The sequence below is a fragment of the Onychostoma macrolepis genome, chromosome 04, assembly GCF_012432095.1.
Source record: "Onychostoma macrolepis isolate SWU-2019 chromosome 04, ASM1243209v1, whole genome shotgun sequence".
NCBI classification, from domain to species: Eukaryota; Metazoa; Chordata; class Actinopteri; order Cypriniformes; family Cyprinidae; genus Onychostoma; species Onychostoma macrolepis.
This window is the reverse complement of record NC_081158.1, coordinates 7,260,299-7,404,477: the sequence shown is the minus strand read 5'-3', so window position 1 is coordinate 7,404,477 and position 144,179 is coordinate 7,260,299. Positions and strand designations below refer to the sequence as shown.

Here is a 144,179-nt window from a genome sequence, read left to right as displayed (position 1 = left end):
AAAGCTTAAGTAATTAATCAAATGTTTAATTAATTAGTTATATTGAATGAAGTCAATGTAGTAACTGTTTTTTTTTTCTTTAGCAAAACAATCAGAATGCAGGAAGAATAGCATTTCTGCTTTCTTCAAAAATACATGGCTGGCTGTGAAATGTCAATATCAAGGGAACCGAGTGAGTCCTCTACAGCCCACGTCTGACACAGACTCAGCTGATCCTCATCCGGGCTCGTCCGGCTCCAAACCAGCGGCTCTCCAGGATCAAGCAGATCCTCAGCCATCCCCAACCCCAGGTCCATCCAGCGTCAGTCCGACAAACTGTGACGCAAATCCAGCTGATCCTGAGTCAGCTGAAGGTGAGTCTAGTGTCATTTTATTCTGTCCTGTTTTTACAAGTGTATTTATTGATTCCAATAAATACACAAACCAAAACCAAAAGTGAAGAAGAAGAAGAGTGCCATCTGTTCATTCTTCAGAAGAACGTGGCAGACTGTGAAATGTGCTACCAAAAAGCACAACAAGGTGGCTCCACTTCCTCCACAGGATGACACAGACTCAGCTGGGGCCTAATTTATAACCGTTGCGTATGCACAAAACCTGCCCTGAAAGAGGCGTACGCCACTTTCTACGCAAAAGGTGGGATTTATAAAAACAAACTTGACGGGAAATTTTGCGCACCTGCACACAAACTCTGACCCATGCGTACGAACTCTTTTTCCAGGAGTGAGAAAATTAATGAAGTACACAACGATTTTAAACTCTGTTTTCATGTCGATATACACATTTGCATTAAATATTCCCCTCTCATAATGTAAATAAGCACTGAAATTACATAGTCATTATGCAGAAGTTAAACAAAAATTAGGCTATATGAATTTAGACATAGTGGATGCACTTGATCACTTTTCCTGAGGCATGCTATGTTTTAATGACAGCGAGGAGTGCTATAGGTGCATAATAATTCATCTTTAAACTGCAGATCTCATGTTATGAGAAAATATTTTTAGCGAGATCAATGATGCGCACTTACTTCGATATTATGGCGGACGCTGCTGGATACTCGGTGGTCGAACGGTCCATTGTCCGGTTTGAATAGGTCCAATGATAATAACTTACTGTACAACCGCAGCTGCACAGAGGTGTTAATGTCGTGTGAAGACATCTCCACAACATTATGAAAAATACCACTGTATTTGAAGGATACAACTGGAAGCAAACGGTAAGATTTGCACGTTTCATTTTTAAAATTTACGTCAGTGACGCGCCGAGTCAGACAATTGTATTTACACTGCAATAAATATAGGCCTGTTTCCACTAAAAATAGCCAGTGTAAAAGAATGAGATCAACTTTATTCTTTATAACTTTAAAACTTTATTCTAAAATATTTATTTGATCATTTTAAACAGTTTAGTTTTTTATGAATATTTTGATATATTTATTCTAAAACATAACAAGGATATTGGATGATATTATTTTATAAATAAAAATTAAATGTTTGGCACAAATGGTATTTATAGTCCGTATCTCATATGTCCTTAATATCTTGTACCTTTGACGGTGTTAAACATGGTGTCACATGGATGGAAATATGCATGGAAATGATATGCAGATGAGGTTATTCATAGTAAAACTAGGTGTTGTAAGCTCCATATATGGTGATTTCTGGGAGGAGTCGGGGTGGAGATGCACTTACACACAATCTTCCCCTAACTGGGATTTATAAAGGGATTTTTGCGCAGGTTCCGGCGAACTTTTGTGCCTACGTACACTTTTAGGATGAAATCTACGGAGAGTTTTATAAATGAGGCCCCTGATCCTCAGCCCGGTCCGTCTGGTCCTGTGCCAGCGGCTCTGCAGGATCCCACTGATCTTCAGCTGGATCCATCCATAAGAACCGTCTCTTTCCCGGGACCGTCCACCCGTGAGTATTTGACCGTTTCTTGTTCCTCCGCTGATACCCCCCTTTTCTTTTAACCTCAGACTTTAATCAGATTCATGTGATTTTGACCATCAGCTAATGGTCTGTTGGCCTCTTTTCTCCAGCCTAGGGTTTCTGAGCCGAAGTGGCTCTAAACCTGCTGCTCAATCGAGCTCCGCTGAGCCCCTGCATAGTGCACATGCTGGACTGGTTTGAAGAGGAAGATCGCTTCATCCTCGTGCTGGAGTATTCACAGCCCTCTAAAGACTTGTTCAAATTCGTCTTTAAAGAAATGCCGAGTGAATCCCAGGCACGAGACCTGATGTACCAGGCGGTGCTCGGAGCCAAGCACTGTCTGGTCAGAGGCGTCCTCCACCGGGACATCAAGCTGGACAACTACGTGATCAACACCGCCACCAAGCAGGTCAACAGGGATTAAAGTTCTCCTTCGCTACGACGGATTTCCGTTAATTGCAGCGAGTCTACAACGTATTTCCGTCATTTGTTCTTAAATTAAGGAAAGACTAGGTGTATTCAGCCTGCTGAGGAGGGTGTGATCAAAGCCTGAAGTGGAGCGAAAGCACGTTCCTCTCTCCGCTCGAAGCGCTCTGTGTTCACTCCGCTGTGGATCCACTCCGGGATTTGTGCTCCCGCTCACGGAAAAACTGCTCCGTGTTCACTCCGTTAGTTATTAGGGATAAATGAGGGGAAAAGAAACATGTAGCGCGTTGTTGTTGTTCTGCCGGCACACCAAAAATCATCCCCGCCACGGCTGCAGCGTCTCACTGACAACATAGTAACGCCGCTCGCATCATTCACAGTCGGGTTATTATCAGAGAACAGAGCAGAACTTGAATTTCGGCACGGGACTGCGGCTATTAGCGGTAATAATCATTCGGTCCCACTTTATATTAGGTGGCCTTAACTACTATGTACGTACATTTAAATTAATCATTTGATACAATGCACTTATTGTGTTCATACATGTTTTTACATTGTACTTATATTTTAAAAAATATCTATATGTAATTATATCTGTAATTAATTTCAGTAATTACATTTGTAATTACACTGTTGACCCATCCCTCACACCTTAACCCACCCTTAAACAGACCCATACCACCAAACCTGTCCCTAACCTTACCCGTATCCCACCTCAATAGCAGCAAAAGTGTTTTGCAATACAGTATGAACACAATAAGTACATTGTACTTATTTTTTGATGTAAGTACATAGTAGTTAAGGCCACCTAATATAAAGTGTGACCAATCATTCTACTCATTCCCGCAGGTTCCGACGGAATGCATCACATTTGCACCTGCTTTTGAGTCTCGAGAACTCACTCGCGCGCTCTCATTTTCTGTGCACAGATTGTGATAAGGAGAGTGACAGCTTTTAATAATAATTAAGGGAGTTTGCAAATGTGATATTGATTTAATACAACAGATCAATAAACAAGTACTGCATTTTTGCTCTATATCATCAACGAAAATAGTTCTAAATAAAGTAACAGCTGAGCCGCTGCGCATCTCTAAAAGCAAACACAGGGGTTACTGTATCATTTCAGTTATTTAATAGTTCTGTATTCAAAATTGTATATTTAAAACATTAATCTTCACATGAATTTATGAATTTAATTGCACTCATGCCACCTCTGAGCCTCATTAAACGTCTGAAATACCTACAAGCCACTTTTGTGTTCTTCTGTGCCACCTCTGTAGTACAAATACATTTTTTATTAATAATAATTTCATATAATTGGTAACTTATTTGTCTTATTCTACTTCTTATTAATTTTTTTTAATAGAAATTTTAAAAAGCTTATAAACATATTTGTTTTATTTGACAGATGAAAATGATGCCATTGCAAAAAAGAAAATGCCCTTTAAATCACTTTGAGTCAAATGTCACCTCGAATTAGGAAGGCTAATTTTTTATCAGAATTTTTGATTATTTATCAGAAGCTGCTCCTAATTAAATTAGGAGGACAAAGCTCCTAAAAAGAAAAGTAAGCATAGAGCCATGTGTAACATATTAGATCCGTGCATGAGGTCTTAAAGAGACAGCAGCCTAAATAAACCTGCTGCTGTCTTTCATTATACAGTGAAGACTATACAGTGTTATTTTACAGTTGAATAGATTATAGTTAGACCTAACTGAAAAAATGTAAGTACTGATAATATAATTTGTATCTTATTATTTTTATTTGTGCTATTGATTGTCATTAATTTATTTGTTCTTATATTATTATTTACTAAATTATTCAAAGACATACTTCTTCTTTTTTAGTTAAAATAAATTCTGAGTGCAGGTGATTGTTGGGTGGGGAGGGGGCATGGTTCATGGGAAATAGTCCTGCCACCACAACTGGAAAAAATCCTAGAGGAAACACTGCATACATTTAATAAAATTAGAAAAATGCATTTACAAAAGTAAAAAGAAAATTCCCCTGTAAATCGCTTTGTCAAATGTCACCTTGTATTAAGAAGGCTAATTTTTGATCAGAATTTTTTATTATTGATTAGAAGGTGCTCCTAAATTTTTTAAATTAGGAGGACAAGCGTCTCTAATTACAAGAAGAAAAACACGGCTCTTAAACTGGGTGTGTGACAGGTATGGCTGTGGATCGGGGTTTGGCCCGAGGAAAAATTTTCTGTCAAAAGATTTTTTTTTTGCTTTAACCCCTGGGTCAAACTGATCGACTTCGGCCTGCGGTGAAGTCACTCATATGACTTCACATTTTACATTATGTGTCATGTTCTGAATTAACCTATTCACAGGCTTCAGAAGTCTTCCAAACCTAGTTCTAACTTGAAACGAGAATTGGTTAGTAGATGAATCCACAGATTCAGAGGTCATTTCACTGCCCTGATCATTTTATCCAGGGTTCTGTTCAATCGTTCAACATGACCATTGCCCATCAGGTGATAGGATGCAGCAAACACGTCTGCAGTGTGAAAGTATTTAAAACTGTCATAGAAAGACGCAAAAATGATTACAAGCACGAAGCACCGACAGCGAGAGACTGCTTAGCGCTGCATCTCATGTCTCCGATGAGAAGAGGAAGGGGTGGTTGATGCTGGTTACTGTATGATGATTGAAATTGCGAAATGGCCTTAAACGATTATTAAATAAACTGCAGAATGTTATGTTTTCAAATGCACTCACGAATTGCATGTATTCAAACAGCGCTTCACAAGCTCGCGGCGCCAGGATTCAAAGTCCACAGCGCGAGGAAAATCTGCGCTGAAACACTTACTCATCAGTTGCTCAGTAACATTTTAATGAATTTTTTAAAGGCATGTGACAATGCGATACGTGCGACAGACATCTTCCCAAATTTGTAATGAGAATCATTTATAAATCTGTTGTCAACAAAAAGAAGCACTGAGATCTTCTTGCGGGTTTCTGCCAAAATAAAAGCTGAAAAAAAGCAACAACTCCATCAACATTCATAAATGTTAGTATTGTAATTTTACTGTTATTCTGTAGAATAAAATAAAAAAAGTAAGACAATAATAATGAAAATAATAATTACACTACAACAGCTCTATTAATACATTGATTATATTCACACATAGTGGTCAAATTGGGATCTGTAATATATTCTAATGTTTTAAAAGACATCTCATCTACTCAGCAAGGCTGCATTTATTAGTACAGTAAAAAATACATGCCTGATTCAAGAAGGGGGTCTCAAAAATGGCCAAAAAATATTATTTTTACTAACTTATTAGTTTTAAGTTAAATTGTGCTTTGTTGGTATAATGTCTGCTAGAATGTTAAAAAATGTTCAGTGTTAAGTAAATATTTTTAAATTGTTGTTTTGTAATTGTTGTTGTATTTGAAAAGCAGGAAAAAACAGTAAAAAGCACATTTTGGCTATTTAATTTATGCAATTGTAAAAAAGAAATGGCAAAATAGATAGGGGGAAAAAATGCGCAAAACCGTGTTCGGCCTTTGGCCCAGTGTTTCATTTTGTTTGGTCAAGAATTTTTATTTCGGTGCATCCCTACCACCTACCCAATCATTTTAATATGTATATATAATAAGCAGTTTGAGGAGATGACAGGAACAGTCTTTGTGATCTTGCAGCATAAGTTACTTTAGTTTTTGTGTACTTTTTTTGATTCATACAGGGCTCCAGACTGCGACCAAACGATCACATTTTGCAACCTTTTTTCCAGCTGGTGCGACCACATTTTGTTAGAGGTTGCGGTCTATATAACTGTCAATATCAGTTGGTGACAACAGTCTGATAATAGACAATAGTCATTGTTTACCATTTTGAATATGAAGAATATTAATCACTTTCTTCGTTCCAGATGGCTTATGTTGTTAAAAACATATTCTGACTTTGGTGTGTCAGAGCCCTTAAACTGATCTTGCTTCATTGAAGACTCTCTGCTCAATGATTTGTGCTGTTTCTCCTCATGGCAGCTGACTGGGAGCATCTGCTGGATGAATACTTTGAGGAAACGCTGTAGCTCCTGACAGGACTGTCTGGACTTCCACTAAGTGATCTCGGTCATCGTCTGCTTTGGCTCTTAAGTCACACTACTGTCTGACTCCTGAGCGACTGCTGACATCTGTTCCTGCTGAAACCAGTCATGCTGCAGGATCTGCTCCATAGTCGCTCTCTCTGCTGGATCATGAGCCAGACACCGTGTGATCAGATCCTGAAACTCTGTGAGGATTCACAAGAGCACCGGTTAGTCACGCATGTTGACAAACAAACATTATCATTCATCAGAAAAGGTTCTTAAGTGTGTAGCATGTGTTATGTGAAGGATTATGCTGATACTAGGGCCCTATGATTATGACAGAATTGCGGAATTTACCATATAACGCGGAATGTCACAGAATTTGGCAAATTTTGGACGGATACATCAAAAATAGGTCAGTACACTTAAATCAAAATGCGATATGGGCTAGTCTCTGTGAATATTAAGCTGCAAAAATACCATTTAAATATGAATCCAGCATGTGCTGTGTGTCTCTGTGTGAATGAATGATGTAGACGCACGGTTTGTTTACTACACACATTGAAGGGCACATTACACTCGCGGAATTTTCAGACTCTGACGCCTCAATATATGAGTACATGAAAACATGAACATGATCTCTAGAACTGCTCTGAGTCACTTCATGAGCATTTTACTATTTCGTTTGCGTAAAATGATCGTCATATCATATACAAACAGAAATCTAAAGGTCTTCACAGCAACCTGTCAAAATAAAAGTTCAGTTGAACTCGAAGAAACAGTGCCAGAAATATTACTTAATGTAATGATAGTACTACTACCACCACTAATTCAGCTATTATTTAAACATTGTTTTTAAAGTAATATTTACCAGTAAAATAAAACATTTAATAGGGACTTAAAAATGCAGGCTATGTTTTAATAAACTTTTAATTACTTGCTGTTTAATATAGTAAATTTCATGATTTCAATTAATTTGACTTAATTTTTGATTAATAGAAAGTCTAGAAAAATTAAAACGGAAAAAACTGAATTTGGGAAAAAATAAAACAGATTTCATAGGGCTCTATGATACTCATTTTGTTATTGTTAGTGAACTGTTCTCTCACCAGTGGACACTCTGGAATCAAAACTCAGGCCGCCATGTTCATCTGTTAAGGGCTGACATCCACACACTGTCCTATACATCATAATGCACAGAGACCAGACAGTTGTCCACAAAGTACTCAGGTGGGCAGGCGTATCCTGTTCATGAAAAACCAAGAGATATTCAGCTTACCAGTCACCAGTAACTTGTCCAAATGTCACAGATCTGTTCTTGTCTAGTATTAAATCATATCTCATTAATTGCAATGATAACATAAAAGGCCAACTCACCTATAAATACACCCTTATAGCCGCTGCGTTTGACGATTTCACCGCAGCCGAAGTTGATCAGTTTGACCCAGGGGTTAAAGCAAAAAAAAAATCTTTTGACTGAAAATTTTTGTATGTATTTTTTAGTTTATGTATAAGTAAAAACATTTTTTTATATATAGTATATTTATAGTCAAATCTATCAGTAGGATAGTTGTGTATAGGTTTATATTGTTTTACTTCATTGCTGTATGCCTGAATTTATGTAGCAGCGTGATCCTGTGAGGCACGACATTTCGTTCCACTGTATGCCCCCGCATGTAGCGGAATGACAATAAAGCTCAACTTGACTTGAATTTTCAGTTTCTGTGTTTTCACTGTTATACACTCGGGGGCGCTATTACGCATATCCAATCTTTTGGCCCATTTAGATTAGATTAGATTAGATTCAACTTTATTGTCATTACACAAGTACAGGTACAGGGCAACGAAATGCAGTTTAGGTCTAACCAGAAGTGCAATAGTAGCAAGTGCAGTATATACAATGGTTGAATAAGTGCAGGACAAGGATATGTACTGAGTATATGTATAAATATATATAGAAAGATGGTTATTAATATAAACAGAATTTACAGGTGAATATGTATAGTGAATAAATATACAGAATTTACAGGTGAATGTGTATAGTGAATAAATGTACAGAATTTACAGGTGAATATGTATAGTGAATAAATATACAGAAATTACAAGTGAATATGTATAGTGAATAAATATACAGAATTTACAGGTGAATATGTATAGTGAATAAATATACAGATGGCTATTACTATAGGCAGAATTTACAGGTGATATGTACTATCAATATAATATATATACAGATGACTATTACTATAAACAAGGTGTAAAAGTGCAGTGGAAGTGATTAACTGTACAAAATATTAATGTAAGCATTGATAATGTAACAACAGTCGGCAGTGCAAATGAGCATAGTCCAATTTAGGTATGGTAGTGCAAGATACAAAAGTAAACAGTTGTTACTGTAATAAAATTTACATTCAGTAGTGCAAATAAGGCAGATGTGAGGTAGGAGAGAAGAGTTAATAATATATGAGGAAGTGGATCAACGGGGTTAGAGTTCAGTAAAGAGACAGCTCTGGGGAAGAAACTGTTCTTTAGTCTGCTGGTCCTGGTCCGGAGGCACCTGAAACGCCTGCCGGAGGGCAGGAGAGAAACAGTCTGTGGGCTGGGTGAGAGGAGTCCTTAAGGATGCTGCGAGCTCGATGCAGACAGCGTTTCCTCTGGATGTGTTCGATGGCAGGTAGTGGAGTCCCTGTGATGCGCTGGGCAGTTTTCACCACCCGTTGTAGTGCCTTGCGCTCCGCAACAGAGCAGCTCCCATACCATACTGTGACACAGTTGGTCAGGATGCTTTCTATTGCGCAGCGATAGAAGTTCACCAGGATAGCTGAGGAGAGCTGATTCTTCCTCAGTGTCCTCAGAAAGAAGAGGCGCTGGTGAGCCTTCTTGACCAGGCTGGAGGTGTTGGTTTTCCACAACATGTCCGCCGAGATGTGGATCCCCAGGAACTTGAAACTGGAGACACGCTCAACAGCCATTCCATTGATGTGGATGGTGTCGTGTGTGCCTCTTGACTCCTTCCTGAAGTCCACGATGAGCTCCTTCGTTTTGGTGGTGTTGAGGAGCAGGTTATTTTCAGTGCACCATGTGGCCAGGTGCTGGATCTCCTCCCTATAGGCAGTCTCATCGTTGTTACTGATGAGGCCAATCACCGTGGTGTCGCCTGCAAACTTGACGATGGAATTAGATCCATACACAGGCTTGCAGTCGGAGGTGAAGAGGGAGTAGAGAAACGGGCTTAGCACACAGCCCTGTGGTACACCAGTGTTAAGTGTGATGGATGTGGAGCAGGTGAATCCTGATCGAACATTCTGGGGTCTGTTGGTCAGGAAGTCCAAAATCCAGTTACACATTGAGGTATTGATGCCCAGGTCTCCAAGTTTGGCTATTAACTTGGTTGGGATGACAGTGTTGAATGCTGAGCTGAAGTCAACAAACAGCATACGTGCATAAGTGTTCTTATTGTCCAGGTGAGTGAGCACAGAGTGCAGTGCCATGGAAACTGCGTCCTCTGTGCTCCTATTGCTACGGTAGGCAAACTGGTGTGAGTCCAATGTGGATGGTAGAGAGTCTTTTAGGTGTTCCAGGACCAGCCGCTCAAAGCACTTCATGACGATGGGTGTGAGTGCTACAGGGCGGTAGTCATTAGGGCACCTCGGACTAGAGTGTTTTGGCACTGGCACAATGGAAGTGCATTTAAAGCATGTTGGTACGGCTGCTTGGGCAAGAGACAGGTTGAAAATGTCTGTAAAACCCCAGCGAGCTGCTCCGCACATGCCCTGAGAACACGACCAGGATGTTGTCTGGTCCAGCAGCCTTGTGCGCTGATCCGGTTCAGTTCCTTGCAGACATCTGTGGAGGAGAGTATGATTGGTGGGTGGTCAGCTGAGGGATTGAGCTTGGTGGCAGTTTCTCTGTTGTCTCTTTCAAAGCGAGCATAAAAGTAATTTAGCTCGTTCAGGAAGTTGACATCAGTGGCTGCGGGGGTGGAGTGGGTGGGTTTGTAGTCACTGATGGCCTGAATGCCCTGCCACATGCGTCGAGGGTCAGAGTTGGAAAAGTGTCCCTCTATCTTTAGCTTGTAGCAGTGCTTGGCCTTTTGATGCCCCTCTTCAGGTTTGCTCTGGATGTGCTGTAGGCTTGTGCATCTCCTGATCTGAAGGCAGTGTTGCGTGACTTCAACAGGAGTCGCACTTCCTTGTTCATCCAAGGCTTCTGATTTGGATATGTGGTGATCTGTTTCTGGGTTGTAACACTGTCAATGGTGATATTGATATGATCCAATACAGAGGAGGTGTAAGAGTCAATGTCTGTGTGAGCGCCACTGGTGGCTTGAGAAGCAAACATACTCCAGTCTGTGTGTAGAAACCTTTCCTGGAGTGTGGAATCTGCCCCGCAGGCCACACTTTGATGGTCTTCACTGATGGCTTCACACGGTTGATGAGGGGTGCATATTTGGGGTGAGGAACAAAGAAAGGTGATCTGACTGTCCCAGGTGGGGAGGGGTGTCGCAACGTAGCTCCAGCCATGTTTGTGTAAACATGGTCTAAGGTTTTGTTTCCTCTGGTGTGACAGGAAACATGCTGGTGAAACTTGGGTAGCACTGACTTTAAGTTTGAGTGATTAAAGTCACCTGCAACAATAAAAGCCGCCCGGTGATCAGTCTGTTGTTTACTGATGGCTGCGTGAAGTTCTTTCATAGCAAGCTTGGCATCAGCATCCGGGGAATATAGGCTGCAGTTATAATGGTGGAAGTGAACTCCGCGGTAGATAAACGGTCTACATTTAACCATGAGAAACTCAAGGTTAGCTGAACAATGACTCCCAACAATAGCAGAGTTTGTGCACCAAGCTTTGTTAATGTAAATGCACAATCCACCACCTCTGGTCTTACCGGAGCCATCTAATGTTCTATCCGCCCGAGTGTGTGGCGTCCGCTAGCTCAATAGCGGTGTCCGGTATTCCGCTGTTTAACCAGGTTTCCGTGAAGATTAGGACGTTACAGTTCAAAAGTTTCTTGCTGTGTGTGATGCTGAGTCGAATCTCCTCCATTTTGTTCACTAGCGACCGTACATTGGCAAGGAAAATGCTGGGTAAAGAGAGCCGGTGTGGTGTTAGCCTTAGCTTAGCTCTTAGTCCTCCGCGCTTCCCCGCCTTTGTTTACGATCTCGACGCCGCCTGCGAGCACTTCCGCCCGGCCGGGTAGGGTGCATAGCCTCGGGTGTCCTAGCGATCTCAGGAAGGAGTCAAGATTGTCCATAAAAGTGTCGGAAATTGCAAACCGATATCCAAAAGCTCACAACGGGTGTACGATGTAAGGCACAACTGTTCTGCACGAACAGGCCGAGATGAGTAAGAAAAATACCGCAAAATTGCAAAATCTGGAGAGACCCAGAGCCTCGCGATGTACTCGCGCCGCCATCTTGGGATTTTTTTTTTTTCTTATAACACATGCAATTCTGAGATTTACAAATCACTGTCTTATTTAAGTCAATATAATGGTGTTTGGGGCACCTTAATTGCAAGTGTCTTGGTAGGCCTGACCACTTTCCCTGTGGAGCCTTCCACCGCCAGCATTTTTTAGGATTTTCACAAAAATTTCATGGCCCCCAGAAAATTATGAGCATGCAATACATGAAAATAAAGATCAGAGCCTATACTTTTAAACAAAAAAAGTTGTATTCTAGCTTCAAACATTCTTTTTTTTAAATCAACACTTGAGTATAGGTAGGGTTCATAAAAAAGCAACATTTTGAGCAAAAAGCTGAAAAAAACTGCATTTTTATGAAATACTACATTTGGATCATATTCAGATCGATGATCAAAGCAAAGATGCAGCAAAGGCTTCCATCAGCATCCCAAAGCTTGCTCAGGCCTTTACCACTTCCTGCATCTGCATTTCACTCGGTAACATTAGGCAGTATTCATTTATATGCTGTTTATTGTTGATGATTGCATTATTTTCCATATGCATATGCATACATATGAGATCGCTCGTTTCTGCATCTTGTGTTTTTTTTTTTTTTTTTTTTACTTTTCTTTTATTTCGTATTATCAAGTGCAGTCATACAGTATGTCACGACTTAACATTTTGATGGTACAGTATTGATAGTGCAGTAAAGTGTCGTGGGCAAGTCTACAAATAGAATAGCAGTCCATAGATATCTTCCATCCCAACAAGAATATATGTGAGGGGAAAGATCCTTATCTCTGCAGAACCACACATACATTTGGTAGATAGTACGGAATTTTTTACAGTACATATGACCATTGGTAGATAAATGATAAATAAATGAAATAAAAGTAAGAAAAATATAGTCTGCATAATAGTCATATCAAATGAAAATGTTGGGCAATGGAAGACCATTTATTTAGGAAAACATCTGCTTTCAGTTGTAATAATGCCGTTGTATGCTCCATGTTATAAACATCTTGGATTCTTTCCCTCCATTGTGCAACCGTTGGAGGGTGTGGCTTCAGCCAGGAGGCTGTGATTACCTTATTCGCTATTAAAAGAAGTATTCTCAGCAAACATGTTTGGTTATTCTCTTCAAGGTCAGCTGGCAGTGTCCCTAGCATAAAGTATGATGGTTCAAGAGGTAGATCTATACAAAGACATTTTTTATTTCTTTTGTACATTTTGCCAATATTCTGATATCCTTGGACAGTCCCAAAATATATGGGTGTGATCTCCCACCAAGCCACAACCCTCCAACAGCCGTCTGAATTATTGCTCCATTTTGATGTTATGAATGGAGTTCTAAAATATCTCATTTTAATTTTCCATCCAAATTCCTTCCAATTAGGGCTACTGGTTACCCTATGTCCTTGACTGCATGAAGTCTCCCACTGCTTGTCTGTAATTATTGTGTTCATTTCTAATTCCCATTTTTCTTTAATATCTAAATTATTTCCTTTAAATTCTTCTTGCAATATTTTGTAAATATGTGAAATGAATTTTGACTTTACTTTTCCTTCTGTTATTGATATGAAGAAGCGCTCTATTTTTGTTGGTAGAGAGCAGAGCCTTTCCCGTTCTTGATGATTTTGGAGATAATGTCTAATTTGTAAATACCTAAAGAAATCTTGGTTCGGTAAATCATATTTCTCTTTGAGTTGTTCAAATGATTTCAAGGCTGCTCCGTCAAACAGCTGGTCCAAAACCACTAGACCCCTTTCTGTCCATTTCAGGAAACCCTTGTCCAGCCTAGCTGGGGAGAACTCACAATTGTTTGCTATCCTTATAGCTCTGGAAATAGTCATGGGAAGTTGTAGTTTCTTCCTCACAATTGACCATATTTTTAAGGTGTTTTTACTCCATACATTAGTAATCTTCTTTTTCCCCCATATGTCTTGGTTTAGGAATGGAATTGAATCTAATGGGAAATTTGGGCATTCACTCTGCTCCATTCCAACCCATATAGTGTCAGTATCTTGGGACATCCACGCAACCATTGATCTCAGTTGGGCTGCCCAATAATATGTTTTAAGGCTAGTCAAGTCCAGGCCTCCATTTTCCTTTGGGCAAAGTAGTCTTTTAAATTTAAGTCTGGGTCGCTTTCCTTGCCAAATAAATTTGGATAGCCATTTATCTAATATAGTAAAGGTGGAGGCAGGAACATATATAGGTAGTGATTGGAAGAAAAAGAGCAACCTTGGTAAAATGTTCATTCTTATAGTTTCTATTCTTCCCATCAGGGAGAGTGGAAGAATTTCTCATCTAGTAAGGTCCGCTTTTATGTTGCCCAGCAATTTCCCGTAATTGGCTTTAAATAGTTTTGATAGGTCTGTCGTTATGATAATTCCCAAATATCTAAATCCTTGCGACCAGTGGAAATCAAGCCTTTCTGTTAATTGGATTGGCCAATGTCCAACCAGCATCATTGCCTCAGACTTCGATTGGTTAATTTGATAACCAGAGAGTTCTCCATATTTTTTTAAGGTGTCCAGCAGTGCAGGGACAGAAAGAACTGGATCCCTTATATAGGTCAGGATATCGTCTGCATAAAGAGATATCTTGTGCTCCTTATTTCCCATGTCTTTTATGCCTTTTATTTCCTCATTCTGTCTTATAGATGCTGCCAGGGGTTCAATATTTATAGCAAAGAGCAGAGGACTAAGACAGTCCCCTTGCCTAACTCCCCTTTGTAGGTCAAAGAACTCAGAGCAGCAACCGTTTACTCTGACGCGAGATTTTGGATTTCTGTAAATAACTCTGACCCAATCAACAAATTTTGGGTGAAATCCCATTACTGATAGCGTTTTGTATAAAAAATCCCAATTTACAGTGTCGAATGCTTTCTGTGCATCAAAGCTTATTAACATTGATGTTTGTTTGTCTCTTTTAGCGCATGTAATTATGTTTAGGGTTCTTCTTATATTGTTGGCACCCTGTCTATTAGGAATAAATCCGGTTTGATCTGGCTTAATCAAAGTAGTGATATGTTTTTGAACTCTATGTGCTAAAATACTTGTCAGTATTTTCTGATCATTGCATATCAGGCTGATGGGTCTATATCCTTCACAGAGTGTTGGGTCCTTCCCTTCTTTATGAATCACAGATATAATGGCCTGTGACCATGTCTCCGGAGGATTATTCTTAGAGAGAGAGTATCTAAATACCTTGGTTAGTACGGGCGCAAGGTCATTTATGAAGCATTTGTAAAATTCTCCAGGAAGCCCATCGACTCCTGGAGATTTATTACTCTTCAATCTTTTTATAGCCTCTCTTATTTCTGTTTCTGTAATTGGTGTTATCATCTGTTTAGATGATTCTTCTGATAATGTGGGGAGATTTAAACCAGTAAGGAAAGTATCAGTATCCCTTCCTGATGTTTGTAATCTGGGTTCCTTGTAGCATCTTGTGTTTTTGATCGAATGATTCTAAACTCATTCAGGATATGCGTAATAGCGCCCCCGAGTGTATAACAGTGAAAACACAGAAACTGAAAATTCAAGTTCAAGTTGAGCTTTATTGTCATTCCGCTACATGCGGGGGCATACAGTGGAACGAAATGTCGTGCCTCACAGGATCACGGTGCTACATAAATACAGGCATACAGCAATGAAGTAAAACAATATAAACCTATACACAACTATCCTACTGATAGATTTGACTATAAATATACTATATATAAAAAAATGTTTTACCTACACATAAACTAAAAAATACAAACTATACAAACTATACGAGTGCTTCAGATAAATACTGTACATGTGCGAAGAGAAACATTGTGAGTCAGCAGCTGGCTGGGGAACAGTGCAGGATGATTTGTAGTGCATGAGCATGTAAACATACGTATATTACTGAGTCTTTTGTGGGATATGTATACACACACAGCAGTGTGTGTGAAAAGTGACTAGTGCGCATAGAGGAGGAGAGTGTGCTACTACAGGTGGTTTGTACAGGCCCACTCACCTGTGTGTAGCACACTTCGATTGCACAAAAAAAGTTCCATAAGTTTCAGCTGGTCCATGTTACAGGAGGTAGGGGGTTTGTATGGGGGTTCAGAGAGGGGCGGGTGATTTGAGTTCAGGGCTCTCACAGCCTGGGGGAAAAAGCTGTTGAGCAGTCTGGCAGAGCGGGCTCTGATGCTCCGGTACCGTCTTCCTGATGGTAGGAGCTGGAAGAGACTGTGGGAGGGATGTGTTGAGTCCTTCACGATACTATTGGCTTTGCTGGAGCATCGTGTGAGGAAAATGTCCAGGATGGAGGGGAGAGGGGCACCGATGATCCTTGCAGCTGTGTTCACTGTCCGCTGGAGGGTCTTGCGGTCTGCTGCTGTACAGTTCCAGGAAAATTCTGTGTTTGGCAGGGAAAGAGTTAATTGACAGTTTGAGTTTTCTTTGAGGATTTTTCATAATAGATGCTTACCTTTATGAACACGTTTGGTGAAGTTCAGGGGGGGAGTATGTAGCTGGGTTAATGATTATAAAATGTTTAATGTGAGTGAACTTCATAAAAACTAATTTCTTTTGTGTTTTACATTTATTGTGTTCTGAATTATAAGGTACAATGTAGAGGGCTGCATTGGGTTTGGGCTCCTGCGGGACCCAACGCAAATCTCACGGGAGTGGGCGGTTTTACCTTTGCTGCAGGCGGGAGTGGGCGGTCAGAAAATTTCGCGGGAGACCCGCGGGAAACGGTGGGATTTGGCGTGCAATAGAAATGGAGTCAACACATGAAGTTGAGAAGAAAATTAAAAGCAAAGCAAGGCAAGTCAGACATCTGGAAACAGTTCTCAATTGTCACGGAAAAAAATGGTAAAGAATTAAACTAGTTTTGTTTTAACGGTTAATATTTTATAACGGTAATAAAAAATACCCAATGTTTTTGTCACGTGTGGTGCTTTGGTTTAGCATTACTTAATATTATTTAAACGCAATCGTGTTTAAAGCCTGTTATTCTGGATGTTAACTTATTTAGTCTGAGTATTTGTGTACATTTTTCACAACCTCTGAGAGAAAGTCCGCGGGCGTGGGCAGGAGTGGACACAAACATTGTGGGAGCAGGCGGTCCTGGTCAGAAATTCAGCGGGAGCGGGCGGGTGCGGGTTTAAGAGAACAGTCCCGCGCAGGGCTCTAGTACAATGTACATAACTTATTCTATAAGGAACCATATATTCAGAATTTTGTATTATGAGGAGCACATTCTAGTGACGCACATGATACCTCGTGCGGCGCGCTAACGGCCAATCTTTAGAATCACATTTGCCACCACACCTTGTATTTCTCACACTGAGAAGTAAGGGATAACTTGTCTCGCTATATATACAATTAATAGACGTGGCGCAGGCCGAGAACTCTGCTGAGTTCATAGCTGTCTCAGATGCCACCTACCAGCCAATCAGAAATTAGAATGCTGTTGTTTCCACGTAAGTTACTAAGCAACATGGATGCGCATGCACACGGAACGTAAGTTGAAAGAGCAAGATCCGATGAATGTTGTAGGTAACCCCTTCATTTTTTTAGCATTTTGATTTTACGATTTCTGGACGATATTACTCACAAATCACTGTGATCAAACATAGGGAGAGCTGATGTTGGGAAGCCAAATTTGTGCTAAATTATTATTGGTGCAGTCAAAAACTGCTTCGCAACCAGAAACTTTAACTTAGCTTTGGCTCCCAGAAACTACGGAAAGTGCTAGAGATGTTATAACAATTTAGTAAATCTGATAAAAGACAGACAAATTTATCCAAATAAAATAAATTGTTTTGAAAAAAGTTTCAAAAATACAAAGAAATTTGGCCCCAAACATGCCAACTGAGCATGTATGTAGCCTGTGTGTGACGGAGTGAGTGAGAGTACACATTTCAGCTTATAAATGTTTTTTCTGTTGTGTTCGCTGCACATTTTGATGTCTTGATGACAGGTAGAGGACTCCCATATAAAGCACTGAGGCTTCCCCACTCAAATTCAGATGCAGTGTGTTTTCCATGGTGGGTTTGAACAAAACCAAAACTAGAAACAGATTGGCTCTGGACGGAACGCTATTATCATGACAGTGCTTTATGTGGGAGCTCTCTACCCCTGTCATCAGGCATCAAAACTTACAACACACACTTACAACAGAAAGAAAAAAAAAATAAGCTGGAATGTGTACTCTCACTCTTTCTCTCTCACACACACAGCTTGACATACATGCGCAGGGCAAGTTCTGCAATCTTACTGTATGTGTACTGTATGTACAATGAGTACTGCTGTTCAGTTGACTCGTTTGGGGCAAAATTGTATTTTTGAAATGCATAAATCTATTTTATTTGGATGAAATTGTCTGTCTTTTATCAAATTCACCATAATTAAAATAACAATAAATATTTAACAAATTTGTTTTTTTTAATTTATTATTTATTATTATTGACAAAATATAATTTTTTACTTTATTTTAAATAACAATTAAACAAATCAATAAAAACTCTTACTATTGCAGTAATCATATTGCACTGTAAAATAAAATGTCAGTATTTAATAATAATTATTATCATTATAAATGAAAATTACTATTATTTTATATTATAACATTTTTATATTTTAATTCTAACAAATGAGCAAAGAAATATATTACGATTGTAATAATCCAATTGTACTGTAAAATAAAACGGTAGTATTTAATAATAACCAAAATAGTAATTCCATTTTCTTTAATATGATAACAATCACAATTAATCAATAATAATAATAATAATAATAATAATATGAGATTTGTTTTATTATTTAAATATTAACTAATCCATTAAAAATGGTGCAATTGCTGTAAAATTAAAAGTATTTTTAAAATTGTATTATTATTAAAAATATTACGTTTTTGGGTTTTTGGAGATTTTTTATATTACAATAGTATTAGTATTGCAATTATGACATGTTTATGTTATTATCATCTTATAATAAAATAAAATTAACATTTGGTTGTTATTATTATTAATAATAATAAATAGTAACTTTTTTGAATAAATATTGCAATAATATCACTGCAATAATAAGATTTTTTTTATTTATTTAATTCAACGTTGCACATCCGGGAACTGCAGGAATAGCAGTAGAGCACCAATGCATGATCTCCAGCTGCTGTCAGCCGCTCACCAGCAGGTGGTGCAAGCGGCTGTTGATGAAGGCCAGTGGATCAAGACATTCATTTACAAAAACTGAACCGTTGTTCTCGAGTGACTGGAATTATTTAAAAAAATATACTCACAACCGGCGCAACGTCATAGAATGTCTCTGAACAGATTCACGCCCACTTTTGGGGGAAAACAAACCGCCATACAGCACCGGATCGAGGAAGTGGACTAACCTTACAACATGCCAAAGAGTTCTTGTGTGGTTGGGTGCACCAATAATGTTTGTAAAAACCCAAATTTAGCCCTGGCTACCTGCCATCCTCATCCATATCTTGCTGTTATGGAAATATCATGAATTACAGATGATGCTATCGAAAGCTAAGCCAGGCTAGTTGTATGGCTGGACAGAAAAGTGCACTCAGTACTCTAAATATAAGGACATAATATATACATTTAAAGATGTTTACTTTCAAATACGAAGTAAAATCATTCACTGGCTTACCTGGTGATTCGATGAGGTATGAGTAAATGTCCGGTAAGACACTTCTGGCCACTGGGTGGAGTTGTTACACCAATTTGACGCTGGGATAATGAGTTTTTAAATTGACCAAATTAAGTTTGTGGATGTATCTTTCTCGCTCTATGGCTGGCAGGGTGGTCATATAATTAATTAACATGTTTAATCTTAGTGATTTCTTAAGTTATTCACGCCTGCCGGCTGTGTACGGACGTTGCTTTGTGCCGCTATTTTGTATTGAAGTCTATGGGAAGTCTAGTTTATTTTCCCCTAAAAAGGGGCAGTGACGAAATTGACAGTTAAGTTCCCGGATGTGCCGGTAGTATGTATAGCCGCAAATTGTCTGTGCGCTGATTTCCAGCTTCAAAGAGAAAAAAAAAAACAGATTATGCAGGAGGGAGATGCAGGGATTGTGGAGGTAAATAATAATTTTGCAGTAACTGTTATGCTTATATTGTGGCTGGTCAAGCAAATGGTTGTGCTTGTTTCTGTATGATATAATTGTATCTATTAAAATACTGATATTTTGGTCTATAACTCCTCCCCGAACTTCCCTCTGCCCTGTATCTTGCTCTCTCATTGGCTGCAGGTCATCGCCGATGTAGTTCTCAGTCAGAAATCATTGCACACAGCAGGATTGTGAATCGCCGACAGCTCCAGATATTTAGCATGCCAAATATTTCACGGGCGTCGGCAACGTGTCAGCGATTCCCTCAGATCGCATCTTTGATTATTCACACTGCGCGATTGTCACTCGCGGGAACGAGCAGTGATTTGCCTCCGATGTCGGGCATTTGTCGGCGATTTATCAAAATCTGTCGGCGAGTGAAAAATCGTGCAGTGTGAACTCGGCATTAAAGAGACCTTGTCCATTTGTGTGACATCTTTGTCCTGTGGTGTGACAATACAAGCGTCACACCGGTGGACATTATCGGTCACACCAAACGAGGTTTCAGCCTTCTGTGTCAGTTAATGACCTTGCTATTCCTAGCTGACCTGTCATTAGTGGTTAGCAAGAAACATTTGCATAGTTTTCCATGATTATGTAGTTTAACACGCAGTTTTTATTTATAAAGGGGCATCTGTTTGGAGGTCACACCAGAGGACATGGTTTTCTGTGACAAAATTTTCATACGCTTTTAGAAATACATGGATGAAAAACATTATTGCCATTTTGGTGTTTATTTACTAAAAAAAAAATTGATTTATATAAGTTGTAATTTATTGAACCATGCTTGAAAAATAAAGTATAATCTTATTTTCTTTTGCATTAGGATTATTTTTCTTGTTTTAGATAAAATGCACTTGTTTCACCCTAGAAAACAAGACTAAATATCTTTTAATATTTTTTGAAAATGCATCATGATTTAAGAATTAGATATTAGATATTTAATTAGATATTTATACCTGAAATAAGATCAAAAATACTCTGTAAGAAAAGAGATATTTAAACATAGTTTACGCTTTAAAAAGGGGGAGGAGACCAAAAGAAACTGGATTTAATGAGGAAAACCTGCTCCAGACCGGGGTGGGTTTCCCAAAAGCAACTATGGTCACATGTTCCATCGTTACCAATAGAGTTCAATGGAACTTACGACCATAGTTAGCTTACGATGCTTTTGGGAAACACACCCCTGGTTAGGTTCACAGATTAAGTTACCATGGTAACTGACTCCGAGTATAAATTACCTCTTTTTCAGAAATAGGCTTGACTTACCCTTTTTTCTCAGGTTAGACAAACCTCCCATTCAGAAACAGAGAACCCAGAGTTTCCCTCATTTCAGGGTTAACATACTCAGTTTTTACTTAACCTCCTTTCAGCAACGAGCCTCTGATCTTTCAGACATAATTAGGTTTTTCATTTGGATATATTTAGAAGTGATCAAATAGTAATTTTTGTCTAAGTTTAGATTTGTATTACTATTAGTATTATTTAATGTGTTGTTGAATCTTCTGGCTCAAGTAAACATAGCATAGCCTTTGATCTCATTCTGAATTTTATTGTCACAGATTAGCTATCAAAGCCCTTTAATTTATAATAAAGATGGTGATTATTAATGTTCAGATATGTTAACTTAAACTGCGTTATTTTGTTGTTGTTGACAGCAAAGAAAACATTTAAAAAGTCACTGAAACCTAAATAACACTTAATTAGTTTACACTAAATGTTTACTGCATGCTATTGTTTGACTGAGGTCTCTTTACTGTGACATGTTTGTCAGTTCAGTTCAGTTACAGTTTTTTTGCAATAGCGTGGTTTGAATGTTAGTACGTTTGTTAATTAATGTATTTACATCACCGTTTGCACCATGCTCTTTCATCACTTGATCTTTTTATTTTGGTGCGTCAATCTATTAAGTTTCTTAGTTTATGTGATCATGATCTGCACTCATGAGAACAGTCTTCTTTTTGCGTTTTATTTTACATTCATTACTGATGGAAAAAGACTTTCCCTTCTGTCTTTAATAAAACACAAAAAGAAGACTGTTCTCGAGAGTGCGGATCATGATCTCCTAAATTAATTAATTTATTTAACCCTTTTGTTTAAGCTTAATTTAACTTGCTCAAAACATGAATGAAAATGCACAATTTAACATTGTTTTTCAAATTGACCACCTACAGTTACAATACAAACACCACTGGAGGTGCTGAATTATCCTCCTCATGGAAGACACAGTAATAATTAAAACCATTATTTTAACTCAACTGTTGACGTGACTGTAGAGTGTATATTTCATTATTTATGAATTCACATCTTCTTTCAGTGTTTCTATATTTAAATTAATTTCCTGCTCTTGTAACTCATGTGTGAATGCATTTATGCACCTTTCTGTGCTGCTGTTGTAGTATAAAAATGGCATAAGTGAATGTGAACATAAGTCATGTATAGTTATTGGAGGTCTTCATATGATGTTAATCAGTGAAAAAAGAGACAGAAAGGTTTATATAGCAAGCATGTTTTGTTACACCAGTAAATGAATACTGTTATAATGTTGACAGTGAGTTGGCATCATGTGAAGAGAAAGCAACATCATCTGTGTACATGTTCTCTGTGCATATGATTTCCATAAATGAGTTGAATGTGTTGTTGCTGTTGTCTTTTATTTCCGTGCGTCATTACATTGTGTGCATACAGAAACATACATACGCTCAGGTCTCTACCACATTCAAATTAACACACTTCCAGAGAATTACAGCAACAAAGACCAGCACAGAGAAAGAAAAAAAAGGGATGAGGGATGAGAGCAGATATAATAATCACACAGTTTGAAGCTGAAGACAGAAACATCAGACTCAGGACAGAAACACACAACCTCTGAAGTAAGAACAACTCGTGTTCAATCTTTAACTAGAATTAGACTTTGGCATGATAACATTGTCTTTATCATTGTGTCCAGTGCATTTATGTTCCTGTTAAGATGGATTTTTAATTATCGCTGAAATTTTTTTTTGCACCAAATGAATCTGTGAATATTTCAAATCTGAGTTTATTTGTGTTTTTCTTCCTCAGAAATGAACCAAACTCTATTTTTCATTCTTCTTCTCATTGGTGAGTGTGTCTGTGGTTTAATTTCTGGTTTCTAGTTTCATTAAGTTTGATCCTGTTATGAAAATCATTAAATCAAACCCTCTCTTTCACAGCTGTCTGCTCCGTATCTGAATGTGTTCAGCGTCAGTATCACTTTATAAACGAGATGAAGACCTGGACTGAAGCTCAGAGATACTGCAGAGAGAATTACACAGATCTGGCCACCACTGACGACATGAACAACATGAACGAGCTGAACAAGAGTGTGAATGATGGAAGTGTTCAGTATGTCTGGATTGGGCTGAAGAAGACTGGTCGTGATGAATGGCACTGGTCTTCAGGTGAACCTGCGCTCTATCTGAACTGGGAACCTGGACAACCAGATGGCAGAGATGAGTGTGCTGTGATGTTAAATGGAGAATGGTATGATTTGCCATGTAGTGATACCCGGCATTTCATCTGCACCAACAGTGAGTTTATTTATAGTTGCAACATATACTCATTTTAATGGAATATTAAACAGAATGACTGTTTAATTTGATCCTTTTTTTTTTTTTTGTCCCTGTATCTGATAATTTGTCATAATAAAAACTTGCTATTAAAGAGCCTACAAATCTTAGAGATCTAAATTGATGTTAAATTATTGATAATAAACATACAGCAGTGACTAGACGTGATTCAGATCGATATTTTCAGCCTTCAGTATCTCAACACAAACCTGTAAGGGCTTCATTTTTCATATGTAGATTAACTTAAGTCTGGTCCATTACAACATAAACCCTTGTTTCAGAGAAATGTAATGTAGTGATTCAATAGTGAAGATAATTTATAATAAAATTCATGGCGCAGGTTGTCATCAAGTCTCTGTGGTTCGAAATGTTTCTCTGTGTGCGACTGACGGTCTGTATTTGTGTGTTTAATTTAATGGTTTGAATGCAGATGTTCTAGACGATCAGAATAAAGTTTTTAGACAGATCACGGTATAATTGTAAATATCTGTGAATATTCAATACATCATAATTACCAGCTGTAGAAGCAGCTCAAGACTGTAATCTTTTCACAAGTGAGTTTAAAATATACCAGTGCGAGTTTTTTAGACGACCGTTATTTCAGACTGTATCTCCTTATTGTTTCCATGGCGACGCGTCATGCTTGTCATGTGACACACCGCAGCCACAAAGCTGTGAATAAGTGATGCATCTCTTTTATTTAATTTTTCTTGTTTTATTAAAAATATTCACAAATGTGTTAATCATATTATGAAATATCTGATATTCCAGTCCTCAAATACATGTAAGCAGTAGTATTTGGTGGTTTAAACACCTTTATAATGACCATGTTAGTTGATGGGTGCCGCCATGTTAGTTCACTCTGAATCTGAGCTGAGGGATTTACAACATGCAAATTCACCCTCTCCTCCTGAAATAAATAATATTTATAGTTATTCCCACTTTCATAGACATCGGTGTGTATTTTACAAACTATAAATGTATATTTTGCTAATGCTTATGTGTATTTAAATGTCTGAAACTTAAAATAAGCATTATATGGTGGAAACACTGAATAGTTGTGATAATATGACAGACAACCAAATACTCGGGGTTAAAAAGGGTTAAATGACGTGTTTCTGATGTTTTCACCGTAGCTCCTGTTCACATCCAAACCATAAAGCAGCGCAAGAATAATGAAAAAACTGACTCTTGAATCTTTTTCTCTTTTGTTTTTCTTAAAGCGAACACAGGACTCGTCTTTGTCAATCAGATGATGAATTGGAGAGATGCTCAGAGTTACTGCAGACAGAATCACATTGATCTGGTCAGTGTGAGGAACCAGAATGAGAGTCAACAGGTTCAGAAGATCATTAGTGATAATCATTTATCTGGATCATATGTCTGGATCGGTCTGTTCAGAGACTCATGGCAGTGGTCAGATCAGAGTAACTCCTCATTCAGATACTGGAGGTCTGGTCAACCTGATAATTATGGAGGTGTTGAAGGATGTACAATGATTCTATTGAATGCTGTGGGACAATGGAATGACATCTCTTGCACCAACCAATATCCTTTTGTGTGTCATGAAGGTGAGTAGATCCTCACAAAACACAATCTGATATGACAAATTCATCCTCAGTTTGTTCTGCATGTTGTTTTTGATCAGTCTCTCTCTAGCTTCAGCTTGTGGTTTGTTTGGTTTCCAGATAAACTGATTGTGATCAGAGAGAATCTGACGTGGGCTGAAGCTCTGAGTTACTGCAGACAGAATCATGTGGATCTGGTCTCGGTTCATTCAGAAGAGATTCAGCGTCGTGTGATGAACGTGGTTAAACGGGCGTCTACTGCGGCGGTGTGGTTGGGTTTACACAACTACTGCATCATGAACATGTGGATCTGGCTGAGTGGAGAGATCGTGTGCTATCAGAACTGGGCTCCAGGGAACGGAACGACTCCGGAAAACTGCAAACTCGAGAAGAGAAAAGGAGCAGTTCAGTCTGGAGGAGATCAGCGCTGGATCAGCCTTCCTGAATCTCACAAACTCAACTTCATCTGCAGCAGATATTAAGAGCTGATGTGTTTACTTACATTCACGCTTTTCATAGGCTACTTCATTATTTTTTTTTATTTATTTATTTTTTTTACATTTTTTTATTTTTATATAGCAGCATAAAGAACAGTACATTATTTCAAACAAATGTAGTTACAATTTTCTCTGCCATTCAATTTTTTTTTTTTTAACATAATATAAACAAATTAACAAACAAAATAAAATAAAATAATATTATTAATAACAGTAATCATTTTAATGGTTCGGGGGAAGTCAAATATGTATGTAATAATCAAATTCCATATTAAATAATGTTAAATGTTTGTTCTTGGTCTGTGGTAGAGACTGTGGGAGAAAGTCCGTTAGTTTCTGATGTGGAAAGGATGTGTAAGGGAGATCACAATAACATTTCCCACTCAGAAGGGAAGGGTCATTTGTTTTACACCTCCACAAAGTCTGGCCGTAATGGCCTTACATATTCGATCCACTTGGACCAAACTTTTCTGAATACATTCTTCTGAAGACGAAGGCAAAAAGTGGTCCTTTCCATAACATAAATATAATTTACAATATCCATCCATTCTTGTATTGTGGGGGGTTCAGGAAGCAACCAGCGCCTTGTAAGTGCTTTTTTACCAGCAATTGTTAAAATGCCAAATAGGTATCTTTCAGGCCATCTTGTCTGGAGATTTGTATTTCCTAAATATAATGTGGAAAAGTGCAAAGGCAGTGTAGTGTTAAAAATGCCTTCCACTGCTTTATGAAGCTCCACCCAAAAGGGTTTTATCACTGGGCATTCCCAGAATATATGCCAGTGATTGGCTTCCTGAAACCCACACTGTCTCCAACATTTGGTGTCCCCTCCTTCAATATGTGCTTTCTGTTTTGGTGTAATAAAATATCTGATAAGACATTTCCACCCAAATTCCCGCCATATGTGAGAATTAGTACATTTCCACGGAAATTTACATATATCAAGCCATTCCTCACTTGATATTAAAAAATTACCTTCTTTTTCCCATTTTTCTTCAATATATTCTGTGGTGTGAGTTTTTTTTATCCTAAGACCTTTATAGAATTTAGAGATGACACCCTTATTTAAATCACCTTGGTAAGCACCTGTAAATATCTTCAATATTGGGTCATCAAAGTCTGTTTTATTTTTGATGTTGTTTTCAAAATGATTGCGTAGCTGGAGATATCTATAAAAATCAGATTTCTCAAGGCAGTATTCTTTCTTCAAACTTTCAAAGTCTTTCAACTCTCCCTTTTCCGTAAGAGAATAGAATGTTGTTATTCCTTTGAATCTATAATCCATTCTATTTGGCTTAAATTCAGGGTCATAGGCACACCATTGAATTATTTGTAATTTACAATCTAATTTATATTCTTCCTTTATTGTATTCCAGATTTTTAGTTGGGCTTTAATCCATGGGTTTTGGACTTTTTCCATAAATCTTCCTAAACTCTTATGTACCAATAATGCTTGAATTGGGGGGTCATTCATTATGGAGAGTTCGATATCTTTCCACCTAGCTTGGTATGTTGGGTTACATATGTTAATTAAAGATTTAGTCTGGGTTGCATAGAAATAATCCCTAAGGTTGGGTAATGCCATACCTCCTTCCTCCATTGGAAGCTGTAATGTTTTGAATTTGATCCTGGGTTTTTTCCCTTGCCAAATAAATCTAGAAATGATCTTATTTAATTCAGACCAATTTTTTAGGGGAATTTCTACCGGTAGTGCTTGAAATAGATAGAGATATCGTGGAAGAATGTTCATCTTTATTGAGTCAATTCTATGACTAAGGCCGAGGAAAGAGACGGTATTCCACCTATGTATGTCATCTTTAATTTTTATTAAAAGTGGGTTAAAATTTGCCTCTGCTAGTGTCGAAGTTTCTTTCGTTAAGTGTATTCCTAAATATTTCAGCGAATCCTGATTCCAATTAAGGTCAAATTTATCTTTAATATATTTTGGTGGTATATAATTAAAAGTCAAAATTTGCGTTTTTTTGTATGTTTAATTTGTATCCTGCATATCTACCAAATTTTTCTAGAAGATTCATTAATTCAAAAAATGTATTAGTGGGATTACTTAAATAAATCAAGATATCGTCCGCATATAATGCCAATTTGTGATCTTCTCCATTTATACAGATGCCTTTGATGTTTTCAGTCTGCTTTATCCACTGTGCGAGAGGTTCTATATAGAGTGCAAAAAGCAGTGGTGAAATTGGACACCCTTGTCTTGATCCACGTTCTAATATAATGGTATCTGAGAGGTACCCATTTATTTTTATCCGGGCAGATGGTTTATTGTATAGTGTACGAATGCCCCTAACAAAAATTTCGTGCATGCCAAATCTTTCAAGGGTTTTATATAAAAAAGGCCAGCTTACGGAATCAAAAGCCTTTTCCGCATCTAAACTAATTAAAAGAGCCTCAAGTTTGTTTTGCTGAATTCGGTTTAATATATGTAGAGATCGTTTAATATTATCATGTGTTTGTCTTTGAGAAATAAACCCAGTTTGATCGTTATGTATTAGTTGGGGGAGAATCTTTTCCAGTCTTTTGGCAAGGATGCTAGTATATAATTTGTAATCAACATTCAAGATCGAAATTGGTCTGTATGAACTACATTCTAATTTATCTTTTCCCTCTTTTGGGATAACTGAGATCACCGCCTCACTCCATGATGGAGGCATTTTGGCCTCCATTAACGATGTATTGCAAGCCCGAAGAAGACTCGGTATTAATTCAGATAAAAAAGTCTTATACCACTCTGACGAAAAGCCGTCAGGACCAGGAGACTTATTCGTCTTGAGCCTGGAGATGGCGTTATTTAGTTCTGTCTCAGTTATTTCTGCTGATAATATTTGATTTTGTTCCTCTGTTGTAACTGGTAAATTGAGGGAGTCAAGGAATTGTCCAATCTGTTGCTCATCTTCTAGGGGTGGTTGTGTATATAGTAATTTGTAGTATTTTTTAAATGTTTTTTGTATTTCGTTTTGTTTATATTGTATGTTTTTAGAATTCAAATCCTTTATTTTATATATTGTATTATCCATTTGTTGTTTTTGTAGCTTCCTTGCCAAAAGTTTAGTTGATTTAGAGCCTGATTCATAGTATTTCTGTTTCGTAAATACTAACTTTCTTTCAATTTCTTGTGAATATATTATATTTATTTCATTTTTAATTTTCTTTATTTTAATCATCAGGTCTGATTTTTGTTCCTTTTTGTGTTGCGCTTCAAGATCTATTAGCTCATTATTGAGATTTGTTAATCTCAATTGCTTTAATTTCTTTTCGTAAGCACAGAATGATATGATTCTGCCCCTAATGACTGCTTTTAAGGCATCCCATACCGTAGCGGAGTTAACTTCCCCATTATCATTTTCCTCAAGAAATATTTTTATATCCTCCTTCATTTGAGTTTGAAATTGTTGGTTATTTAGAATGCTTGTATTTAACCTCCAAAGTGTTCTTCCCGGGTTATCTCTAATATGTATAGTACAAGAGAGGGGTGCATGATCAGACAAATCAATAGATCCAATATCACAGCTTTGTATTCTATGGCGATCTTTCTTTAAAACAAAAAAATAGTCTATCCTTGAGTATGCGTCATGTGGGCATGAATAAAAAGTATAGTCACGGCCTGATGGATAAAAATCTCTCCAAAGATCTAGTATACCCAGCTCTGTCATTAGAACATTAATTTTTCTATGTAATGACGTAACATTTGAGTTTCTTGATGAATCTGATTTTGGGTTAAGACGAATGTTCCAGTCTCCGCCACTTATGACAATTCCTTTGGCTCCTATCATAAAATCAAATATTTTCCTATAAAAAGCTAAATCACTTCCAGGGGGAGCATAAATATAACATATTGTTACGATAGTATCGTCTATTTTCCCTGAAACTATTATGTATCTTCCTTCCTTATCTGAGATCTCTGAGAGGTACTCAAATGGAATTTTTTGTGATATTAAAATTGCTACACCTCTTCTATGGCCTGACTTATAAGATGAATAGTACACCTTAGTGAATCCCATTCTCTTTAGTTTTTCATGTTCTTCTGGAGTGAGATGTGTCTCTTGTAGGAGCACAATCTCTGCGTTTTCCCTTTTCATTTTTTATAGTATTTGACTTCTCTTAGCTGGGTTCAAAATCCCATTCACATTAAATGTAGTAACTTTAAGGATGTGCTTATTCATATTCTTCTTTGTTGTTTAACAATCTTAACCTCTCCAGCAGTGTCTCTATTATCGTTCAATTTATACATTAACAGTACCTCTCCCAAATTGTAAACATTAAACAAGAACCAGAACAGAACAATTATAAACAACAACATGCCACCGTAACAAGTAAGAACAGTTGTTTCCGGTATTGAGGCTCGTTTCAAAAGAGCCCTGAGGGGCTTCATGCAGATGAAGCCTCCATAAGGGAAAGTCCCACGTAGTGTCTCAGGTGGGGCCCTATTATATATGGCTGTACGTTAGTCCAAATAAACTTGTAAATGATTTAACCAAAACAAAACAAATCTCGGATAACTCACCAATTAACAAGTCCCGACTTCTTCAATTATTTATAAAGTAAAACCGTAGGATTTAAGTTACACAACTGAGTAAACGCCCATGGCTATCAGAATATGAAGTATAACTGTGAGAGTCATTTGAAACTTATCTGTATTTATGAGTCACACGTAAACCTTTCATAGGTGATCATTTCCTGAATCTCTGGAGTTTTTCTTTGTATTGTGGGTGAGGAGTTTTCTTGGATTGTGTGCAAACATCCACTGTTCCAGATTCCTGATCTCCGCCCCGGTTTCGTCTTCTCCCCGCCAGTTGCCAAGTAGATAGTTGCGTGATCTCCTCCTGGTCCGTAGTAGTAGGTGGCCTCACCACGGTAACGGGGAATCCTTGCGAAACCATGTCTCTCGTTGCCTCCGCAGCATCCTGGTACATTCGAGTGCCGTCATCATAAAGTATGCGCATCCTTGCCGGGTACGGTGTCTGGAACTTTATTTGTTTTTCTTTTAACACTTTCTTGACCTCGGCGTACTCCCCTCGTCTCTTAAGCACTTCAGGAGGGAAATCATGATCAACGAAAAAGCGAGTGTCATTGCAGAACACTTCTTGCAGAAGCACCTCCTCCTTTGTCCGGTAACTGCCGAATTTGACTACTATAGACCGTGGCTTTGCGTGCAGATTGTTGGGTTCAATCCCGAGTTCTCTGTCCTGGGGAAAATCTAATGCACTTTTCAACAAGTTATCTAGAAAGTCAACCATGTCCGTACCTTCTTTATCTTCGGGTATTCCGTAAATCCTTAAATTGTCTCTACGAGCTCGGCCCTCCTGATCTATGAGTCTGGCTTCCAGATTAGCTTGGCGCTGAGTTAGCCGCTTGATTAGCGTTGACGCAGCTTGAAGCGCGGTCTCAGTTTCCTCAATTCTTTCCTCTACCTCCTCCAGTCTATCGTTTGTTCTTTTCAGTTCTTGTTTAATGTCCTTGTTATCCCTTCTGAATTCTCGGAGTTCGTTGAGGATGCATCGAATTTTCATTTTTGGGTGAACTATCCCTTTAATACAACCATAATACACCTGTGTACGTAATGGTGGTGGTATCAAAACAAAAGTCCTCAAAGAAAAAATAAATTAACATTTGTAAACCCCCTTACAAGAGCACTGTTTTCAGATTGGGCGGTCAGGTGACAAATTTCACTCTCATCATTAACTGAATTACTGAATTACTTTTGTGCACCAAATTACTTGAATTTAGGATTTTTGAGACAAACTGTAGATTGAAGATTGGGTGATGATTAGCAAAGTCAGTTGGAGCTAAACTCTGCAGGACACCGGCCCTCCAGGACCGAGTGTGGTGACCCCTGGTTTCATACAACAATATTAATATCATAATTCATTCATTATCAATTCCACCCTTTTTTTTATGCAGGTACATTACTGGTACTGCCACCATTGAATGTGATGAAAAAAATAAAATGATGATATGATATGCCTGATATGGAAAACTGGACTTGTCACAGGCTCAGGCTGATTGTGAAAACAGCTATTACTTCTATTTCTTCCTAAATTTAACTTCCAACTTATTAACTACAAAATTATCATCAACAGTGCATCTGTTACAGTCAGGGCCGGACACTGAGGTAAGTAGTAATCAGAAATGGGGTTTATTGAACAGGTAGAGCCAAGCAGAGAAGTGAGTAGGTGATCTTGAGAATGCCTCCGGGCGAATGAGGATGATAGTAACTGCGTTCTGTTTCACAGAGCTGTCGGGATGACGAGACGAGGGGTTCCACAACGGCGCACACACTCAGACAACAGAAGTTCTGGAAGGAGAAGACAACACAAGGATGCAGAGACAAAAGGTGAGGCACAAACAGTAAGTATTCTTATGCAAAGGATATCTTGATGAGCCGGTCTTCCAAGGAAGGCATCCACGTTGTATAAACAAGATCAGACATAGGTGTGTGTGATGTGAGGGTATAAATACTGGTGTTGATTGCTGATGTGATTGTTTGCAGGTGAGCGTGATTAGTATTCTGGTGATGTGGAACGCTGTGATTGGTGGGGTGTAGGGCCTGACTGATCCGTGACAGCAACCTCAGCTGCCAGTTCCACCATCAGTTAAATCATTCAAAATGATCAAACAAGCAAAACACCATGAATCAGGAAGTCAATAAAAATAACATCAAGACATCGAAAGCTTCCCACTGCTGATGTGTTTAGTAGATCAGTTCCTCTCAGAGACATCCAGAAAAAAAAAAAAGGTAGCATTTTTTGTTTTAATTATATTTTATGGACACATTCTATTCATTAGCATTAGTTATTTGAGTTTGGTAGCTTGAACTAGGTATCAAGAACAACAAGAGTACTGCCTTTAGGTTTGTTAATCTTTGTTAGATGTGTGACTTCTTAAAAAAATAAAATTGTTCACCCAAAAATCTAATTCTGCTATCATTTACTCACCGTCATGTCAAACAGATGACATGACTTGCATTGGGATATGGGTCACTGTTAGTTAATGTTATGGGTGTTAGATTCAGCCAGATATTAATACAGCCAGGTCTTGACAAACCTTTTTTGCTCACCAGCCACTGTGGCTACTAGTTTTCCAAAATTACTAACCACTTAGCATTTTCACTGCCCACAATTCTGCTGTTGGGAAATTACATTTTATATTTTTTCCCTAACCTTATTAAATGTAATGTGTAATCTTTCATTTCATAGACACTGAAAGAGTCCTTCTATGAACCAAAAATTAATAAAATAACATCAGCGTATGTAAATACATGTTTAAACATTGGTGTTCAGCAAACATGCAATTTTAGAGAAAAACTGATTTAAAGTTTTCTGAAGAAGGTTCTAAAGCAAAATCTCCCAGCAACATTACATCTTTTCCCCCACTTCTTTTCTTTATAATCATTACTAGATTAATAATCACAATACAGCTATTTTTAATTTTATTTTATCTTTGTTGTTATAAATAAGAACCGAAGCAAAAAAACATGTAAGGAACAAGTGTACTGTATTACCTACTTTTTAATTTTATCTCTAAACATAAGCATTCAAGTAAGAAATAGTAAAATGTAAAAATCACTTAAGTGTGTTCTTCAAAAATAAATTGATTATTAAAACTACAAAAGCAGTTAAATCAAGCAGCGAGTTATTGCCTCTTTTCTTTTGTTTGATTAACATTAATGAGACAGGCGGCCTATATTAAGACATAGTGTAATGCACGGATCTAATATAATGTTACACATCCAATGTTTTTTCCCCTAAAATTCACTTAAGATATAACAGTTTATGTTTCCGTTAATACTTAACTATATTTAGTCTACTGTAAATCTGTGTATTTGGGATTGCGAGAAGCGAGCGGAGAAAAGGCATTCCTCTCAGAAAATGTACAAATAAAGATATTTATATGCTTTTATATGTTTAATTACTATTTGGAGCACTCGGATCACTAGACGAGGGCTAAAGCTGGGAACACACTACACGACTAGCTGAAACATTCTAAAGGCCGTTTCACACTGAACGCGATGCAAAAAAGTGAGGCGAATCGCAGCCAACCGGTGCTTTCATACCGAGCGCGAAACGATTGATGCCAGAAACGCCTTCATTTGTTGTACGAATGACAATTTTCTTGAATTACTTTTTTTGTATTAAGTGTGTGTGTTTGTGTTAGTAATCCTATACGTTATGGAGACCAAATGACTCCACAAGGATGGTAATACCAGTAAATTTTGACCTTGTGGACATTTTTAGGTCCCCAATGAGGAAACAGGCTTATACATACAAGTTAAGTTAAGTTAAGTCATCATACAGAATGATGTTTTCTATGATGCGAGATTAGGTACTTTTGTATGTATATATGTAAGTGATTGTTCTCCAGACTCTAATAAGTGAGTTAAAGTGTTGCAGCAGTTGTTCAAAAATATCACTCAAAAGTTCAACTAATTGCATTTAATGTAATTTTGTAACTGTAATATATTTGCAATCAATTATAAATAACATGCATTTAGGTGGTCGAAAACATTACATTTAATTCATGCTTAAGTGTATTGTTAATTGACATTAAAGTATATTTTAGTTAACATTAATTGCTTGACAGTACATTAGTAGTACACTTTAACCATATTTTAAAGACAATAGAAACAATTATGAAAGTACATATAAAGATGTACTAAAAAGTCCCACTTAAGTGGTTTTAAAAAAATCACTCAAAAGTTCAACTTATTGCATTTAATATCACTTTAAAATGTGATACATTTGAAGTTAATTACAAATACAATGTATTCAAGCGTCAAAAATAACATTTAATTTCCTCTTATGTGTGTTCTTTTAAAGTATATTATTTCTGCAATAAGTACACTTTAGAAAAGTATACTTAAGTGCACTTATTTTTCACAAGGGTTGTATATCATTTAACTGGTTATTTGTGTTTGTTATATTTTTAACTGTTTTATTCTTTTAACACTGTTGTATTATTATGTGCTTTATAAATAAATTTGAACTTAAAAATCCTAATTCACCTTCAGTTCACCATCAACAGTTATTAGTCAAATAAGTAAAGACAGAAAAGGACACCGAAGAACAGTAAGCTCTTTAATATACAAAAACAATACAGTCATCTATACGACACACTTCTACAAAAACAGTATCGCAGCTACCTGCTTATCAAACTCTTTAGATTGCCATGCCATTTTCTAGTGCTGCTTAATATTTTATACTTTTATAAAGTTCACTGACACTGACTTCAATTAAATATAGCACAGTGTTTTTCAGCTCATTTAGCAGCAGGTTAAACTGAGCTGCAGGTGTTCAGTGCATGAGATGCAGGCTTTTGAGCTGAAATACAGCACACTACAGTACAGCAGCTGTTCTGTGGATTCACTACAGAGCGTTCGTCCTGGTTGTCATTCAAACTCTGATGTCTACGACAGCAGCAAACAGACTTCATCATATTACGAACATCAGACCTTATGAACATGTACAGAAAACAGTCAGCAAGTGGATTCACATACATGGGCAACTGTGTATAATGGTGAGGTTTTATACCAACATATGGCATAAATACCATAATCACATAAGGCAGAATGAGAAATGTGTAAGTCAACAGCACCAGGAACAAACTGCCCAAAATTAATTTGCGCTGAAGAGCAGTCAGTGATATTGAGCGAGAAAGACCTCGACAAGTGCCAGCAAAACAGAGAATGATTATGGGGTAAGGAATTAAACACGCTATACACATGGATAGATGATTAAAATTAAAACAATGGGGGCATATTATTACAAAGATCAGAAGCACAAACCAGACGATCACAGAAATAAAACAGGAGAGTTTGAGTGACTGGTGAGATCTGTACCAGATAGGATGAGAAACCAGAAGATATCGTTCAAAAGCCACACATGCCATAAAATACAGACCCACCATCAAAGAATAGTAATATTCAACAGTCAGATTACGTGTCGAAGAGGTAGTTGATGCTGCTATTAACAAACAAATGACCTGTATGAGATCTGAAAGTATCAAATTACTAACAAAAACTGAAACAGCATGCCGGGATTTGATGATGAAACACAAGCCAATCAGAGTTAAGATCATGACTGGAATCTCAACGACTGAAAGGACACGGATAAACACAAGTTCTGCATAATCGCTTTTCCATGTTCCATGTTGAAGTAAATCATGATCTGATGCAGTTGAGTCATTGATGCTGATGTTATGTTGTGCCATTGTTTCACAAATTCCTGAGGAAGCACTAAATAACAAACCAGTCATTAGTTTCAATATGTAAGACATGCTTCAATTTCTCATTGTAAAACTGTATTATTTGTAAAATCAGATGGCCTGACATGTTTCTTCTGTCTAAATGTTGCCATTCAAATGAGGCATGTGTGATGTTACAGAGATAGTTGACCCAAAAATGAGCATTGTGTCATCATTACTCACCTCATGTTGTTTCAAACCTGAAAAATTGTTCATCTTCTGAACACAGATGAAGATATTTTAATGAATTCTGAGAGATTTCCGTCCCTCCGCTGACAGTCAACGCAACGACCAGTTTGATGCTTCAAAAACTTATTCAACATAAACTAATTCATATGAATGGAGAGGTTTAGTCCAAATTTTCTGAAGAGATGTGATCACTTTATATGATGAACAGATTTAATTTAGGCTTTTATTCACATATTTACACTGATCAGCGAACATAAACAGAAGCTCATTGGTTCTCATTGGATCTCAAACGTGCTGCGAAACACAAGAATGACCCTCATTGATTCTGAGACGACAAGCAAGTGTGCTTGAGCTTCTGTTTGCCATCACTGCTGTGTGCGCTGATTCATAAAAGCCTTAATTAAATCTGTTCAGCATATAAATCGATTGAGTCTCTTCAGAAGATGCAGACTAAACCGCAATTCATCTGGGTTTCTTCATGAACTCTGAGAGATTTCTGTCCCTCCGCTGACAGTCAACACAGATTTCATTAAATATATCTTCAGTTGTGATCTGAATGTGAAGGAAGTCTTGCAGGTTTGGAGCAACATGAGGGTTAACGAGCATTTTTAGTTGAACTATCCCTGTAAACTGCTTAAAATACATTATTAATTAAAAACCACATATATTAAAGAACTTTTAAAAAATAAACACTGAAATCCCTCTGCCCACAAAATCTTTTATTTAAACAATATCATAAGTATGTTCACAGCACAACAGCTAGTGTGACATTGCTTTAATAAAATAGTTCAATAAACAAGCGATAAATACTGAACAACTTACATTTATGACAGAACTTGTCCAGTTGCTTTGTGTTTCTTTTTCCACAGAGAAGTCAAAGGAGAACTTTCACAGCGTCACAATTTCCACGGCCATCAACGTAAAAACACACTCCGAACGCTGTTGATCTGATGGAGAACAGTTGAGATATAATCAAAAGTGAGTGAACTTTTAGTTTAACTGTAAGATTTCTAATTGAAATGATGGAAATCCTGGATGGAAACGGCAAGATACGCATAAATTCTAAAAATGCACAGAAAAAAAATGTATGCGCATATTTGAGTAGGATAAACTTTTTATCCAGTAAGAAAAAATGTGCATAAACTACGATGGAAACACGTTTACCGAATAAATTCCTCCATACGCATCAAAAAAAGTCATGTGACTTTGTGCTATGAGACGGGATAACTTGACTAACCAGCAGACCGATCTCGTTCACAGCATCTATAAGTTGTTATGGTCATTCTGAAAAGCCTGAGGAAAGTCTCCCAGTCAGCAAATTTTCTTTGGCACGGATCTGGCCCAAATCTACAGCTAAAGTGTGGCCCAGATTAGTACGTGTTCGCCAGCCCAAAATTGGCCCACATGTACTTTAGCCAGAACTGAACCAAAGCAGTGCCATAACTCCGCCTATCGTGAACCAAGTAATACATTTTAATGTGGCCCATATGTGGGCCTTGTATTTCATTTCAGTAAGGCTGAGTTCTGTTAAGACCTCACTGCCCTAATGTGGCCCACATGAGGCTGATGGTAGGATTTACTGTATGTAAAAGTCATATTAACTAGAGAATAAATCACACGCTCAACTACAAAAATGTAAATAAAATAATTTACTTTTGTCAATGCAGGTTAAATGTGCTTAACAGGTACTCAGTATCAAGTTAAAAAAAGTTCTTAAATATACAACAAACATATTTAACTTAAAAAATTTGAGTTGGAATAATTTTTTTTAAGAATATACAACAGACATGCATTTAACATTCAAACTAAAAATTATTAAATTAATAACTTGGAATCAGTTTTTAAGAATAGAAAACATACATTTAACATTCAAACAAAACAAAAATGGACAAAGTTGAGTTGGAATCAGTTGCTAAGTATATACAGCAAACATTCATTTAACAATCAAACAAAACAAAACAAAAAAAATTAAATGGACAAATTTGACTTGGAATAATTTTTAAATATACAACACATTTAACATTCAAAAAATTATTAAATGGACAAATTTGAGTTTGTCAGTTTTTAAGAACAAATAACATTAAACTTGAAAAGTGTGTTGCTTGAAAGTGTGTTGCTGTCAGTAATCCTGCGAACACTCGAACAGTCTAATTAGGGTCAGCAATGCACTGTTGTTTATTCATTCTCTCCTTCCTCCCACCATCTCGGTCTCCGGCCAGGTGCAGCCACTTTATAAAGTTCATTTCAATGTCTTTATCTGAAGCCCTCCCAGTGAGGGGATTCTGCCTGACAGCACCTGCAGTGAAGAGAAATTGAAATAATGTTATCAGCAGTGCAACCTAAAAGGTAGAGCTGCAGGATTACACTAAAAAATCGAAATGCTCAACAGTGTGGGATAACCAAATACATGTAATCTGGATTATATAATCATGTTGTTACATTTTCAAATACATTTTCAGTTACTTTTTACTTTACATTTTATTCACACAATGGTAACAAATTATTCATGATTCTCCATAATTCTTTTTTATCTTTAAAATCTTCTTTCCTACTGCTAGTATGAAGTCTTCCAGTTTTGTGGACATTCACACAAATACCAGTTACTAGGCTATGCTTGTCTCCTGGCCATACAGCATTTGACTTGAATTACAAAAATTATTTCACTTTTCAAAGTATTTTCTCAACACTGCATCAAGTACTGATATTCCCATTTCTTGTCAGCCTATCATGTTTGTTCTAATGTATTTTCTCGACTACCCCTGAGATTTTAAGGTGATACGTTTATAATTAAATAAAACATTTGGTGTTTGGTTTTCTGAGGTTAATGGCCACATGACATACAGGTAAACAAAATAGTTCATCTTTTTTAGTAGGTGTTTTATGTTAATGGTTACTTTAAAATGATTACATTTATACTTTTTTTATTTTACAATTTTATCAATTTACATTTTTAGCTTTTAATTACTTACTAGGTTTTCACTAACTCACAAAACCTTTGCAGCTCCTTCATGGACCCCAGTTTGGAAAACCTTGATGTGATGTTTAATGCACTTCACGTTAATAATAACACTGAATGTAATATATTTTCTTATATCAATATGATCCAATATTATCCTATTAAAAATGTGATAAATGAGTTAGGTCAAAATAAATAAATAAGAAGCTTATTGTGTAATGTAATGGATTACTTCACTACAATTTTGCCATGTACTTTTAAATCAATAATGGACTACAATTTGTAGGTACTCTACCTAGCACTGATGGTCAGTTATTTTCCTTTGGTACTGTAATTGCAATTACTAACATTGGTTAAATTTGAATCTAATTGGCCACTGCATTCATGTGCTTAAGGATGGAAAAAAAACATAAGCAGTAACCTTTAATGCAAGTAAATATGATGCTGTAATCAATAACAGTTAGGTCATCGTGGAAGCTGTAATGGTAATCATGATTGCTCTTCCAATTGTGTAGCCCTGCTAAAATCTATAAAATCATCTTGTTCAGATTGTATCAGATCTTTATTATTCAACCAGATACTGCTCTATATTTAACTTGTGTTTAAAAATATTTACCTTCAATTACATCAGGTAGCCCCTTTACACTACACTTGAGTGTACTAGTGAATGAAAGATGGGTTCAAGTGTACTACAAGTGCTAACTAAATACATTTTTTAAATACAAAGATAGTATGTTAAAAGCGCATTTTAGTTCATATTCATGGTGTCTCAAAATAGCACAGTTGAGTACACTTAGATGATCTTAATTGATCTTAAGTAGTATTAAAAGATCATTTTTAGTATATTAAGTCCAAAATTAGTGCGCGAAAATAGAGCACTTTAAGTACATTATGGAAGTGTACTTGTTTTTCACCTGGGCGATGCGTTGACTAGAATTCGAAGGATTGTATTTTGCTGGTCAAGAAGCATTTCTTGTTTTGTCAAAATCTCTCTCAGTAAAACTGCAAGAAATGAACATAAATGTTAATTGCCTGACCCATCAACCAGTCAGTGTTTTACATTAGAACATAAATTCTCCAGAAAAGTACAATACAACATTTTCTAAATGTTACAGGTCCAATGTGATTCAAGCCCAAACCAAAAACAATTAAAAGCATGTGTGAGCTGCATCTATACTGTATTTACAGTTACAAAAATCCGGTGGAGTGTGTACGGCATGTGCGTACTATTCTGATCACGCTACTGCAAATAAATACATTTAGAAAAACTAAACTTAAACTTAGTAATTGCTATCGGGATGTGACGAGATTTTCAACCAGCATTACAAATTTTTTTTTATTTTGAACCAAATAACCTACCCTGCCTTTAAACAACAATATTAAACATGCTAACTTTTAAGTTGCACAGTTGTATAACATATTGTGAAGTTGTTGGTTCCTCCTCAAAACAGATTCTGAGTCTGCTGGTTCTTTGGAGTGACTTTGGGACATGCACAACATTGGAGAGTTATCTGAACTTGGCTGTATTGTTGACTGAAAGAGAGAAAACTGCTGAATCACTGGTGGCTGACTAGCTGGCTGGTAGAGTGATGGTTGGCGAGTCTGTGGTGGCTGACAGGCTGGCTGAGTGAAGTTTCATCGCTTACTGGTTGGTTGGATCCCAGCCAACACATCCATGTGGGGCCCATAGGGGTTGCAACTGGGCCGATATCTGGGGCCCATCTGGGCTACCCAACTGGGACCCAGCTAATTTTGTCCTCAGTTTCCATGGTGGCCCAACATGGGTTAGCCCAGATGGGCTGATGATGGGCCCTTGATGGGCTCCACATAGGGCCCATAAGGGTTAACCAGGTAGCTCCCATTTGGTGCCTATATGAGTCTGCCTACATGGGTTAGTGATGGGACCCAGCTAGGTCTTATGTAGGTCTCTTATGGGCCACAACAAGTATACACATGGGCTAACATTTGTCTGTTTGGGTTACCTTATTTTACAGTACACCCCTAAATACAAACATTACATTAAATCCACTAAAATGCTAAAGGTATTCAATAAACAGAAACCAGTAGTTCATGATTTTAAGCAAAGTTTATTTGGAATAATTTAAACATTACTATTATAACTTGTGTATTTACAACTTTATAAAACATAAGCATCTTAAAAAAAAAGTTAAAGTGAAGCTCCTGCCAAACATTATTTGGAATAACTTGTATCGTTTGTATACATATCTGAAAACTCTAAAATACATTATTTCACAAACAAACAAACCAACCATGCAGGTCCTCATACCTCTGTCCTCACTCTCCCAACGGCCCTTTGAAAAGACAACAATTAATGAACCACTGTGCCACTTTTTCAGCTAAAACAGACGATTCTTGTCTTTTTAAAGATTGTATTTCCATTTAATAATCACGAATATCTTGAGACTTACCTATCTTGCTCTCTACTACGTGACTTCGCAGAACGGTTTCCTCCCATCACCGATTAGCCACTTCGACACTGACTTTTCTGCCTCTTTTCTGGTAATTTGGTTAAGAGAATTTTTTTCAAGCTTCCTGTAAAGCACATCAAAAGCATTAAAGATAGATTAAATTCCATATTTAAGCCCTTGTAATAAATAAGCAGTCATCTCCATTTTTACATTTTTTCAGGATGTACAATAATGGTATCGGATATAGGTCCTCATTCTTCTCGTGGCTTCATCCACAGTACTGCCTCCAATTTCTACCACCACAGCAACCTAATGGAAAACAAGATTATTATTATTGGGGAGACAACACAAAAAATTAACCCCGAATAATTGCAATTACATTTCCCCCCAGATCTACTGTGTGTATCAAGTCCATACAAGTCTATTACTCACAATTCCTATGGAACACTTCCATAATTCCTATGCAGTTACCTCTGTAACAGATGTTTTGTACTTGTACTACAATTGTGTTGCCTGTGCTACAAAAACATTCTCTATAGCAAAACAGCTACAGTACTGTGAAAATGTGTTAGGCCACCATTACATTTGTTGTTTTGGAAATGGTATAATGATTATCTCAGAGTTTTTTTATTAGAATACAACAAGAAAATACAGCTAATTTATAGGCAGTATTAAAAAAAATTAAAGAAACAAAATGGCTGCTAACGTTAAATGGTCATGTTAGAACATACCACTTGTTTCTGGAAGGTGGGGTCTGCCAGTTTCTGCTCCACTGCATCAACATCCAAGACCGTCCGATTACTTTCTGTAAGAAAAATGCTTATTACTTAAAAAAAATTAAAATTCTAATTTAGGCAAAAACATTTGTATAGTCATAACAATTTGTATGATTTGTAATAACACCCGAATGCAAACTGTTGCAGATTTATATAAGGCAGAAACTCCTGTTTGCATGATAAATATTAAATATTGTTGTACTATTATTGTATTTTATGTATTGTTAAAAGTACAACAGCCTTGTTTACAGTTCAGATGGAGATCTGTCCCAGGCTAACGTACCTTATTTACACTAACGTTAGCTTCTCTGCTATAAGCCATTTCACATCATCGTCGTAATCTTCCTGTATCGTGAGCACACAGCCCGCTGCCAAACTTTGCAGTTTGAGCTTTTTTAGTGTTTTTTTTTTGTTTGTTTGTTTGTTTTAGAGGGCGTAGGGAACATCAATACAGCATTATCGTTTAACGTTAGACATTGGCGCCAGAAATAAGAGGAAAATATGGCGCGATCTGAGTATGAAGTCTAAATTCTAACGTGACAAAAGCCAAACTATGTTTCGGTTAACATCATGGTTTGTAAACAATGTAATTACATGCTCTACAATTTCAGTTTTAAAATTGTAATTCTTACCTTGGTTACACTGACGGCAAACGTCTTCTCTCGAAAATTACAGCAGAGCAGTAATGGCGTCGGCGCGATGCAGCGCGTGCTGCGTGGGGGATGGGAATTGCTGAATGAAATCTCGCGGGATCCACACTGCATGCAGATCGAGGCAGGGCTGCATCTCGCGGTAGTTTGATGTCGTGGGGAATGGGATCTCGATGGAACTCGGGAGATCTCGAGTTGTCAGCACAATTAAAGTGACAGCATTTTATTTATTTTTTTGGCTAAATGTCAGTGGAAAATTGGGTAGAATGAGTATTGGAATCATAGACTGTAATAAAAAAAAAAGGAGGGGATTTTTTTTTGTTTTTGATTAAAGTAATCCAAGCGTCAAAACAACAACAAAAATAATTTTAAAGACACATATGTGCATATATATACATGTAATCACCCCATGGGATTAATTATTTTTGCACTTGTATATTTGATAAAACAAATAGGGTCCCATGTGCAGCCCATTTTGAGCCCATGCACACATTTCCCATTAATTACCCAACTGGGAACCACATGGGGAGCCCACCTGGGTTCACCCAAGTGGGCCCCAGATAAGATGCCCACCTGTTCACCCATCTGGGTCCTAGCTGGGCCACCCAAGTGGGCCCCAGATAAGATGCCCACCTGGGTTCACCCATGTGGGTCCTAGCTGGGCCACCTAAGTGGGCCCCAGATAAGATGCCCACCTGGGTTCACCCATGTGGGTCCTAGATGGGCCACCCAAGTGGGCCCCAGATAAGATGCCCACCTGGGTTCACCCATGTGGGTCCTAGCTGGGCCACCCAAGTGGGCCCCAGATAAGATACCCACCTGGGTTCACCCATGTGGGTCCTAGCTGGGCCACCCAAGTGGGCCCCAGATAAGATGCCCATTTTGAGCCCATGCCCACTCTGTACCCCTGTAGCCCATGTGAAACCCATGTGGGCCCCACATTAACGTTTTTGCTGGGATGGTAGCTGACTAGCTGGCTGGTAGTGTGATGGCTGATGAGTCAGTGGTGGCTGACTAGCTGGAATGTAGAATGAAGGTTTGCTGCCGGCTGGTGGCTGGCAAAGGGAACTAAGTGACTGAAATGTTGGAGGCTGCACCAGAGCTCTCAAATTTTGCTCATAATCATCATCATCACTATCATTTATGACTTCAAAGTTAAAGCTTTTCATTTCATAGAAAAACAAAAATGGGTGCAAGTTACTACTGGCATGTACTGAAAGAGATATTTGATCATTTGAAAAATAACATACAAGAAATAAGTGTTTTAAATAGGGATGTTGATTATGTCACAGATTAATCAGTAGGCTTTGTTCAATAATTCAGCTTTTACAATTAGTTAAAATATTGAGTTATACATATCCTAACTAGAGGTCGACTGATTGAGGTTGGCTGATTTTTGGAATTTAATGAATCGGCACCGGCATCGATTGTGCTGCAAATTAGGCCGATTAATAGGCAGTCCCATCTGTAAGCAGCTAAGAATTGTTGTGGGACACATAATGCTGCCTTCTGTGTGCAATTCAGATGAAACTTATGGCTAAAACGTGCACTTGAACTTTTCTCATTAAATGTGCCTGTGGGTCTGACATAGCCTTCACTACGTCATTGCTTGCAGCCAGTGCACTCTTAAGCAGTTATGAGCAGCAGACGGTGAGAGGTGATGAAAACTTGTCACCTCTTGGCGAAACATGCTCTCAGATCTTCCCATTTTTTATATATATATTATCTGAATATGACCTCCTTACATCGTAATACACACACACACAGATTATATATATATATATGCGCGGTAATACCGCATACCGCGCTATTGAGCCACTCAAAATTACCGCAAGGGAAATTCCTTAACCGCAACAGCCCTACCTATAGTGTGAGCCTGGCTTAAGTGATAAGATTTATAATAAAATTTATAGTAAGACATTAAAGGGGTCATGAATTGAGAAATCAAAATCAGCCTGTGAGATCGCCGATAAATGATATTATCGTGCTAATTTAATTATTTACTCACTTAGATCCATTGCCAGTAAGTGAACCAACTCCTGCATAATGCCAAAATCAGCCTAATGTTTTTAATATGACTTAATTTGAATTTAACATGATAATAATTTAATGGAAACATTGTAAGTTACTAATTATGATTTCCTCAGTTTTTCAAAAAGCAGCTACAGAAAAAGCGCAAAGAAAATTTACATTACTGAAGAACATCATAACTGACTTCAATGTAGCGTGAGTATTATGTACTTTAAAAAAACACTCCCGTTATAATCAGTGAAGCTGTATGATGAATACACTGACTGCACAAATCTGCAGCGCGTTACGGCTCCAACACAGCCACCGGAGTTGATCACGGCCACACTGGTCAATGCTTGTTTATACCAGCCATAGCATGTTTCTGAAGCGTCCCAGAAGTGGCTTTCCACACTGCATCACTAAAGATAGGCGCCTAGTGTAATTTTGACAGACAATAAATAATAATAGGAATCGTCTTGCTATCGTAAAGGGCATCAGCAACAGGCAATATCTCTGACACAATACTATGGTCTATCACCACAGCCATAAACTGGCCAGCCTATATATAGCTTAGTTTTTATGATATAATCAGCCATCATTGATTCCAAAAGAAAACCGAACTGGCGGGAGGAAGACATTACTGCTTGCTGAATTAGTCGAACAGTGGAAACATGTTATAAAAGGCAAGTTCAGCTCAACATTAACCAGCGTTGACAAAAAAAAAAAAGCCCCTTCTGGCAACTCCTAACCACTTGAGAGACCTCTCAAGCTGTTTTAAATAACTGGGAGAGTAAGGCTGATGATACATTGGACAACTGTTTTTGAGCAACGTTGCTTGGGCACTTTCCCATTGAGAGTATTTAACAAATATCTATCTGGAAGTCTTTAGATCAGTCTTTAGATCTTTAAATCGGTCATGGGCCCTGTGTCTCACCTGGTTGCCTGTTGGCGGCAACATTACCCAAAGATGCCTGGCAACATTGCTCACAAAGTTTCCCTGTGTATCATTAGCCTAAGAGTGATTCTAAGCTTTAAGAAATTTGATAACTTGCTTTTATACTTAAATTTGAAAGTAGGAGTAAATTTCTAAAAATGGCACTTTGAGAAGCTTGATAAATACGGGCCCTGGTCTTGGAGTCTCTACTAATGGCAAGGCAAAGCAAGTTTATTTATATAGCACATTTCATACACAGTGGTAATTCAAAGTGCTTTACATAAAAGGAAGTGAAATAGTCATTAAAAATAATAATAAGGAATTAAAAATAATAATAATCACAACAATAAAAACAAAGTGATTTAAAAAGAATTTAAAACATTTAAGAATAGAAAATGATTATACATAGTGCATTCAGTTCGGACGTAGCACAGTGCTCATTCAACAAATGCACAGCTAAACAGATGAGTTTTGAGTCTGGATTTAAATGTGGCTAATGTTTTAGCACATCTGATCTCTTCTGGAAGCTGGTTCCAACTGCGGGTGGCATAATAGCTGAAAGCAGACTCTTGTGTAAACCCTTGGTATTTCTAACTTACTTGATCCTAATGATCTGAGTGGTCTGTTAGGTTTATATTCAATGTATTTAGGTTCTAGGCCATTTAGAGATTTATAAACGAGTAAAAGTACTTTAAAATCAATCCTAAATGTAACTGGAAGCTAGTGTAAGGACCTGAGGACTGGTGTGATATGCTCAGATTTTCTGGTTCTAGTCAGAATCCTGGCAGCAGCGTTCTGGATGAGCTGCAGCTGTCTAATGGTCTTCTTTGGAAGGAGACCATTACAATAATCCACCCTGCTGGTGATAAAGGCATGAACAAGTTTCTCCAAGTCTTGACTGGAAACAAAACATCTAATTCTTGCAATGTTTTTGAGATGATAGTATGCTGATTTAGTTACTGCTTTGACGTGACTACTAAAACTAAGGTCTGTCTCCAGAATCACCCCAAGATTTTTTACTTGGTTTTTAGTTGATTGACCCCTAGAGTCGAGGTATGCATTCACCTTGAGAACTTCATCTTTGTTTCCAAATGCAATGACTTCAGTTTTCTCCTTGTTTAACTGAAGAAAGTTCTGGCACATCCAACAGTTTATTTCATCAATGCATTGGCAAAGGGAGTCAGTGGAGCTATAGTCATTTGGAGATAAGGCTAGGTAAATCTGGGTATCATCAGCATAGCTGTGATAGGCAATTTGCTTCTTTCTCATTATTTGACTTAGTGGGAGCATATACAGGCTAAACAAGAGTGGTGCAAGAATTGAGCCTTGTGGGACTCCACTTAGACTTATGCTCTCCTATACTCACATAATAACCTCTCCCTTCTAAGTATGACCTGAACTATTTGAGTACCATCCCAGGAAGCCCAACCCAGTTTTCCAGTCTCTCTAGAAGTATGTTATGATCAACAGTGTCAAACGCAGCACTAAGATCTAGTAGTACCAGCACTGATATTTTGCCAGAATCAGAATTGAAGCGAATATTATTTATTATCTTAATGAGTGCTGTCTCTGTGCTATGATGTGCTCGGAAACCAGATTGAAAATTGTCCAGGTATCCATTTGAGTTTAAGTAGTTGTTCAGCTGATTAAAAACTACCTTTTCAATAATCTAACCTATGAAAGGAAGATTTGATATTGGTCTATAGTTGTTCAACATTGTGTTATCAAGATTGCGCTTTTTCAGAAGGGGCTTAACAACTGCAGTTTTCAGGGAGTTTGGAAAAGTCCCAGAAATAAGTGAGGCGTTCACCACTTCTAAGAGATCTGCCTCTAAACAGATAAGCACACTTTTGAAAAAAGATGTGGGAAGTGTGTCAAGATAGCATGTTGACGATGTAAGGTGCTGTACTATTTCGTTCAAAATTTTGCTATAAATTTCTTCAAAAACAGACATAGTCACTTCTTTTTGAAATTGCGGTTGAATCTGTGTGACCTCTGCATAACTAGATATGCCAATCTCCTTTCTGATATTATTGATCTTCTCAGAAAAGAAGGAAGCAAACTCATTGCATTTACTGTCGGAGAGCATTTCACTGGGAATCTGACTTGGGGGGTTTGTCAGTCTCTCGACAGTAGCAAAAAGAGTGCAAGAATTCTTTAAGTTACTGTTTATAAGGTTTGAGAAGAAGGTCTGTCTAGCTGTGGCTAGTTCCACATTGAAAGCATGAAGGCTGTTTTTATAGATGCTATAGTGAATTTCAAGTTTCGTCTTCTGCCACATCCGCTCAGCTTTTCTGCATTGTCTTTTCATACTCTGAACTGCTGTTGATTTTCTCCATGGTGATTTTTGTCTGCCATTCTTCTTGCAGACCCTTGCCGGAGCAACATCATCAATAACATTTTTAACTTTTCAGTTAAATGAATCCAGGAGAAGATCAACAGAGTCTGCAGAAATGCTTGGTGTTAAAGATATAGCCTTCATAAATAGCGCACTAGTGTTCTCATTAATGCATCTCTTTCTGACAGAGACAGATCTAGATTCAGTGTTAACAGAGATCAGTATATCAAAGAAAATACAGAAGTGATCAGATAGTGCTACATCCTTAATAACAATGGATGAAATGTTTAGACCTCTACTGATGAGTAAATCTAGAGTGTGTCCACGATTGTGTGTGGGTCCATGCACATGCTGAATCAGATCAAAAGTGTTTAAAACAGTTATAATTTCTTTTGCAGTTTTGATTTCTGCATTATCTATGTGAATATTAAAATCCCCTGCAATAGTAAAACAGTCAAACTCTGAGGAAATCATTGATAACAGTTCTGTGAACTCTTCAACAAAGGCTGGAGAGTATTTTGGAGGCCTGTAAATAATGATAAACAGAATGCGTGGAGCACCTTTCAGCACAATACCTAGATATTCAAAGGACAAGTACTGACCAAATGACACTTGCTTGCATTGATAAACATCTTTAAATAGAGCAGCTACACCTCCACCTCTCCTAACAGTCCTGCAGACACTTGTAAAACTAAAGTTAGGAGGCGCTGTTTCATTGAGGACTGTTGCACTGCAGCTGTCTTCAAGCCATGTTTCATTTAGAAACATAAAATCCAGGTTGTTTGTGGTTATTAAATAATTGATCAGAAATGATTTATTTTTTAGTGAGCGAATGTTTAAAAATGCAAACTTTATGGAATTACATTTTGTCTCTACAGCAATCTTAGATTGACGCATTACAGGCCGCAGATTAGATGGGTCAGCCGTACGGCTTGAGAGGGCCTTAGACTTTCTATCACGTGATAAAACAGAAATATAGAAGGCTACAGGCACACTGGGTTCCCGCTTGTTCTGTGAACATTTGTGAGTGTTGCTGCTAATATAGCGGGGACCCGACACATATCACTGAGAGAGTTTGGTCCCAGCATACACCAGTTCCTCCATTTTCTGTGAGAAGCTTAGAAGTGGAGATTCTGGAGAGAGGGATAGTGTGTCTGGTGAGATGAGCTCTGGCTCTGGTGTTTCCGGTGGCTGTGAAATGTTGTCCTGGCTTCCCTGGCTGTTTTCCAGAAAGTCGTCCTTGGGTGCTGAGTCTTGGATCTGTTGTAGTACGTCACAGTCTGTCTGTGATGAGCTGTGTGGGCAGGGCTCAGCCAAGATAGCATCTGTGAGGAGAGCTTGTTTTGGCTTCGTGGTGTTATCAGTGTCCTTGTGGGATGTGTCAACCATAAGATGACTCTGAGGCTGACATGAAGTCCTGTGGTCACTCATATTCTGTCCAGGTGTGTGTGTGCCTTTGAGGCCGAGTGGATTGGCACACACCACTGAAGGATGACGGAGGGAGAAATAGATATTGTCCTTTAGCACTCTTGCACCAAGATTGGTTGAGTGGAGGCCATCCAGTTTAAACAGCTGTCTATGGCCCCAGAAAAGATTGAAGTTGTCGATGAAGTTGACTCCTTTTGTACTGCAGGTTCTTTGTAGCGATGTATTCAGCCCAAGCAGCCGTGAAAACATGTTAGTTCCTCTTGCTGGGAGTGGTCCACTGATGAACGACTGAACTTCAAGTCCTTGAAGTGTTTCAAAGAGTTCACTGAAATCCTTCTTAAGCAGTTCTGACTGCTCTTTCCGAATATCGTTCTTCCCCACATGGATGATGATTCGATTTGCAGTCTTGTGCTTCATCAGAATGTTCCAAAGTTCCTTGTTCACATCAGAGACGGTTGCTTGAGGAAAGCAGCATGTAGTTGTAGTCCTGCTACTGATGTTTCTGATAATAGAGTCTCCCGCTATCAGAGTCCTGGTCTCGGCTGCGCTCTGAGCTGAATGCCGCTGTCTGCTCGACCTCGAGCGCCTGTTAGTAGCGATGTTAGTTGCTGGCTGATTCAATCCATGTTCAATCACATTTGGGGATTCCTCACCCACATTCATTAATGCTTCAAATCTGTTCTCAAGATGTATAGGGGGTTGTAAAATGCCAGTGTTTACAAGTCTTGTCATAGCCGTATCTGGGGTAGAGGATGCTACCGCAGCAATACGAGATACTCGTGACAATCTGATGTCTCAAGTGCCTTTGGGTCTCGCTCCCTGTTCGTGCCATCGATTAGTCTGTCGATCAGTTTCAGCTTGTTCCTCTACACTTTGTATAAACTGTTGAGATTCACTAGATTCACAGGACTCACCGGCTGTATGCTGCGGGGGTCCGTGATGACGATCTGCTGTGTGTTCCACCTGTTTTGGAGGTCCAGCAAGTAACTTTGTTTCAAGAACCGCAATCCTTTGTAGAAGTCTGTGGCAGTTCATTCAGCAAGTAGATTCCACAAGAGGCATTTTCTCTTGTCTGTTTGAATATAGGCAGCTGTGTTTTCCCATCTCCGGAATGTAAACTGCTGGCAGCGGGAGGCAAAGAGTCTAAAAACTTAAGAGAAAAGTACATAAATAGGGAGCGAAGCGCAGAGCAATAAGCAGGAGCGTCCGAACAGGAAAATCAGCAAATCTGAGCTGATGATCTGAATCAGGTAGTGGTGCAACGGATCACAAAACTCACGGTTTGTATCATACTACGGATTTTGAGTCACGGATCGGATCATTTTTCGGATCAGCAAAAAAAGTTTGCTTTTCATTAATTACTAAAGCTTACTTTAAGTACTTCTAAACCCCAGCAGAAACTACTAGCTTAACTACTAAAGTCAGTAATACAACAAGAACAATTGCACAAATTACAAGCATAGATGAACAGCCTACAACATAAAATTATAAATAAAGACAGTAACAGTAGTATTCAGGTGCAGAAATGTAAAAATTAATTGTGAAACAACACAATAATGCTTACTGCATAAGTTAAATACAGATTAATCTTTGTTAAAGCTGTGGTGTTGTTTGATAAGCAGACAGAAATAGGTATTATAGGCTGCTGTCTCTTTAAGACTAAAGGCACGGAATAATACTAACATCCAGTTTCTTTCTCAGCTGTATACGCTAACTTATGGCATAACCGACTGTGTTTACCAGAACTGCTAAAACGGGTATTTTAACATAACTTTGTGTGTATATATCCATCCATCCATTGAGGCGTTGTCTGAAACGCGCATGGTATCTGAATCACACCTCTCTCTCTCTGTGTGCACGCGCTTCAGTGTGTGCGGCAACGGCTGATCGCAGAAAACAGTCTGCATATGAAGAGTTCCTTTGCAAAAACAGATAACTCCGTTTTTAACAATTCTCAGAAATCATGTTTCTTCATTGTGCATTCCAGTTAATCTCAATCAAACTGCAGTTGGGTTATTTTGACAGTTAAAAAAATAACTAAAAAAGCAGCTAATTAACACAACAAAACACAATAAAAACATGATAACATAATAAAAAACATGATTTTTGAAAATTTAAAAAGTTATCTGTTATCTGTTTTTGCAAATAAACTCTTCATATCATGTTGCTTATTGTATCCTTATAATAATGGATACAGCATATGTGGGCATCCTGGCAATAACATATGAAATGGAAAAAAAACAACCTTTGAAGTCACCAGTAAAGACAAAAACATTGTGGATGAATTTAGACATTACATTGTAATGTAGGTCAAAAACCCTTGCTACATGTACTGCGTTATACTTCACTTAGACTGTCGTTAAACTAAGTCGCGTTGGATAAAAGTGTCTGCAAAATGATTAAATGTAAATAAAAATATGACTTTATTCGAGACCTGTACAGCGCATGCGCGTAAAACATATAGTCCAGTACGTCATCGTGCTACAGGCTGCAGCGAGGACCTCTTGGATCATCTACGATCCGTTGCACCCCTAGAATCAGGTGTGTTTGATTAAAGAGACATGGAAAACATGCAGTGTTGGGGGTCTCCAGGAATGTGGTTGGAAACCCTGATTTAACAGACACGAGCTAATATGAACTAACAGTTGTATTTTCTAACAAAAAGCAATCACTTCTGTAACAAATATAGCTATTGCTCATTGTTAATATTAATGCAGTAATTAAGGTTAACTATGAGATCTTACGGTAAAATGTTATCAATTGTTTCTTATAATTATTTTCTTTAATCTGTTTGCATTTGTTTACTTTATAATTTTTTTTGTGCATTACTTTATTGTATTTTAATGTTCTTTTTATTATAAGAAAAAAGTTATTAAAACTGTTATACTGTATTATGACAGCACTTTTTGCAACTTATTTCAATATTGTGAAAATACTGTGCACTGTGAGCATAGTCACATGCTTGCTTGCCAACATTGTAAATGGACATCGGAGAGCATAATACAAAAAAAAAAAAAAAAAAAACAGTTCATGTCCCCTTTAAATATTATGCAACATAAATTTGCCATTGAGAAACAAAGTCGCGACACTCCCATGGGCTTCAATAGGAACTGAGGAATGCGGAAGTAAAGTGTGTCATGGAGCAGCCAATAGTTCCAAACAACCGATAGTCCTAGCATTGAAGCCCATCGGTACTTCTCAAGGAAACTCGCAAGAAAGTTGAGCAAATTACAGCAGTTTTTGGCATTTTAATACATTAGTTCACCTCTTAAAAATCTGTCCAGTAGATGTAATTTTTGAAACACATTATAGTTCATGTTTATTTTTAGATAATAGGCAGTTATGCTATGTTTGCAGTTAGATAACGTGAGAAACCATATTTTTCAAGTTTTAGTCTTATATATATTTAGTCTATATCTCCTTTGCACAATTTCAGTTCAGTCTCAGTTTGTGTATGTATAGTCAACTATTTATAATTTATTTATAGTATAGTCAGATGTTTAACTGTTGTGTAAGTCTGTAACTGTTTTACTTATACTTCTATTGCTGTATGTATGTTTATATCTGTGACAGAGTGAAAAATAATATATGTATAATTATATTTCAATAAGTAGATAAAAAGTTAATAAATCTGTAAAATATGGGAAGTGTTCTGTAGTCAGGATATGTTGAATGTGTTTAAAAATGTTTATAAAATGCAGATAAGTTATCTAAATAATAATTTTAGTTAATCGGTGATCAATTAGTTTGGCACAATAAGGTGTGCAATCTATTAGTCAGGCCTTGTTGAACACTAGGGGGAGAGCTCGCGGTATTTCTCCATTACATATAAAGTTTGCGGTGGAGAAACAGTGTGGAGTGAATGTGCTTAATCATCTTCCCTTTTTCAGGTATTCATTTTATTTCTTTATTAATATAGTACGAGTTGATGGAAAATGATGTTTTAAGAGTGCAGATGTCATTATGATATCGATTGTGTTCTGATTAACATGTTTAAAAGTGCAATTAGTTCAGAGATGTGTCAGTTCTGAGCTCCATTTTGAGCATTAAAGGAACACTCCACTTTTTTTGGAAATAGGCTCATTCTCCAACTCCCCAGAGTTAATAAGTTGAGTTTTACCGTTTTGAATCCATTCAGCCGATCTCGGGTCTGGCGATAGCACTTTAGCATAACAGCATAGATCATTGAATCCGATTAGACCAGTAGCATCGCGTTCAAAATGACCAAAGAGTTTCGATATTTGTCCTATTTAAAACTTGACTCTTCTGTGGTTATATCGTGTACTAAGACCGTGCGGAAAATGAAAAGTTGTGATTTTCTAGGCCGATTTGGCTAGAACTATACTCTCATTCCGGCGTAATAATCAAGGAACTTTGCTGCCGTACCATGGCGCGGCAGGCGCAGTGATGCGGGCGCCTGAAAGTAGTCCCCAGCTAGGTAAACTGGTTATAATATGGCTGGGGACTGCTTTCAGGCGCTGCGTATCACTGCACCATGGTACGGCAGCAAAGTTCCTTGATTATTACACCGGAATGAGAGTATAGTTCAGCCAAATCGCCTAGAAAATCGCAACTTTTCATTTTCCGCCGGTCTTAGTACACGATATAACTACAGAAGAGTCAAGTTTAAATAGGACAAACATCGAAACTCTTTGGTCATTTTTGAACGCGATGCTACTGGTCTAATCGGATTCAATGATCTATGCTGTTATGCTAAAAGTGCTATCGCCAGACCCGAGATCGGCTGAATGGATTCAAAACGGTAAAACTCAACTTATTAACTCTGGGGAGTTGGAGAATGAGCCTATTTCAAAAAGTGGAGTGTTCTTTAATGGCACGAGGCCCACATAATGGCGGGAGGCCACATGTTCAGTGATTAGCATTACATATTTAGTATACACGCTAGTGATCAATGTTCAACTGTTTATTTGATGCTATTTGTTGATTTACTGGAGAAATGTAATTGTGGAAATCGAATTAACAAAGCGAGTTTGAGACATTTATGCACTTCCAGATGAAAGAATTTCTAAAGAATTTCTTTACATGTGGTATAGAATTGTGTGTGCTAGTTTATAAATATGTATCTGGTTAAAAAGACTAAGAAGTGATTTCCATATATTTATAAAATGACTCGCTGTCTAAATATTAATTGGAATGATTGATTGTAAAGAAAAAAATAGCTAAAGAGGATACATCGTTAACAGCCATGTCACAATTATTGAATGTCTATACAGTGAAGAAAAGGCCAATGTTGCTGTTTTGAAAAGTTGTTTATTAACTGTTTAAAAGAGATTACATAAAGTTTGCGGTGGAGAAACATCGTCGAGTGAATGTGCTTAATCATCTTCCCTTTTTCAGGGGTATAACATATCCATGTTTAACTAGTAAGTAGCACCGTGGTCCTGCGAAACATGACATCAAGTTCCACTATATGTCCACACGTGTAGCAGAATGACAATAAAGCTTGACTTGACTTGACTTCTGCAATCTTTCTCTCCCTGTAGGAAGTTTAATACGTTTCGGTGAAGACTAAATAAAAATAAGCAAGCTATTATGACCAGTAAAACTCTTTACAGCAACTAGAGCTAAATATATTTAGTGGTTATTTAAAACACTTACTTTAAAAACATTTTCTCTATTTTAACTCTAAATACTACGCTAATTGTAATATAAATAATAAGCATATTAGAAAAAATATTAATTCTGTCTCTTCATCACTCCCCAGAATAAAATGCGATTGTAAAACGTAGTCAGCATAGTTATCAATACACAAACAATGCACATGATGTGTTAATAATCACTAGAATAACTGCTGTCTGTCCTACTTTAACACATTCAAACATATTGACAGCATAGTTGTTTGGAACTATTGAGAGCTTCATGAACCACGTGACCACGCGATGGCGAGATCAAAGCATGTCGCAACTCCTAATCCTACTCTTTTTCAGTAACACATTTCTTTAAGATTATGATCATAGACTATGTATTTTAAATGCACCTTTTATAAGGACTGTTTAGTAGACTAGTATTAGTAAACCTGTTACAAACTTTCCGTTTAAACATTAATGAAATGAGCCACTGCGCACATCCCTAGTTTGGAATGACATGGTTAAGTACAAGACTTTTGGATGAATTACTTTAACCAAAAGACTACAAAGATGTCTACTCACTTTACTTTGAATGGGAGAAAGTGCAGCGCACAAAATATGGTCAAATAAGTCCTGCCTTCTAAATAAAACAGCCAATTGTTAACTGGTAAAGTTGTCACATCACCACAGAGACACGAGTTGTACTTGTACTAAAATAGCTTGCATTTCTTTTTAGTTAGCACAGGTTTTGTATTTACAACAGCAAAATTGTCTGAGGGAGTGACATAATGACAGCTACAGTTAAAACAACAATTTTGATATTAGACAACACATATTGCACACAAAGTAAAAACGGTTTGCACAGTTTGCACTTACTTTTTTCTTGAAAATGTCCTCCAAACTACTGGAAGCGAATACTTTTATTGGATGGACACTTGAATGAACTGGCACTGTGGAAATAAATAAAAACATAATTTGGAAACATACTTACCAACATCAGAGTGTCTACCAGTTTATCGCCACATACTCCACATTAAATCATCTGCAGTCTGTGCAGTGTGGTAAAACAACAAAAACCGTCTCGGAGAGGCAACCTAACATACTTCTCAATATTGCCATCAAACTCTGAGATGTGCAAGTCCTCAGAGAGTTCCCTCACAACAAAAATTCCCAAGTCACATGAATTCATTGGATGGTCAAAAAAAGAGCTTCTATGTCTATACTACTTGTATACCAAAAATGTCTTTCCTCCACTCAAAATAATGTTCACAACAATGGCAACACAGTTCTGTATGTTCACACAATTGTCTCCAATCTGTTGTTTTGATGACTAAACCATCAGGAACGAGCTCATTAAACTGCTGAACTGATTTTGAAAAAAATCAGGGCTATCGTTGTGTTCACGTCTGAGGCTATTCATGCTCTACTGTACTATTTTTTCCTGGGCATTTATTTCTGATAATCTGCGAATGACTTGGGCCAAAGGATTGCAAGGTCTTCTCACAAGTTTTTTTTTAAAGATCCCAGATAATTTTCAAATGGAAAAGCAGAAAACTCATCTAAATTCCCATGTAGCTTCACATCCTCAGAGAGGTGCACTAATCCATGGGCATTGTAACACACAAATTCCTGCCCATTTAACACACTGAAATGTTCAACAAAAGACACTAGACGTGTGAGCAAAGTCGTTCAACAGAAAGCAGAATTTCCGACTGAGAACTGCAACTGATAAAAGCATAAAACGACTGTACACTGGTGAGGCCAGTATGTTACAAAGGACTACTGGACCAGTGTATAACAAGAACTGCCTGAGTTCTGTAGCTTTCCACCTCAGTCTGTGGGCTAGTGGTCTTGGTTTACGAGCAAAGTCATCTGAGATTACTTGACACAGCGGCCCTGAACTCAGCCTAAGATCTAAAAGTCTCCGCATCACCCCAAGACAAAACAGGTGCATGTAGTCATGCGGAAAACCACCAACCATGACAGTGTTTGTTTCTGTTAGAGGAGATGTTGCAACATGATGGTCTTCATCTAGCATGTCTGAAAGAGAGGTCTCACATTAGCCACACAGCTCTCATATTACATCATTTATTATAATATATTATGTAGAATTATTATAATTTGTAGTTAATACATGAATAAAACAGTTTTGTATATGCACTTTTTACATTTCACCAAAGTCTTTTAAACCATTCTACTGTTTCATTGTATGATATTTCTATCAGTCAATGTTATATGACTTTCTACTTCATGCCATGAATCTCTTTACTCAGTTAGTATTCTGTATTATCTGTTTTAAATTTGAAGTACTGTACCATATTTGTTTTGTTATAAGTGACAATCATGCCAGTAAAGCTTTGAATCTATTTTACTAGTATGTTAATACTTCACTCTAAGGGAATTTAACATGAATTAGGCTGTAATACTTAATTTCGTTTAGGTGGTGAGCAATTGAGAGAGAATTTTCAGTATACCTTTAAAAGTACAGACAGCATTGTTGACTATATACTATTAAATTGTCTATTGGTTAATGATATAATGGTTATAATCTCTGAAACTGAACTACAGTCAAACCAAAAATTGTTCAGACACCAGATATAATTTTTTTTTTTTTTTTTTTTTTACTAGTGGGTGCAGGACGCTATAGTTAATTTATGTAAGTGAGGATAGCAAAATAAAGTAAACTGTGACATATTATACCCAAAAATTCTTCAGACAGTGGACTACCAATAAAATTGATAAAAACTAGGACCAAAAATTATTCAGACACTTTGACCTGACCAAGTTTTGTTTAAGTGCTTATTCTTTACCACAGTGTTTATTCTTTGTACCACAGACTGAACAAAATGAAGCATTGCTTGGTAATTAGTTGACCTAAATTGGTATTATCTAATTGTGTACTTAAATTTAACAGTTGACAGCTATTCAAACGAATTCATTTGTGAGACAGTCTAACAGAAGGATGGCATTATCAAGATGAATGGTAACTCTTGTGTAACTCTTGAGTTCTTGTCATATTTTATTACCATTTTCTAAACTATAGAGAATAAACTGTGATAATGTGAGATGTTGAAGGTGTCTGAATAAATTTTGGTTTGACTGTTTATTAGTATAGTAGTTATAAAGATTGATGTGGGTTGGAATTGGTCATGTGCTAAAAATACAATCAGAATGTCTAATATCGCAGCACATATTTACATGTAATCGCCGCTCTCACGCTCCGACTGTCATAAGAGCCATAGATATGTATGATATGTGTGATAAGCGCTGTGTCTCTTCTTCTTTTGAATTGCATCCAGGAGCGCTGAATTACAGTCTTGCACTACAGGCAGCACCACACTGGTCAAACCGTATTATTACAGGCTCTTACATTAAAGTCTTTGAAAACTGCTGACCTAACGTTAATGGTTAAAAACAAACAGGAAATATTTTGAAATCGGGACAACTAAGAAACTACAAATATGCCATTTTTAGAATTATAAGATGATTTTTCTAATGGCTTCGACCGTTATCTTTTACATTAGGTCAGGACAGCCTGTCTTTTACCATAATGTTACCACAGAGCAGTGAAAAACACTGAAACGTGACAAAATGCTTTTTAAACGTTTTCACAAATCAATATCTATCTAAAATAAGTATTTTTGCATTAACCCGAATTGCGTGATTATTGGAAATTGTCAGAGGGCTACGCAAACGAAGTAAAATTCAACGAAGTAAAATTATCTAACTCGACGCTTTTCTCGATTAAACAAATAACTAAACATTTAATAACTCCCACTACTGACACATAATGATGAATACTTAAATAAAATCACTTAAAAATGCCAAAATATCACTTACCTGATGCACTGAAAAGGGAAGAAGCCGTCTTTCGGTCAAATTGGCGCGGCCTGCCGGACCTCCGCCAAACTTGATGTGTTTTCCAAGTGTAATCCAAATATTAGCCAGATGTCGATGTTTACCAATGTCAGCCGTAGCTAAACCTTACTTGGTTCTTATGTGTTTGTTGTTATCTGGACCATATACCTCAAAAGGAGCAGTGAACCAAGCAAGTATTTCCCGCAAATTCTAAACTTATGGTAAAACATATATGGGCCATATCTGTTCAGCCATGCCATATCTAAGCCATATGTGCCAGCTATCGGCCACATTTGGCCCAAAGATTCTTGATATCTGGGCTGTCATCAAAGTATTTCTGTATAATTGTCTTACACGACTGTGTTCTCAAACAGCTGGCATCCACCTCCGAACGCAGTGACAGCATTTATTGTGTCTCGTCTGCTCTCTCTGAGGCGCAAATAATTTATATCATATAGGCTATGAAAATTATTATATTCAGTGGCTTCTCCTATATTCTTAGTGATATTTAGTGCCACAGTTTACCAGGAAGTTCACTTTGACTCGTTGGATGGAAACGGTGCTTTAATCACATATGTTTTTATGCGATATTCCAGTTTTGTGTTAAATTCGAATTTTTGGATGGAAACATAGCTAATGTCATAAAAATGATTTGTAATGACTGTTAAACTGTAATTAAGGCTGAAAAAAGGTCGTGAAAAGGGTAGTTGTAAGTGGAAAACACTAAATTAATCAAATGTTCTGGCACAACAAAATGCTTTCTAGCAGTGGCGTTCCGTCCATATAAGCTGCGAATGCACCGCATACCCAGGCCGTCTGAGAGAATGAGTTCACGGGCTAATTAATATAAATAGGATTATAAATTGATACCTTATCATTTGAGATGTGACTTAAAGCTTAATAAAGCGTTGGGAATAAGTACGTAAAATTAATTTATGAAAAACAGCGGTCATTTTCTGTAAATCTAGTCAGTGACGGAAGCTTCAGGGTAAGCGGGTTCTCCGCAGCTTTGGCGCCTCCGCTCTGTGGCTATGACTCGTCAGGATTGTAGCGCGTTCTCAGTGTTTTGTTGGTATGCGGCTGATTTCATGCGCAAGGAAAGCTGTCCGCGAAGCGCTCGCCCAAGCGGAAAAATGCGCTATTGCTGCCAGATCTCGACTGCCGAAAATTACATTGTATTTGATGCAAAACTATTCCGACAAAATCATTTGAAAAAAAACAAAACAAACATCATAACTGTATATTTTCATGCTTTCTCAAGCAAAGCAAATTTTGAAAGTCCACTAAAAACATATCTGGTCATAGACAATGTTGATGGCGTTATTGTCAACATGCCTAAGTAGTAAAAGAAAAAAAGTTTATAAAAATGTATATAAAATTTGAAATAACAATACCTTTGTTTTTCGTATTCTTGTGTTGCTTACAGTTAAAGTCATTCTGTGATTTTATTGTTGTTTTTGCAACGTTACTTGGCAATATTTTAAAGATATAATTTTTTTTTTAATCATATTTTATTTTTGGGGGGAGATTTTGCATGGTCTGTTATTGTCATCCGGGTGGTAGTTTTAACTCCTATTCACTTGGAGTAAAAATAATAATAATAATAAAAATAATCATTCAGTTGATGCAAACCTTATAGACTGGGGGAATCCCCCATCTCCCCACGCTCCAGGGCTCGCAAAATCGCTAGCCCGACGTCCCGGGGCTATTGTGTTTTCCAGTCGGGCTACCAAAATGTATCCTTGCCTGCCCGACGGGCTACCTTAAATACAAATCTCCCGCGGGTCCTTAACTCTTAAAGTGAGTTGTATCAAACTTAAGGCCATAAAAAGTTTTAAATACGTTAAATGGTATAAGAAATGTCTTAATTATAATTTCAAGAGGTCTTACAGTTGGGGACGGAAAGACAAGAGTCGCGATAAGGCGGGATTAAACTTCAAAAGGCAATGATGTCATTGAATAAATATGAGCGCTGCATGTTTCAAGTCAAAACGCGGCGCGGATGTCTTTATGTGAATGTATCTGAAGGGAACCGACTGTCCTCAGAAACGTGTCTTTGGCATTTTAATTTCATTTTACCTATAATTCCTGATAAAGCAGCGTTTATGAGCGCGGAGCTGCTTTGTGTACAGCGTTTCCGGGGAAACTGCAGTATTTCAGCGCTCCTAAAGCGCCACCTCGTGGCAGAGAGTGAATCTGCATTTCCAATAAGCCTTTCTTGCTGTTTATGCTCAGATCAATGCAAATATCAACTCATGTTTTTACGCAGCAAACACATAGAGTTGTAAATTAGAAAGAAGTTAATGTGCCTTCTAAAAAACAATTATGACAGTAATAAGTTTTATATTAACATAATAAATTATATGTTTGACTTATCCCTTTTCATAAAAAAGGTCTATAGCCTGAAATGCTGTTGTGCACGATTTTTGTGAAAACCTGTATCTGAACTGTAAACCATGTAATTTTATGGCTCAGTACTGTATGTTACCATAGACATTGTCCAACCCCACTCATTCTGTTCATTTTACTTGTGCAGCTCTTAAAATGGGTCATAAATTTCCTTAAATTATTTTTAAAAATTCTGTAGACCCACTAAATAGTGAAAAAATTATTTCCTTCATATTTGTGTATTGAAAATATTTTGATTGACATTTTAAACTCCCATCTGATTTTCTATATTTAAAAAAAAAAAAAAAAGATCTTTAATTTAATTTGGGCTAGTTAAATTATTTTTGGGCTACCAAAATCTGAAGAGTACCTGCCCGAAGGGCTACCAGGGATTTTGAAATTTTGCGAGCCCTGCGCTCTGAATATTATGTATCATGTCCTTTTATCTTACACTTTTAACCCTATGATTATTCAGGTAGGGTAAGGATAGTCGAATCTAGCTTAATTCCATAAAGCACTCACCCGGCCGCAGGTTGAAGTCCTTCAGTCCTTCAGGTTCAGTCCTGTCTGTGTCTCGCACTCTTCTGTTTCTTCATGGCTTTCGTCTGCTTCACCACCTGTTGAAACATGCTCTCTTCATGGTTGTGGTCATTCTTTGTGGTTGATTTTGTGGAATTCGCTCATAAGCCTGTCTTTCACAACTGTTGCTTAATCTAACAAAGCAAGTTTTGCAACTGCAGGCATCTTTATCTCAAAGCATATGGCATTAACTTAAAACAAGCAAATAACATAACTTTGAAACAGGTCAATAGCAGTATCATTTTTCATATCCAAAACATAGTTTATTTTCCACAGTGTGGAAGTTACTTCCTCGGTCAAATAAGAAACCTGCAAACACATGCTCTGTCTTTCCTGATTCTCTTGCTGCTTTGTGAACTCAGCTGATTTCTTTAGAAATCTGTCTTCATTCCACTCAGTGCTGATAGTAAAAATTAAATTGAACGGACTTTTAATTAATTAACAACAGTACTGCCTTTAGATTTGTTCATCTTTGTTAGATATGTACGGAGCCCCTAAAGGGACATTGGCAAAAAAGAAAATTAAATGAAGACTTTAGCGTGCGCAAGAGAAACTTTTTTGAGCTCAGGCATTACAGTTTCCGGTTGCATCACTTCTGCCATCTTACAAAGAAGAAAACAAGAGCATGCATGTGCATGAATTAGCCTAATTGAGATCTATTTTGGCCTTCAATACTAAAACATTGTTTCTGTTCTTGCATTCGGACACAGATAAATCATTACTGAACAGCATAAGAACAGCTTTTTCTCTCAGGCTATATTCCACCTGAACAATACATAGCCTAACATCTCAGGACTGTCCATCTGTACATAACTTCTGTAAAATAGCACATTCATAATTCTTTCAATTTTGTACATAACCTCCTAAAACATTTGCACATTCATAATTCTATTTTATCTATATTTTTATTACCATATAGTATTTTTTTTTTTTAAATGCATTGTCTATTCTGTTTATTATTAGCCTTATATTTCACTCTATTACCTTAAATTATATGCATGACTACACTCTCTCTGTACTTTCTCCACTGGATGCTCCTGTCACCAAGACGAATTTCTTGTGTTTTTGTGCGTGTAAACACACTTGACAATAAAGCTCTTTCTGATTCTGACATTTAAAACGCATTTTAAGGTCTAGAAGGATTGGTAGCTACAGTATAAAAGCTCAAATTTTAGATTTTGATATGGCAATAGCCTATTGTCCCACATAAAACTTTAAAAGCCAGTCAAATATGTATATAATCGAAAGCGATTATTTATTTTTGATAATTATTACTTTACTTCAGTTTGGTTTTCAATAACTGCTGTTAGTTTCGTTTCATTTTTGTTTTTTATTTCTTTGACATTTTTTTCTTTCTTTCTTTCTTTGCCTAAATGCCTTTATTTTCTTTAAATACAGTTCCTAATACAAATTTTACCGTTTATACAATTTTTCATTTAAACTGATCTAACAAGCATTTTAGAAGTAAAATTAAACATTTAATCGACGCGAAAAGACCGATGCAGATTTCAGATATATATAAACGAGTATTTGTGACCTGTGCTTGCAAAATGAGTCGGAATGCGCACGGACTAATTTTGAGCTATACAGGCAAAAGGAAAAAAAAAGTGAAATGCAGTTTTGGTTGAATTTGAGGTTTTCACAAAAATGAGTTCTTTAAGCCCTCTTATAGCTATCCCAATGCTCCAAATAGTAATTAAACATCTAAAATGATCTTTATTTGTACGTTTTCTGAGAGGAGTACATTTTCTATGCTCGCTTCTGGACGACTGCTGCTTCTCACCACATGTTGTAGGTCTATTGTCGCAAAGAGCAGCATTCCAGCTTTGTGAGTATTCATATGGAATTCTTGATTACATGAGTCCAAACCAGTGAAATATGATTTTCAAACTTATGCTGATGAAAACAATACGATCGCACTGACTGACATTTGCAAAGCGTGTGCATAAGACACGCCTTTCCTCGAGCGCGTGATCTCCCTTATAAAGTACAATTATTGCGAAATATGTATTGACAAGATTCACACAATCATAATCTGTTATGTCTTACATGAACGTTTAGTTAATGGTTGGGGGAATATCTGATGTGTAACACTATATTTGATCTATGCATTACAGTAGGTCTTAATATAGATCTGTCTCAATGTTAATCATACACTATAAAAAAAAAACAACAACTAATTTTACAGAAAATAACCCTAAATTTTTTACAGTAGTTTTCTGTTATTTCAAATTACATTCAAAACTTAGTATAATTACAAACAATATTTGTAAATTAACAACTTGACTGCTATTTTAAGTGTTATTCCATTAATGACAAATTACAGTAATTCTCATTTTTATACAAAAACATTATTGGATTATTTATTCAGTATTTTTTCAGTTTTCTTAAATTATGTACAAATTTACGTAAAATTACAAAAATAATCTGCAATTAAAAAATTTACGTAGTTCAGTATATTAAAGGTTTATGTCCATTCTGTCAATTTAATGTTCTTTTTGTAATTTTAAAGTAAATCTTATTGGTTTTATATTTAGGTGTATTTTTACATTCAAACTCTGTAATTTTATATGGAATATAAAATCAGCCTTAAAATCCACAAATCATGTAACCGTGCAATAAAAAATGTATTGCATTAAAAATGTTTTATTTTTATAAAGAAAAAAAAAATCAGTGAGTGTATTAAGTACAGTCTAATGTTATAAGAGAAATGTAACAGACAGACACGTGTAATCACAAGAATTTATTGCAGAAATGTCAAAAAGCCCCCACCTGAATAGAAAAACAGGTACACACACACACACACACACACACACACACACATGACTACCATGATTTTGCCAAGTATGACCTGTTCCTAAATCAGCATATTTTATTGATCCTGTCTGAAAACATAGTCCCTCTGGCCCTAAACCTAACTAAACCCTAAAATCAGAGGGAAATGACAGGTGGTGAACACTGAATAGCACAGATTCAATGTGAAATCACCATTTGATCAATTAATTAAATGTAACAGCCTACAATTAAAAATAAACAAATAAAAAGACATATTTGTAATCTTTAATTAAGTTAACTATAATTTTTTTTTTTTTTCATTGACTTAGTCGGTGTCGTGTCATAGCTGTGTGGGCAGAGTCAGCATGGGGGAAAACGAATGTTTCCTCCTCATTGGAAAAGCATGGTGTTGACCCAGAATGGTGTACATAAAATCATTTCTGCTGCTCGACAGAGCTGTATTGGGTTGGACTGTCCGTACGGTATCTGTGACTGGACAGACGACCCAACGGAATGGCCAGAGGTGTCGTTTCCCGACACTTTTTGTTACCTGATTGAGTCTCCACAGGCAAGAGACAGCTAACTACAAGCCTATACGTGACGGCTTGTGAAAGTAAACATTGTCGTTTTGTTTTGCTTAATCTTAATAAAGTGATAAAGACTAGAGTAAAAGCCTGTCATACTTTATTTATATATTAAAAATAATTTTAACATTGACAAAACATAGGTAACATTAAAGGTCTACTGAAGTGCCTTGAAATGCACAGCATTGTGTGGTGCGTGCTAAACGTATAGCCTAATAATTTTCACAAATACACGCCGTAAAATAAAAAGATAACATGAAAATATCCCTTTACGAAAATTAACCGTGGTTACAACCAAAAAAACATGGTTATTATAGGTAAACCATGGTTAAAAACAAATCAAACATGTTTTGCTACACTAACCATAGTTTAATCATGGTATTTGTAGTAAAACTGTGGTTATAAGCTACAACTGGTAATAAAAATGCCCAAAAAACCCACGGTTAGCCTAGTCTACATTTACTATAGTAATAACATTGTTAATTTTCATAAGGGATTGTACATAATAATATGAAATAAATGTTTTAATGACATTTACATCACAAAATATCAGGGAGTGACATTTATTTGATGTGAAGGAGGGTTTCTGTAAGCCCCATCAGAACTGGACTAATGACAGGTCATTGAAGGGTAAGTAGTTTATCTGCATATAAATATGAATATTAAGCTTGATATGTTTCATACGTTGTATATCCATAATAACTGCTGTCCGAGTTCTCATGTTGTGTGCTACCCGCTCAGATGTGCTACCTCCGTCAGTTTATTCGGCAGTATATAAATCTTCAGATCGGGTTTTTATTTTTTACTTATTAGAGGTACAGAAGGCCACACAGCAACTTTTCAGCATTGCACCAAGCAAAAATCAATCGAAATCATAACAAAAAGTAAAGATCAAGCGTCTAACAAGGTCTCCGTACATTAATTTGAACGGTTTGTTTTCCCCCACGGCATAAACGGATATGACGTTTTTGTGGGCGTTCCCAGCAATGCCGACCAAATCTGATTTCATGCTATTATGTACTTAAATTGTGCATGAATATTCCCAAAGACTATGACAGTGCGATCTCTGTGTGAGATATGTGATTGTTGTCATATTTTCTATAAAAATCTAAAATACATGTTTGAATTAAAATAAAAATGGATGATAAATACGCCTTTCGTATGGAATTAAATAGCAGGCACTTTGAGTGTCTTGTTCATCATATCATACCGTCTTGACTGCGCTTATTTCACTCCTCCCCTCACTGCAGCCGCCTACTCTCACCTACGTTTCAGGTGAGGCGAGGCGCATCTCAAACAAGCCTAATAGTTGCAACGTTATTTGCTGTCGCTCAGTGTTGCTTTGAGCTGATTGGTTAAGATGACTGTCACTCCGTAATCTGGCCAATGACTAGCGAGCGCGCCGTTTTCCCGGTCAAATTTGAATATACACTTTCACACCAGTGTCTGTTACACCAAGCCAACCGTCGGGCAGTTTTTGTTCGTCAGCCGACTAAGTTTTCTCAGTGTGTTCTGCGCCGTCGGCTGAAGTTGGTCCTCATCAGCTTTTTTTCGGCCGATTCGACATGTTGAATCGGCGTCAGAGCTCGTCGGTTAGTCGGGCGTCGGCTTGGTGTGTCAGGGCAACTTTGGACCCAGACGCTGCCGATGTGAGCCGACCCCGCAGTCTGCTTTCATCGCCACTAGTTTGTTGGCGTCGGCCTGGTGTGTCTGCAGTCTGTTTCGGTCGCTCCTCTAGTAATGGCTTTTATATGTATTATCTGAGTGTTAAATTCATATTTTGAGTGAGTTTGTGTTGTGGGGTGACGATTGAGAACGAATAAACGTGAATATGGACACTTCTACCAGCAGCTAACAGACAAGCAAACTGCAAACGGTAAGTACCTTTTATTAATGTACGTTATAGCCTAATGTTTTATAGTCACATCAAGATACAGTGCATTGAAGTGAGATGCTAATCGCGATTACATATCATATCTCAATGTCCTACCAGTTACTGTGTTTTGTTAGTATGAGCTAATACTGTTAGCTAGGGCTGGGCGATATATGACCATGTCACACAGAAAACCGGTCAAATACAGACAGTCGTCTCAAGATTCACTTGACTTAAACACAGTCGCTAATGTCTGGAGTCAAGATAAACATTCGGGTGGAAACCCGGTGACCTGTCCGTATACTGGATCTGTGCTTTTGGTTCTTAAAGTGGCAGCAGTATAATTTAGCCTAATGTTACCTGCAGTCGGTCATAATTTTAATCAAACAACAAAATAATAAAGAGAAAATGTATTTAACTGGTCTTTGTTCTATTACATTAGTCCTATTGTTTGTAATTTGCTACTTTCATCTTATACATGTGATATACAAGATATATTGTTATTGTAAAGTAAAATTTCCTATATTGTGAAATACAGTTTCCTGTATCGTAAAATAAGTTTTACGATCAAACCCACAAGAAAAAAGTGACAGCACTTTGAAATGAGTAACCTGAGAACACTGTCATGTAAACTCATCTGACAGAGAGGACCTGTAAACGATCCTTGGACTCCTTGGAGAAGAATACTGTATGCAAAACAGGATTTTGGATCAGCTGTGAAGATTTTGTATGGAGCTGGTGAGTACATTTTTGCAAGCCCATGTCTCTGTCAGTAAGCAGACAGTGTTTTATTAAACAAATTAATAATGTGTGTGTGTGTGTGTCTGTGTGTGCTTCCCCCTCATGATCCAGAAGTTTTGGAAATGAAAATCTTCTATACCACATGATCTTCAGAGGAAGTGAGTATTCATGTCTAACACTAATACATATTATATAAACCTATTTTTAAATGAATTTTCACAGTATTTTTCTTCCATGTTTTTAATTTGTTTTAATACCAGACAAAACAGGTGTCTTCTGACATAATCTTTTTTTATTTTTTCCCCCAGCTAATCCAGCTGATTACTGGCAATTTGGAGGAGGACTGCTCTTTGTGTCTGTCATGTCTGGCCATGGACCTTTTGTTGTATGTTTTGCTTTTACTTATTACACTAATATAGCTAGAATTCAGAATTAAAATACATATGTTTGTCTACATATATTACCAGAGCTACAGTGGTGCCCAAAATTATTAGAACACTAGTATTTATTTTATACCAGTTAAAAAATGGTTTTAAGTCAGTTATTTCTATCTTTTGCTGTAGTGTGTCAGTAGGAAATATCAGTTTACATTTTCAAACATTCATTTTGCCATTAATTGTAATAACCCAGTGAGATTTTTGTTTGCACAAGGAGTGTAAAAATGTAAACTGATATTTCCTACTGACACACTACAGCAAAAGATAGAAATAACTGACTTAAAATCATTTTTTAGCTGCTGAAAATACTAGTGTTCTAATCATTTTGGACACCACTGTATATGGAGCCCACAGGAGTCAGTAGAATATTGTGGATTAATATAAAACTTATGTTATGTACTCATGACCTCATCATGAGAGTAACCCTAACTGATAAGATAGAAATGCAAATTTTAGGTTTTCAATTCCTCCTGGGGGCTCTGAAGAAATGTTTATGAAGAATTCATTGATAATGTTATTTTACATCTGAATAATAAAATTGCTTGGCAATCTTGTACATATTTTAGTTTTTTTTTTAGTTTTTTTTTTTTTTCAGTTTAAAAGAACTATTTCACTTCCAGAATAAAGATTTGCTGATAATTTATTCACCCCCATGTCATCCAAGATGTTCATGTCTGTCTTTTTTCTGTCGAAAAGAAATTAAGGTTTTTGAGGAAAACATTCCAGTTGACTCCCACTGAAGTCCACTATGTGGAGAAAAATTCTTTAATTTCTCAAAAACTTCAATTTCTTTTTGACTGAGTAAAGAAAGACATGCACATCTTGGATTACATGGGGGTGAGTAAATTATCAGGAAATAGTTATTCTGGAAGTGAACTTGTCCTTTAAGTTGAATATATTTAATTCAACATTTTTATGAAACTGTTCTATGTTCTTCACCAGTACAGTATTTTAAATGTAATTGTGCTCTATTTCTTTAAAAAAAAAAGTAAAATTAAAATTTTTTATGGCATCTGTACAGACTTTGTATTTTGTCTTCTAAATAAAATTTTCCATCTTGAGCATGCTTTGACACTTTATTGAAGGCTTTTGATTGTAATAATTGGTAAAATAACAGTGTTTCTCTGTAGAACATTTAGTGCTTTCATTGTAATAAGTAAAAATAAGTTTTACAGTAGAAATCTGTAAAATAAGGGTTTTACACTGTAAAAAAAGCCCATAGCTCAAAACTATCCAGTGAGCATCACTACTCATTTTGCCAGCGGGTCACAAATGTTGATTAGCTGATTGGTAGACTTTATGGTACAGTATGCAGAAAAGGACTTTCAGAAGTAAACCTTCCCTCTGAAATGTTTACTAAAGAAAATGTTATGGCTAGCTCCAGCCTCCTCTAAAGTGTCCATGTTACGACCTCAGTGTGGTCAGTCAAGGGGAAAAGGGGAGTAACATTAATTTGGGAGAAACACTCCTCTGCAAACACATAACACACCAGGTGAAGAGACGAACTGAACTGCAGGAAAGTGTTTTAATTACACAATGTGAAGAATGGAAATATTTAAAACTGGAACATAGAAATAAAGGTGAATACCATATACAAAGAATGAGTACAAAAGAAAATACTAAAGACAAATGGGAAACACAAGATGGGTACCTGCAAGAGAATTGGAGAAGGGACGCATCCAAACCAAAGAAATAAACAAAACTAAAAACCAAGCTACCTAACAACCCAATCACTAACCTAACTGCCAAAAGAAAACCATGAAAAGAACACGGGGACCAGGTGAGCAGGGTGGACCAATGGGACGCGACTATGAAAGTGAAAGTAAAATCTCGGGAAAGAATAAAAAAAAAGAAAAAGTCATTAACAACACAAGAATGTAACAGTCCAGAATAAAGAAATATTGACACGATCAAAATAAATCCATGTCAGTCCACTGGAAACTTCTGCTGTTCTCATTTAGGATCTGCTGTTCTCTTGCATTCCGGTGAGTTAGATACTCACAGATCTTGAGTTATTCCTCCAGGAACAATGCCATGTGATCATCTGTGTGTCTGGGAGTAAAGAGCACACAAAATGTGGTCCCTTCAGTCTTTATCCATCACTAAGGTACGAATATTTCTTCTCATCTCCAGTTGGTTCTTCCTGTGGAGGACAGCGAGGGAGTTTACTGACCCCCAGCTCTGCATCTGTGTGCTGCACTCCTCCAGTGTGTAACTATAATGTGCTGTATGGACGTCCCGTGCTGCTTCAGAGCCTCCCACAGATTGACAATATACTTGGGTACCGCACACTCGCCTGCATCAGATACGTCTCGCCTTCTGCCTGTCCTGACCAGTGCTGCATTTCCCGATAACGATGGATTTTAGCACTTAAAGAGTCTTTTCTATAAGCGATTTTTTTTAACGCAGGTTTCACAAAAAGGCACTTAAAATGATCGCACACAGTTGTGCCTTAAAGAGACAGTTCACCCCAAAAAATTTAATTCCGTCATTATTTTCTCACTCTCAGGTTGTACCAAGACCTGTGTAAGTTTCTTTCTTCCGTTCAACTCGAAGGAAGATATTTTGAAGAATGTTGATAACCAAACAGTTGACGACAGACATTGACTTCCATAGTATCAAAAAAATACTATGGAAGTCAATGGCTACTGTCAACAGTTTCATTTTTGGGAGACTATCCCTTTAAAGATCCCTTTGATATTTAAAATCATCCCAAACAAACACACCCCTCTCTTCATTGTTCCACCTCCAAAACACCCTACAATCGTAACCGCCCTGCTCTGAGTCAGTCTTGAACTCTGATGGACATATGTGAGGTGAACACTCTAACAGTGACGCTAAACACCACATTCTCTGTCAGGCATCAGCGCACCTCTTGAGATCAGGGGTTTACCTGCACAAATCTCACTAGCTGGCCTTCATTACACACGGAATGCAAGAGTGGTTGTCTGTTTATCATAGCAGACGCAACAAAATAATGCTTCACGAAAAATACAGCACAGATGATGAACGAATGACAAGGAAGCACAAAAAATGAACGTACAGTACACAATAGTAAATACAAACAAAAGTTCATTATTAGTTGCCAACAGCACAGCAGCTCCTGACAGTTACAGTTTTTTTTTGGCAATCATTTTTGCTCTAATAACAGAACCTTCATGTCATTTTTCAAAACATTTAACACTTTTTCCAAATGAGCCAAAGATTTTTTGTTCATTGCACTAAAATCACAGGTTCAAAATTACGCAACTTAACATCAAAGTATTACTATAACTCTCACATTAAATCTGAGTTGAGTGTCTATTCATTTCATTACAATGATCTTACTATTAATTGATACAACTGCTTAAAATGATAAGTAACTGTTGCATTACTCTTGATGCATAGCTTTTATGGAAACTGATGAACAATATTCTGTTTATATCATGAAAGTTTCAGGATAGATCATTTGACACCAATTACCACAGAATATGACCCAGATGGACTACATTATCTATGGATCATTATCTATGGATTCATTATCTATTATCTATTTTTTCTTTTTTTTAATCTGAAATTTTCCTTTGGAAAACCTATGTTGTGATTTTATTTCATCAGTAAATTTCACATTACAGTAATTCAATGATGGGTATCTTGTGTGTGGGTGATCTAAAGTAATGTTCCTATGATATTTCATCATAAATTAGTTTTTTCAACCAATGCTTCTGTGAATGAAAGGCTTCATTAAAGATATGAACACAATATGCAAGGTTTTGAACATTGGATAGCCTGTGTTGCAAATAATGAGTGTTTTGAGTTTTGTGTCTAGAGTTTTGAAAAATGACAAGAAGGTTCTGTTATTAGTGCAAAAATGATTGTAAAAAACTGTAATGACAAAAAAAACAGTGCTACTCATGTATAAAGTGTAATTTCCTGAGATATTTGTCAGATCTCTCTTGCTCGTTCTCTCTTCTCCACCGTCAGATGCCCCCTAATGCTGATTGGCTACGCGTTTGTTGCTGTGCCAGTCCGAGTAACTTGCTTCCAAACAACGTTTTTTAAAAATTGCTTATTGCACCTTTAAGTGCTACATAAGAGTCTAATATTTGACATGTTTAGCCTAAATATCTTCACCTGATGTGCATTTGCTATGAGGCTGAAAATCTATATAAGAACATACCTGCAGGTGGAGACACCAGCAATACATAAGAAAAGAGGTAATTAATGTTATTTTAGAGGAGGTGGAGCAAAACAAACATTTTCAGCAGGTTTAAGGGCAGTCATACCAACAAACAAAAAATCTGGAAGAGATTGCCATAGAACTAACTGCGACCAGGGACATTAATAGATCAGGGAAGGAGGCCAGGAAGAAGTGGCAGGACTTTGGGAAAGGGAATAAAATTCATACAATAAAAAGCAATCAAGTAGATAGAATAGAAATAAATAGAGAGCTAGTGTTAGAGAAGACAAAAATTCCTCAGCAACGCTGCTAGAAACTGGCGTGTGGCTATGCTTCTTGTTTTCAGCAGGTCATAACAGCAATAGGGTGCTCTACTAAGCACCAAAGATGTTTGTCATGAAGGGGTTGAATAATTTAGAGACTGCAGAAGTCATTAAAAGTTGCATTTTCAGTTGAATTTGAGGAAAATCACTTAAAGCATTCACTGTGTTGAGCTATTTCAATTACTTTTGTATGATTTATTCATTGCAAACAGCTGGAAGTCTGTACACAATACGTTTGATTTGCAGTGGGGGTTGAATAATATTGATTGCAATTGCATGTCGGCGTGCTGCACACGAGGCTATTGGTGCCGTCTTCATCTACTATTAAAAGACATGAAGGACCTGGAGCAACAAGGTGTGTTTGTTGAAGCTCTGAAACACATCTTAAAGGAAAAGTGTATTGACAGTCTGGGGGCTCACAGTCTTGCTGGCCTTCAAGAAATCTTTCAAGATTTTGCCAAGTCAGCAAAGACGACATACAGATGCAAATTCAGCTTCAAACCGCTTCATAGCAGACTTGGTGTTAAAGGGGTCATCGAATGCCCATTTTCCACAAGTTGATATGATTCTTTAGGGTCTTAATGAAAAGTCTATAACATACTTTGGTTAAAATTTCTCAGTGGTAGTGTAAAAAACCCCTTCTTTACCCTGTAAAAAATAAGCTTTGTTTTCAGCAATCTGTTTTTAGTCCATGTTGCTTTAAATGCTAATGAGCTCTGCTGACCTCGCCCCTCTCTTCTGTGGGGTGACGATCAGTACTGTTTACTTTAGCCGCGAAACTGGCTAACTAGCACGTTATTAGGAAAGGTGATTTACAAAGATTCATTAAAAAAACTTTATACTCTCTTCTTCTGTAGATGAAGCTGGATCACAAATGATTTGTGCAAACATACACGCATTTATGTAGATCGGGGATCGGCGCATTCACTTCAAAGCAAAAGTAACGTTAATCCTCTGTGTCTTCAGCGGCTCAGATGTCGGGAGTAAATGACGACTGCTTTATTAATTATTACATCCAATAACAGAATGCCTCAATCGCTTAATCGGAGACATTCTTGTCTTTCCCTGCACCGGAGGCGGACGGCTCTCAGTTCACTCAGGGCGGGTCTAAGGTAAGACGGCATTGTCAATCAACTATCGTGGGAGGGGCCTGTACAGAACTACGTCATTCTGACAGGAATCTCAGAACAGCCTGATTTGAGAGAGGACATTTTAAAATAGGGATTTAAACGAAAACCACTGGGTGGATTTTTATCATTATAGGATGGATGTGTACACACATATTTATGTTCAAACAACTTGAAAAATTAATTTAGCATCCGATGACCCCTTAAAAAAAAAGTGTCCTCAGTATGCTCTGAGAAAATGGACATGAAGATCAAACAGCTGACTTCACTGGTCCAGTCTCTCGTGAGAAAAAGGCGCTTTTTACACTGAATGTTAATTAACTTTTTGACAAAACCTAGGTTTGTGAACAATGATGGTCTCAGATACGCAGTCTCAGCCTTGTTATTGTTTTTATTCACTTATTTATTTATTGAATTTTATTTTAAAAAGCTTATCCAGGGACTGGGGGTACAAATGAGCCTTTTGGCATGAAGCCTGTATGATGAGCCTCTGCTGCTTTGAAGCTGATAAAATAAATAATATATTGGCTTTCATCAGCCTATATCATTAACTAAATCAAACAGTTTAATGAGGAAAGTATCTTAAATTTGGTTGATTTGACATGGAATGACCCAGTAAAAACACTTGTAATATTGAGAAATATTACAATAAAAAAAGTTTTCTATGGGAATATATTGTAAAATGTAATTTATTCCTGTGATGCGAAGCTGAATTTGCATCACTCCAGTCTTCACCTTCAATCTCAGTAATAAACCACATTTCACAATTAAAAAAAAAACAGTTAATAAAGTCATATTATTACTGCTTGGCTAAATTTTGGATCAAATAAATGCAGCCGTGGTGAACACAGGAGAAAAATATATTTTTCTATTACTTTAACTTTTGACCGATAGTGTAACAACAGCTTACTAAACTTTATGCTAAAATACTCCTTCAAAATGTAGGCTACCTGTTTAAGGTGAACAGATCAGCGGTGGCAGCCAAACTTGAAAAAGACTGAAAATCTGCTGCAATGATGGCATGGTTAAATAATGTCTTTTGGTGTATCACCCATGTAAGGTCCATCGACTGTTTACAGAACTCAGCCATACAAGAATACCATATAAGGTCCATATATCAGCCACATCTGTTTTTATTATTTGGCTCACTCTGGGTTGGATTTGGTTCAGTTCTGACTAAAAAGATTTGGACTTCTGGGCCGGCAAATCACGTAACAGTTACTAATCTGGGCCACACTTCAGCTGTTGATATGGGCCAGATCCGCACCAAAGGAAATTTGCTGACTGGGATTTATGTATTTGTACCGTACAAATACATGCACTCAGTTGAATGGCAGAGCCGTCATTAAAGATTTAGTTAAGTACAAATGCGTCAAACGTAATCAAACATGTGCTAATACAAAAATAGTGCTTTCAAAAATAGTTAAGACAATATAGAACAGCTTAAGAACTTAAAGGAGGCTTAAACAATCAGTTAAACCCTTTAGAAACCCCTTTGCCCAAAAAAAAAACATACTGGCTAGCTAGCTAACAGGTGTCTGTCAACACAACTTAACGAAACCGATCATAGACACCAAACAATTAGTATTAAAAACAAAGATTCTTACTTGTACATAGTGATTAGATTATTTCGGATGACAAGCACTTCAACGTAATTGCGACTTCAAAAGTTGGACGTGAAATTAACCATAGACATAATAAATACAAAAGAAAACATACCTGACTATAATCCCTGCACAATAATAAAAACAGATCTCGGGGTATTATCTTTCACACGTAAGACTGAACAGTTGTTTCTGGATGTTTTTCGGGCATTTTTAACATTATTTTGGCAGCTTAATTAGCCACCAGTGTCAGACGATTAATAGCTAGTGATATCGTTATAGATAGCTGTGAAAGCTGAGACTTTATAAGAAATCAAAGTTTAAATGAATTCTTATTAAGTTTTAACTTATATTGTAGTTTATATCATAAAGTAAATTGTGCTATGAGCACAATATGTAGGTTACATTGAGCACTTTGACAAGACAGTGTCAGACTGTTAGGGATGGAGCTAAAGCATCTCTCTTTAATTTCACTACTCATTTACAAAGTGTAAGTTTATCATCACTAGATTATAAGGATTTGATAGCTTATCATAAAACTGTGGACTGATTATATATTTTCCTTTTCAGTAAATTGCAAACAGGACAACACAAGCCTCAAAGAAATCTGAAGAAAGCCCATTCTGTGCATTTCAAGAGACTATACCTTCACAGCCTAATGTTGTATTTGTACTAGTTAAAGCCCGAATAGCCCTGAAAGAATGGCCAGAATGACCCTGATCATATTCAAACTTCCCTCGCTCTCGCTCTCTGTCTCTCAATCTCTCTCTCAATCTCTGCCAGGGTCAGAAATGAACTTTTCCATTGTGGGACAATATTTGCCCCCGGAATAGACTTCCAGGAGCATTGTTTACCTTTGTAAGGGCAATTTTTATAACAATATTATGTAATATAATTACCTTATTAAATGTTTCTGTTGTTTTTGTCAAATATCATAAATAAATAGATAATAGATAATAAATAAATCTATTATATCACTTATGTTATTGTACTGTTGTATTCGCTATTTTATAATATTATTCACTTTACTACGACTTGTACTACATATAATTTTTAATATTACGTATCACTTACTATATTTTATCAGTGTATAATATTTTATGATCCATAAAGGATTATCAGTTAGATTTGTTAATGTTTGTTGTGGAGTTTATGTCTGAATAGAATGCTATGAAAATAGGAAGCAGACTACCAGCCTGTCACTTTTTGATTTGTATTCGCTGATTTTATTCCATTTTCTCTATTATGGTAAATTATTAGTACTTAAATATGTATTAAGTACTAATAAAGTTCAATGAAGTTCGGAAACAAAGTTCATTTTTCATTTTCTATACTCAATTTTCACACATAGCTTTCAAACACAAGAAATATATGGCCATACATGGCACAAAGTAATGTCCAGAGGGGAAATTTCCACGAAATTTCCACGTTATTTGCTTTTCATGACCATACAACCTTAATAAAACCATAATGAGCATGTTAAATTGGGAAGAGGAAAACAAAACCTGGTGGTAATGTATTTAAATGGCATATTTATTTGGCCAAAAAAGCAAACTACAACTTAGCAAAGAATAGGTTTTATTAAAAATGCATAACAGAATCGAAAAACTCACAGGAAATGAATTACACTGTCTACAGGATAGTTATTATTTAATGCATTGATTCCTGATTAGCAGCCATTCTCCTGTGCATTCCTTAAAAAGGTGTTATTACAAATGAAACAATTAAATCGTGGAGCGCATACAAAAGTTTTATGAATTACAAATTAAATGTGTACTTTAGATTTTTGCGTATTGAGTATATTCAATAAAGTTAGTTTTGTTGTGTCATTCATGTTTAATGTCAAATGTTTAATTAGTCAGTTACACTGAATGAAAGTCAATGTAGTAACTGTTTTTTTTTTCTTCTTTAGAAAAACAATCAGAATGCAGGAAGAATAGCATTTCTGCTTTCTTCAAAAATACACGGCTGGCTGTGAAATGTCAACATCAAGGGAACCGAGTGAGTCCTCTACAGCCCACGTCTGTCACAGACTCAGCTGATCCTCATCCGGGCCCGTCCGGCTCCAAACCAGCGGCTCTCCAGGATCAAGCACATCCTCAGCCATCCTCAACCCCAGGTCCATCCAGCATCAGTCCGACAAACTGTGACGCAAATCCAGCTGATCCTGAGTCAGCTGAAGGTGGGTCTAGTGTGATTTTACTCTGTCCTGTTTTTACAAGCATATATATTGATTCTTTTACAGCATGTTTGTTAGTTTGGAGCCATAAAATTGTTAATTGTTTAGCCTCAGTGTTTGACTTCTCATATCTGGTGGCAATTAACTCTTTTATTTCTGTTTTTGTGTTTTTAGAAAAACAAACCAAAAGTGAAGAAGAAGAACGGCTTCTGTTCATTCTTCAGAAGAACGTGGTGGACTGTGAAATGTGCAACCAAACAGCACAACAATTTGGCTCCACTTCCTCCACAGGATGACACAGACTCAGCTGATCCTCAGCCCGGTCCGTCTGGTCCTGATCCAGCGGCTCTGCAGGATCCCACTGATCTTCAGCTGGATCCATCCATAAGAACCGTCTCTTTCCCGGGACTGTCCACCCGTGAGTATTTGACTATTGTTCCTCCGCTGACCCCCCCCCTCTTTTAACCTGAGACTTTAATCAGATTCAGACACCAGGTGACGCAAGTCTGTGAATCTTGTATATTAACATATTCCTTTGGTGCGTTTTTTGCAGTCCCATTTTCTGAGCTGTATGTAGCAGAAGAGGAAGTTGGACGAGGATTCTTCGGCAGAGTTTGCGAAGGGATCCGGAAATCTGATGGCCAGCACGTAAAATCACAATCACTGTAATTCAACTGAACCATATGGATCAGTGCTTTCATTTGATCATTAGCTCATTTCCATTTACCCATCCTTAACATCTAGTGTGCTTAAAAACTTTTTTTTTTATTTTATTTATTTTTTTTTTACAGGTCGCCATCAAATTCACGACCAAGCGTGAAACAGACCGGTACATCACATTTGTAAGTTGGCAAAGCACATGATGCATATATTTAAACACTAATAATATATCTTCAGTACAAGTGAAATGTGATTTTTACAGTCAGCTAATAGTTTGTTGGCCTCCATTTTCCAGCCTGGGGTTTCTGAGCCGCTGTTTGCAGAAGTGGCTCTAAACCTGCTGCTCAATCGAGCTCCGCTGAGCCCCTGCATAGAACACATGCTGGACTGATTTGAAGAGGAAGATCGCTTCATCCTCGTGCTGGAGTATTCACAGCCCTCTAAAGACTTGTTCAAATCCGTCTTCAGAGAAGCGCCGAGTGAATCCCAGGCACGAGACCTGATGTACCAAGCGGTGCTCGGAGCCAAGCACTGTCTGGACAGAGGCATCTTCCACCGGGACATCAAGCTGGACAACTACGTGATCAACACCACCACCAAGCAGGTCAAACTGATCGACTTCGGCTGCGGTGAATTCGTCAAACGTGGCGGTCATAAGGGTGTATTTATAGGTGAGTTGGCCTTTTATGTTATCATTGCAATTAATGAGATGTGATTTAATACCGGCCAAGAACAGATCTGTGACATTTGGACAAGTTACTGGTGACTGGTAAGCTGAATATCTCTTGGTTTTTCATGAACAGGATACGCCTGCCCACCTGAGTACTTTGTGGACTTTGAATACGAGGCCGAGCCAACAACTGTCTGGTCTCTGTGCATTATGATGTATAGGACAGTGTGTGGACGTCAGCCCTTAACAGATGAACATGGCGGCCTGAGTTTTCATTCCAGAGTGTCCACTGGTGAGAGAACAGTTCACTAACAATAAAAAAATGAGTATCATAGAGCCCTATGAAATCCGTTTTATTTTTTCCCAAATTAATTTTTTTCCGTTTTGATTTTTCTAGACTCTGTTTTAAAGATTAAATAATTTTTTAGTAATCAAAAAGTATGTCTAATTAATTGAAATCATGAAACTTACTATATTAAACAGCAAGTAATTAAAAGTTTATTAAAACATAGCTTACATTTTTAGCTGAATTAGTGGTGGTAGTAGTACTATCATTACATTAAGTAATATTTCTGTTTCTTCGAGTTAAACTTAACTTTTATTTTGACGGGTTGATGAAGACCTTTAGATTTCTGTTTGTATATGATATGACGATCATTTTACGCAAACAAAATAGTAAAATGCTTATGAAGTGACTCTCAGAGCAGTTCTAGAGATCATGTTCATGTTTTCATGTACTCATATATTGAGGCGTCAGAGTCTGAAAACACCGCGAGTGTAATGTGCCCTTCAATGTGTGTAGTAAACGAAACCGTGCGTCTGCATCCTTTATTCACACAGAGACACAGAACATGCTGGATTCATATTTAAATGGTATTTTTGCAGCTTAATATTCACAGAGACTAGCCCATATCGCGTTTTAATTTAAGTGTACTGACCTATTTTTTATGTATCCGTCCAAAATTTTCAAAATTCGGTGACATTCCACGTTATATTGTAAATTCCGCAATTCTGTCATAATCATAGGGCCCTAGTATCAGCATAATCCTTCACATAACACATGCTACACACTTCAGAACCTTTTCTGATGAATGATAATGTTTGTTTGTCAAGCACTCTTGTGAATCCTCACAGAGTTTCAGGATCTGATCACATGGTGTCTGGCTCATGATCCAGCAGAGAGAGCGACTATGGAGCAGATCCTGCAGCATGACTGGTTTCGGCAGGAACAGATGTCAGCAGTCGCTCAGGAGTCAGACAGTAGTGTGACTTAACCCTCTGGGGTCGACAAACGCATATACGCGTTTTGAGGCAGATTTTCCTGATAAGGCCGAAATGAGCTTGAATTACTCTGCCATTTTTGATCGTACAGATAAAAGCAATACACCATTCGAATCTGTAAGGGGTCTACTTTTATTTGTATACACTCATAATAACAACTAAACTTTGTGCTTTTGAAGAATAAAGAAAACAAACAGGGAGCGCTCTCTGTCTTCTCCGTCTCCGCAAACTGTTTTTAGAAACGTGTCACTAAAATGAACTGTAACTCAGCAAATACTCAACACAGAGACATGAGAGTTATATCTATAGAAAGCTTGAAGTGTCTACTTTGAAATGAAGCAAGTCTTATCGAAAACAAACATTCTGTGATGAAGTAATCCGTATGAAACCAACACGATGTTCAATCTTTCCCGTCTGACACATTATCTCTAATGTGACCCCGCCCTCGCGCGGCTCGCGCTGTTCATATGTAAATAGCCACATGGTAAGTGCGCGCGTGCAAACGCCCAACAAACAAAGAGTGAGGAGATTCATCGCGGCTACTGTTACTGCTAGCGCTGAGAAAAGGCAGGATTTCCCTCGAAAGAAGAACACGATTTCATCCAGCAGAGGAGATCAATCTGATGAGTAAGTAATGTTTCTTTTTTGCATTAGTTACCGTGTTATTGTGACATAAACGAACAGATTTACTAACAGTTAGCTGGGGTTTTCCCAAACGACAACATGATGAATGCTACGCGTCTAAGAATATTTAGACCATGTTTATTATTAATACTCTGTTCACAAATAGATTTTAATAGCGTGCTAAACAATAATAATTAGTTTCTCAGATATAAAATATCATTTTTTATAGTATAAAGTACATCCTTTTATTGTACAAAGCATGCGTGAGTCTGTGGCTACAGAATCATATCATAGACTACTATAAAATCATACATACTAGACTGTATGACTACAAAATCATAGTTGGGTTTTTCCCAAACTATAATTCCTGATTACAGTGTTTGAAATAGTGTAAAACATTTTTAATATGATAGGCAATTCGTTGTATTTAAATTTCTTACAGCGCTATGATGTTTTCATGCTCCATATAAAACAATAAAAGTAATATGAGTGTACACTGTGACATGATGAATGCTACGAGTCTAAGTATGTTTAGTACATGTTTATTATTAATAGCCTACTCTGTTCAGAAATAGATTTTAATAACTTGCTAAACAATAATAATTAGTTTCTCGGATATAAGCTTTCTTTCTCTTTTTTTATGATAGTACAAAGCATGTGTGAGTCTATGGCTAAAAAACATCTGTATATATATATATATATATATATATATATATGTTCCTGATATTAACATGCTCACAAATGTTTTTTTGTTTGTATTTTATTGAATCAGATACCAGCACCAGATGAATCCTGATGTCTCTTCAAACTGTTTTCCTCTGAGAGCGCTGCACCAACATCAGATGTTCAACTACACTGATATTATATGTTAAAACAAGCTCATTTTCTACTGATTGTGTTTTTTTCTTCTTGAATCCATGGAAAGAAGTAGAAACACTTAAATAACACACGTAAATATCAGGTATGATTTACTTGTTTCACTCGTTGAACAGAATCTGTTGCAGGAATGACTCAAAGTCTGTTCACATCTCTGTGGTTAGATCAGTGTGCACAATAATGTGTCTTTGACCTTCATTATGTATGTTTTGATTATACTGTGTTGTAAATAAAATACAAATAATTTTAAAAACCCTTTTTTTTCAATCTCCTCACATTCTCTCTTACCTGCCTCAAAGTCACAGTCACACTGATGGGCCATTAGGGGTCATTAGGGGAGGGCCCTTTGTCTCTCAGGTGAGACTCACTTAATATTCATGGCCATTGCCACTCCCTCGCATATAGACCCTCGATCACAAAACATGTCTTGAAAATTTTAAATCAATATATTGTTTTCTGTGAATGAGTAAGCAGAATGATTTTCACATAATTTTGAAGTAAATATTCTAGGCTACAAGACTGATTACTCAAAAGTCTTATTCAGAACTATTTAGTGTGGGTTTTAAGGCCTTATTTCAGCTACATTTTTTTCCCCAAAACTTACTAACCACGCATAAAAAATGCAAACATGTACATCCATCTTGGTCACATATTATTGTAGCACAGTTTGTGCTGAATACAAAAAAAATTACATGTTGGTCAATAGTATGTTTTAAGTAGCTGAAATAAGCACAAATATCAGGGCATGTCAAAACATCTCAAGGGCCCCAAAATGACCTCGGACCCCAGAGGGTTAAGAGCCAAAGCAGACGATGACCGAGATCACTTAGTGAAAGTCCAGACAGTCCTGTCAGAGCTACAGCGTTTCCTCACGGTATTGATCCAGCAGATGCTCCCAGTCAGCTGCCATGAGGAGAAACAGCAAGTCATTGAGCAGAGTCTTCAATGAAGCAAGATCAGTTTAAGGGCTCTGACACACCAAAGTCAGGCCGTCGCTGAGCATTGCTCAGCTTAGTTTTTGCAGTGTTGTCGGCACTAGTCGAACCTCGTTGTGGCGAGGGGGGCGTGGGAAGGCGAAACGCTGCAACGGGAGAGCACGCGCCGTGACGAGCGGTAAATGTGGTCGCACCAGCAGGAAAAAAGGTTGCAAAATGCGATCGTTTAGTCGCAGTCTGGAGCCCTGTATGAATAGGAGCTGCAAATTTAGTACGATCAAATAAAGTACAAGAAAACTAAAGTAACTTATGCTGCAAGATCACAAAGACTGTTCCTGTCATCTCCTCAAACTGCTTATTATATATACATATATTCAAATTATTGGGTAGGTGGTAGGGATGCACCGAAATGAAAATTCTTGACCGAACAAAATGAGACACTGGGCCAAAGGCCGAACACGGTTTTGCGCATTTTTTCCCCCTATCTATTTTGCCATTTCTTTTTTACAATTGCATAAATTAAATAGCCAAAATGTGCTTTTTACTGTTTATTCCTGCTTTTCAAATAAAAAATCAATTACAAAACAACAATTTAAAAATATTTACTTAACACTGAACATTTTTTAACATTCTAGCAGACATTATACCAACAAAGCACAATTTAACTTAAAATTAATAAGTTAAAAATAATATTTTTTGGCCATTTTTGAGACCCCCTTCATCATACAGTAACCAGCATCAACCACCCCTTCCTCTTCTCATCGGACACATGAGATGCAGCGCTAAGCAGACTCTCGCTGTCGGTGCTTCGTGCTTGTAATAATTTTTGCGTCTTTCTCTGACAGTTTTAAATACTTTCACACTGCAGATGTATTTGCTGCATCATATCACCTGATGGGCAATGGTCATGTTGAACGACTGACCAGAGCCCTGGGTAAAATGATCAAATGATCAGTGAAATGACCTCTGAATCTGTGGATTCATCTACTAACCAATTCTCGTTTCAAGTTAGAACTAGGTTTGGAAGACTTCTGAAGCCTGTGAATAGGTTAATTCAGAACATGACACATAATGTAAAATGTGAAGTCATATGAGTGAGAATCCAATCTTTTGGCCCATTTTCTTATAACACATGCAATTCTGAGATTTACAAATCACCGTCTTATTTAAGTCAATATAATGGTGTTTGGGGCACCTTAATTGCAAGTGTCTTGGTAGGCCTGATCAACCTGTTGGACCACTTTCCCTGTGGAGTGGGAAGCATATGCTGCCGTGACTAGTGTATTAACTCTTTCCCCACCAGCATTTTAGAAAAAAGTTGTCAGCCGCCGCCAGCATTTTTTATGATTTTCACTAAAATTTCATGGCCCCCAGAAAATTATGAGCATGCGATACATGATAATAAAGATCAGAGCCTATACTTTTAAACAAAAAAAGTTGTATTCTAGCTTCAAGCATTCTTTTTTTAAAATCAACACTTGAGTATAGGTAGGGTTCATAAAAAAAAGCAACATTTTGAGCAAAAAGCTGAAAAAACTGCATTTTTATGAAATACTACATTTGGATCATATTCAGATCGATGATCAAAACAAAGATGCAGCAAAGGCTTCCATCAGCATCCCAAAGCTTGCTCAGGCCTTTACCACTTCCTGCATCTGCATTTCACTCGGTAACATTAGGCAGTATTCATTTATATGCTGTTTATTGTTGATGATTGCATTATTTTCCATATGCATATGCATACATATGAGATCGCTCATTTCTGTCGCTCATTTCTTGTGTTTTTGATCGAATGATTCTAAACTCATTCAGGAGATGCGTAATAGCGCCCCGAGTGTATAACAGTGAAAACACGGAAACTGAAAATTCTGTGTTTGGCAGGGAAAGAGTTAATTGACAGTTTGAGTTTTCTTTGAGGATTTTTCATAATAGATGCATACCCTTATGAACACGTTTTGTGAAGTTCAGGGGGGGAGTATGTAGCTGGGTTAATGATTATAAAATGTTTAATGTGAGTGAACTTCATCAAAACTCATTTCTTTTGTGTTTTACATTTATTGTGTTCTGAGTTATAAAGTACAACGTAGAGGGCTGCATTGGGTTTGGGCTCCTGCGGGGGTGGGCGGTCAGAAAATTTCGCGGGAGACCCGCGGGAAACGGTGGGATTTGGCGTGCAATAGAAATGGAGTCAACACATGAAGTTGAGAAGAAAATTAAAAGCAAAGCAAGGCAAGTCAGACATCTGCAAACAATTCTCAATTGTCATGGAAAAAAATGGTAAAGAATTAAACTCCGTAAGCCGCTAGTTTTGTTTTAATGGTTAATATTTTATAACAGTAATAAAAAATACCCAAACAAATACACAATTTGGTAAATATGATAAAAGACAGACAAATTCATCCAAATAAAATCAATTGTTTTGAAAAAAGTTTCAAAAATACAAAGAAATTTGGCCCCAAACATGCCAACTGAGCATGTATGTAGCCTGTGTGTGTGACGGAGTGAGTGAGAGTACACATTTCAGCTTATAAATGTTTTTTTCTGTTGTGTTTGCTGCATATTTTGATGTCTTGATGACAGGTAGAGGACTCCCATATAAAGCACTAAGGCTTCCCCACTCAAATTCAGTGTTTTCTATGGTGGGTTTGAACAAAACCAAAGCTAGAAACAGTTTGGTTCTGGACGGAACGCTATTATCATGACAGTGCTTTATGTGGGAGCCCTCTACCCGTCATCAGGCATCAAAATGTGCAACACACACTTACAACAGAAAAAAAAATAACCTGGGATGTGTACTCTCACTCTTTCTCTCACACACACACAGCTTGACATACATGCGCAGGGCAAGTTCTGCAATCTTACTGTATGTGTACAGTATGTACAATGAGTAATGCTGTTCTGTTGACTCGTTTGGGGCAAAATTGTATTTTTGAAATGCATAAATCTATTTTATTTGGATGAATTTGTCTGTCTTTTATCAAATTCACCAGTTGTTATCATTTCTATTTGTTCAGGTCAATTATGAACAATAGGTAAAATTGAACTGCTAGCAAAAGCTTGAGAGAATTGGGTGCTGCAAATATTTGAGTGACTCCTCCAATTATTATTAGCAAAATATTAATTTTACTTTGTTTTAATTATATCAAACAAATCATTAAAAATGGTTACTGTTGCAACAATCATGTTGTACTGTAAATTGTAGGTTGGTATATAATAATAGTTATAAATACTGACTATTTTACAGTGCAACAGGATTACAGTAACTAATAATTTAAATAATAAAATATATAATTCATATGTAGGTTATTAAACTCTGTTTACTAAACAATGACATTTTATTTTACAGTGCAATATGATTACTGCAATAGCATTTAATAATAAAATAAAATAAATATTTTGGCTATTGTAATTTAAATCATAACAAATATAAGAAATAAAGAAAATGTGATTTCAATAATCATAGTAACAAAAATATCAATAATATATTCATTATAATTGTATTATTACAATTACAACAATTTAAAATCCATCAAAACTAATAATATTGCAAAATAATTATTGCAATATTTATTTAATAAAAAGTTAGTAATTTATTTTATTATTGTAAGATGATAATAACAATGTTATAATTGGAATAATACTATTGTAATATAAAATAAAAACAAAAATCAATATTCATTATTATTATTATAGACATTTTATCATAAATTATTATAGATTAAAATTACCAATTAATTATTATTGATTAATTATAATCATAATATTAGAGAAAAATGCAGTTACTATTTTGGTTATTATTATTGCAAATGACAATATTTGTTGCTTATTTATTATAATTAAAATAACAATAAATATTTAACAAATTTGTTTTTAATTTATTATTATTATTGATGAAATATAATTTTTACTTTATTTTAAATAACAATTAAATCAATAAAACTTACTATTGCAGTAATCATATTTCATTGCACTGTAAAATAAAATGTCAGTATTTAATAATAATAATAATTATCATTATAAATGAAAATTATTATTATTTTATATTATAAATCTTTTATATTTTAATTCTAACAAATGAGCAAAGAAATATATTACGATCGCATAATAAACCAATTGTACTGTAAAATAAAAAGTATAATAGTAATAGTAATTCAATTTTTTCTTTAATATGATAACAATCACAATTAATCAATATTAATAATAATAATAATATGAGATTTGTTTTATTATTTAAATATGAACAAATCCATTAAAAATGGTGCAATTGCTGTAAAATTAAAAGTATTTTTTAAATTGTATTATTATTATTAAAAATATTAAGTTTTATTTAGTTTTAGGGTTTTTGGAGATTATTTTAAATATTACAATAGTATTAGTATTGCAATTATGGTATGTTTATGTTATTATCATCTTATAATAAAATAAAATTAACATTTGGTTGTTATTATTATTATTATTAATAATAATAAATAGTAACTTTTGAATAAATATTGCAATAATATCACTGCAATAATAAGAGTTTGTTTTATTTATTTGTTTAATTGTTGTAAATTTAAATAATAAAATAAAAATAAAATTATATTATCAATATTTTTATGATTATTGCAATTATAACATATTTTTTGTTTCTTATCATATTTGTTATAATTTAAGTTATAATAATAGCCAAAATAATAATTTTATTTCATTGTTAAATACTGACTTTTTATTTTCAGTGCAATGTGATTATTGCAATAATAAGAGCTTTTTATTGATTTGTTTAACTGGTATACAATTAATGAAAATATATTAAATTAATATTTTATTATTATTATTATTATTATGATAACATGCATACATATTTTTATTTAAGAATACAATAGTATTATTGTAATCATATATTTCTTTAATGATTTGTTATAATTCAAATAAATCATATTGTTGCTATTATTATCAATTCAGCAAAGATTGTACATATTTTAACTTTTTTATTTTATTTTTTTACATATTTTAGTAAATAAAAAATATGATTTTTGTCCATAAATACTGTATGCTGTAATTAAAACATGTTAATTTGTAAAACTCAGAAAAAAATATTTTAAATCATATTTTGACAGCTTCTTTCACTGCTTGAAAGAGATCCCATAATCATTTAATACAGCTTTACTGTAGTTAAATGCTGTGATTAATGTCATGTTATAATGTCAGAAACTCTCATGAAGCTCATGTCAGTCTTGTGAGGAATCGATTATATTCATGATACGAACATCAATTCAAATTAAAATCTGATCTCAAGTTGATTTGTCATTGTGTTTTATTATTTCTGTACAAAAACAGAGAGAATTACATGTTTGTGAAAGATACATTTCAATTGAAAGGTAATTTTGATGAATACAAATGATTGATGTGACACTATAATAAAAACACAAATGTAGGTTGAGAAAATCACAGATACACATCATCACTCAGCAAGACACACACACTGATCTTACTGCCTTTATGAGTATTTATTTGTTCTGTTTTATCTGATATTTCAGTGACAGAAGTTGAGCTTCAGTATTAATGTCATGAAGAGACTCATAATATCTCACTGTTACTGATTCTTCATGCAGCTCAAAACATTATGGGTAGAATCTCTTATCAGTCTATTCTGATTCATCAACACAGTTGTACATATGAATTATAACCAACAGTAAACCCAGGATAGAGCGGCTGAGTGAATGTGGTCTGGACTGTGTGGATATGTGTCATTGAGTCAGAGACGCTGTAGAAGGACAGAGTTCCTGCTCTGTGATCCACAAACACTCCTGTTCGACCATTGCCTTTGTAGGGCTCTACAAGGAAATCAGTCTGTATCTTATTGTGTATGAATGAATAATACGCCGGAGAGCAGATCAAACTCCAGGACTGATCATTACATCCAAACTTACACTCAAAACGCAGTCCCTTCCTGCTGATGCTCTTATATGACACTGATATATACACTTCATTACCTCCAACCCACTCAATCTCCCAGTAACAGCGTCCACACACACTCTCTCTACACAACACCTGCTCCCACTGATCAAATCTGTCTGGATGATCAGGATACGACTGTTTCTCTCTCATACCTCTCACAATTCTGTTCTCCCCAAACAGACTGAGTTCAGTGTTTGCTGTGTTTGGATCCAGTGTGAGAAAACAGGCATCTGAACACAAGAACAGAGACATTAATAACACAACAACAATCACTACAGCTGCGTGTGTATGTGTGTGTGTGTGTGTGTGTGTGTGTGTGGCGCACGTTTTTGTGACAAATGAGGACATAGATGTGTATAATGACAACAGTATGACAGGTATTACAAGGAGAAGGTGACTTTTCAGGACATTACCCCATGTCCCCACTTTTCAAAACGCTTATAAATCACACAGAGTGGAGTGTATTGAAAATCTGAAATAGCAGAAAGTCTCCTGTAAGGGGTAGGTTTAGGTGTAGGACAATAGCACATACAGTTTGTACAGTATAAGAACCATTACGCCTATGGGATGTCCCCACTTTTCACAAAAACAAACGTGTGTGTGTGTGTGTGTGTGTGTGTGTATGTGTATGTATTTACATACATTTTTTTAGTCCTGCTGTAATCATGGATTCTCCTCCATGATCCACACTAGAAAACACACACAGAGACATAGTCAGACACAAAACGAGTTTTAGTTTAGTCATAAAAGACTGACTTTTGAAGAAAAAAAAAAGTGAAAATAGCTATAGAATTTATTTACACTACAGTATGTTAAAATAGAAGGATTTTCTGCACATGCTTTAAAACACACCAGCAATGCTAACAACATGTTAGCAAAAAAACTATTTTTTCATCTGTTTTCAGTTGTTTGACTGATCTAAAGCACACAGATTCTGTATTAATAAAATCTATTTTTGCACTTAAAGGGATAGTTCACCCAAAAATGACAATTTGATGTTTATCTGCAAGGTTATTTTTAAGACTAAAACTAAGACGAAAACGACTGATGAAAAAACAATTTCGTAAACTGAAATAAAATAAAAATGTAAAAATAATTGAAAAACTAACTGAAATAAAATAATAATTGTCAAAAATAAATAATCGTTGAGCTGTGTGGCGGGAAATACCTGTAAATGGCGCATTGTGGGGTTATCTGACGGAGAGACGCAAAACAGTTTAAAGCAGAGTCCTGCACAGGTCCTGGTACACGTGCACCAGCAGTACTTAACAAAACACTCGACCCGTTATCCGACAGCAGCACTAATTTAATTCTGTACCAGACCAGAACCATTTGACATAAAGACAGCGAGTCGTGACCCGAACCGCACCCCCATTAATCTACAACATCAGGTAGGCAAACTTATTTATTTTCTCATGTAACACAAATTAAGTTGGTGCTTTTGAAGAAAAACAGACACGCAGTGCAACATGATAATTAACCGGAAAAATAAAAATATGACAACACACATCTTTTCTGTAAACAATAGCCTAACTTTTGCCTAGCATCTTGTGATCACTCTGGCTTTCGAACAAATGTGCATAGGTTAAATCACATCATACACACGCCTATAATTCTTCATAGATTAAAATAACATATTCAATTATGAGCCTTTACTGTTAAATGCAATTGCCGTTATTATTGAATTTTATTAGTCCCACTTATGAATCATGTGCGGCTGTTCACAGAAAAGTGAACGAGACAGTTACAATATCATGATTATGGTTAAATAAGATAATATATATATATCTAATATAACTAAATTAGGCTACATTTATTTTCATATTAAATATCTCAACACACATCATTAGATATTAAGCGCAACTTGTGTAGATTAGTAAAAACGCTTGACTGCTTCCTTTGGTGTATATTTATATACTTTTACCATCGAATCAATCTCAGCATGAATTAATTTTGTGTCGCTAGATGTTTGTTAATTCTGCTAAACTTTAATTAAAACTGAAACTAAACTATATAAAAACTAAATAAAAATGTTTTCACAAATATTATATACTATTAATTGATTTATTATTAAATGATTGATAATCATATACTATTAATATTATATATATCATATTACGGTAAGGAAAAACCCTAGCGCATGTCCTGAATGAGTTACAGGACTTCCGGGTCTTCCGGGTCCGAATACAAGACGATCGGCATTAATGGAAGGATCAGAGAAAATGTAGATCATATATATGTAGATCATGTTTTGACCATTTTGAATCTGATCAGGACGAAGTAGTCAGTGAGGGAGAAGCCTTTACAGACACAGAATCAGCATCTCTAGTCGTGTCGTGGATAGACCGATAACCCGTCGATCTGAATATGTGTGTGTGTGTGTGTGTGTGTGTGTGCGTGATCTATGTATATATCAGTGGCGTTCCGTCCATATAAGCTGCGAATGCGCCGCATACCCAGGCCGTCTGAGAGAATAAGTTCACGGGCTAATGAATATAAACATGATTATAAGTTGATCCCTTGTCATTTGAGATGTGACTTAAAGCTTAATAAAGTGTTGGGAATAAGTATGTAAAATTATTTATTTGAAAAAAATTGTAATTTTCTGTAAATCTACGTCAGTGAGACAGTGACGGAAGCTTCCGGGTAAGCTGATTCTCCGCAGCGTTGGCGCCTCCGCTCTGTGGCTGTGACTCGTCAGGATTGTAGCACGTTCTCAGTGTTTAGCTGATATGCGGCTGTTTTCATGAGCGGGGTAAGCTGTCCGCGAAGCGCTCGCCCAGGTGGAAAAAATGCGCTTTTGCTGCCAGATCTCGATTGCCGAAAATTACATTGTGTTTGATGCAAAACTAACCCGACGAAATCATATGAAAAAATAAATAAATAAATAAAAATCATATATTTTCATGCTTTCTCAAGCAAAGCAAATTTTGAAAGTCCACTAAAAACATATCTGGTCATAGACAATGTTGGTGGCGTTATTGTCAACATGCCTAAGTAGTAAATACATAAAAAAAAGTTTATAAAAACTTTTATAAAAATTTTATAAAAGTTTATAAAAATACAAAATTTGAAATAATAACAAACATAATTTCCGTATACTTGTGTCGCTTACAGTTAAAGTCCTTCTGTGATTTTATTGTTGTTTGCAACGTTACTTGGCAATATTTTAAATATATTATTATTATTATTATTATTATTTATTTTATTTTATTTATTTATTTATTTTTGTATTTTGCATGGTTTATTATTGTCATCCAGGTGGGAGTTTTAACTCCTATTCACTGGGAATAAAAAAATAAATGGGAAAAAAAAAAAAAGATTTATTCAGTTGATGCAGAGACATAGACCGGGGGAATCCCCATCTCCCCACGCTCTGAATATTACGTATCATAACGTAACTACGTGTAAACGTTATTTGGCGGTTTTTACTTGGAAAATCAGCTGTTTTCTAGCATTCCAATAACTATGGATAAACCTGAAACAATAGAAGAAGGATTGGAGATGAATTTCATTTACAAATAGCCTAAGGTAGGAATGTGCATACTTTTAAATCGACACCTGCCACGGTGTTTTCCTCTTTGAGTGTGTCCTAAAAGCGATGGGGGGGTCCTTAATCTTAGCACTCAGCATACCCGGTTAAAAAAAGTCACCGCTCGCCACTGGTATATATATATATATACTGTATATATAGGCTATATGTGTGTGTGCAGTATATGTATGTATATGTATGTATGTAGCCTATGTGTGTGTGTGTGTGTGTGTGTGTAAACATAGGCTATCCATGTGTGTGTGTGTTTTTGTTCTGTTTATTGAATGCAATTTCAATTATTCATATAATTATTTACAGGTGAAAGAATATGACATTTGAATGCATTTTGCTTGAAGATGCACTACTTTGATAAAAATTCATTTTTCTCAGTTTTTTGTCCAAAATGTGGTATTTCTGAGGAAACCTGTGTGCATTCAAGTGGTGATAAAACATGAACACATGAAGTTTTTTTTGTTGTTGTTTGTTTAAAAGCAGCGGCTCGGTTCTTTATTTTGATATATAATATGTTCATACCAGAAAATATTCTGAGGGCGTCAAATTTAGGTGAAAATCATCAAAAATGCTGGCGGTGGCTGGCAACTTTTTAAAAAAATTCTGGCGGGGAAAGAGTTAAATGAGCACTGTGCTACGTCCGAACTGAGTACAATAATTTTCTATTCTTAACTGTTTTAAATTCTTTTTAAATCAATTTTTATATCATTTTGTTTTTATTGTTATGATTATTATTATTTAAAACAACTCTGGTAATGGCTAAATAAAATGTAAGCTACAGTCCTAATTTCTAAGCTCAAATGAGTTCATGTGTGTTTCTTATACCAGTTGAAATGTAGACTTTTTCTTTATTATTTTTATTTTAGTGATTTAACTTTTAATTTAGTGATTTTAATGCTTTGAAGAGCCATTTTAAATTGTACTGTTCTGCTATCTGTTCTGCTAACTATAAAACGTACAGCTGTTATAAAACCAGAAAGAAAGGCTGCATGGCTATAATAGTATGTGAGAGAGTCAGTGGTAATATCATCGTGTTCCTATTGGTCAGTGTTTAGAGGAGCTCAACTTAGCCTGACAGTTAACCTGCTGTGGGCCAGGTTAGTTTCCCAGCATAAGTTGCCACAGTGACTGAGCTTGATCTGTGTTGAAATTGATTTATGGAACCAAATCATTTGACAATGAGTCAGACTTACTGAAATAACTAAACCTGGCTTATTTGGTAAACTTATTTTATGAAACAGGCCTCAAGGCATTAGAAGTCAGAAGACACTTAAGTTAACTTATGATTTGCTGTCTGTCTGAACCAAATAAATAAAAGCGATCATTTTTCATAATTTTTCCATTGCATCGAGTCACATTGTGTTAAATCAAAACGAATTGAAATTGGATCGCACTGCATCGTAATAGGGGTGAATCATATTGCATTACATCGGTAGCTGCTTCATACACTGAACAAAATTATAAACGCAACACTTTTGTTTTTGCCCCCATTTTTCATGAGCTGAACTCAAAGATCTAAGATTTTTTCTATGTATACAAAAGGATTAAATAAGAGAGCTACGGCGCCCTCCAAAGGAATGTCGATTGGGTGTGTGAGCTGATGTATGTCAGTCCTCTGTCGTGTGTGTCATGTGTTCCCGCCTCTTGTTTCCTTATTTGGTTTGCTTCCTGACCTTGTTTAGTGTGGTTGTCTGTTATTCTGTTCATGTTATCAGTAATTATCATGTGTATTTAGTTCCTGCCTGTTTAATTAGTTTTCGTCTGGTCTACTCGTTACTCCCCGGTGTTCCTGTCTGTGTCTACCTTGCCTTGTCATGCCCTGATGTCTACATTAAAAACTGTTAATTTGAGTTTATCCTCGTCTGCGTGTTCCTCATTCCTCCCTGCTGTGTGCACGTTTTTTGGAAAGTTTTTATTTTGGTTTCCCTGTCTATTTGTCCCGTAGCATGGAAGTTGCCGCTCGTCATCCCACCGTAGCCCACAGCAAGTCGCCGTGGGAGTTCGGCGGGATCGCCGTGAGTCCATTGGCCGCGAGCCCCTCCAGTCTGCCGCCGTCCACAGCCCTCTTCAGCCTGCCGTTCACGGGAAAAGCGATGCTGCCGTCCGCGGCTCCCTCAAGCCCGCCATTCACGGGGAAATCATCGCCGCCGTCTGCCGGCTGTGGCTGACTCTAGCCCGCCGGCCGCCGCTCACTCTAGCCCACCTGGAGTGCATGTGGCAAGCCAGCCGCTGATTCAAGCCTGCTGGCTGCCGCTGATTCCATTCCAGTTTTAATCCATGTCATGTCTATCGAGGGCCGCGGAGGCCATTCCCAGCCGCCTGCCCCTCCTGTCGTGGAAGTGGAGGCGGTTGCTGAGGGACCCTGTGAGGGCCCCTGACTCCCTGTCATGCCCAGAAGAAGCCTCAGCTTCCGAGCTAGCCCAGGAGGGCTTCCTGTTCCTGTTGGTGTGTTTAGCCCTGGAGGGCTGTCCTGTCCCTGTCTGTTAAATGTCCTGTCTTGTTTGTCTAGCCCTGGAGGGCTCCTGATACCCCCTAGATTCCCTAAGGAATGAGGAAGAGTCCATTTTAAGGACTCACGGAAACAGCTTAATATCAAGAATATGATAGCCTATTTATTTTAACAGTTCCACCCCCCCTCCCCGGTGGAACTGTTAAAATAAATAGGCTATCATATTCTTGATATTAAGCTGTTTCCGTGAGTCCTTAAAATGGACTCTTCCTCATCCCAGTAAGATGATGCGGCTGCTCGGACGCAACAATATTCAAATAAATTCCGGTGGCCTGGCAACTTCTCCCGGTGCTCTCAATCTGGGCCATTTGCATGTGCAATATAGGCTATACTCTCAAAATATTATAACTTTAATTTCTACTATTTAAATTCTCAAAACATTTCGACTTTATTCTCAAACTATTTCGACATTATTCTCGAAATATTATGACTTTAATCTCAAAATTTTCGATTTTAAGTTGGCATTTAAAATCCGAACATCATTGGTAATGTTATTGTTTTAGTGATTATGCAAACAAAAAGTCAATTTTATTTGTTGATTTTTAAATATAAAACTTGATGATTTATGTGTTGGTACTTTTTGAACATCTCCAGCACATTATAACAATACCGTAATACTGATAACTGATCATTTTGGTCACTATAATCGTGATAAGAAATTTTCATACTGTTAAAACTCATGGATTCGGATGGCGATTTATTCAAAGTGGAGCAGCAAGTTCTGGTTCTGTAATTCTACGAACCTGGGAATGCGCTGCTCACGTGGCCAGTTGCATGATTGTTTGCTGCAAATAAAATGATTTTTATTTAAAAACTTATTCTTATTGTGTAAAATGTTTTCAAAAATAGGCCTACTTATTATTATGTAAAATGTATTTTTAATACTCCAAGCATATTTTATAATATATAATCCTATTTATTATTTGATTATTTAAATCTCCTGTTTAAAAATAGTAAAATAGACGCGATATATAACTTAATGCGATATATATGTAAGGAATAATTCAATGGACCGAAGTCAATTATTCCGCTTATACTACGGTTGCCACACCACAAGACAGGGACCAGATGATATATTTTATATATCATCTGGGGGGGCGCGGGGGGACGGAGTCCGGGGAGTCAAATAGAAAGAGAAAATCGTGCTACACGCACTTTCATGAGATCGGGTTAGACTACAACAATTAATTTTACAAATGGGAATACAACGAATTCATGACAATGTTTTACATTCAAGCTACCCTTCAAATTTATAGTTAAAAGTTCTTTGAAATCATCTGGAATGCAATAAAGTAATTTTAAAAGCTGTTTTTAAAGCATTTGCTGCATGGATTAAAAAATAGGCTAATAAATAATTCACATATCAGACAAAATTGGTTGCAGAAAATCCTTTAAATTTTAAGGAATTCAGAGCAGAGCAACATAAAAATCTGAAAAAATATAATCGGGCCTGTTTTAGGCTTTTCCTTATTTTTATATTTTAGATGGTGATGAAAAATGACTCGCCATCTCCTCATTGGATGTGCCTTTAGAGAAAAAATGCATCTTTACGGATTACATAATGAAAGAGTTTTTGTTTTCGATTTGAATTATTTCATTTTAAAGTAGTAATTTAAAGCTTTCTATAGATATATTTATCATATTTGTGACTCAATTTGTTGAGTTTCGGTTCATCATTGTGAAATGCTCCTATTCAAGACAAGATGGCAAGCGCATCCTCTGTTTTCCTATTTATTTCATAAAAGCACAACGTTTTGTTGATATTGTGAATGCACACTAATAAAAGTAGACCCTTTACAGTTCCGAATGATGTGTTACTCTTACCTTTATGAGCAAAAATTACAGAGTATTTTAAGTTGTTTACACTATCAAGAAAAAATGCAAGTGACCGCTCTGGCGCCTTCATGTCCTGCAAAGTGCGCTTCAGCTTCCACTCTTCACACAAATGATTAGATATGCACCTAGCGCATTTATGTAGTTCAAACATTTAAACTAACATTGTGATATGCTTGAACTGCTTATATCTATAGATTTTATTTTAGGAAAGTCGTGATGATTTAAGAAAGCTAAATTTATCAAACATAGGCTATGATCAGCTCACTGTCTGCTGCTGGCCGCTTGTTCGTTACTTAAAATAACAACAACTTACATTTAAAGGAACAAAAAGTGCTCCAAACGTTTTTATAAATTAACCCTCTGGGGTCGACAAACGCAGATACGCGTTTTGAGGCAGATTTTCCTGATAAGGCCGAAATGAGCTTGAATTACTCTGCCATTTTTGATCGTACAGATATAAGCAATACACCATTTGAATCTGTAAGGGGTCTACTTTTATTTATATACACTCATAATAAAAACTAAACTTTGTGCTTTTGAAGAATAAAGAAAACAAACAGGGTGCGCTCTCTGTCTTCTCCGTCTCCGTGAACTGCTTTTTGAAACACGTCACTAAAATGAACTGTAACTCAGCAAATAATTCACACAGAGACATGAGAAATATATCTATAGAAAGCTTGACATGTCTACTGTTAGATGAAGTAAGTCTTACCGAAAACAAATCATCTCGGATACTTTTCAGTTTTGGAAGAGCACGGTGTGAGGAATAAGCCTTTTATTTACCTCAGAAACGCGCTGAGAGGGAAAAGCTTTGTTTACTTCACAAACAGAGCGCGAGCGCAGCTGGAGCCGCGGAGGAGGAGATACTTTATACCGAGTAAGTAATGTTTCTTATTGGCATTCCATAATGTGACAAAGTTGAACGCATTTATAACTCCAGAATAAAATGTGTGAAATCGAGTGCAACATTTTGAAATATGATAGGCAACCTTTCATTGCATTTAAATGTTGCACGACGTGAGGATAGTTATATGTTCTATAAACAATGATATAAAAGTAATGTCTAAGAAAGTTTAGACCAATCTTTACTGTGAAGTAGCCTACTCTGTTTGCAAATACCTGCTCAAACATGTTTATAATAAGCTTAACAATAATAATTTAGTTTCTCAGTTATAAAATGTTGTTTTTGTATTGTATGATAATACATGCAAAGCATGTGTGCATCTATGTTATAAAATCACGTGGGCAACATTGGTGATTGCTAATGTAATAATATAGTTGCTCCTGATAAGCCTATCAACATGCTCACTAATTTATTTATAAATTTTAGTGGAGTGGGGGGGTGCTTTATTTATTTTGAATAGTAATATGTAGGCCTATATATTATAATAAATATAATGTACTGTTTTTGCTGTACTTTGGATCAAATAAATGAGCTGAAGACACTTCTTAAAAAAAAAAAAAAACATTACAAATCTTACTGTTTAAAAAATTTGACTGGTAGTGTATGTATTGTCACCATGTTTGCTTTGTCTTTGTCCATTCATTGTGTTGCTCACGTCTGTTTTGTGTTTTCTCATGCAGTTTCTGCTGACTCCTGTTTTCCTGGGTTCCAGTTTCCTGCCACTGTTTTGGATATTTTGGATATTGCACCCACGGTGTCTTGACTCTTCTGTTGTTTATTTGTTTGTTTGTTCCTAATAAACTGTTTAACTGCACTCACACGTGAATCTCAAGTTATTTTATGTGATAGTTATATGTATACACATTTCTTTTTTCCTCACATTCTTTCTTGTAACTCTTCTCTCTCAGTCACACACCTGACTCAATGGCTCATTATGGAGCTCATTATGCGGGCCTTTGTCTTCTCAGGTGTGAGTCACGCCCTCTCGCATAGACCCTTTCTACTCAAAAAGTGACTTAGAAAATTTAAATCAATATATTGTTTTCTCTGAATGAGTGAGTTAGATTATTTTCAGATCATTTTGAAGCAAATATTCTAGGCTACAAGATCCAGTTCTCAAAAGTCTTGTGAACAAATGTTCTGTATGTGTTTTATGGCCTTATTTCAGTTACTTTAAAATTTTAGTTTTTTTCAAACCACGCATAAACGTTGTTTTCTCAAAAACACAATCATGTACGTACATGCTGCTCACATATTATTGTAGCCCAGTTTGTGCTGAATACAGTGATTTTAGACTTTAGCCATTAAAATGTTTATAAGCAACTGAAAAAAGCACAAATGTCAGGGGCCCCAAAACACCCTCAGACCCCAGAGGGTTAACTTTATAAAAACAAAACGAAATATAATCACTTTACCATTACATACATATGGAACAAAAAGTCATCGGAGCCGTAAGGGGTAACGGTAACAGGCTAATACAATGATAGACTGCTTTTAAATGAACATTTACCATATTGACCGGAATATAAGACGATGATTTTTACTTGGAAATACATCTGAAAAAACGCGGTCGTCTTATATTGCGGTCGTTGCTAATTCCAAAACGTCATTTTAAAACCTAGTAACGGAGGCTTGAGCCGTTGATAACAGACAAATGCAGTTAATACAGTTAATAAGTAAGTTATGAGAGAGAGAGAAAGAGAGAATTACCTCTGTGCGTCTCTCAATAGTGTTCGACAGCAATGTCTCTAGTTATAGTGAAACTTAGTTCCTTTTGTTCACGAACAGAGGCGTTGTTGTTACCTCGCTTGTGAGAAGTCATGTAGTTTTTAAGTTGTTTACTGATAAAATCGTCAGAGTAGCACTAACAACATTAGCGCAATGTATGTTAGTGTGTGTGCAACTAACTGTTAGGTAAGGTCTGTGAGGGAGAGAGAGCGGGAGAGATAGAGTATGTGCTTTCCGTACATAATAAAGTATAATTTTGTGCCAAAAACATGGATATGATCTGTCGTTTTTATCCTTTTGTTTACTATATTTATTTGTTTGGCCAGTGTCCTTGTGGGTTTTGGTTATTTTGCTGTTGTAAGACCTTTGAAATAACAGAAATCATTTGGCGAAGTGATACGGTCATGTAATGCGGTCAAGAGCTGCCTGGAACTACGTTCGCTGTGCGTTTCCCTGAAAATAATTGCACACCTTAGAACGTTCATCAGCCAATCAGATTCAAACAATCAACTATAGTAGTATAACTGTTTATAATACACATTTAAAAATTTTATTGCATACCTGCTTCTGCCTAAATAAAGACCCATTTCAAATGTTTACATGCTTTTCTTCTCTTTCTGTTCCCAGTCGCTGTGGTGGAGCAGTTATGAAGTATTGTTCTTTTAAATACTTTCCAGCATTTCAGAAATAAATATGTATGCAAATTACACCGAAGTACAAAGTTACCTTACGGTGTTCGGCAGTGCTCAAAAAGGGTTTAAACACTGAATTTTGAATTGATTTTTTTCTGGAAAACTCAGAAATGTGGATTCAGACGGGAATTAAATTACCACACGACCTTGGTGTTTGTCAAAAAACAGTAGGTAATTCGGCCGGGGGTGGTGAGAGAAAAACATCAACATCCTGGATTCAGACAGCATGAAAATCACCAACTACCCCCTGTAAATGGTGAAAATCACTTACGTCCCCCTGAGAAACAATTACCGTCCGAATAGGGCTTATATCCCTTCATCAAGTCTGTTTTCACTGGGCGTTTTAAAGCGAAGCATACACATTGTTTATATGATCAGCTCGTGATCCGGTGTTTTCTGCACCTCAGAACGGTGAACTTGTTTATTGCATGTGCTGTGAGTTTAGCACGCATTTGGGAATGCAACAGCCACCAGTTTGATTACAGCGTTTCACTAGATTTGTAGTGAGACGCATTTTTGTAAGCATGTTTACACTGAAGCTGGAGTAATATAAGCTCTACTGCTGTTTCCCTCAAAATAAAATTTTAAAAGTGCAGTATTAATTGCTGACAGCTAGTGGTTTAAATGGGTAATGTTACTGCAGTCCAAATTCAAAATATCTCTTTCAAGTGTAGAAATTAGGAAAGAAGTATTGTAATTTCCCTACTGTAGTGTAAAGCAAAAGTAATATACCTATGAAATATTTATTGTGATATATTTTACAGTGCAATTGTTTTACAATATACTGTATGTCTAGTACTCTCATTGTTGTTATTATTATATTCTAATTTGTTTGGCTTCTTAAAATACCAGTATGAATGTAATTTAGACTGAGACAGTATATCACAAATATAAAGAGACTTTTCTTATAAAGTTTTCTTATTTAAGAACATGGGTAGGTGCTTTTAATTTTGAACTTTGAATTTTTTTTTTTAAATATCGCAATAAATATCGTATTATGGACTTCATATCGCAATATTATTGTATTGTGAGATTTTGATAGTTACATCCCTACAAAAACTCCTCCTGCTCAACATACTTGAGTTTTTCCAATGAGTAGTTTGGATCCTCCAGTTTTTCAGAGAGCAGCTTGACTCCTGAATCTCCTGGGTGATTGTAGCTCAGATCCAGCTCTCTCAGGTGTGAGGGGTTTGAACTCAGAGCTGAAGACACATAACAACAGCCTTCCTCTGTCACCATACAGCCAGACAACCTACAAAAATACACAGCAACAGTCCACATCACATCAGTTTGTTTGTTGTTGCTTTTTGTATTGGACTGATTATTCAATAAAAAAAAAAAACAATCGTTCACAAAAAAGATAATTTTGTGCTCATTTTAAATTATCAGGAAGAAACAATTCCCCCAAATCATTGGACATTATACATCTTGCATTTAAATGCAAAAGAAAATAAGGCAAGGCAAGGCAAGACAAATTTTATTTATAGAGCACAAGTTAGCCCCAAAATGACCTCAGACAAACGCATATATGCGTTTTGAGGCAGATTTTCCTGATAAGGCCGAAATGAGCTTGAATTACTCTGCCATTTTTGATCGTTCAGATAAAAGCAATACACCATTTGAATCTGTAAGGGGTCTACTTTTATTTGTATACACTCATAATAAAAACTAAACTTTGTGCTTTTGAAGAATAAAGAAAACAAACAAGGTGCGCTCTCTGTCTTCTCCGTTTCCGCGAACTGCTTTTTGAAACACGTCACTAAAATGAACTGTAACTCAGCAAATACTTCACACAGAGACATGAGAAATATATCTATAGAAAGCTTGACATGTCTACTGTTAAATGAAGTAAGTCTTACCGAAAACAAATATTCTGTGATAAAGTAATCCGTATGAAACCAAGGACATGTCCAGTTTTCCGTCTGGTCTCATTATCTCTAATTAGGTCACGCCCACGCGCCGCTCGAGCTATTGTTATTACAAACCTCCACACGAGCCACGCAGCATGTAAACGCCCACACCACCATAAACAAAGCAGCAACGCATTCATCTCGGATACTTTTCAATTTTGGAAGAACACGCTGAGAGGAATAAGCCTTGTATTTACCTCAGAAGACACGCTGAGAGGAAAAAGCTTTTGTTTACCTCACAAACAGAGCGCGTGCGTAGCTGGAGCCGCGGAGGAGGAGATACTTTATACCGAGTAAGTAATGTTTCTTATTGGCATTCGATAATGTGTTGTTGTGACAAAGTTGAAGGCATTTACTAGGTGAACGTTTCCCAAACTATAACTCCAGAATAAAATGTGTGAAATCGAGTGCAACATTTTGAAATATGATAGGCAACCTTTCATTGCATTTAAATGTTGCACGAAGTGAGGATAGTTATATGTTCTATGCTTTATTTATTTTGAATAGTAAAAATATGTAGGCCTATATATTATATAAATATAATGTACTGTTTTTGCTGTACTTTGGATTAAATAAATGCAGCCTTGGTGAGCTGAAGACACTTCTTACTGTTACTGTTCTACACAAATCTTACTGTTTAAATAATTTGACTGGTAGTGTATGTATTGTCACCATGTTTGCTTTGTCTTTGTCTGTTCATTGTGTTGCTCACGTCTGTTTTGTGTTTTCTCATGCAGTTTCTGCTGTCTCCTGTTTTCCTGGGTTCCAGTTTCCTGCCACTGTTTTGGATATTTTGGATATTGCACCCACGATGTCTTGACTCTTCTGTTGTTTATTTGTTTGTTTGTTCCTAATAAACTGTTTAACTGCACTCACAAGTAAATCTCAAATTATTTTATGTGATAGTTATACGTATACACATTTATTTTTTCCTCACATTCTTTCTTGTAACTCTTCTCTCTCAGTCACACACCTGACTGAATGGCTCATTATGGAGCTCATTATGCGGGCCTTTGTCTTCTCAGGTGTGAGTCACACCCTCTCGCATAGACCCTTTTTACTCAAAAAGTGACTTAGAATCTTTAAATCAATATATTGTTTTCTGTGAGCAAGTAAACAAGATGATTTACATATCGTTCTGAAGCAAATCTTCTAGGCTACAAGATCCAGTTCTCAAAAGTCTTGTGAACAAATGTTCTGTATGTGTTTTATGGCCTTATTTCAGTGACTTCAAAATTTTAGTTTTTCACGAACCACGCATAAACGTTTCTTTCTCAAAAACAAAATCATGTACATAAATGCTGCTAACATATTATTGTAGCCCAGTTTGTGCTGTTTACAGTGATATAAGACTTTAGCCATTTATATGTTTATAAGCAACTGAAAAAAGCACAAATGTAAGGGCATGTCAAAACTTATCCAGGCCCCCAAAACACCCTTAGACCCCAGAGGGTTAACATTACTGTAGTTCAGGCCCAGACTGGATATCAGGAGCACCAGGAGGGGACAAGGTTTTACTGTTTGAAATAAGATTATTTTTTCTTACCCCATTGGCAGATGGACGACTAGTTGATGAAATGTAAGCTATAAATTTTGGATCAATTTTAATCAAGCTGAACCGGATCGTTCAGATCTGATTCCCATTTGATTCCCTCTGAATTTGAACTAAGTCCTTACAAACCACACACAATGGAATGCGCACATGTGACTGGGGCTAGTGCCATCTAGTGGTTGCTGATTTTCTTAGGCTCAGCTGGGTCATTCTATAATTAAGGGTACATTTCAAGTCCATTGGTTGTATTTATCATTTTTTACTGAATATTCACTTCAAGCAATGATCACTTTTATATTTGGGCACATTCCTCTTTATTTCATGCATAAAAGTCAACCAGTTCCAAAAGTTAATTAGGAGAAAATGCATATGCTGTACTGGAAATAACAGTTTTTGTGCTGTCCGATTTGCTAAAAGTCAAGTTTTGCCTTTCAAATTAACACTACAATACATGTTTTTGTATATTATTTTCATCATTATTTGTTAAAAATAATCATTAAAACAAGGCAAATGTATTTTAAAAACTAATTCACTTGTTTATATCTATTAAATTATTAACTTTGTGTGTGTCCGAGAAATCTTTGTCAACTGTGTTACCCATTGACAAAACCCCTATAAATCAGCAATGGTTTGTTCCAAAGTCACATGTCCAACATCATGTGATGTCACGACCTTCAGTGGCGGGAATTTTAAATACAGTGTGGTAAGTTTCTACTCCTCCTCTTCAATTTTTAATCATTATTATTGTCTACACAGAGTAGATGAATTGCTCATCAACTGTGTTATCAACATGGTCGTGTGTACTTACTTTAGATATTATATTTACAAAAATGTAGATAAAATGTATAAAAACACTAGTTGATCAAGGTAATGTGGGGACATGTTCAAGGTCTACAGTTAGCACAAGGCTCTAAAATGGAAGAAATGTCAACTGTGTTACTTGTCAACTGTGTTACCCATCAAGTGTAACACAGTTGACAGGGATTAACACGGTTGACAATGTTGGCTGGGTTTCTTGTCATAGTTTATGCCTATATTGAGTATTGTTGATAAAAACATACATTAACTATTGTTATAACACAGGAATGACATGGTAAAATATGAACAAGTGTAATTACATAGTAATAGTTATTTTATAAAAACATGTGATTCACATTAAGGGATTAATTTAACTAATCTTAACACTATAATATTATCTATATATTGCACTGAATAAATCATTACACTCGATTAAAGGAGCATTCCATAGCTTTTCAGCAAAATCTATATTATCTCCAGAAATATACATATATCAACAAACAAGGATTTCATGAAGTATGGTTCATTTTTATATGATTTCATGGTTTGGAATGGTGGGTTTCTGCTGACATTTATTTAATGTGATCCCTATCAAGCAAGGTTGAAAAACTATAAAGTGCTCTTAATCTTGTTTTAGGGAAATTATGTTATCTGCTGCAGAGAAGCAGCACCAGTACAGGGCTCGGTGTGATGCTGATCCTGAGAGAAGGGCTGCGTATTTACAAAAACATAGAGTGACGTGGCATGAGGACAAAAAGCTAGGAAAGGTGAAGACAGTGAAAGATTTAAGTGAGAGGGAGAAGAGAAGGAAATGAGCACATTGGAGAAAAGCCCAACACCAGTCCAGAGAGAGAAAGCAAGTGATAGAGAACCAGGTTACTCCACCCCTGAGTTCTGAAGTTGATCCACAGCCTCAGATGTCAAGGTAGAGGTTTTGTGAACAACATGCAGGAAATAGTTTTAACAATAGATTTGATTATGAAATTATGGTGAAAAGACTAGAGTAATTGCTGGTCATCCTTATTCTGTCCAGTGAGCATAAATGAAAACACATGATCAATGAAGTAATGCTTTGTGTATGATTTCAGACAGAGAATTGCTGGAAGGAAGAAAGTGCAGAGAAGGGAGTCAAAATTGTACAGGGAGATTCAGGCTTTGAGGGAATCACCAAGCGCCTTTTAGGAAGGTTTCCTGTGGCTAGAGCACAGAACGTTAGTTTTCCACGATGCCCTAGTGGACAACATCTGCAAAAAGTACGCCTCTACCAAACACAAGAAATCTAGACAGGTAATTGCAGCTGTAGTGTCAGGAAGAATTTTGAAAAAATATAAGTTGAAAAAAAAATTTCAGGAGAATCTAGCAATTTCGAGAAAACAGCAGAACCACTGTGAGATATCCATAATCTCCAACAAGATGAAGTACAGATCCCTATGTTTTAAACAGCATGACAAAGTTATGTCCTTCTGGACAAGGGATGACAACAGTCGCCTAACAGCTGGAAAAGCGCAAACAATAACAAGAGGAAAGATAAAGAAACAGAAAAGGTTCCTAAATGACACCATGAAAAACCTGCATAGGAAATTCCTCCTTGAGAGCCCCAACAACAGCATTTGCTACAGTTTGTTCTGCCGTATGCGGCCCTTCTGGGTGGTCCAGCCATCCATTGCAGACAGAGAGACCTGCCTCTGCAAGGTACATGAGAATCTCTGTTTTCTTGTAGAAAAGCTACATTCTCTCAGACTCATTGGAAGCACTGATTTGGAGAACATGGCAGAGTCAATATGCTGTGACTCAAACTTGAAGGACTGCATGTACAGTCGTGGCCAAAAGTTTTGAGAATGACACAAATATTAGTTTTCACAAAGTTTGCTGCTAAACTGCTTTTAGATATTTGTTTCAGTTGTTTCTGTGATGTACTGAAATATAATTACAAGCACTTCATACGTTTCAAAGGCTTTTATTGACAATTACATGACATTTATACAAAGAGTCAGTATTTGCAGTGTTGGTCGTTCTTTTTCAGGACCTCTGCAATTCGACTGGGCATGCTCTCAATCAACTTCTGGGCCAAATCCTGACTGATAGCAACCCATTCTTTCATAATCACTTCTTGGAGTTTGTCAGAATTAGTGGGTTTTTGTTTGTCCACCCGCCTCTTGAGGATTGACCACAAGTTCTCAATGGGATTAAGATCTGGGGAGTTTCCAGGCCATGGACCCAAAATTTCAACGTTCTGGTCCCCGAGCCACTTAGTTATCACTTTTGCCTTATGGCAAGGTGCTCCTTCATGTTGTAAAAGGCATTGTTCATCATTTAAACTGTTCTTGGATGGTTGGGAAAAGTTGCTCTTGGAGAGCACAGCACGATGGCCACGACTGTACAATGAATGTCCCAACTGCAAAGTTAGAGACTTTCCAGTTGCAACTGAGGGGGATTTGCAAGCAAGTGTTTTTTTCACACAGTGGACAACAGAGAATGTTCTCAGAGAGAAAAAGAACAAGGATGGTGAAAAGGAGAAAGTGTCTGTCAAAACAACAGTGAAAAAGACGACGGAGACGACTTTGGAGAACCTGCTTGAGCTCTTCCAGTGCCAACTTAAAAACTTCAGAAGACATCTATTTAACATAAAACGGCAATTCACCTACCACCAGGAACTAAGGAGAAGTATGAAAGATCATGAATGCTTAATTGATGTAGATTTCTCAGAAAACTATGCTTGTAAGTACTCCTCTGAAATACAAGCTGTACACTTCGCTTCGAACCAGCAGCAGGCAACACTTCACACTGGAGTTCTACATGTTGGTGGAGTGGAAGAACATGTGTGCTTTGGCACAATCAGCTCATCAAAAGAGAAAGGCCCAGCAGCCATATGGACCCATCTTTCCCCAATCCTCGATCTGGTCAAGGCTTCCTATCCCAATGTGACTGTGGTGCATTTCTTCAGCGATGGGCCATGCACACAATACAGACAAAAAGGCAATTTCTATATGTTTTGCACTAAGCTGCAGAAATATGGGTTCAAAGCAGGCACCTGGAACTTTTTTGAGGCAAGCCACGGCAAGGGTGCTCCAGATGGAGTTGGAGGCCTCCTCAAAAGGACTGCTGACCGACTTGTCAGCCATGGGAAAGGCATCCCAAATGCTGAGATCTTCTTCAATGCACTGGTGGATGCACAGACCTCAGTAAAACTGTTCTACATAAATGAGGATAATGTAGATGAAGCCACAAAGAATATGCCACATAGTCTCCCGGTGGTACCATCAACCATGCGCATTCACCAAGTGGTAACAATTACCCCAAGAAAAATCAGTTACCGAGATGTGAGCTGCCTTTGCTCAACGAGACAGACCCTGGAGTGTCAATGTGATGACCCCAAAACGTTTACCTTTGAGGTTCAGGCAACAGCACCCACACAGAAGAATAACAGTGAAGACCTGCCTGAAATTTCTTGGCAAAACTCAGACATCATTGGCAAGTGGTGTTCTCTCAAATATGATGACGATATTTATCCTGGCATTATTCAAGAGGTGACTGAAACGCATGTCGAAGTCAAATGTATGCACCGGATTGGAGTCAACCGCTTTTTCTGGCCAACACGGGATGATGTCCTATGGTATTTGCATGATGACATCATCAGGATGATTCCTCCTCCAACTTTTGTGACCTCACGTAGAGATCATGTGGAGATCGACAGAGACATATGGTCCAAAATCTCAGAAATGTGAACTGTCAGAAATCAAAAGGAACACGAAAGGACAAAAGAAACTGGAAGATGAAATAGACTACAAGTAGGATGAGTTGGAAAGGACTGTTTTGTGAATGAGACTAATGTAGTATTAACAGCATTTTTTAAAGTTTTTGTTTGTTTTCTCCATTGTTTCAAGAGAGTTAATTAATTACTTGTTGCTGACACTTGTCAAAATAAAAAGGTTTTATTTTAAAGAAAGGTTTCTCTTTTTCTCCTAATGCATCCTGTCAACCGTGTTACTTCTGTCAACTGTGTTACTTTATCTGTCAATTGTGTTACGTGTGATTTTTGTGTCATAAATCTTTAATTGTAGGCAAAGTTTTTATAAAAATTATAAAAAGGACATCTCTAGAGTGAACAGTATTACATAAAGACGTTGAATAACTCTAGATTCAGTGTAATGGAGAATTATGTTGAAAAATATCCATCCTTGATGATAGTATACCAAAGAATATCCGTTATTCAGTTTAAAATTCATATTTTTAAATCAGTTAGACATACAACCTCAAAACCCTGGTGAATAGACTCAATAACTTTCAAACAAATGTTTTATCATATGTGTAGTACTTCATTTATTTCTTCTATGACACCACTTTTGTCTGTAACACAGTTGACAAAACAATGAATCAAATATTTATTTTCATTTAAATATTTAAAAAGTAATTTGAGCTTAAGCTTGGCAACTAATGAATTTAGAACAATATGGGGGTATATTATGGAAACGACTAGATTATTTTGCAGAAAAGCACACTGATTTCTTCACTTTTTTGTTGACCTGAAATGTACCCCTAATTATAGAATGACCCAGCTATGTGTGGATCGCGAGCTGTGAGTGTGTGGATTGTGCAAGGCTAAAATTCAAATGAATCAAATAGAATCGACTCAGAAGAGACGTGAATTAATGCACGCGTGTTGCCTGATCCACAAATACACATTTTAATCGCTACATGCACAAATTATGATACTTTAATACAAACTATAACATTTGTATTCACACAGAACAGAACATTTTTATTTGCAAACATGTCTGTATTTGTACAAATCGCTGCACAATCATTTAATCCCGAATTCCACAGACAGCCATGCAGTACATGAATAATTGTGCGTGCATCTATTAATCATTTTGAGTCTAAAATCATCCCATATCAAACAGCCACATTACACACTAAAGGTCATTGCACACTGAGTCCAAAATTTTCATACGTTAAAAAATAAATACGACCTCACGTTGTGTCAATCACATTATCCGTTTTAAAAAATTCGGATCAGGTTCGATTTTCTGCGTTTTCGCATCCGTAGTATGCATTTTCATAGGAAAGGATGACGAATACGGAAAAACGCACGTGAAAATTTCAGACTCAGTGTGCAAGGACCTTCAATCAAGCGTAGCATCAGTTCTGGCAGGTCACGTTAGTCAAGCTTGCATCAGCTGACTCTTTCTACCTATAGAAATAAGACGCCTATCTCAGCTTTCCTTCAGTATTATCAGCAGCTTTCACGTTGCTCAATAGCTAATGACCCTCCTCCACTCCCGACTCCTCCTCTCATCCAGTCAGAATCTGGCCTTCTGATTCTCTTTTGAATCAGGCTAATTTCTAAAATGTATACATTAAATTATTGAACATTAATCATATCTGCAATACATTTGTGTTGCTTCTATTCTTTTTCCCTGGGGGGGGCGTTATTGCTGCTCTCCCTGCTCTTATCCATGCTAGGCTGAGTTCTTGCCCCGAACAGAACCATACCACCAATCCAAACTGTATGCTTAGTGTCAGTCAATTTTGACAATAGTGGTCCTGACAGAATTAAAGTTAAAAAGGTGAACTTGCTGCCCTTAAAGATGCATAATAGAATAGATACAATAAAAATAAACATGCTTCTCCATCTCTTATACCTCTTCCAATCCCTACCAGTTGTAGTTCCTCTAAAACAATTTAGAGAATGGCATAAGTGGATTTCAAGGTTTATTTGGAGGGGAAGGAGGCCAAGAATTAAATTTAAAACACTGAAACTGTCTAAAGAGAAAGGGGGTAGAGCACTGCCTTGCTTGTTAGACTATTACAAGGCAGCTCAGTTAAGATCATTAGTGTGCTGTGGTAACCCAGATTATATAGCAAAGTGGAAAGATCTGGAAATTTCACAGCTAGCTATACCATTGCAATCACTTTTGGGTAGCAAAACTTTGAATAAACAGTATTTTAATAGTTTAAATCAATGGACTAAAGTTCCATTTAGAATCTGGTTTAAATAATGTAAATCACCTTTACTTGAAAGACAGTCAAGACTACTGAGATGGGTCACTTTTGACCCTGACTTTAAACCAGCAAAGTCTGATGGGAAGTTTCAATCTTGGTATAGGCTTGGCATCACTACTTTTAGTTCAATTTCCTCAAAGGGAGAATTAGATAGTTATCAGGAGATCTCTGATATGTATGGTCTGGAAAAATGTGATTTCTTTAGGTACAGTATCTGCAAACCAGGAGTTATTTCAACAGTGAAATAAGATATTTGGAGAAGCATGACCCCAATTTAGTAGATTTATTTATTGATGTCTATAAAAATAAGGATAATAAGAAACTTGTCTCAAAACTTTATTTACCTATTCAGTCCAATAAAGAACACTCAACTAGGGAGGTTAGGTTAAAATGGGAGAGAGAAGCCAGTCTTGCTATTTCAGAAGAAAAGTGGTTGAATATCTGTTCTGTTCAGGCTACTTCTACTAGTTCTGGTATGTGGAGAGAATTCTGCTGGAAGAACCTTATTAGATACTTTATAACACTATATAATGGTCAGACGGGTAGTGGTTTGTGCTGGAGGAAATGTGGGGAACAACTAGCAGATCACTTTCATGTATTTTGGAGCTGCCCAACCATTCAGCCATATTGGCAGGAGGTAACACAAGTAATACACAATATTTTTGATGATGCAATTGATTATTCTTTTTCTACAATTTATTTGGGTAACTTGCCAGCTCATTTGATGGTGAGAGACAAGTACTTATTAAAGATACTATTAGCAACCAGCAAGAAAGCTGTAACACGAAAGTGGCTCTAGTCTGAACCTCCAACAAAGTCTGAATGGTTGGACATTGTAAGCAGTGTACAAAATATGGAAAGAATCACTTTTGCATTAAAATTACGGATGGACACATATCTTCAATACTGGGAAAAATGGATTGTGTCTATGTCTTTATGTTCTGTAATTTGACCTCTGTATGTATCTGTTAATAAGATCTATGTAAAGATGCAAAGGTGACCAGTCAACTGTTTGCCAAGTTCTGTTGATATTCTTATTCTTTAATAAAAAAAAAAAAAAAAAAAAAAAGGTGAAATCGTAATCCATGACCCCTTTAAAATTACTGTTAAATTCATGCTAATATTGGGCCATCTCACCATTGGCTGTTGTGCCAGTGCATTTGCATACACTTACATAGTTTATATAGTGGAGTGGTGCTACGTAATCCACAGCAGAGTATTACATCTCCCACTGTTGGTGAGTTGCACAGTGTTTGCTCAATTATAAAAAGTAAGTTAGGTTAGGTTTGGTAGACACAAACTTGATGTACAAGTTACACAAAAATAAATGTGATGCATTTGTTGTCCTTCTGAGCTTGTCAGTCGGGTCAAATGTGTAATATTCATAGTGACAGAACAGACTATGAATATGTGTAATTAGCATGTTTGTGTACTGAAAATCTTTTTATTTCATTTTAAAGATGACCAAGCAATGCACTGGAGAGGTAGAAGCATAGAAACATGATATTCACACAAGCCTCATTCATACTTATGTGCTCAATATTAGGATGCCCTCAGACCTCAGCATTAATTCTCAGTCATTTGACTGCTCAGACTTTGTTCAAGCATCCCTTCTAGCTGCAATGACCAATAATATTTTTCAACTTCTGGATAATGATTTGAGTCATTTTTGTGCTTAACTCCACTCATTGAGAGCAGCATATTTAAATGTGTGCAAACTAAAAACATTGTTTACTTCACTTCAGCCCAGGACCGTAACCACCATAGCCACTGAGCAGCACACATCCTCACCAATATTCAGATATGGACAAATTATCCAACAATATTTGATATTCTTCATTCTGCTCTGCTGCACTCCATTACGCATCAACAAGTTTGTTGTTCTGATGCCAAAAAGTTTTTAGGCCTCGGCAGTCTAACATTTCTCTTCAAAGTTGAAATTATTGTGATGGCCAATCAAATCAAAAAGGCGGCACTTTTTTGTTTACAGAAACAGCAAACAGCAAAGTAATATCAGTAATATCCAGTGACACAAACTGTTCCGCTGCTTCTAAAAGAGTAATTGGCCAAAGTTATTAGGCAAACATTTAAGAGTGAATGTGCACATATTTAAAAAATAAATAAATAAATAATATATATATATATATATATATATATATATATATATATATATATATATATATACACACACACATATACACACATATATATATATATATATATATATATATATATATATATATATATATATTATTTACAAATAGTTCAAATATATTACATATACAGTATATATTTACAGTAAAATTGCTAATATTTACTAATATTAATGGCTTTCTTAATATCTTTGCTTTCAATCTTTAAAAATAGAGCTTTTATTATTCCATAATGTATATAAAAATATAAAATAATTTATATATCAGAAAACCATGAACAACCTTAAAGCTTCTTGATGCTTCAACAGATTTATAAACAGTCATCATTACAAATTTATTAAGATGTTTGGTGCATTTTTAATTTTCAAATCCACAGTGCTAGCAGAGATGAACTCATGTGAGCAATATTTACTGCAAACTGAATTGCTCTGATTCTTGGGTTTCTTATGTTTCAGTGAATACAGTGTCATGCCTGTTTCACACATACTTCATCTGCAGTGTGTATGCAGTCTGTGTGTTATGTATGCTGTGCAGAAGCAGCACGGAATAATTGTGCTTTCACACAGGATGCGTTTGCAGTGCGCAGCTGTTTGCCACAAACACAACATTTGGATTTGAAATTGAATTAATGGATAAATGTTGTTACTGAAAATAGTTCTTCAGCATTGTGATTCTCTTTTTACACAGTACAGAAATACAAACTTTCATTGCTTTATTCACGTTTAAACGCAATAAATATAAGCAATGTTTTATTCAATGAGTTTTTCAATGAGCATTTATACATAAAGTTGCTCAAGCAAGTGGCAAAACATTTAAACAAAGCCCACAGTCTACTTACCTTATGTTTAAAAGTATTAGGCTATCAAAAACAGTGAATTTAAAACTTACCACTGACACAAACAGTCACACCCTCTTGCCTTTTGTTTTGCATTTAAATCTTTGATAAAAACAATTTTACGGTTCATAAATAACTTTTGTACCTCCACGAAAGCCAGTAGGCTTTAATTATATGCATTTAGGTGTAATTTATATTTTCGCGTCAATCTATGTTCATATTTTACCGCAAAAAATTTGGTCACTTTAATTCATTACATGCGGCACAGCAAAAATAGACTTGGTGTGGAAACGCTGCACTGCTGCAGGTGCACTGCTCCTGGAACTCACTGCCGGATCGCAACCGCATGCAGTGTGAAAGCCCTAATCCATCAACATGGTTGCGGAGAAAAACACACACTGCATAAGCACTGCAAATGGAGTATGTATGAAACAGGCGTCACACTTCACTCCTATATCGAATATGCATATAATCGTACATTTCTATAATTACATTACAAACTTTGCAATCTGATAATCACACTAAGCCCTGTGACATTCTCAAAACCATGCATTGTTGGAATTTATAAGAAGTTACCTGCCACCTGGCCATTTATTGTGGTAGTATTTTGTTAATTATTTTATGGAAAACCATTTACCTCAGAATCTCCAGCTGACAGTTTTGATTCTTCAGTCCATCAGAAAGAATCTTCACTCCTGAATCTTGCAGGTCATTGTTACTCAGGTCCAGCTCTCTCAGGACAGAGTTTGAGGATTGTAAAACTGATGACAAACTCTCACAAGAATGAGAAGTGAGATTACATATGGAAAATCTGAACAAGAAGAACACAGTAATTACATACAGAATAAATTTTTACAGTGTATGTTTTTTGTAATTAACTTCCAAAAGAATTCAAAAGAATTAACCAAGTATTTGAAACTCAAACCTCAGTATCTTCAGCTGACAGTTTAGACTCCTTAGTCCTTCAGAAAGAAGCTTCACTCCAGAATCCTGCAGGTCATTGTTACTCAGATCCAGCTCTCTCAGGACAGAGTTTGAGGATTGTAGAGCTGAAGATAAACTTTCACAGGACCGACCAGTAAGATGACACCCACACAGCCTGTGTAAAGAACAAAAAAAGTGATATTAATGTGAATTTAACCATTTATATAGTTTATAATCTGCAGTGTATGTTTGTGATAAATAGTGCAATTAGACTTTATTGGTAACACATGGGAGTTATATAGAAGTCATGATTACGAGCTTGTCGTATTCAAGTGCTTTAATGTTGGAAAGAATAAAATGTAGCATCCCATTGGTTGACAATCATATAAACATTCACCGCACTATACATGCAGTTTGCTGACAATTCTGGAATTTCGCTCAAATATTTTTTCACTGCTTATAAAACATACAATTTGCTTCAAATGATCGTTCATATCTAGCCTATAAATACACTACTTTAGCGACAAGACAAAAGGATAGTTGTTGTGAGAACAGCATTGACAGCAGCAATGATTGTCACCTCCACCATGTTTAAAGTTTATGACCAGCCCAACTCGGAAACTCAGGTATTAAAATTATTTCCAAATTTCCCAGTAGTAAATACGACTTGAGAGGGCGTTCACGTCCAATTTCCGATTGGGAAACTCATATTTACAATAATTCCGATAGCACGTGAAGGTAGCATAAATGACTGCGAAAAACAACCACACACCTCCTCAGCACCGAATCTGTGAAAGGCTCGTGAAGATGAAAAACAATTAGAGTATGGTAGGTTAAATTTCATTTTGAACATTTTTATTGCTTTATGCGTTGTATTCTGGTGTTATTTGCAAGATATAAAGCCAGGTTTAAGTTTCTGTAAGAATATTTCAGTTTCACGAGTCGAGTTGTATTAAGTTGTCTTTTCCTCAGGGTACGTTAAAATACATGTATACGCTTTTCTTCATCGTCTTGTATGAATTATTTTAATGTTTCTTGCTCACTTTCCCGGTAAAGTTGTGCTAACCAGTACTTTCCTCCCACAGCGCACTGGCAAGACCAGCGGGGAGACTCGTGAAGAAGAAAAGCAGTAAGAGTTCATTAAATTGTTAGGTCAACTTTCAAAACGCATGTAATCGCCTTATTTGTTTTATATCCATGTTAACTGTAAGGTATAAATACGTTTGAGTTAATAAATGTATGTAAAAACATCGGGTGGACTATAATTGTGTCATTTTGTGCTGTCAATGCCTCAGAGATGATGTGCGTTGTGCAGGTGTGGCAACTAGTTGAATTGTGTTAATTGGGTTTCTAGCTTTAGTAATAGCATTCATTCTTGCTACATAAGATACCTGTCTGTGATACAGTGCCCTGTTTTACTGCATTTCTGTGTAATATTTATGGTGTCTATAGCCGTGGCATCATAATGATGGTATTAAGAGGTGGATTAATTCATGTAGGACGCCACTGAAGGCCTAGGTGTGAAATGCACTGCCACACTTTGGGTCTGTTACAAGACACATGAGCCCTCGTCTAATTTATCATGTCAGAATTAAAACCCTATTTTAGAACAATTCCACTCAGTCAGGTGTGCCAAAACTCTTATTTATAAACGTCAATACCAATGCCAAATAAATAAAAAAATTCCGGTAACACTTTACAATAAGGTTCATTAGTTAAACATTAGTTAATGTATTAACTAACATGAACTAACCATGAGCAATACATTTGTTACTGTATTTACTAATCTTCGCTAACGTTAGTTAATAAAAATACAGATGTTCATTGTTAGTTCATGTTAGTTCACAGTGCATTAACTAATGTTAACAAGATTTTAATAATGTATTAGTAAATGTTGAATTTAACATTAACAAAGATTAATAAATGCTGTATAAGTGCAGTTTATTATTAGTTAATGTTAACTAATGTAGTTAACTAATGAACCTTATTGTAAAGTGTTTACCAAAATTCCTTTCTAAAACTGTGGCTGTAATATTTTTGGGGGGATTTTTGTGTGGGTCATGATGTTGCTCTGAATAATTTTTTACCTTTCTTTTGGTTGAAAATTATTTAATGACATTTTAGACCAAAATTGCGAGTGAAGTAAGCGACTATCCAAAATCTGGTGAATATGGAAACATTTGGATTTGTGCTGAATGAAAGAGGGCTTCAGTTTCACTCTAAATTAACATTTATATAGCCTGAATACTGTTATCTTTAGACAATTTGAGTAGTGAGGAGAAATATAGCCTATAACTGTTTTTAAAGTTAAATATTATTTCTAAATGCAAAATGCGACATACAGGTGCATCTCAATAAATTAGAATGTCGTGGAAAAGTTCATTTATTTCAGTAATTCAACTCAAATTGTGAAACTTGTGTATTAAATAAATTCAGTGCACACAGGCTGAAGTAGTTTAAGTCTTTGGTTCTTTTAATTGTGATGATTTTGGCTCACATTTAACAAAAACCCAACAAATTAGAATACTTCATAAGACCAATAAAAAAAAAAAAAAACATTTTTAGTGAATTGTTGGCCTTCTCAATACTTGGTAGGGGCTCCTTTTGCTTTAATTACTGCCTCAATTCGGCGTGGCATGGAGGTGATCAGTCTGTAGCACTGCAGAGGTGGTATGGAAGACCAGGTTTTTTTGACAATGGCCTTCAGCTCATCTGCATTTTTTGGTCTCTTGTTTCTCATTTTCCTCTTGACAATACCCCATAGATTCTCTATGGGGTTCAGGTCTGGTGAGTTTCCTGGCCAGTCAAGCACACCAACACCATGGTCATTTAACCAACTTTTGGTGCTTTTGGCAGTGTGGGCAGGTGCCAAATCCTGCTGGAAAATGAAATCAGCATCTTCAAAAAGCTGGTCAGCAGAAGGAAGCATGAAGTTCTCCAAAATGTCTTGGTAAACGGGTGCAGTGACTTTGGTTTTCAAAAAACACAATGGACCAACACCAGCAGATGACATTGCACCCCAAATCATCACAGACTGTGGAAACTTAACACTGGACTTCAAGCAACTTGGGCTATGAGCTTCTCCACCCTTCCTCCAGACTCTAGGACCTTGGTTTCCAAATGAAATACAAAACTTGCTCTCATCTGAAAAGAGGACTTTGGACCACTGGGCAACAGTCCAGTTCTTCTTCTCCTTAGCCCAGGTAAGACGCCTCTGACGTTGTCTGTGGTTCAGGAGAGGACAACTGTAGCCAAATTCCTTGACACGTCTGTGTGTGGTGGCTCTTGATGCCTTGACCCCAGCCTCAGTCCATTCCTTGTGAAGTTCAACCAAATTCTTGAATAAATTTTGCTTGACAATCCTCATAAGGCTGCGGTTCTCTCGGTTGGTTGTGCATCTTTTTCTTCAAAACTTTTTCCTTCCACTCAACTTTCTGTTAACATGCTTGGATACAGCACTCTGTGAACAGCCAGCTTCTTTGGCAATGAATGGTTGTGGCTTACCCTCCTTGTGAAGGGTGTCAATGATTTTCTTCTGGACAGCTGTCAGATCAGCAGTCTTCCCCATGACTGTGCAGCCTAGTGAACCAAACTGAGAGACCATTTTGAAGGCTCAGGAAACCTTTGCAGGTGTTTTGAGTTGATTAGCTGATTGGCATGTCACCATATTCTAATTTGTTGAGATAGCGAATTGGTGGGTTTTTGTTAAATGTGAGCCAAAATCAATCACAATTAAAGGAACCAAAGACTTAAGCTACTTCAGTCTGTGTGCATTGAATTTATTTAATACACGAGTTTCACAATATGAGTTGAATTACTGAAATAAATTAACTTTTCCAAGACATTCTAATTTATTGAGATGCACCTGTATGTGTGACTTATCTTTTTTTTCCTCCTAAAATCGCAATTTTATAGTAGCGTATTTTTGCAGCAAACATAACTTATAAATATAAATATATAACTTGAAGAAACACTTTAATTTCTTTAAACCATTGACAGTTTTCCTTTCATTTGGCCAAAATTTAATAAAACATTATGCTTTACTGGCTACGACTAGACGGCAAATACTGTAGTTAAACTCCCAGACAAGATCTACAATGGCATTTTAGTGCCACGTAAAATTAAAAAAATTGAATAAAGTAAAAAAAAGAAATAAGATTACAAGATTAAAGTCATAATATTTTGAGAATAAAATCAAAATGACAAGAATAGAGTCGTAGCCCTATTGTTGAGCATAAAGTCGTAGCAATATGAGATTAAAGTAGTGCTGGGCATAGATTAATCTAGATTAATCTCATCCAAAATAAAAGTTTTTGTGTACATAATATATGTGTGTGTATTGTGTATATTTATTATGTATATATGAATACACACCCATGTATGTATATATTTAAGAAAAATGTGTTGTGTTTATATATTAAATATATTTATATATAATATAAATTATATTAATATAAATATATACATGTAAATACATGTAAATATTTTCAAAATATATGCTGTATGTGTGTGTCTTTATATACACATAATAAATATTCACAGTACACACAGATATATTATATAAACGAAAACTTTTATTTTGGATGAGATTAATCTAGATTAATCTATGCCCAGCACTAGATTAAAGTCATAATATTTTGAGAATAAAGGTGTAGGTGTAAAGGTGCATTATGTACAACGGCATTTTAGTACCACATTAAAAGAAAAATCGAAAATAATATTTTTGGGGAAAAAAATAAAAATATCGAGAATAAAGTTGTATCAATATGAGGATAAAGTCTAAATATTTTGAGAATAAAGTCAAAATTACAAGAATTAAGTCGTTGCAATTAGAAATTAAAGTTATAATATTTTGAGAGTATTGCACATGCAAATGGCCCAGATTGGGAGTACCGGGAGAAATTCTTGTGGCCTGGCAACTGATTTGAATGAATGTTGGATTATTAGCAGAAATCATAGCATGTGTCATATACTCGCAGCAGGGACAGTATGCTTGAAAATTTCCCATCTTCGAATGCACTATTATTTGTTGTGTGCGTGCCCCCCAATAATAGCAATAAGCTTTGTGCTTTTCAAAAAAAAAAAAAAAAAAGAACAATACAATTAACTGAAAAGAATGTTGAATTACATGCGGATTTAACTGAGGCGAATACAGTGATATGTGTCATATTAAAGAGCATGAAAAACACACTGTAAAAAAAAAAAATGGCATGAGCCATCTTCTTAAATTATGGTAACAATATTACACATAATATTTTTGAGTAGTTTTTAAGGCTTGATTTTTTTTTTAAAGGAATCTACCTGAATAAATCATGTAAAATCTCCTAAATTATTTAATCTATGACACAACGAATTTAATATTATTAGTGAAATGTGCTCATTTATTTTAAGTTGATTCTCAAAAGTCTTTGATTTTGAGTAAACCGTGTTTGTATTTGACCGAGTTATTTTGTACAATTAAAAGATTTGCTAAATACTACAAAATACTGCACTATAATTGTAGCACACATTGTTTTTATTTTGCTACAAAACTGACAGAATTTGAAAGAATTTATATTAAAAGTACCAAAAATACAAATCAGTCACCAGTTGCTCCAACTCTTTAACTTATGTTAGCCCAGGGTTCTTCAAATCTTATCCTGGAGGTCCAATGCACTGCAGAGTTTAGCTCCAACCCTGATCAAACTCACCTGTCTGTGATTTTCTACTGATCCTGAAGACATTGATTATCATGTTCAGGTGTGTTTGATTAGGGTTACAGCTAAACTCTGCTGGAAAGTGGATCTCGAGGTCCAGATTTGAGGAGCCCTGTGTTAGCCTATACTGTTGTCTTTTCTAAAGTAAATAACGTTATTTGACTATTGTAGCATTTGGAGTGGACTAATCAGACACACATTTATTCATTATATTTAATGAATAATCCAGCAAACCCTCTCACTCAACAAGCAAACTGTGAGGGTCTATGGACCCTTCCCCCGAAAGAGCAGCCTAAAGGGCTCAAATTACCAGGGAAACCAAAACCTCCCCAATATTTCCAGCCTCCCGCTTGGAAATTCAGCCTTTCTCATTGGTCAAGCCATCCTGAGAGGTGAGACTCTTCCCTGAGTTTAAAGGGCTCACACACAGGTCCGCCTCTCTCTTCTGTTAAATCTTCTGATTGCTGCCCGTGTGGAGCGACTCACGGAGCGCCTGAGCTGATGCGGGCATGCCCGACAGGCCCCAACATATAGAGCCGTGTGCGATCTCCCTAGCCTGGAGAGATGGCGCTTGACCACAAACATTCAAACTAATAGCACTGGAGTTCATCCTCACTCAACCCTGGAATTCACCATCATGGAAATGCCCTCTCCCCGCTCCCAGCAGTCTCTGCATCTTCACCTCTGGATTGTGGCCTGCAGTTCCACTGCAGCCCACAGGGCCAGCAGGCCCCATTTTACACCCAGCCATGTGCTTACTTAGGAGAGATGACTCTCTCAACCACAACAGAGTCAAGAACAACCTCAGAGTTTCAAGAGATTGCAACTTCGGCCATTGAATGGAACCATCCAGACCCTCTTCAGAGGCTTCACGAGACTCTCGTTCCACAGCTAAGTCAAATGCAAGTATCCTTTCACCACACAGAGGTTTGTTGTAAGCTATCGTATACTGTGCTTTGAATTAGAGACTGATGGTCCTTTCAGATGGTCAACTCGGCCTCATTCCCCCTGTTAATAAAACTTTGTGCACAATACATATGAGTAGCTGTTTCTGATTCCCTGCTTGCAACAAAGTCAATTTAACAATTTTGATCTTGATACATGCTCTGAGTAGTACTGTACCTTAAAAAGGGTATTTCTCTTACACCGGGAATTAAGATTTCCTTGATTTCATAAATAATCAATACTGAGTGTTCGCTAGACGACCTGGTCAATTGATTGTACTGTAAATTCTACTTTATCAAGCTAATTCTATTAACTTATCTGAATATTAGTATTAATATTCCCCTTTGAGCTAATTTGCTACACTATTCACAAGCTGTTTATTCACTGTATAATAAATGATTGGAAATAACATAACTTTTTTTAATTGCAAAAATAAATTAATTGATTTCAAAATGTGCAGTGCGAGTAAATCTCTTTAAATCTTTTTTTAATTTTTTTTGTAGTTCACCGCGCACCCACAAATTTGTTGTTTGTTCTGCTGACATACTTTTCAACTCGTAAGAAAACATTGAATTGAAGTAGAGCTGTATTCCAGTGGACAGTACAACTAGGTGCAAGAATGAAAGACCCAATAGTTTGGTCACTTTTTAACTCGCAAGCAAATTTTAGACATGCAAACAATGACAGCAGAGCGTGATGAAAACTGCACCGAGAAAATCAAATATTTACTCGCACTCAAAAGGGGTTTGAAATCAGTTACTAAATTTTGTAATTAAAACAGCTTTGAGAAGACATTTTAATGGCAATCTTTTATTTTTAAATACAATATAATTATCATTGGTCTCAATCACCGTTTGTTTGATTTAGTGATAAAGACAAAAAATCTATCGCAACACTGTTGCGGAGATTATTCGTTCCGGTCAAATCACAAAACAAAATGCACACAAACATGTCTAACCCATGATTAAAACCTTCATCTACGATCAGTTAATGGAGTAAAATGGCAGCATAATTTATTTAGTTGCTGTCCAGCAGACACACAGAGCGGGCATGAGAAGAGAGGCGTGGCCGCGATCACCAGCGCTCACCTCATCATAACCGCTTGTCAATAAATGTTGAACACATTCTTCTATTCTTTGTCCGACACCGAGGTGCACCTAAATTAGTGATGGATCCATATCAAATATTTACGGCCACTACGACGAAACTATCACATTAAACAGGAATTGTAAGTCGACAAATTAAACACTCTTAGGCTAATGATACATAGGGCAACTTATTGAGCAATATTGCTGGGCAACTTTTTTGAGCAATGTTGCTTGGGCACTTTTCCATTGAGAATGGATCTGGATACTTTAGATCAGTTGTGGGCCCTGTGTCTCACCTGGTTGTCCGTTGGTTAAGACATAGTCAAAAGACAATGTTTGGGCCCCCCAACCCCCTACAACTTAGGTTTCACAACCCTTGAAATTTATGAGAGTGGGGTCGGTTGTGTGCATTGTAAACCGGCAACCTTCCACCTCCCCCACCCTATGAATAAAGGTGAGAATAGGAGGGTTTAGAATTGGATGCATTTAAGTAGGCCGAAATGCCCAGCAGACAAGTGATATGCATATTCATACTTGATTAAAAAAATAACTTTTCATCATGCAGACTTTTTTATTGTAAATGTAGGCTTTAGGCCTGCTTAAAGGATTCAAAAATAAATGACAAGACGTATTTTTAAGCATTGCGAGAATTTTATTTGTAATATCCACTAACATAACCATGCTGCAGTAATGCGCAGGCTCCTCTTACACCACTGGTCAGTTATTATTAAACATAATTATATATTAAAAAATATATGTGACCCTGGAGCACAAAACCAGTCATAAGTAGCATGGGTATATTTGTAGCAATAGTAAAAAAGTAATTGTATGTGTAGCAAATTAGCTCAAAGGGGGAATATTAATAATTAATCATAACTCATTATAATTAATTATAATATTTGGATAAGTTAATAGAATTAGCTTGATAAAGCAGTATTTACAGTACAATCAATTGACCAGGTTGTCTAGCGAACGCTCAGTATTGATTTATGAATTCAAAGAAATCTTAATTTCCAAGGTAAGAGAAATACCCTTTTTACGGTACAGTACTACTCAGAGCATGTAACAAGATCAAAATCGTTAAATTGACTTTGTTGCAAGCAGGGAATCAGAAACAAATACTCATATGTATTGTGCACAAAGTTTTATTAACTAAATCACAAACACATAACTAGTCTAAACAAACACACATGCGCACACACACACACAAATCACGCATACGTGGTACATGGGAAGGGTAAGTGAGACTGGATGAATGAAACCGGACAGAAACAGGGGGAAGTAGGTCGAGTTGACCATCTGAAAGAAGCATCGGTCTCTAATTCAAAGCACAGTATACGATAGCTTACAACAAACCTCTGTGTGGTGAAAGGAACGATACTTGCATTTGACTTGGCTGTGGAACAAGAGTCTCATGAAGCTTCTGAAGAGTGTCTGGATGGTTCCATTCGATGGTCGAAGTTACAATCTCTTGAAACTCTGAGGTTGTTCTTGACTCTGTTGTGGTTGAGAGAGTCCTCTCTCCTAAGTAAGCACATGGCGGGGTGTAAAATGGGGCCTGCTGCAGGCCAAGCCTCAGTCTGCTCGTCGCTGTGGGCGCCCTCCTGCATCCTCTAGAGCTGCTCCGCCCCGTGCTGAAGCAACATCTAGGATGGCACGTCGAGCCTCTCGCAGGAGAGCGCCCCCCGTGTCCCAGCCGGCCCCAAAATCGAGAAGCCATTGTAAAGTGTTTTTAATGTAGTACTTTTGTTGTACTTAAGTAAATATTTGAATTACTTTGATATTACTTTTACTTGAGTAAATGAAAGAAAGTAATAGATTTCTAATATAATTAAGTATTAAATTATATTTGATATGAAACGTAGTGCAGTAAAAAGTACAATATTATGCTTTGAAATGATGTGAAGTAAAGTTTTCTAAAGAAAAACACTCCAATAAACTACAGATACTTTTTAAGTACTTTTTAAAGTAGAGCAAAAATACTTTACTTCTGTCCACCTCTGCCAAACAATAAAATAAAAGCAGAAAATCACTTACTGCCCTGGAGTGAATCACGTCTATAGCTTTAATAAGAAGACATTTATTACTTGAATGCTGCTTTTAAATGCTCCAACATGAAGATAAACATGGCAGAATCACTCAGGGTGGGGTCTCTGCCAATATGCCAGTGTCTGTCAACAGTTGTGGGTTGGGCTTGTAAAATGTGACGTCACATTTTACAGATTCTGTGTTTGGCTTGCTCTGAGACACTGCTTATGATTTATGAGGATTTAAAAAAAAAAAAAAAGGAGCGGGTGAATTTTTATCATTATAGGGTGGTTGTGTACACACACTGCCAATACACATTTATGTTCACACAACATGTAAAAGTGATTTTTTTCATAATGGGTGCCCTTTAAGTGAGGGTCATTTTGTAGGATTTTTTTACCCAAGCAAAGTTAACACCTTGACACCTTGTACTTCTGGAGACTCCAGAGTGAAATATTATGAACTGTAATGTAACAGACTACTGCTAGCAAGTGGCTAACCATGTCCCATTGGCTCCATAGAATGTGTTATTCATTTTCCGTGTCTTTATGAATACAGATTCATGCTTAGGGCACACCCCTAATAGTGATTCAGTTAATGTGATTGGCAAACCTCAGTATGTTCAGTCGACAGTGTGGACTCTTCACTCCATCATAAATCAGCTTCACTCCTGAATCCTGCAGGTCATTGCTACTCAGGTCCAGCTCTGTCAGATGGGAGTTTGACAGTTGTAGAGCTGAAGACACAGTTTCACAGCATGTTTCATCAAGACCACAGCCATCAAATCTAACAAAACAGAACGTTTAGTCAGATTATTTTTCTGATGTTTGTTTTTTTCTGCGATAACTTGTACCCTTTAATTTAAAATCAAGGCAGGAAAATGTTTTTCATAGAATTTTGACATTTAATTATTTTGTGACATAGAACAAAACGTTTGATTGAACAGCAGTCCGTTAAATTACTCACAGTGCTTTTCTGCAGCATCTCAAAGCTGGGATGAGTCTCTTGAAATTTGAAGATGATGAGGTGAATCTCTTTGGGTTGAAGTCATCCAGCACCTTCTCTGACATCAGCAGTATGTAGGTCAGCACTGTGCACATTGAAGATGAGAGATCTCTTACTGGATGTGCATCTGAATTGAGGTAGCTCTTTATTTCCTCATATAATGAATGATCTTTGAGCTCAAGTAAGCAGTAAAATAGGTTGACTGAAGTTTCATCTGAGATGTCCTCTTTTTGTAATTCTTTAATGTGTGCACTTAATTTCTTGATGCTCACACTTGTATCTTTAGTGTGTGTGATCAGGCCTTTAAGCAGATTTTGACTGGATTCCAGTGAAATTCCCATCAGAAACCGCAGAAACAGGTCCAGATGTCCTCTCTTACTCTGCATTGCTTTATCAATGGCCCTCTTTGTTAAGTCATGAAATTTTTGTCTGGCTGTAGTTTGTGAATCTTCAAAGAAAAACTGAAGCTCTCGATTGTTCTTGTTCAGGTAACAGAGGAACACATGCACTGCAGCGAGGAACTCTTGAACACTCAGATGCACAAAGCAGAAGACCTTTGTCTCATAAAGTCCATTTTCCTTCTTAAAGATCTCAGCAATCATTCCTGTGAACTCAGTGCCTTTACTCACTTCAATACCACATTCTTTCAGATCTTCCTCATAGAACACAATTCTTTCCTTCTTTAGCTGTTCAAATGCTAGCTTGGCTAATTTCAGAATCATTTTTCTATTTGAATGTAAGAGCTTTGCACATTGTCTTTGTTCTTTTCCATCGTACTTCTGGCTCTTCATGTTCATCTGTATCAGCAAGAAGTGAGTGTACATTTCAGTCAGTGTTGTGCTGATGTTCTCTGCATTGTTCCCAATGAGAATATCTTGAAGTACTGTGGCCGTGATCCAGCAGAACACAGGAATGTGACACATGATGTAGAGACTACGAGACGTTTTAATGTGTGAGATGATTTTAGAGGCCATACTCGGATCTTTGATTCTCTTTCTGAAGTACTGCTCTTTCTGTTCATCAGTGAATCCTCGCACCTCTGTGAACAAACCCACATACCGACGAGGGATCTGATTGGCCGCTGCTGGTCGTGATGTCACCCAGACGAGAGCTGATAGAAGCAGAGTCCCTTTGACCAGATTTGTAAACAGTACATCCACAGATGCTCTTTCCTCAACAGTGATCAGTGTTTCACTGCTAAAGTTCAATGGCAATTGACTCTCATCAAGTCCATCAAATATAAATACTAGCTTATATTCCTCATATAGCTTTGATTTCTCCAGGTTCTTCAATTCAGGATAAAATTTCAGCAGAAACTCATGGAGATTGACCTCTCTGTCTTTAATCATGTTGATCTCTCTGAATGGAAGCAGGAACACACAGTTTATATCCTGATTGGTGTTTCCTTCTGCCCAGTCCAGGATGAACTTGTGCACAGAGACAGTTTTTCCAATGCCAGCGACTCCCTTGGTCAGCACAATCTTCTCTTCATTATTTTTCCTCAGTTCAGTAAATATATCATTGCATTTGATTGGTTTGTCCTGTGTTTTTCTTTTCTTGAAAGCATCATCAATCTGTTGAATCTCATGTTCCTGATTGACATCTTTCATATCTCCCTCTGTGATGAACAGTTTTGTGTAAACAGCCTTGAGATCTGTGTCATTTTCTTGGTTGCCCTCAAAAATATATTTTGCTTTCTTCTTCATGTTGTTTTTGTGAGTTTTCAAGAAGTTTTGCAGCTCTATAATTAAAAACAAATAAATAAGATTGACAAAAAAGCATTAAACAAAATTGACAAATACTTTTTCATATCGACATGATCATTATAAATAACTGATGCAGACTGATTCGGTTCATACTGCTGAAAACAGCACAATACATCCCTAACAACTTGGTTTCAATTTTACAATTTCTGAATGTTTTTTATGTTCTTGCCAGATTGATTCAGACCATCTTTAGGCCATGCTGACCAATGTTAACAAAAGCTGATGAATGGTTTCCACATAATCTAGGCTGTATTTACTACACGTTTTGACTGGCTTAAAGGGGTCATCGGATGCAAAATTCACTTTTCAAGTTGTTTGAACATAAATGTGTGTTGGAAGTGTGTGTACACATCCATCATATAATTATAAAAATCCACCCAGTGTTTTTTTTTTAAATCCCTATTTTAAAATCCCCTTTCTCAAATCAGGCTGTTCTAAGATTCCTGTCAGAATGACATAGTTCTGCACAGGCCCCTCCCACGATAGTTGATTGACAAGGCCGTCTTACCTTAGACCCACCCTGAGTGAGCTAAATGAACTGAGTGAGCTGTGAATAGTCCGACCGCCATTGTGTCAACTCCAGTGCAGGGGAAGACAAGATGTCTCAGATTAAGCGATTGAGGTGCTTTGTTGTTGGATGTAATAATGAATATAGCAATCGTCATTTACTCCTGACATCTGAGCCGCTGAAGACGCAGAGGATTAACGCTACTTTCGCTTTGAAGTGAATGCACCGATCCCCAATCTGCCTAAACGCGTCTATGTTCGCACAAATCATTCGTGATCCAGCTTTATCTACAGGGTAAAGGTGTTTTTTACGCTACCATTGAGAAATTTTAACCAAAGTATGTTATAGACTTTTAAGACCCTAAAGAATCATATCAACTTGTGCAAAATGGGCATCCGATGAGCCCTTTAAATGAACCTTTGCATATGTGATTGTAATCATGCCTTGATGATACTGAATCAGTTTGATGACAGTGCCATCTATTGGTTAACTTTAGTAATCAAATTATCATAATGTGATACAATTGTTTATTAAAGGCTTTTATACTATTGTAAACTGAGTGTCCATGGGGATACACTGTTTTATTCTATATATTTGTATAAAATCTGCTGCTGATGTGACTAGCCCTTTAATTGATGCTGCAATTATATTTTCTCTTGTTTCCATTTACAGACAGTGATTGTTATTTACACTAGATCTGACCTGAATTAGCTCCATAAGGGACAGATGTGTTCGTATTGCCGTCAGCCTGAGCCATGAGAGAAATGCTCACTGAGAAACACAAATCACACAATCACTTCAGCAAAGACGAAAGTTTATGTTAAACCATCACACTGGTAAACAATCAATCACATTACAGTCACCATGATTTAAAAATTACCTTCCTTGTGTTTGTTCTCTAACTGTTCAGCCAGCTCATTCTGATTGATCTTCCTCAGGATGCCGACCGTGATCTTCACAGCTTCTTCTGATCCAAAACACGCCACCATCTTATCCACTGTTTTTGACCTATTTGCATTCTCCACTTCAGACTTTGCTATACCCTTGTGATCTTTCTGTAAGTGCCACTGAAACTCCTCCAGTTCTTTATCTACCAGCTCCTTCAGTGAGTCCATGAGCAGATCTTTAACAGATGCCATCCTCCTTCACCAATTAACAGCTGCAGGACAAAAATAAATAACTTCACTCTTAACATGGGGATCTAAGTGCTCAAATGTTATTTGGATTATAACGCTGTGAGCAGAGGCAAATTAATCATCATAAAATATTAAATAATTGCTTTTTGTAAGCAAAAGAAAAAAACAACAACTAGTGATATACATGATACTGTAAGTGTAGAATAAATGCAGTGCATGACACTTTTAAATCTATGTCAGTATCTTAAGTAGTAATTACCAACCATAAATAATGATAATGTAGATATTTATTGTTTCTCCAGTTAACTGTGTCTTGAACAGAAGTTCTGAAAGTTTTAAATTCTGCATTTTTTTTTAGGACTCTAGAGGGGGGTGTTTTCTTCAGAACCAGAATTTGCCTTATTACAAGTCAAATTGGCCTTAAAGTTTAATCAGGATCCAAACAAATATACTACACACATTAAGTACGGGCAGTTTTTTTTAAAGACAACCCTTGGTTTGTTTAATAAAATATGTAATAATTAGTGCTGTCAATTGATTAACTCTTTCCCTGCCGAACACAGAATTTTCCTGGTTTCCATGTTTTCGCTGTAATACGCTAGGGGGTGCTATTACGCATCTCCTGAATGAGTCTAGAATGTGCCGATCAAAATCACAGACCAGGAAGACGCAGAAACTAGCGATCTCATATGTAAGCATATGCATATGAAAAATAATGCGATCATCAACACTAAACCGCATATAAATGAAAACTGCCTAATGTTACTTAGACTTAGTTCACACTGCAGATCTTAATGCTCAGATCGGATTTTTTGCTGAAATCCGATTTTTTTTGCGCTGTTGTTCACATTGCCATCAGTCTCATGTGTGAACCGTATACGGCCCTGAAGTGACCCACATACGCAGAAGAAGACGTGATGTCAGATGCAGCGCACTGTGTTTGCGGAAATAAAAATGGATGCTGCTTAGCGTGTGTTTGGCCATTTTTAAGTTAATGTGCAATCGGAGCCTAAATAACGAAGTGATAAGAAGAAGAATATTAAGAAGGAGAGCACGATTTCCTCCAGCACAGAATTGTGACGTCTGTCGCATTTCAATGACGTAAAAATCGCATGAAATGCGACATGGCCATTCAGACTGAAGTCGTATTGCGAAACATCAGAATCAGAATTAGCTTTATTGCCAGATATGTTTGCACATTCGAGGAATTTGTTTTAGTGACAATAGCTCCACAGTGCGACAGAATGACAACAACGGGACACAGATAATAAAAAAATTATGTACAAATATGCAAAATGGACAATATGCAAAATAGCACAAACACAATATACAAAATAGACAATTCTGTATGTACAGGTATGTTAGGTGCAAATTTGAAATGTAATAAGTATGTGTTAAATAACAAATAAAAAGTATGATAGTGTTGTGTGTTTCATGTTTATTGTTAAGAATTCAGATTGCCTGAGGGAAGAAACTGTTCCTGTGTCTGGTCGTTCTGGTGCTCAGAGCTCTGTAGCGTCGACCAGAGGGTAACAGTTCAAAGAGGGAGTGTGCTGGATGTGAGGGGTCCCGAGTGATTTTACCAGCCCTTTTGCTCACTCTGGATGAGTACAGTTCTTGAAAACCGGGGAGGGTTGTACCAATGATTCGCTCAGCAGTCCGGACTACCCTCTGTAGTCCTCTGAGGTCAGATTTGGTAGCTGAGCTGAACCAGACAGTTATTGAAGTGCAGAGGACGGATTCAATGATGGCAGAGTAGAACTGTTTCAGCAGCTCCTGTGGCAGGTTGACCTTCCTCAGCTGGCGAAGGAAGTACAACCTCTACTGGGCCTTCTTGACAATAGAGTCAATGTGAATGTCCCACTTCAGGTCCTGAGAGATGGTGCTGCCCAGGAATCTGAATGACTCAACTGCAGTCACAGTGCTGTTCATGATGGTGAGTGGGGGGAGAGTGGGGGGGGGGGGGGGTGTTCTCCTGAAGTCCACAATCATCTCCACAGTTTTGAGTGTGTTGAGCTCCAGGTTGTTAAGACTGCACCAGACAGCCAGCTCCTTAACCTCCTGTCTGTAAGCAGACTCGTCACCGTCCTGGATGAGGCCGATCAGTGTAGTGTCATTTACAAACTTTAGGAGCTTGACAGAGAGGTCTTTGGATGTGCAGTCATTGGTGTAGAGGGAGAGGAGCAGTGGGGAGAGAACGCAGCCCTGAGGAGCTCCAGTGCTGATTGTACGGGTGCTGGATGTGTATTTTCCCAGCCTCACTATCTGCTGCCTGGGGACGGAGAGCTGAGTTAGTTTGTGCAGGAGGAGGTTTGGAATGATAGTGTTAAAGGCCGAGCTGAAGTCCACAAACAGGATCCTCACATAAGTCCCTGGTCTGTCCAGGTGTTGCAGTGTGTAATGCAGTCCCATATTGACTGCATCATCCACAGACCTGTTTGCTCTGTAGGCAAACTGCAGGGGGTCCAGTAAGGGTCCAGTGATGTCCTTCAGATAAGTCAAAACTAGTTTTTCAAATGACTTCATGACCACAGATGTTAGAGCCACAGGTCTGTAGTCATTAAGTCTTCATTAAGTCTCATCATTAAGGTTTCTTTGGGACGGGGATGATGGTGGAGTGTTTGAAGCATGAGGGGACTTCACACAGCTCCAGTGATCTGTTGAAGATCTTTGTGAAGATGGGGGCCAGGGGGCCAACTGGTCAGCACAGGATTTCAGACAGGCTGGTGTCACACCGTCTGGGCCTGGTGCCTTCCTTCTCTTGTTCTTTTTGAAGCCCTGGCGCACGTCATCTTCTCTTATCTGTGGTGCAGGTATGGGGGAGAGGGGGGTTGCAGGAGGTGTGAATGGTGTTTTTTCAAACCTGCAGTAGAACTCATTCAGATCGTTTGCCAGTTGTTGATTCTCCACAGTGCTGGGGGATGGTGTCTTGTAATTGGTGATGACTTTCAGACCTTTCCACACTGAAGCCATGTCACTGGAAGAGAATTGGATCCTTAACTTATCGGAATAATTCCTCTTTGCCACTCTGATCTCCTTTTCCAGTGTGTATTTGACCTGTTTATACAAGACTCTGTCCCCATTCCTGTAAGCACCTTCTTCTGCCTGACGGAGCTGTCTGAGTTTAGCAGTGAATCATGGTTTGTCGTTATTATAAGTTAGATGAGTCCCAGTAGGAATGCACATCTTCACATAAACTGATATTAAATTTTATAGTCTCTGTGAGCTCGTCCAGATCGTTTGCAGCAGCTTCAAAAGCACTCCAATCAGTGTGGTGGAAACAGGCTTGTAAAACCCGCTCTGTCTCATTAGTCCATCTCTTTACAGTCCTTAATACAGGTTTAGCTGATTTCAGTTTCTGCCTGTAGGTCGGTATAAGATGAACCAAACAGTGATCAGAGAGTCCTAAAGCTGCCCGTGGGACGGAGTGATATGCATCCTTTATTGCTGTGTAATAGTGATCCAGTATATTACTGTCTCTGGTGGGACATGTGATGTGCTGTCTGTATTTTGGCAATTCGCAGGCGAGATTTGCTTTATTAAAGTCCCCTAGAATCATTAAAACAGAGTCCGGGTGTTTTTGTTCTGTGTCTGTGATCAGATCAGCGAGTTTCTGTAAAGCTGAGCTCACATGCACTTGCGAAGGAATGTAAATACTCACGAGAATGAACGAGCAGAACTCCCGCGGTGAACAGAAAGTTTACAGTTGATGAAAAGCATTTCTAGATCTGAACTGCACATCTTCTTTAACACTGTTATATCTGTACACCACCTTTCATTGATGTAGAAGCATGTCCCGCCGCCGCGTGATTTCCCCGTTGATTCTGCGTCGCGATCTGCTCTGATCAGCTGGAAGTTAGGAAGATGAAGCATGCTGTCTGGGATGGCACCGTTCAGCCAGGTTTCCGTGAAACACAGAGCAGCAGAGTTTGAAAAGTTTGTCCGTTTTGTTGGGTAGAGAGCAGAGATTCGCCAGATGGATGCTAGGCAACGCGCTGGCTCGCTTCCCACGTCCTGAAGCATCTAAACAGCGCCGCAGCTCCGCTGACTACTGTGTTCAGCAAAACATCCGAATAATCAAAAACTGGTAGGAGATTTAATTGCTATATATATACATGTAAGCTTTAATTGCTTTTTTGGTAACTTCATGACTTAAATGACGACATTACTATGTTTGCATGATTGCAGTTTTTTTTGCATTTTAATATGACACTGCGTGCCACCGCATTTGTGCATGCAATTGAAGAGCATGTGCTTTGAGCACAGTATAACGGCTGACAGACAGGTAAATATGACATATGGCCTTTTCATGAATGACTACGCTATTTTTAATATTGTCATTTCACCCTTATATTAACATTTGTGAGATTTAGTCAGTTGAAGCCTGTATATAAATATGTTACGATTTAAAATTAAATCCACACTCTTCTTACAGGGGCTTTTTTCCCCATCTTACCCTACTAGTTAATTGCATTGTGTGAACCTCTAATGGGCAAATGAGTAATAGTGTCTGTCTGTGTGATTCTGCAGCTGCATTACTTCATTTACTTGCAGTTTACACTATTATAAGTTTTTAGACCTGTGCTGGTGGTTTAACCCTTAAATGCATGAATGTTTCACCAATCATTATTACATATTCAAGTCTTTAGCAACCCTGACCTATGTATATAACACAAATGGTTCGCTAACTGCTGCAATAGTGTAAAACTCTCCTGATATTTTAATTACAGTTACAAAAGAATCATTTAAGGCACGTTTCATTATGTTTTGAAACTTGGAAGGGTTCGGTTTGAGCAGATGATTTTACCATCACTGTCATCTTAAGAGTGCACTTCCCCAATACATTCAACATCTGGCTCATATTTCGTTGCTGTCAGGCGGAAACCTCCTTTGTCCAAATTCTGTCAATTTCATATTTTTTCACAGATCAATGCTATTGGTCAGTCCCCACATGGGTCTGTTATTTTTACAAATTATTAACCAATCTAAAGTGTTGAAAATAGCTTGAGAGCAAATCTCTTAACTCCATTGGACACTTAAACTGTCTGAGAAATCTCGTAACTCCACCTCTTCTTCACTCCGCGGGAGCATTGCGGCATTATGTCTCCTCAAGATTTAAATCTTTGGATATCTCTGTCTGTTTTTTTAGACGCTAACGAGTGAAAATAGTTAGGTTAGACCCAGCAAACAATGACCTGGCGGTCCACCAGCGTTTTTTGGGCGGCACAAATTCAGCGGCTTAATACGGTCGGACCACCGTCGGCACACCATCGGGGAGCCGATCAATCTAAAAACGCTGTCTGCGTTTTTTGGGTGGCACGCCACCAGCTGTTTGCCGCGGCTGGGCCTCCGTCGGTGCACCAGTGGCAAGCGGAGGGTCTGTCCTGTTCTACTGAGCTCTTACATGACATCTTTGTATTATAAATTATATATATATATATATATATATTACATTTATGTTTTACATTACATTTTTACAGTTAAAAGGAATCTGAAGCACTGAATAAAAATAGTGAGAGTTCTAATTATTAACAAAAGTTTAGTATAAAAACTGCAAGCACATTTTTAAATGAAATAAATAGTTTGAATGATCGTAAAAACAATACAAAATCTAATAAAAAAATAGCAAAAAAAATAAAATTAAATAAAAGTGCTAATTTGTCCCACTATCACGTGCGGGTTGCAGTTTACACCTATGTATGAATGGGTCATATAACTACAAAACGATTAAAATTCTAAATTAAATACATTTTTTTTTTTTTTGTTTATGTTCTATATAAAGTTTATTTAAATTGTGCGTGACTGTGACGTGTTTTGAGCACGCTCTGAGTATTCAAACGCTGCAGGGAGGGAGTCACCATGGAAACGGGGCGGCAAATCTCCAACTGACAGCTGCAACACTGCGTCTCTCGCTGCTGTGTTCACCGTCTTCAGGTGAGTTTAGTCCCTAAAATCACACAAATATTACATACAACTGTTCCTGACACTTTTCTTTCTTGTAATTGATACGCTTCTGTTGAATATTTATTTCATAAAGACGGTTTAGTGTCTTCGAAAAAGTCCGTTAGCATCTCAACTGTTTTCAGACCATGTATGCTAACTCTGTATATTGAGCTCTGATTTATCAAAGTTTTGACTTTTCATCACACATTTATGTGTAGTTGGAAGATTTTAATAGCTTTGTAAAGGTTTTGTCAATGGGTTATTGGAATTAGATGAATTTATTTAGCCTAAAATATGTGCTGTAACTTCACTGTTAATCGGTGACGTCACTTAAAGGAGCATGTATTAACTGAATCTAGTTAAAACGTGATTTGATATTTAATGGCAAACAATTATTGATAAAAATTGTTCTGTGGTTTCAGGAGTAACACTTCTACAACGGAAGAGAAGCTCCAAGATATCTAAATGTCTGAAGGAAGCTGCTGACAGAGATAGAAACACAGGTAAGGTGCGTGAGAAAGCTCATTAAAATCACTTCATATATGCAAATATGTAGTGAAAAAATGCATATCACCATGCATCTTTTACAATTCTTTATTAAAGTTATTTTAAGAAGGTTTTGACATCCAAACATGAGTGAGTGATGTTAAAATGTATTTTATTTCTGTGATCAAAGATGAATTTTCAGCATCATCACTCTTCAGTTTTACATGATGATTATTCAGAAATCATTCTAATATGCTGATTTGCTGCTCAGGAAATATTCATGATCCGTATTTTGTTTTGTGTGTATTATTCAGGATTCCTTAATGAACAAAGTTTAAAATGAACAGTATTTATTTGAAACAAAAATATTTACTCTCACTTCTCATCAATTTAATGCATCCTTGCTGAATAAAAATGAATTTATTAAAAAACCTCACTGACTGTAAACTTTAGAACAGTATTGTACAATACCATTTAACGGTCTGGAGTCTATTTAACAATGAATCCTGAAAGAAAAAAAAAAAAGTATATCAGCACATCTTTTTTATATATTTTTAATAATCAGAAATGTTTCTTGAGCAGCAAATCAGATTTATTTTTGAAGGATCATGTGACACTGAAGACTGGAGTAATGATGTTAAATTCAGCTTTGATCACAGCAATACATTACAATTTTAACATTCAAATAAAAAAAAAAAACTGTTCTCTTGAATTGTAATATCATTTCACAATGTTATTGTTTTAACTGTTTTTTGAGTTGTGAGTATAAGAGACTTCTTTCAAAGATGTAAAAATCCTACTGACCCCAGACTTTTTAACAGTTGTGTAAATTAGTTATGATGTTCCTCCCACTTCAATAATACTGCGGCATATGTACACTGTAAAAAATCCAATTCACAAAATGTTGAAAGGGCAAAAATATTTGGTTACACTATTTTGATAGTCCACTTTAGACATTCTACTAACTATAAGTAACTTTGTAACTACGTGTCAACTAATTCTCATTAATTTGCAACTACATGTCTACTAACTCTCAGTAGGGTAGGTTTAGTAGAATAAGTTGACATATACTTGTAAAGTTTCTCATAGTCAGTGTGTTGTATGTTGTAGACCCATCAAAATAAAGTGTCAGAAGATATTAAGCAGACAGTCTACTAATACTCTAATGACTGCTAGTTGACGTGTAGTTACAAAGTTACTTACTGTTAGTAGAATGTCTAAAGCGGACTATCAAAATAAAGTGTTACCAAATATTTAAGTTGAACTCTTTTTATTGCTTGTGCTTAGTTGAGAAGACATATTAAGTCTGCACAAATATATTTAAAAAAATATTAAATGAATGGTTATTTTCAAATCCAGTCAACAATCAGAATGCTAAATGTTGACTAAACTAATAAAAACAAATCCAGCCAACACTGAGATCATTCCACACGTGCACGAGCCTGAGTGACTTCGCGGGAGAAACAGCGCCGCCATCTTGTCAAGTTCACGAGTCAGGTGAGTTGCACTAAATAAATGTTATTTTTTAGACTAAATTTAACGAGAAAATCATGCAACATATCCAACTTTTTTGAGTGGACATTTAGAAAGTGTTTTATGAGTTGTTAAGTGGATATAATTAAATTTTTTTAACTTAAAATGTACTTTTCTTTCTCCATCAGGGTGTGGCCAAAAGTTTCATTGGTGCTTTGTCATTACTGCAAGATTTCAGATGCAACCCAGTCAGTTCTTCCAAGGCACCAAACACCAGACCACTCCACTGCAACTACATACTGTGTGTACCTTCAAGACTAGGAGTTTATTGTTTTCATTCCAGGTAATGTGTGTAAATGTTTAGAGTGTTTACTACAATTATAATGTGCTTTATTGTTCTCAGTGGCATCTACGCTAATATTAGTCTGTTTCATTCTTATTCCGAGGTCACCATAGCCACCAGATCCAGTCCATATCCAGATCAGATGGTAGATCAGCACCTAGAGACGACCTCTACAGCCCTGAATGTCAGCGGAGACCATGTCAGCTAGATGAGCTCCAGAGACAGATCCCCAGTGAAGACCTCGTTGGCCATCGGGACAAGACCACGAGAGCCAGACAAGTCCTCTGCTCAATCTGACCTGTGCAGGAATTAAACCATGCCATGCTGGTTTCATCTGGCCAGAGGAGAACTGCCCCTCGACTGAGCCTGGTTTCTCCCAAGGTTTTCTACTCAGTTTCTGTCACTGATGGAGTTTTGAGTCCTTGCCGCTGTCGCCTTTGGCTTGCTTATTTGGGGACGTTTGGCTGATTGCATAGACACTATTGGAAGAGAGCTGAACTGAATGAAGATTTCATTGAATCATCAATGAACTGACTTTAACTGGAAAAATGACTTGTTAATGTCCTCTTGCATTATTAACAAACTATGTTCCTGTTTGACTGTAAAGCTGCTTTGACACGATCAGTATTGTATAAAGTGCATTATAAATAAAGGTGAGTTGACTTGATTTTATATACTGTAACTCCTGCTTCATTTTTTTTTTTTTTTTGTGACTTCTGCCTCATTTTAAAGATGTAATTGTGAACAGTAGTAATATTTGTAAATGTTTGTTTGCTAACATTTTGTTTAGCTTGTTTAGGTTTTTCTTAGTTCATTAAAGTTTAAACTGAATTTTGCAGTTGTATTACAGATGTAATGTTTGTCAGCTGGAGCTTTAAAGGGATAGTTCACCCAAAAATTAAAATTTGCTGTTAATTTACTGACCTTTAGGCCATCCGAGATGTAGGTGACTTTTTTTTTTTAAGCCTATATGTTTAGTCTGTATGACAAATGTTATAAATGGAGATTGTTATTAAATAATGGCTATTATGTGTTGTAAATTGTGTGTTTTTAGTGATTGATAAACACCAGTTAATCATTTTAAATAATTTTGTTAAACTATAAAAATATATGTAACCCTTTTCTTAACCCTAGGGGTTAATTTAGTTAGTTCTCTAACAGAAATCCTGGATCCCCGGCAGTTAGATGGTGAATTAGGCCGGTATTTTCTTTTAGCGTTTTCAAAAGTTAAATATTTTCTCCTGTACCAATTTTTGCTCAATCCCTTTACTGAAGATCAATTAAACAATTCTTATTTACAATTCACAGGAATTCAATAACTTTGTAAATGAATTAACTTGCCAGACTCAATGAAATACCAAAATACAAATGTTAAAGAGAAAAAGAATAACAAAGATTTATTTTACATTAATGTAATAACTCCTTTTTTCTTAAAGAAAACAGTAAAGGAAGAAATCAATAACCTTCTTATGAAAGAAAGCAGATAAACAATTATCTCTGATGCTATACAAGTTACTACTTTTCTTTTAAATGAAAGATATAAACCTCTTTTTCCTCAGAACGGTTCTTGTTCTTTCACATTTATTACACTCCTCCTTAACCTTAGCTTTGTTCCTATTTTTAGAATACTATAACTCAACTGAGATATATAATGTCAATTCAGAACCCTATTCTGGCAAAACACTCAGTTGCCTCCAGAACCACGTAATACAATAATGAAAAAACTCGCTTTCCAGATCAGTTATACACTTGAGAAAACTTGCAATTCACACCATCTTTCAGTACCGTATACACATTAATTACATATCTTACGATTAGTTCAAATATATGCAAGTCAGTCAAACAGTTCAAATGCACGATCGATCGTTATCGTTGGGGCCCAGTTCGTTGGTGCACATTAATCAGATGACGATGAATTCAGAGTACTCGCTCACAGTCAAGGAGTCACGAAAAGGAATCAACTTACGTCCTTCCGACGATACTGAGGCAATATTGAAATCACTCACGGCACAATCTCACTGCTTCTAGTCTCGAACAGTCCCTGGCACACGACGAGTCCAGTCCCGAACGAATTCAGCACTCGTAACACGAGCTTCTTTGATGCAATCACTTCTCACGAAGGCAAATGTCTATGGCTGCTAGGCCGAATGTCTCTAGCTATCAGCATCAGTGATTCACGTTATGATGCAACTTCAGCTCAACAGTCATTGGCTTGCAATAGTACACCTGTATTGAACACTCTTTCTCATTGGCTATAAGCAAGCATATAGTTGTTGCATCATATTTCAAAATAAAATAAAAATACATTTTAATACTTTGTATTATTTCTAACAAAGCATGTTAAACAAGGTATATTTTTAGGAGTCCCTACATATATGTTTTAGTTCCCCCGCAATTTCTTATGATGCCCAAATAATAAATCTTAGTTGAGGTAACATAAAACACATGGAGTAAAGTGTTACATTTTAAATGACATAACTTGCTGTAGTCTTCTAAATGTTTGACCAATTAAAACATTTTATTTTAATTGACTATAAAACTACTTTTTAGAGTGTAGACTGTGTCTGTTCCCTAAATACTAAGGACAAATTATATGCTTACTAAGGGATATACAATAAAATCAGATTGCGATTTAACCAAATTATAGCAAAGTAAGCTAAATGATGTCACAAAGTACCCAGTATAGTACCCAGAATATCAAAGTCCAGTAAAGGAGGCAGAGCTTTTTCGCATTTTACTCTTAAACTCTCGAATAGCCTTCTGATAATGTTTGGGGCTCAGACACACTCTCTCTGTTTAAATCTAGATTAAAAATACATCTTTTAGCCAAGCGTTCACATAACAACTCATAACCTTGTACTCTAGTAATAATGCGTATGATCATATTTTGCCTGAAATATTATGAACAGCATCTATGCTAATTCTTCTCCTTTTGTTTTCCTGTTTCTATCTCTCAGGTTTCCCATCCCAGTATTACTACAGCTTGGATCCAGCCTCACTTGTGGTGACTGCCAACACTCATGAAGACCCAGATGATGGCAACTATAGATGAACATACCAACCTGACAAATGTTATGTATTGCAATCATTGCCTTAAAGTATACGTTGAGTGATTTTCAACCCACTTTGTATTGTTACTATGAAGGTAATATATGTGAACGAACAATGTTTAATCTTTCTCTGAGTTCCATGAGATATACCCATTTATTTGTCAGCCAAATAATATTTTGCATTATCCGAATATTGTTTATTTACATATTACAGACTTTGTGACAGTATAAAGTGGATTTAAATTCCCCGAACCTACCCTTTAATGGTTGTCCCTTTAACTGAACATGACTTTGAACACATAACTTGTATTATCTTAGAGTTATTGACATATAGACATTAATTTGTTGCCAGAAGATGCTCCCCATTGAGTCACAGTCACCTCAGGCTGTTGATAGGATTTTTTTTTGAAACCTTGAAATTTTCTAAAGCTGCTTTGATTGTGAAAAGCAGTGTACCCTTACAACAGTTAACCAGTTTTTTAGTCTTTCTCAAACTAAGGTTTTGATATCATGGTTCTACTAAAGTAATATTTTAGTAATGCTGGAGTAAAACTGTGGTAACCATAGTTTTTGAAACCATGGTGAAGTTTGTAGTTACTATAGGTTTACTACTATGCTGTAGTAAGACCATGGTTATGGCAGTTACTGTGAATTTACTACAACAATCATAGTTAAACCATGGTTAATTTTGTGGTTGACTTTTGTACGGGTACAAATATGTGAACTGAATGCTTCTATTTGAAAGTCACATTGGATAAAACCATCTGATAAATATACTGTATGCATTTGGATGTTTAATCTGTTCACTAAAAAATAAATTTGCAACTGCTATTGTACATTGTTTTTGATTCATTATTGTGTGCAAGGATATTTTCGTAATCGAACCGATTATGAACCACGGACCGCCCGTGGACCGCCAGAAAACAGTATTATAAACCGTGGTGGTCCGCTTGAATAACGATGAGCAAAACGCCGGTGAACCGCGGGTGGCGCCCGCCAGTGGGCCACCGACTCTGCCACCAGTGGGCCGCCAGTTAGCTGGGGATACATTTGAGTAGGCCTGTTTTGTTAAAAATCGATACCTGTAATGCTTCGGTGCAGAAGGAAGCCCGTGAACCACGACGGTAAGTTTGCGAGCAGATTAGGCCTTTTTTTGCCTATTAGACAGCCTAGTCAGCTCATTGTTTTTTGTATTGCATCACTTTAACCTTTAAAATAGAGTTTAGGAAGATGTTTGTAACCACAGTCGTTAGCTTTGGTTAACTATTGAAGCCTTTTCTCTTGTCAAAAGGCTCAACGCGACCGCAGACTTTGTTTGCGTGCAGATTAATTTCCGCCTATTAGACAGCCTCAGTTTATCGTTTTACTTTGGCATTGCATCACTCATAGCTCTAACGTTTAAAATAGAGTTTAGGAAGATGTATGTAACCACAATAATTAGCTTTGATTAGCTCTTAAAGCCTTGTCTCTTGTTGAAAGGCTTAACGCGACCGCAGACTTTGATGAACACTGCTGGCAGCAGCGACGTCTGTGTCCACACCATTCTTATCAATGACAGCGTAATCTCGTATCTCCCTGCTCCCAAATCATAAATCTTGTATCTCCGATTAAACATAATTTTGGGGAAATGCTGTGTTAATGTTGGTACGCAACAGTATATGATAGCAATATAAGGTATAATACCAACTTTAACAAATACAATGTTTAATAACTCAAAAAATACGCCGTTTTTTTTATTTCCTGAAAAATAATGGTTTTGGAGATGCAAGGATTCCGCCCAACAGCGACGATTTGCAATCTGAACCAGATTCTGAAAACTATTGTTTTCAATGTCTTATTTACCACATCCACCATCAAATGACAGTGACACTTATATCTGATGGCGTATGGTAATTGCTTTGTCCCGGGTTAACTAGATTCAGCATAACAATGAGGGCAAACAATGAAGCTCTGCTATGTGTTTCTGTGTTTGAGATTGTTTCTAGGAGTCTGTGACAGTTTGTGTCACTGGAATCTGAGCCGAAAGGAGGCATTTTCTTTCTTGTTTGAGTGAAAGTATACTTCTTGAGTAAGGCACTGAACCCCCAATTGCAATTTCATATAGACATTATTACATCAAAACTGTCTGTAGACACATAAAACTGCTGAGTGGTAGTTTCTCTATAAAAGAGTGAAGAGTGCATAAGAAATACTGTTTAAGAATCACAGACTCACTAATAAACAGTAAAATGAAAAACACAACAATATCAGAATGAGCAGCTTTCTGTGATTCACTTTTATTCACACTTGAGCATCTGTTTGATTATGGCATAAAAAGGTTCAAATAAAATCATCAAAATGACTTCAGCACAGTATTAAAGTCTCAGAAGCACAAAATGACCAATGACACATCATAAGATGACACACAAACAGTACATGAAAACAACTAAAGATGAAACACTCACCTCAAATAATATTTGTAGGTCTTTCTATTTCCTCCTCTGAAACCATTGTGTTGAACAGCAGCTCTGAAATTTCTTTAACTTCTGTAATACAAGTGAAACCTACTTCCTGTTTTCTTCGAGGAAGAGACATGTGAATCACAAGAACAATGGGGTGACGTCTGCCGTTGCTGTGAGGAATCATTCTCAAAGTCTTGGAGTTTTGATGCCAGAAGATAAGACTTTATTATATGTGATAATGAAACCTGAGAGACCCTGCAGAGAATTTCCCGAATCTGTGTTTGCACCCTCTTATATACAGTTTTTCTCCCAAGGCGTGTTCAAAACATTTCCTATATCATTATTGTTTACCTTTTTTGGATGTGCCTGTAGTCTTCTTTCAGGAAGCGGACAGGAGGCCTCCATTTACGTTAAAGAAGAGGCACCATCGTATAGTGTTTGTCTAATGTCACAACAGGAAGTGCAGTTTCAGCACAGAATGTATGTTTGCACTTCCTCTTCTCATGCTGGCCTCTACACACAGGCAGAAACATGTTTATAACAGTACAATAATGTAACCCAGGTTACTAGTGGGTAGTAGCAGAGACAGAATAATAGAGCAAATAAAAACATCAAAAGGATGAAAAGTACTGCCAGAATAAATATGTACCTGTGATGTAATACATTATTTATGAACATAAATGTAAAGTATTGAGGGTTATAATCACATACAATGAAATCGCGCTTTGAATGACGTCATTACGTTTTCCGCTATCGCGGCAATTTTACAACGCAGTGCATTCTAGATCTTTCTTTTCTCCGTGAACTTTAGATGAGAGCAGATGTCCGTCGCTGCTCCAGGAGATTCAGTGCTTCAGAATTGAATATAAAAGACGATTGAGAGAAAAGCAGATCGTGTCTGAGAGTGACATCTTCAAACGTGTACTATCGGGAGTTTTCCTGCTTCATATGTATATTGAATGAGTTTCCTTGGCCAGGTTTTTTTTTTTTTTCTTGCTTTTTGGTTCCATGTGATGTTCTGTTGATGTTCAGCTGCTGAACGTGGTCTGCTCTAGATGCGAATCGAGTGAAGTGTGAACCCTTCCTGGATTGTGAACTGTCTCAACTCTCTTCTGTGTCTGTACCCAGGTAGCCAAAATGATCCGGCCCGATAACGGCCCAAATCCGGCAAACCGGAAGAAATAACTTGGCCCGGATGTGGTTGCCGGACTCTTGTAAATTGCGGGAGTGAATGATGCGCCAGAATCGGCCCGAGTCCGGTTGCCGAAACTGCCGGCATCGGGCCGTAATCACGCCAGCATAGATTATACAATTAGCCAGTACTGGCCCGAGTCTGGATTCCAAATGGTAATGTATATGAAATACAAACCAATATTTATTTAATTAATAACAACAAAATTTACCATAACAATATTAGCTTGTTTGCTATATAGCCTACATGGATAAGAACTGTTCATGTAATTCATTGGTTCTCTAAAAAATAAAAATAAATTATTATTAAAGACTTTCTCCTTTATTTGTTAACAGTTGTTTTCACAAATATTACACACACACACACACACACACACACACGTGCAGTTTCCCTCTCAATACCCCCCAATAAGAATGACACCATAAATGTAAAAAATATGAGAATTTATTATTGAAAAATTGACATCAACAAATGCATAAAAAACACATTAGAACCTCTAAGATCTCCCAGGACCTCAGGTTTATCCTAAAAGAGGACAGAAAAAAGGAAAGAGAGATAAAGAGGGGATACATATAGACACATAGTTAGTCAGATCTCAGTGAACTCAATGGTAAATGGTAAATTTGGAGCATACCTTAAAGGAACACTCCACTTTTTTTGGAAATAGGCTCATTCTCCAACTCCCCCAGAGTTAATAAGTTGAGTTTTGCCGTTTTTGAATCCATTCAGCCGATCTCCAGGTCTGGCGATAGCACTTTTAGCATAGCTTAGCATAGATCATTGAATCCTATTAGACCAGTAGCATCGCGTTCAAAAATGACCAAAGAGTTTCGATAGTTTTCCTATTTAAAACTTGACTCTTCTGTAGTTATATCGTGTACTAAGACCGGCGGAAAATGAAAAGTTGCGATTTTCTAGTCCGATTTGGCTAGGAACTATACTCCCATTC

General features: G+C 36.8%; 6 protein-coding genes and 1 long non-coding RNA gene across 13 annotated transcripts; 4 read left to right on the top strand and 3 right to left on the bottom strand.

Moving 5' to 3' along the window:
* Positions 1–22,771: 22,771 nt before the first annotated feature.
* On the top strand, positions 22,772–25,601 carry LOC131538767 (macrophage mannose receptor 1-like). Its single transcript, XM_058772874.1, has 5 exons — positions 22,772–22,792; positions 22,983–23,021; positions 23,114–23,470; positions 24,733–25,080; positions 25,198–25,601. Exons 2-5 carry the CDS (start codon positions 22,985–22,987, stop codon positions 25,557–25,559), a joined length of 1,104 nt encoding a protein of 367 aa, XP_058628857.1. The 5' UTR covers positions 22,772–22,792; positions 22,983–22,984; the 3' UTR covers positions 25,560–25,601.
* A 9,002-nt stretch (positions 25,602–34,603) lies between these two features.
* Positions 34,604–72,541, bottom strand: LOC131538789 (ovarian cancer G-protein coupled receptor 1-like). 5 transcript variants are annotated; one of them, XM_058772908.1, is made up of 6 exons: positions 42,817–43,473; positions 41,619–42,213; positions 41,409–41,532; positions 39,894–41,291; positions 36,846–38,319; positions 34,604–35,826 (listed from the first exon to the last, which is right to left on the bottom strand). In XM_058772908.1, the coding sequence occupies exon 6, from the start codon at positions 35,799–35,801 to the stop codon at positions 34,866–34,868; it is 936 nt and encodes a 311-aa protein (XP_058628891.1). In that variant the 5' UTR covers positions 35,802–35,826; positions 36,846–38,319; positions 39,894–41,291; positions 41,409–41,532; positions 41,619–42,213; positions 42,817–43,473; the 3' UTR covers positions 34,604–34,865. The 5 variants fall into 5 exon arrangements, with proteins under 5 accessions (XP_058628891.1, XP_058628890.1, XP_058628893.1 ...); XM_058772907.1 differs by having other exon boundaries at positions 41,409–41,717; positions 42,140–43,473; XM_058772910.1 differs by lacking the exons at positions 39,894–41,291; positions 41,409–41,532; positions 41,619–42,213; positions 42,817–43,473 and adding exons at positions 61,901–61,995; positions 72,527–72,541.
* On the bottom strand, positions 43,698–60,240 carry LOC131538768 (uncharacterized). The gene is made up of 2 exons (XM_058772875.1): positions 56,009–60,240; positions 43,698–50,694 (listed from the first exon to the last, which is right to left on the bottom strand). Exon 2 carries the CDS (start codon positions 50,274–50,276, stop codon positions 49,179–49,181), a length of 1,098 nt encoding a protein of 365 aa, XP_058628858.1. The 5' UTR covers positions 50,277–50,694; positions 56,009–60,240; the 3' UTR covers positions 43,698–49,178.
* Positions 67,579–68,503, top strand: LOC131538852 (uncharacterized). Its single transcript, XR_009270713.1, has 3 exons — positions 67,579–67,927; positions 68,045–68,088; positions 68,239–68,503. It is a non-coding gene; the product is annotated as an uncharacterized LOC131538852 (long non-coding RNA).
* A 641-nt stretch (positions 72,542–73,182) lies between the features above and the next one.
* On the top strand, positions 73,183–81,934 carry LOC131538462 (uncharacterized). Its single transcript, XM_058772338.1, has 9 exons — positions 73,183–73,369; positions 77,587–77,762; positions 77,934–78,177; positions 78,313–78,424; positions 78,551–78,601; positions 78,715–79,090; positions 79,223–79,381; positions 80,203–80,997; positions 81,767–81,934. Exons 1-6 carry the CDS (start codon positions 73,183–73,185, stop codon positions 78,752–78,754), a joined length of 810 nt encoding a protein of 269 aa, XP_058628321.1. The 3' UTR covers positions 78,755–79,090; positions 79,223–79,381; positions 80,203–80,997; positions 81,767–81,934.
* A 6,146-nt stretch (positions 81,935–88,080) lies between these two features.
* Positions 88,081–142,197, bottom strand: LOC131538709 (NACHT, LRR and PYD domains-containing protein 3-like). Of its 3 annotated transcripts, none has more exons than XM_058772759.1 (10): positions 142,042–142,197; positions 128,047–128,325; positions 127,869–127,937; positions 124,854–126,633; positions 124,500–124,673; positions 114,132–114,305; positions 113,844–114,017; positions 101,034–101,207; positions 89,385–89,431; positions 88,081–88,972 (listed from the first exon to the last, which is right to left on the bottom strand). In XM_058772759.1, the coding sequence occupies exons 2-10, from the start codon at positions 128,303–128,305 to the stop codon at positions 88,443–88,445; spliced, it is 3,381 nt and encodes a 1,126-aa protein (XP_058628742.1). In that variant the 5' UTR covers positions 128,306–128,325; positions 142,042–142,197; the 3' UTR covers positions 88,081–88,442. The 3 variants fall into 3 exon arrangements, with proteins under 3 accessions (XP_058628742.1, XP_058628743.1, XP_058628740.1); XM_058772760.1 differs by lacking the exon at positions 142,042–142,197 and adding an exon at positions 138,514–138,721; XM_058772757.1 differs by lacking the exon at positions 142,042–142,197 and adding an exon at positions 138,554–138,721.
* LOC131538729 (uncharacterized) lies at positions 103,351–108,208 on the top strand. The gene is made up of 2 exons (XM_058772793.1): positions 103,351–105,140; positions 105,304–108,208. Exon 2 carries the CDS (start codon positions 106,396–106,398, stop codon positions 107,938–107,940), a length of 1,545 nt encoding a protein of 514 aa, XP_058628776.1. The 5' UTR covers positions 103,351–105,140; positions 105,304–106,395; the 3' UTR covers positions 107,941–108,208.
* Positions 142,198–144,179: the final 1,982 nt, after the last annotated feature.

Bases quoted from the DNA above. Each gene is read 5' to 3' on its own strand.
- LOC131538767 (XM_058772874.1), top strand. From the start codon at position 22,985: ATGAACCAAACTCTATTTTTCATTCTTCTTCTCATTG. The intron at 23,022-23,113 runs GTGAGTGTGTCT...TCTCTTTCACAG, and splicing joins TTTCATTCTTCTTCTCATTG to CTGTCTGCTCCGTATCTGAA. The intron at 23,471-24,732 runs GTGAGTTTATTT...TTTTTCTTAAAG, and splicing joins GCATTTCATCTGCACCAACA to CGAACACAGGACTCGTCTTT.
- LOC131538789 (XM_058772910.1), bottom strand. From the start codon at position 35,801: ATGGCACAACATAACATCAGCATCAATGACTCAACTGCATCAGATCAT.
- LOC131538768 (XM_058772875.1), bottom strand. From the start codon at position 50,276: ATGACAAGACTTGTAAACACTGGCATTTTACAACCCCCTATACATCTT.
- LOC131538462 (XM_058772338.1), top strand. From the start codon at position 73,183: ATGAAGGACCTGGAGCAACAAGGTGTGTTTGTTGAAGCTCTGAAACAC. The intron at 73,370-77,586 runs GTGTTAAAGGGG...GAACCGAGTGAG, and splicing joins ACCGCTTCATAGCAGACTTG to TCCTCTACAGCCCACGTCTG. The intron at 77,763-77,933 runs GTGGGTCTAGTG...TTGTGTTTTTAG, and splicing joins TGATCCTGAGTCAGCTGAAG to AAAAACAAACCAAAAGTGAA.
- LOC131538729 (XM_058772793.1), top strand. From the start codon at position 106,396: ATGGGATTAAGATCTGGGGAGTTTCCAGGCCATGGACCCAAAATTTCA.
- LOC131538709 (XM_058772759.1), bottom strand. From the start codon at position 128,305: ATGGCATCTGTTAAAGATCTGCTCATGGACTCACTGAAGGAGCTGGTA. The intron at 114,306-124,499 runs GTTTGCCAATCA...TTCTTTACACAG, and splicing joins TGTCGACTGAACATACTGAG to GCTGTGTGGGTGTCATCTTA. The intron at 101,208-113,843 runs GTAAATGGTTTT...GTATTTTTGTAG, and splicing joins TGTCAGCTGGAGATTCTGAG to GTTGTCTGGCTGTATGGTGA.